At 33.4% G+C, this 143,691-nt stretch overlaps 17 protein-coding genes, 1 non-coding gene and 1 pseudogene across 23 annotated transcripts; 16 read left to right on the top strand and 3 right to left on the bottom strand.

Moving 5' to 3' along the window:
- The first annotated feature begins 1,933 nt into the window (after positions 1-1,933).
- Positions 1,934-2,932, top strand: LOC11419605 (F-box protein At2g17036). The gene has a single exon (XM_003599126.1). It carries the CDS (start codon positions 1,934-1,936, stop codon positions 2,930-2,932), a length of 999 nt encoding a protein of 332 aa, XP_003599174.1.
- A 6,030-nt stretch (positions 2,933-8,962) lies between these two features.
- Positions 8,963-10,045, top strand: LOC11418652 (F-box protein SKIP23). Its single transcript, XM_003599124.1, has one exon. It carries the CDS (start codon positions 8,963-8,965, stop codon positions 10,043-10,045), a length of 1,083 nt encoding a protein of 360 aa, XP_003599172.1.
- A 17,025-nt stretch (positions 10,046-27,070) lies between these two features.
- On the top strand, positions 27,071-28,237 carry LOC11446037 (F-box protein SKIP23). The gene has a single exon (XM_003599122.2). The coding sequence runs from the start codon at positions 27,071-27,073 to the stop codon at positions 28,235-28,237; it is 1,167 nt and encodes a 388-aa protein (XP_003599170.2).
- A 6,251-nt stretch (positions 28,238-34,488) lies between these two features.
- Positions 34,489-35,285, top strand: LOC120579490 (F-box protein SKIP23). Its single transcript, XM_039831883.1, has 2 exons — positions 34,489-35,120; positions 35,177-35,285. Exons 1-2 carry the CDS (start codon positions 34,489-34,491, stop codon positions 35,283-35,285), a joined length of 741 nt encoding a protein of 246 aa, XP_039687817.1.
- Positions 35,137-35,675, top strand: LOC120579383 (F-box protein At2g17036-like). The gene has a single exon (XM_039831428.1). The coding sequence runs from the start codon at positions 35,287-35,289 to the stop codon at positions 35,671-35,673; it is 387 nt and encodes a 128-aa protein (XP_039687362.1). The 5' UTR covers positions 35,137-35,286; the 3' UTR covers positions 35,674-35,675.
- A 1,753-nt stretch (positions 35,676-37,428) lies between these two features.
- Positions 37,429-38,691, top strand: LOC120579489 (uncharacterized). Its single transcript, XM_039831882.1, has one exon. It carries the CDS (start codon positions 37,429-37,431, stop codon positions 38,689-38,691), a length of 1,263 nt encoding a protein of 420 aa, XP_039687816.1.
- Positions 38,692-40,593: 1,902 nt separating this feature from the next.
- Positions 40,594-40,700, bottom strand: LOC120579803 (small nucleolar RNA R71). Its single transcript, XR_005645548.1, has one exon. It is a non-coding gene; the product is annotated as a small nucleolar RNA R71 (small nucleolar RNA).
- Positions 40,701-51,255: 10,555 nt separating this feature from the next.
- Positions 51,256-52,422, top strand: LOC11438256 (F-box protein At2g17036). Its single transcript, XM_003599118.3, has one exon. It carries the CDS (start codon positions 51,256-51,258, stop codon positions 52,420-52,422), a length of 1,167 nt encoding a protein of 388 aa, XP_003599166.3.
- A 3,688-nt stretch (positions 52,423-56,110) lies between these two features.
- LOC112420064 (F-box protein SKIP23-like) lies at positions 56,111-57,316 on the top strand (annotated as a pseudogene).
- A 3,020-nt stretch (positions 57,317-60,336) lies between these two features.
- On the top strand, positions 60,337-61,495 carry LOC11438255 (F-box protein At2g17036). The gene is made up of 2 exons (XM_024778674.1): positions 60,337-60,432; positions 60,791-61,495. The coding sequence occupies exons 1-2, from the start codon at positions 60,337-60,339 to the stop codon at positions 61,493-61,495; spliced, it is 801 nt and encodes a 266-aa protein (XP_024634442.1).
- Positions 61,496-62,679: 1,184 nt separating this feature from the next.
- On the top strand, positions 62,680-65,442 carry LOC112420458 (F-box protein SKIP23). The gene is made up of 3 exons (XM_039832343.1): positions 62,680-62,776; positions 63,430-64,651; positions 65,059-65,442. The coding sequence occupies exon 2, from the start codon at positions 63,444-63,446 to the stop codon at positions 64,638-64,640; it is 1,197 nt and encodes a 398-aa protein (XP_039688277.1). The 5' UTR covers positions 62,680-62,776; positions 63,430-63,443; the 3' UTR covers positions 64,641-64,651; positions 65,059-65,442.
- A 2,120-nt stretch (positions 65,443-67,562) lies between these two features.
- Positions 67,563-70,869, top strand: LOC11446773 (F-box protein SKIP23). Of its 2 annotated transcripts, none has more exons than XM_024778201.2 (2): positions 67,563-68,792; positions 70,627-70,869. In XM_024778201.2, exon 1 carries the CDS (start codon positions 67,685-67,687, stop codon positions 68,789-68,791), a length of 1,107 nt encoding a protein of 368 aa, XP_024633969.1. In that variant the 5' UTR covers positions 67,563-67,684; the 3' UTR covers position 68,792; positions 70,627-70,869. The 2 variants fall into 2 exon arrangements, with proteins under 2 accessions (XP_024633969.1, XP_003599163.2); XM_003599115.4 differs by having other exon boundaries at positions 67,564-68,804.
- Positions 70,870-74,273: 3,404 nt separating this feature from the next.
- On the top strand, positions 74,274-76,283 carry LOC11431056 (F-box protein SKIP23). Its single transcript, XM_003599113.3, has 2 exons — positions 74,274-75,517; positions 76,024-76,283. Exon 1 carries the CDS (start codon positions 74,362-74,364, stop codon positions 75,493-75,495), a length of 1,134 nt encoding a protein of 377 aa, XP_003599161.1. The 5' UTR covers positions 74,274-74,361; the 3' UTR covers positions 75,496-75,517; positions 76,024-76,283.
- An 11,821-nt stretch (positions 76,284-88,104) lies between these two features.
- Positions 88,105-92,430, top strand: LOC11419603 (zinc finger CCCH domain-containing protein 30). 2 transcript variants are annotated; one of them, XM_003599110.4, is made up of 2 exons: positions 88,105-88,374; positions 89,758-92,430. In XM_003599110.4, exon 2 carries the CDS (start codon positions 89,769-89,771, stop codon positions 91,962-91,964), a length of 2,196 nt encoding a protein of 731 aa, XP_003599158.2. In that variant the 5' UTR covers positions 88,105-88,374; positions 89,758-89,768; the 3' UTR covers positions 91,965-92,430. The 2 variants fall into 2 exon arrangements, with proteins under 2 accessions (XP_003599158.2, XP_039688187.1); XM_039832253.1 differs by lacking the exon at positions 88,105-88,374 and adding an exon at positions 89,034-89,096.
- Positions 92,431-95,329: 2,899 nt separating this feature from the next.
- On the bottom strand, positions 95,330-96,678 carry LOC11438254 (small RNA-binding protein 11, chloroplastic). Its single transcript, XM_003599109.4, has 4 exons — positions 96,407-96,678; positions 96,017-96,085; positions 95,831-95,937; positions 95,330-95,748 (listed from the first exon to the last, which is right to left on the bottom strand). The coding sequence occupies exons 1-4, from the start codon at positions 96,516-96,518 to the stop codon at positions 95,632-95,634; spliced, it is 405 nt and encodes a 134-aa protein (XP_003599157.1). The 5' UTR covers positions 96,519-96,678; the 3' UTR covers positions 95,330-95,631.
- Positions 96,679-107,627: 10,949 nt separating this feature from the next.
- Positions 107,628-112,057, top strand: LOC11423911 (ATP synthase subunit a, chloroplastic). Its single transcript, XM_024778673.2, has 3 exons — positions 107,628-107,998; positions 108,080-108,141; positions 111,412-112,057. Exons 1-3 carry the CDS (start codon positions 107,628-107,630, stop codon positions 112,017-112,019), a joined length of 1,041 nt encoding a protein of 346 aa, XP_024634441.1. The 3' UTR covers positions 112,020-112,057.
- Positions 112,058-113,297: 1,240 nt separating this feature from the next.
- On the top strand, positions 113,298-117,025 carry LOC11446033 (pentatricopeptide repeat-containing protein At3g24000, mitochondrial). 2 transcript variants are annotated; one of them, XM_039832252.1, is made up of 3 exons: positions 113,298-113,427; positions 113,528-113,647; positions 113,755-117,025. In XM_039832252.1, exon 3 carries the CDS (start codon positions 114,153-114,155, stop codon positions 116,958-116,960), a length of 2,808 nt encoding a protein of 935 aa, XP_039688186.1. In that variant the 5' UTR covers positions 113,298-113,427; positions 113,528-113,647; positions 113,755-114,152; the 3' UTR covers positions 116,961-117,025. The 2 variants fall into 2 exon arrangements, with proteins under 2 accessions (XP_039688186.1, XP_024635508.1); XM_024779740.2 differs by lacking the exon at positions 113,528-113,647 and having other exon boundaries at positions 113,300-113,427.
- On the top strand, positions 113,298-123,842 carry LOC11441769 (poly(ADP-ribose) glycohydrolase 1). The gene is made up of 12 exons (XM_003599103.3): positions 113,298-113,427; positions 117,713-117,963; positions 118,123-118,320; positions 118,915-119,018; positions 119,266-119,470; positions 119,564-119,668; positions 119,929-120,047; positions 120,416-120,559; positions 121,723-121,798; positions 121,913-122,095; positions 122,506-122,568; positions 123,404-123,842. Exons 2-12 carry the CDS (start codon positions 117,727-117,729, stop codon positions 123,557-123,559), a joined length of 1,590 nt encoding a protein of 529 aa, XP_003599151.2. The 5' UTR covers positions 113,298-113,427; positions 117,713-117,726; the 3' UTR covers positions 123,560-123,842.
- A 1,491-nt stretch (positions 123,843-125,333) lies between these two features.
- On the bottom strand, positions 125,334-133,962 carry LOC11438253 (protein DETOXIFICATION 43). 3 transcript variants are annotated; one of them, XM_003599102.4, is made up of 13 exons: positions 133,787-133,962; positions 130,197-130,365; positions 129,220-129,341; positions 128,644-128,907; positions 128,183-128,379; positions 127,936-128,071; positions 127,461-127,557; positions 127,273-127,373; positions 126,863-127,026; positions 126,584-126,772; positions 126,371-126,466; positions 126,156-126,277; positions 125,334-125,859 (listed from the first exon to the last, which is right to left on the bottom strand). In XM_003599102.4, exons 2-13 carry the CDS (start codon positions 130,274-130,276, stop codon positions 125,805-125,807), a joined length of 1,623 nt encoding a protein of 540 aa, XP_003599150.1. In that variant the 5' UTR covers positions 130,277-130,365; positions 133,787-133,962; the 3' UTR covers positions 125,334-125,804. The 3 variants fall into 3 exon arrangements, with proteins under 3 accessions (XP_003599150.1, XP_024635601.1, XP_039688357.1); XM_024779833.2 differs by having other exon boundaries at positions 130,197-130,356; XM_039832423.1 differs by lacking the exon at positions 133,787-133,962 and having other exon boundaries at positions 130,197-130,640.
- Positions 133,963-143,691: the final 9,729 nt, after the last annotated feature.

The following is a 143,691-nucleotide window of genomic DNA, read 5'->3' as shown; positions in this document are numbered from 1 at the left end:
ACTTCAAAAATATTCATAGTTATGACAAAATTTTATTGAAAGAAGGGAATATATATTGCTGAGGCAGTTATTAAACATGTAAATAGCCGTATAACCTTTTATTGGGATCAGTGTGAAACATATGTTCTTGACCATGTGAAAACCAGAAACAATATACGCAGCCTCAAGCGTGTGGATATGACTAAACATTCTCTATTGAATTACATTCCCCCTTTTTCTTTTTCTAACAATAGCTGAGTTACTAATTTTTGCAGCATTAATATTAAACAATGTTAACTTTGATGTCTATATCCAGAAAACTGAGTTAAACTATATTCAATGTGTGTAGCTCAATTTGTCAAACAAATTCGCTTGTGGCCGAGAATCTCAACTTGATCATTGCAGAATAGACTTTGAGCAGGGGTGCACAATATTAAGTTGTCACATAAGCACTTGAACATAGATTAGTCTTATTGTGACATAAGCACTTCTGTAGATTTAATGACATTAGTCTTGACAGTCATCTATGGTGATACACAATTTACACAAAAAAATTAGTTAATTTGAACCCAACGAGTGTGACTTTGATGGTTAAGTGGTGAGCTTCTTGATAGTAATGGAAACAAAACTAACTTAGTGAGTACTACCTAGATTCTATCTCGAGTTTGACACAAAAGAAAATACTTGATTCTACTTAGTACTGACTTGGTTCTACCTTTAGTTTGACGCAAAAATTACAGCAACTGAAGTATTTGAAAACAAACATTCATAAATGATGTGGGCAATGAATACCTTTAGCTTTTAGGCATGCCCTCGTTGCAAAGCAACCGCGACACTTGCAACAAAAAAGGTGTTTGACTTACGTTAGGGCTTTCAACCGCCAAATTCCAGACCAATGCATAGGTCGCCGTAAATGAGATGCATCCACAAGTTCTATACGTACTTTTAACATAGCAGTGTCCATTCTTTTCCACTTTCCACACTAGCCTATCATCAAGTAGTTGTGTAACGAGTGGTGTTCTTAGTATTTCAGTCGCCATTTTATCACAAACACGTTTTTCACAACCTCTTGATTCCACATCTTATTTGTGGTCTGAAGCAAACCGTTAGCTATCACATTTTCCAAATGAAAAGCACAGGGTATAGTTCTTGATATGTGATCTACATTCAACCAAGGTTCATCCACTTTAGGAGTTTTCTCCTCTGAACCGGTACACCATTTAGAACTCCTTTAGACAATGAATTTAGTACTGAATATACACATGCATAACTTGGGTTATATCCCAAGGATGATGTCAAGAAACTTCTATGAGGAAAATATCGAGCTTTGAACAAACAGAGATACCATAACTTTCGGATTTGTTTGAAGTTTCCATCCTCGTATGCTAAGCACGGCCAAATTCAAAGTTATAATATCCTTAAACTCCATACTTCCATGCATGAGATTTGTGAATAACCAGATTTTCCCATTATCATCACATAAGAGGGGATTTTGTTTTTTTTTTGTTTTTTTTTTTTATCAAGTAACCTAGTAATTAGAAATTCATATTCAAACTTAGATCTCTCCATACCACAATATATTTATTGTCAAATGAGTTAGACTCACGGAGACAAATATTAATGAATTTTTAATCCCAAAAGAAAAATCTTAGTGATTTTTCCATTTCATTATTTTAATATAATGTTTTTTTTCCTAAAAAAACAAACTAGCTATTTTTTTCTATTTTTATTTTGAATATAACAATAACTGAATTACAGTTGGAGAAACCCTTCCTCTTAACCTTCAACAACCTCCCAAAACCACAATCATCTTCATCATCTTGTTTCTCCTATTGTCCATGATTAAGAAAATCTGCATCATCATTCATCATTCTTAGCATTCTGTTTTCTATTTTATCGTTCGTTTCTAAAAAAGAAAGCAAGAACAAGAACAAGAAAATCAGCATCATCATCCATGGCTGCATTGAAAATGAAACCAGACTGGTCTGAGCTCCTAACTGAGCTTCTGAATCTGATATCGCAACGAATCACCACCGAAATCGATCTCATTCGCTTTCGATCAGTTTGTTCCAATTGGCGTTCTTCTTCCATCCGAAATCATTTTCACATTTCACCATTCAACGTTCCACTCCTCCAATACATTGATTCCATCATCATCAACAACAACAACAACAACTATGGCACCATCCCTATTTCCTTCTATTACCTCTCCAAACATAGTTTCTACCTCATCAAACCATCACAGGAACAAGAACAAGAACAAGAAAACTATCCTTGGTTGATTAGAGTTACCCAAAGCTCATGTGGCAATACCGAAATATCTCAATCCTCCTTCCTCTCAACTGATTCTTTTGATTACCCATTCGACATACTCGACTTCAACGAACTCTCCATCCAGTTAGTGGCGGGAGATTGTTTCTTGTTGCCCGACGAAGACATGCTAAGGTATTATAACATCTGCGTGTTTAAAGGGAGGATTTACAAAGTAATTGACAAAACTGGTAGGACAATTACTGTTGGACCGGAGGATGACCCTAAAGCCCAGTTAGCGGCTGAACCATTGGTTGATTGTGGGCCAGAGGATAACAAGAAATTCTTAGTGGAGAGCGAGGGTGAGTTGCTGTTAGTTGACATTGATCCTGTTCCTGTTGATTTAAAGATTCGTTTGTTTAGACTTGATGAGAAGGAGAGGAAGTGGGTGAAGTTCGAGAAGAATTTAAGAGATAGGGTTTTGTTCATAGGGACAAAATATTCCTTTTCTGCCTCTGCCTCAGATTTGTGTGTTCCTAAAGGGAATTGTATCATCTTTATTGATGAAATCTTCTCTGAGGATAGATTAAGTATTGTTCACTTGGATCAAGATCGTCAGCTTTGGCCTTTGTGCAATCATCCTGAATATTACGACTTGTTCTGGCCCCCTCCGAAGTGGATCATCAAAAGCCAGCTTCACTAACTCAGTATGTTATCTTGCATTGAGAAATTTCTAATGTGATTTTGATTTTGTTCTGTTGTGTTCTTAGTTTATGTTATTACAAATAGAAATATTGAAATGTTGTTGCATCAAATATTACTTTTGTACCAATCATGTTCTTTGTAAATAAGTATCTGCACTTTTAACTTTTCAGAAATCTAAATATGTTTCATACATTTTGTTTTGAGGGGGTGATTTGTATGATAAGATGTAACAATCAATGTTGATGAGCTTGATCATCTTCTTTTATTGTTACTTTTGCAGACTATATGTTTAGCAGCTAATCCCTAATTACATATTTTTTTGAAAAGACATCCCTAATTACATATTGATATGAGAAGATAAGCTTTCTGGTGGATTTTTCAACTCTTCTCTCTAAGCCAGTTGTGTTTATTCAATGTTAGTTTTGCTATTTTGATTTGATGTTGACCAAATGCATTATTATCATATTATGGTGCTATAAAGTCGAAACTTAGTTGATCAGTTACACTTAATATTCAATTGAGTTTACTTAAATGTTGATCTTGACAGGTGATTTTACTTGTATCTCAATTTAGTATACTTAAGGTTGATCTCGACTGGTGACTTTAAAAATTCCAGTGTAGGAGCATTTAATTGTTGAGGAAACAAACTTTCTGAGACCTGAAAAGAGAAATAAGAGTTACGGTTCTTTCACTTTGCAGACTTTGGACACATGATTGATAGGCGTTTGTCTGTAATTTGGCATTACTAAATTGTTTGCCCCTGATTGACTGATTCAGCTCATTCATAAAGTTGACAATGAATATTTAAAACACCAAATTCTTGTTTAATTGTATTTGTAAATTTCAAGCTGATTTATTTTGTACTTGTATTTGGAATCTCCACATTTTTCTGTCATGTTTATTTTAACTAGATATAATTATGACCACGCTGTAAAACTATTTTCGTTGCATTTTCTTTGGCTTTGATAGATGTTGCTGGATTTTGTATTTAAAATATCTAAAATAGTTGCAATTAATAATCAGAGTTAGGTTATCTTTCAGAAGAGTTTATATCCTGAAATGATATAGAGGTCTTGTTTTTGGTGCAGGATGCTTGCAAATTTGAATTAAGCACATTTCTTGCAAGGGGTTGGTTTACAACAGGCTAAGAGTGATTAACTAGCTAAGGAGTGTCCAGAACTCAGAAGATGCTTAATTAGAAGCAATGTTTGATTTATATAAAGAAGATTGAAAACAGATCTTTATGTACTCTGCTAGAATCTTTGTGTACGTTGTTATTCAAAATTTGATGGTGGTGTTATACTTGCATTATTTTTGAAGGATTAAAGCTCGTAGACATGCGTATATTTGTTATGAACTTATGATCCATTAGAGATACCATTATCTGTTATAATGAGATACCATTATCTGTTATAATCTGAAATATGTGTCGTTTGGTCTAACTAGAGTAAGCTTGCTAAGCTGTATAGAATATATACAGCTTTGCAAACTGAGAAAGTTTTGATTTCAGCTTGTTTCAGGGGCTGATTAGAGCATCCGCAGTCCGTCTCCACTGTTGTGCGCCTGTTCTCCTGTTTCAATTAGTTTTTTCCTAGGTCTCAGGTCTGCTTTGCACTGAGTAGATTGTATCAGTGTTTTGCAGTCTGTCAGGTGCACCTGAGCTGCAGCTTTCTATGCACAGTTTGGTGTCGCTGTTAGCGTTTGCTTTAGCTTTATCTTTTTATTTTCCTGTTTGCTGACATTCCTAGTCGAGTCTTGATGCATCAGTTTTGTATTCTTCTAGCCCTCCTTGTTACAACTTGTTCTGGTAAGTGGCCTATCGGTATTAATTTTGCCGATTCAAAAATAAAAAATAAAATTGATAGTGTAAACTGAAGTTGAATTGGTGGTCTCCGTCTTAGTTTCCTTGGATATAAATATTGAAGCAATTTATTTGATAATTCTCAATTGTGTGTAGAAAGCAACAGTTTATTGACATATTTAGATTAGATTTTGTTGTCATGTACCAAAAAGGTTATTCTATTTTCTTGTTCTTAATTTAATTGAACCATATATGATGTTCGCATTTTGAATTGCAGCAAAATTTTCTGAGATTTCATTGTTAAATGAAGGTCATTTTTCAGCTTATTAGAATTTTCCCTTTATCTCCTACTAGCCTCTCAGAAATAGGATGAGTGATTCTTTCTCTCAGTTATATTAATGATTTTACTTTGCTATTCCATGGGAAGTTCTCTGTCACTTTATGGTTGCTTTCAGTGTTTGCTATCATTTCCAATTTCTGCATATCTCCCCCGGATTCAGTGTTCAACTACCTAAACAATTAAGTTTGGCATGAATTTATACACAGATAGTTCATGCACTTATATAAAACTAGAATCGAGTCATCGTGTGCTGAGTACACAAGAAGGTAGTTAATTAGGTAGTTGAACATTCACTTTTTGCAGGTACACAAATTAGATCATCGCGTGCACGAATTTGCTGGACTCAAGAAGTCTGTGCTTTTTATCATCGCACCTTCCTCCGCAGGTGAAGGGAATGACTACCACACGCACGAAAACCCTTGAAAGCCATGTTGTATAGTCACATAAAATAGTTGTAGGTTAAAAAGTTGAAAATTCTAACTAAGCTCTATATCTACAATCAAAGTTACGTAGGTAAAACCAAATGATTGTTTGACGAGTTCAACTTCGTCACAAAATCCGTGGATGTATAAAAGTGTATAGAGCACAAAATAATTGTTTGTATATACTTGATGCAATAACAACGATAAATTTAGTTTTACCTAGATCAAGACACTTTACAAATATCATTCAATAGTAATTAATGATAAATCGATATAGATTTTATTTTTGTGAGAAAAGTAAAAGCCTAGAAAAATTGCATATATAAATCGATGTTCACGTGAGAAAAATTGTTCTTTATTTTTCGGTGTTAAGGATTAGTGCAATAAAGCCTAGAAACTTGGTTGTTTAAGGTCCAATATATTGAGTAAAAACAAGGTCATTACACAATATCGTATAAAATCGACAAAAAAAAAAAAAAAAAATTGAGACCGAAAAATATAATAGCATAGTATAGTTTTTTTTCTTCAAAAGTTCGGAGGGGTATGGAATTTACTGGTCCTTTTTCTAACTCAATCCCTGAATACAAGCATGTTTATACTGCTACTATGCCTTTGGAAGAAGCTTCTCTTGATTGATTGATCAGCCATTTGAGACAAGAGTAATTAATGATAAATCAATATAGATTGATTGAGTAGAGTTTTGTCCATACTTGTACGTTTGTGCAGCAACAAAGTACTATCTATAATATTCAGCAATCAGGTTTACTTAAAAATTGCGTGAAAAACTAAAAATAAATGATTTTCAAAAAGTGTGATTTTTACTGTCTTGAAGTTATCCTTGAATAGTAAATTTTCAATCGTGTAGCATGTTTCACTAGGGTTCGTTACTATAAAAGAAAGGAGAATCAGTAACACACAGCACTACAGCAGCCATGGCATCGACTGACTGGTGTGAACTACCAACTGAGCTTCTGAATCTGATATCCCAACGAATTGACGATGAACTTGATCTCATTCATTTTCGATCGGTTTGTTCAAAGTGGCGGCGCTCATCCATTTCAAATCACAATCCCAATTCTACCCTCAAGGTTCTTCTCCTCGAACTCTCATATACTCTCTCTAATACCATCAACAACACCAACACTTCTCCGTTTTGCTGCCTCTTCAAACACACTCTCTTTCTCATTAAACCACTCCAACACCGTAAGCCACTTCGTCATTGTTTGATTAGAGTTACCCAAAACTCACATTGCAAAACCAAACTCTTCCACCTACTCTTAAATTCAGTCTACTCTTCTAATGGTTTTCCTCGTGTGCTTGACTTCAATAAACTCTCTGTCCTCAATTATGAACCGATTTCATCATGGACTACGGAGACTTTAATCGTCGTAACTATTTCTTCTACAACAAGAAGCGTGAAAAGTTCCTTGCTATCATGTGCCATGGAGAACACACGATGGTTCTCGGCATTTCGGAATATTTCCCCCATCTGATGTTGTTATGTTCCCTCAACAGCTATTGGAAACCCATTTTCGACATGTCAACTAAATATGTATATATTTGTGTGTTTAAAAGAAGGTTTTACTTGGTTGACAATACTGGTAGGACAATTGCAATTGAATGGGACTCGAGTGTCTAGTTAGTGGATAATCCTTTTATTCCTGGAGATAGAAAATTACTGGTGGAGAGTGAGAGTGAGTTGTTGTTAGTTAATATTTATGAGAATCTTAAGACTTTTGATGTGTTTAGACTTGACGAGAAGTATAAAAAAAATGCGTGAAGTTGATGAGTTTAGGGGATAGGGTCTTGTTCTTTGTGAATGGATGTTCATTTTCCGCTTCAGCTTTGGATTTGTGTGTTGCCAAAGGGAATTGTGTCGTCTTTATTGATGATGCATACAAGATATGTACTTATTGCTGTGTTTATTGCTTGAATCAAAGTCATCGATTGTCTGTGTCTGAATATCTCAGCTTGTTCTCGGAACCGGAGTGGATTGTCAAAAGTTAATTGAATTCATAACGGAGTATGCTATTTTGAATAGGTTTCTTATGTGCTTGTGATACTTGCATTATTCTGCTTAGTTAATGTTATTATACCGGGGGCCGATGCAAGCAGTGCAAATTAGGGACGGCTGCCCACACTAAAATTTGTTTTTTAATCCCCTATTTATAATTAAGTGATGTCCCTAGGTGAATCTCACATCAAATAATATAAACTAGCTTCTGCTTAGTTAGTGTTTTGATCACAAGAAGTGTTGGTGGCGAGTGGGGAGTGGATGCAAGCACTCTGTCGATTAAGTCAGTATGAGAGAATGTGTACCTTGAGGTGTGATCTAAGAACCCTGTTATGCAGTTGCCGATGTGTGTCTGTTGGGTTCCTTAAGTGCTTGGCTACTTATAATGCGAAATTATGTACAATAGATAGAAAACCTGTTTTCTAATCCTATCATGTGTCTATCATATCATCTTATTATTAGAATATTTTATATTCTAATAATATCTAATAATTTATACAATAAATATTTTTTATTCTAATACTTATAAAGCCTTTTCACGTGAAAGTCACACTATCAATTAATAAGAGAGCAGCTTCATATGAAGGTGTACCAAGCAGAAATTCAAAAAAAAAGATATTGCAATACATATATCACAATGATCCAATATCTCTGGCAAAAATTTAACTCAACGTATACTAAAGAAAGATGTGGTCATGACATCTATTGCTTAATTTCGGCTTTCTTTTACTGCCACAAGCAATCAATCAAGTCCATCGTCAGCATCTCCCTCAAAATAAAAAGACAGAACATGAAATTATGTCCCTTAAAAATGCAATAAATGAAACCTAAATCATCAAGGTGTATCAATAGAACATCAAAGTATATTCAATGGGTGACATAACTTATAATACAACATGATACATAGAGTAATTCCGACGTGAATATAAAGTTTAAATATTTTTTTCAACCCAGCATTAATAAACATATAAGTATAGAAGTTATTTTCGATAAAAAGTACTACTTCGGAATCGAATATAAACAAAAAAAAAAAGTTAAACAAAATTGATGTATTTGGTTAAAAATTTGAACCAGATACATATGTTTTGTTTGATTTTTTTTCCTATTATATTCAATACTTTTTTTTGAGAAAATTATATTCAATACTTAAGGAGTATTAAAAATCATCTAATTAAATCTGTGCAACGCATGGGTTATATATCTTGGTATATAAGTATAGAAGTATCTCTCAAAAAAAGTATAGAAGTATAAAATTGATTTTTTTTTCCTTTTCGAAAAAGAAGTATAGGATAGATTAAAATATTATAATAATACTGTACAAAAATAATATATTGTACCAAAAATAAGAGATTATGTACAAAAAAAACATATCCCCAAATATATATTGTGTAAATAACGCTTCATGAATAAAACCCTAACGGCGAGCACCACAAACCTTACCACTACGATCCATGGCAGCAGATTGGTCTCAGCTTCCACGTGAGCTTCTGCAACTAATATCACAAAAACTTAACAGGGAACTTTACCTCATTCGCTCTCGTTCCGTCTGTTCTTGGTGGCGATCTTCTATCCCAAATTACTATCAAAAACACTATTTACCCGTAAAGTTTGGACAACTCTCCTGCCAACTATTCGGTTCCCACACCAACGTTGATGCCATTAGCTACCTCATCAAACACGACATTTTTCTCATCAAACCACCAAAACACAAACAAACTCTCCACCAGTGCCCTTGGTTAATCAGAATTGGACCAAATTTTGACGGCAAAACCCAACTCCTGTACCCTTTCTTATTTAACTCCTACAAACCTTTACCATCTTGTTTCAATAATGTTCTCGACTTCAACAAACTCTCTGTCATCCATCTTCGACAGATGTCCTACATCTATTGCAGGTGTTGTTTAAAGTCATATGTTGCCACGTGTCAGGGGGAACAACCTCTAGTATTTCTGACAACTGATTTACATGGGAATCCTATTATGTTTCGTTGCGGGGACGACCGTTCAAAGACGATCCCCAACATGTCAGCCAACATGTCAACCTTCCGTGGAAGATATGTTTGCTATTTTAGAGGGAGGCCTTGTATGGTAGACAAAACTGGTCGGACTGTTATGATTGAATCAGACTTGAGCTATCATTTTATAGCTGAGCCTGTGATTGGCGGAGAAAGTAAATTCTTGGTCGAGACTAGTGACTTTCAGTTGTTGCTAGTGGATATATATAAAAATGATGATCGTGTTATTGTAAGGATTGATGTGTTTAGGCTTGATGAGAAGCAGAAAAAGTGGGTGAAGTTGACTAATTTAGGAGATTTGGTTTTGTTCTTGGAGAGTGATTATTCGTTCTCAGCATGTGCTTCAGATTTGGGTTTAGGGAGCGGCAATTGTGTGATCTATAATAATGGTATTACTCTAGATTTCAATATGAGTGTTTTTCACTTGGATCAGGGTCGGATTTCCCCTCTGTCTGACTATCCTGATCATTTGAAGATGTTCGGGCCGCCTCCAGAGTGGATCGCGGAGTTGCATTCATAATAGAGTATGTTATGTTATCTTGCATTTAAAGGTTTCTAACGTGATTGTCATTGAAAAGGTTTCTAATGTGATTGTGATTGATAGTGCATTATTTTATTGTTAGATTGAATAATCTTTGAACCTAGTACTTATAGAAATAGAAATATTGAAATGTTCTTATATTTTTATTATGATTTTTCCTAACTAATACGTACTTGTATAAGTTGAAATTGGTATCTCAACTTAAATATTTTCACAAGCTCCTTCATTTACCTTTTTCAAATACAACTTTTTTTTTCTCTCTTTTTAACTTTGGAACTAAAGATGTGACTCATCTAAAGGTTAAATTCAAATTAGAACATACTATTTAAACAAATGTGAAGCTTTCTTGTGTTGGAGATGATTTTCAAATTTTCTTATTTGTGTATACAAGGAAAATGGATGATGGAATTTCAAAAGTGCAAAGAAAATATTTTATAGTAGCAGCTTAATTTTTTTTTTTTTTTCATTATTCATATTAGTCGATCTTTATTGATTCTCCTATTTGTTTTGGCATGGTAATTGAATTTATTCCCTCCCATATTTCAACAAGTTTATGCAATTAGAGGAAATCAAAATAATTTAAGAAACTGGCCAAATGGTATCTTTTGAATATATGCAGGATATCAACATGAAAAGTTATTATTATGAAGTAATTTCTAAACTAGACGTAACTTAAATTGTGAAAAATGCTGTTCTGAGTAACTTTCTATGGTTTGATCTGTCTTCTTTGTTTCTTGTTTACTAAGATTCGGTTTTGAAACTTCATCCTTTATTTGTGTCTATTTGGATTGGAAGATTTCTTTTTTGTACTTGTACATAAATCATGTACTTAGGTTTTAACCATATTTTCGCTAATTCAAAGAAAGACAAAAAAAGGAAATAGAAAATCATTTTAATTTTATAAATTATCATTGACATGATTTATTAGCATTTTTTTGAGACACTTTATACTCTGTTGGGGTTGGGGCGAGACGGCGAGTGAAATTGGCTGAAGTGTTTTATATATTTCCCACAAGACTTTGTATTTTGTTTCAATTCACGGTACTTGTAAATTTTTATATATTGAAAAGAGTTCAAATTTCAAATTGGTTACTTTTAAAAAATAAAAAATAAAAAAAAAATTCAAATTGCTTAATGATTCTAACTATTTATCTCTGTGATTTTTCACTGAGTCCTTCTATTATTTTCTTCTCTGTTTGGTAATGAAAAATAAAGTTGTTTTTCCTTTGTTTTTCATTATATCATTCATTTGAAAGGGATTCTATGCTTTTATCGCTGCTGTTGTTTTCTTATCTTATATCAATGTCATTACTTTCTTATCTTAGCATATGAAAACCATCTGCTGATTCTATGCTTTGATCCACTTTGTTGCTTTTATCATTTTTTCATTTAAAGACGATTTTAATTTTTTTTGTTGAACCTGATTTTTTAAAAATTATAACAATAGAAAAGGAATTTTATTTATGTTACAAAATCACATCAATATTTTGGAAGTTAATTTCTCCCTCAGCTAAATAAAATCTTTTGTTACAAAAGACACAAAAAGGTAAATATATGTTGAGGTGTCAAAATATTAATATGGGACAAAATTGTGATTTTATTGTTCATTAATTTTCATAATTAGAGAAAGATAATAGATTGTAAATTGTTTTTAAATCTTTATATTTTTAGAAGTTGAATTATAGAAAAATTGTTTCCATTGGGATTATGATTAAGAGAGAGAAAAATAGAGAGATGTTGAAACAAAAGAAAAAAAAGGATATAAATTTTTTGACGTGTCAAATAATTAAGAAGGAGTAATATTGTATTTTTGGAAGACATTAAATTTCATAAATAGATTTATCGAGTGAGTTTGTTTTAATTTGTTCTTAAAAGAGAGAAAATAGAGAGATGTTGAAGCAAAAGACAAAAAAGATATAATTTTTATGATGTGTCAAAAAATTAAGAGTAAAAATGTATTTTTGGTAGACATTAAGTTTCATAATTAAATTATATTGAGTTTGTTTTAACAGCATCTCTTATTTCTGAAAGTTAACCCGTGACGCAGTATTAATCCTAGATTTAACCTAATTTTTTCGTGTGATTTTACTATATTAACCCTAGATCAGGTCTTTTGAATCATCTATGTTCCCCTAATTGGTATACTACACCTATACTTATGAATGATTTTCTAGTTCCACAATAGTTAACAAAATAGTCATAATCAATCCCTTGAGTTAGGACCCTCTTCTCAAACTCTAGCCCCTAATTCCTTAAGTGGTCTAATAATCTTTGAAGGTTTAAGCACGTTAAACTAATATCACTAACAAACGATTATCCATTCCTAGACTAACCATGTTTATTAGAACAAATCAATTAGATCTAAGTCGAAAGCTAGGATCAGTAGTCATTCGTTCTCACTAAATCATGTTTATATTTGATCAGAATATAAAAAGCATTAAGAACAATTGAATTGAATAAAAACTAGATTGTCATTCACAATAAATAGAGTTTCACAACAATATGCTTCAATTAGGGTTACAGAATCATCTCAGACCTAATCAAAAGAAACTAGCTAGACATGATCAAATAAGCAAACAACATAAAGAAGAAAATAAACCGATAGAATTCCGTCGTTGCCGACGGTGCTCCTCAATTTTCTTTCATTGGATGTTGCTTTCTTTTGTGATACGTGATGTCACCTCCTGCTTGTTTCCATTTCCCTCTCCAAAAAGTGTCAAAGCGTTGTGACTAAACGTGAATGAATATTGTGATATGCAGCTTGTCCTTTTATATCACACAAGTGACCTAGTTGCTATGTTTTGGTCAAAGCCCAATAAGTTTTCTTAATGCTAGATACACCTCCATGTATTATATGTATCAACTCAAAAATATATGCCACTATGGTATGCTTCCTGGACTCACTTTTCCTCTTTTGTTTAATCCACACCACAAAAAGTAAACACTTTCAAATTAGGATTCTTAAAATCGTGTCACGAAATAGCCATCGTGACACGTTTTAGCCAATGTCGAATAAACTGAAGGTGAGAAAAACACAAGAAGAAGGGGGGGGGGGGGGGGGGGGGGGGGGGGGGGGGTTGAATTGTGTTTTCTTTTTCTCTCAAAAATTACTTCTTCTGATAATACTTCAGAAGCAGTTTGTAGGTGCTTCTGATGTAATAACCAGAATCAGATATGCAGCGGAAAAGATCAAAGCAGAGAAAAGAATAGCAAGACACAAGCAGTTATCCTGGTTCCTTCCACAAATCGGAAGAAGTCCAGTCCCCCTTGCACTTCCAAGGAGATTTCACTATAATCACAAAGATTACAAATGCTCAATACTATCTAAGTATGAGACTTCTCAAAAATGCTCAAGCACACACGCAAGAGTCTTCCCATGCTCAAGCACTAAGCAAGAGTCTTCTAATGCTCAAGCACGCAGGCAAGAGTCTTCTGATCAAACAAAAATACAATGAAATAAGTTTGACTTGAACACTTGATATACAATCAGTGGTGTTCACAATACAATGCAATAAAGACTCTAGACTTTTGAATTTCTAAGATGTATCAAATCAGTGCAGAAATTCAGTGTGCTTTGTAGAATCAAATTGACAGAGTTTTGGCGCTTTTTAACTTGTATATATCTCTATCTTTAATCTTCAAGTCTTCACTCCTTTATATAGAGGCGTGAAAGAGACGTTGAGATGATTAGCACGTCTAAAGAGTCGTTGAGATCCTTTGATCATCCACCAGTAATCCTTTGCCTGATTTGGGTGTAGTCCTTTGAAGAATTAGCTTCAAATTCATTCCCATCTTGAAGGAACAAATTCTGCAGGCATGGCTGTTGTCTTGTCTTGTAGCGTAGACAAAAACAGAGTAGTGGAGGTAGTGGTGGTACATTTGTACTTTCTCAACTCTGTTAACGAAGGACAAATACTCAGTGCGCTTCAAGTGACCGTTGATACCTCCCTTTCAATTCTTCGTTCTTCTTAGACGAGGTTGAAATGAGAAACAGCTACTTTGGATCTTCAGTTTGAATTTACGGATTAAATGTAGCTTCTGGTGATGATATCGCTTCTGATGAAAACTTTGCTTCTGATGATTTTCTGCTTCTGATGACATCATCACTTCAGGAGCACTTTAGCTTCAGACGCAGTTTTCTTCAGATGCTTCAAATTTATTTGCTCTCCATTGTTCTTCCAAGACCTATTGAAATTACTTGACTAGCCTTTGGTCCTGTACACTTGAACAATTATTAGCAATAACCAATTGACAATTTTTAATACTTTGTTATCATCAAAACTCATTAAGGTTCATTGTGAAACACATTTTGTTCCAACAATCTCCCCCTTTTTGATGATGACAAACAATAGTATTTAAAATGTTCAATTGTTGTTGATCTAATTAATAAGTTGACTACTGGGATAGAGGTTTGTAAGCTCCCCATGAGTCTAATAGATCTTTTAAGGTGAGGTTTGTAAGCTCCCCCTAAGTTCTATACTCATTAATTAAATTTCAATAAAATACTCACATGATAATGAAAAGTTCAGAGCACACAAAAAAAATGGTTCAGAGCAAAGCTCATTTAATGGGGCTCAGAGCCTAAAAATACTATACAACTACTCCCCCTTTTGTCATCAACAAAAAGTAAGTAAAAACAAAAGAAAGAGTATCAGAGCAAAAGAATGAGAAGCTGAAATTAACAGTGTATCAGAGCAAACAACATTAAAATACAACAATTATGATCAGAGCAAGACTTTGTAAATAGTATGAAAAATTAACAATAGATTCAGAAGCAATGATAAAATTCATGATAAACAAGTCAAAATACATAGTCAAAGCAATTATAAAACTTAAAACAAAAATCTAAACAAGCAAAATTTGTATGCAACTAAGGTTTGGCTAGTTTAGACATCTGTTCCATTAAGTACTTAATCTGCTCAGACTGCTTCTTGAGTTCTTCTTGTTGCTTGTTTACCATTTCTTCTTTGGCTCTTAGTCTTCTTCTCAGCCCTGCTTGAATTCTATCAGCCATTAAGATGTAATCAGCTTCTGGATAAAAAGGAGAGTTGGCTAACAAAGGCACATAGTCAAGCTATTTCACTCTAGCAGCTTCATGCATATCATCCAACATTTTCTTCAGCATAACAGAGTGATTTGAGATGCACTTTGTACTCAATTGATCCAGCAGCTTATTGAAATCTTTCTTCAGATCCATCCATTGATCAATGTAGTGAATGGGAGGTACAGGAACTGTTCTGAGAAGAATCAGTCTCTGAATCTCATCACTCAACCTTAAAAGCTCTTCATCAATATACTCAGATTCCAGGATTGTATCTGGAATAGGTGTAGGTTCAGGGATGGTTGTTTGAGATGTAGAAGGTTGGTCAGAAGTTGTTTGTGGTTCAGGAGAAGAAGTTAGATTGATGGTTGGTGATTCTGGTTGTTGTTCTGTTTGTTCTGGTTGTTCAGAAGCAATATGTTCAGGAATAGTTTGTTCAGGAACACTTTGCTCTTGGTCAGAAGCAACTTGTTCAGGAACAGTTTGCTCAGGGACGGTTTGAGTTTCTTGTTGGGTGTTTGTTTGTTGGTTTTCCAAAACAATCTTTTCAGGGACTGTTTTAGAGGCCTTTGTTGGGGTTGGTTGCATTTCTCCTCCTAGATGTTTTTCTAGGTTGTGAAGAGATGAGGTATCTTGTTGTTGGGGGTCTTCTGAAGTTGCTTCTGAAACAACTTCAGAGGCTCTTTGTGGAGTTTGGTGATTTTGTGGATTGGTTTCAGGGTATTGGATACTGACTGGTTCAACTAAGGGTGGTTGAAAGAAATGATCAGCAGGCAAATTGAATCTTTCACAGATTTTTATCCTCTGTTCAGAGAATTCAATCTGTGTCTGCTCAAAATCAATTCTCCCATCAGCTGTTAGTTTGGTTGGTTTGAATTTTGTGAGGAATTTGTTGATGTGCTGACTTAGAGGTTTATCATCTGATTCAGTGGATGATGATGAGAGTGAAGAGGGTGAAGATGAAAGGTCAGGAATCTGAGTATTGACTTTAGCTTTTGAGAAAGTATGAATACCTGAAGATTGACCTTCTAGATGAGCTGCTTCTGAAGCTTTAGAAGCTGGTTCTGATGAAGTAGCTCCTGAAGCATGCTTATCTTTCAAAGCTTGTGATAGCAATGCTACTCCTTCCTTGACAGTTTCTTGTTCTAATTCAGCAGCTAAAGAAGCAATTACAGCTGCTTTCTCAGGGGCAAGCTCATACCCTGCAGCCTTGAGTTGTTCCTCCCTTTGCTTCTGCTTTCTCATCTGCTTCCTCTTTGCCAACTCAGAGGTAGTATAATCTCTAGCATATTGTCATTGTTCTTCTGTAGGTACAAACATTGGCATTACACTGGGTTTATTAACCTTAGCTTTCTTAGGACTTGGCTCTTCTTCCCAAGCTCCTATCTGTTCAGCATATTCCTCCATGCGCTCCTGAGAGGTCTTCATACTCCTTGCTTTCTTGTCCTTTATTGTTTGAAGAGCAGCTTCCCTAGCATTAGGCTTTTTGTTTCTTTGCTTCTGAACATCTTCTTCAGAAGCAGGAACTTCTTCAGAAGCAACAACTACTTCAGAAGCAGAAACAATAGCTTTTGCTTTCTTAGGCTTTGGTGCTGCAACCTCAACCTTGGTCTCTTTCCTGATCCTCTTGGATGGTTTCCTTTGTGCCTCTTCTTCTTCCATGTATTCTTCCTTTGAAAGGGGCTTGCTCTTTGATTTCCTGCTCTTGGCAACAGGAAGAGTTCCTCCAAACATTTGTTCAGGAACATCCTTCAGGCTGATTTTCTCTTTGGTCCTTTTAAAGTGTTCCCTGATGTAGTTCATCTGAACATCCAAGGGATCTTGTTTACAGATGGGGGGAAAGTTGGCCATCAAAGCTGATTTTGCATCAGATTCTTTCAAATCTGTGGTTAGCTTCTTGACATCCTCTACAACAATCAACTTCATTGATTTTAGAGTTTCAGCATTGATGATCTTCCCTCTAACAGTTTCCAACTGTTAATCAGAGAAAATATTAGCTTCCTTCAGCATATTTATAATCCCTCCTTGGTGAAAGATTTCAGAGAGAAGCCTCCCATAGGGCACCCAGCGCCTATTCTTCTGCTGGCTCTCTCTGAGCTGTTGAACCATATGCCTGAAAATGTATTTGGGCATTTGCCTTTACACTAGTTATGAAGAAGTGTAAAAGGATTTTGTGCTCCAGAGACGGTTGATCACTACCACCACCTTTTGGTAGCAGATTCTCATTCTGAATCTTCAGCATCACCTTGGTCTTGGCATTCATATCTGCATAAGCAAAATTCTTGACCTTGTTGAAGAGGGTTTTATTCACAATATCATTCCAGGGGCTATCCTTGGGTTTTGTGATTCCAGCTTTATAATCTCCTTTTGCTGGCCTTCTGAGGACAAAAACAATCACATCCTCAGTGATCCATACAGGGATCCCCATGATGCTTGATCTTATCTGAGTTTGAGAAAATGGTTCCAATCCCATTTCCTCTCTGGATTTCCCTTCCAGTTCAGCATTGAGAAGTATTTTCTCAGCTTCTTCAACTTTTGAAGCTTCTCTATCATGAATGCTGGCCCTGACCCAGAAATGTCGTACCAGGGTTTGATAGGTTGGACCGTTCAGAAAGTTGAAATAGCTTCCCAAGCCTTGAGCGTCATAAAATTTTCCACTATCACAGTTGTGAGCGGCCAATGAGTTGAAATCCACTGGACTTTCAGATTGTATTTTCAATTCCCATTCCTCCAAGGACATGGTTCTTCCTTTGATTTCGTAGGCAGGAGCCTCTTGTTGTTGCATGTTTGAAGATGATCCAGGTGCAGAACTTGAAGAAGCCATTTGATTGAATGTAGATGAAAAGGGTTTCTAGGGTTTGAGAGTTTCTTAGCAGAGAAGGTTTGAGATGAAATGAAAGTGTGAGTTGTGTAGTGAGTAGTGTGTGTTTGTTTAAGTGTTTTTATCAAAACGTTTGCAATTCAAAGGGGACAAACAAACATAGCATTAATGACAAATAGGGGGCGCGTGATAGTAAGTTCAAAAGCATATAAAACATCATTGCCCTTTTTGTTATACTCCAATACAAATAGACCACGTCAGAAACTTTTCAGAAAACTAACCTTTGGTTAATGGGACAGCTGTTACAAAAAGTAACTGCCAACGATCCCACTAACCTTGCTATTCAGAAGCAAAGAATACCACTTCTGAAGTTTTAGTGCTGACGTCATCTTCATAAGCACATTTTCCTCAGAACCTCAGTTAAGAGCTTCTGATGGACCAGTTGCTTCTGAACAGACTTCAGAACCAAACTTCTTATTCAGAGGCAAGACATTTTTTTTAATCAGACACAAAATGCATGTTCAAATTTTTCTTTATAAAATCAAATTTTTCAACAGATAAAGGTTTAGTAAATATATCAGCTCATTGATGCTCAGTATCAATGAATTGTATATCAAAAATTCCTTTTTGAACATAGTCTCTGATAAAGTGGTGTTTGATCTCAATATGCTTGGCTCTAGAATGTAGAATTGGATTCTTTGACAAACAAATAGCAGCAGTATTATCACAAAAGATGGGAATACTGTTAGCATTAATCTGATAATCTTCCAACTGATGTTTCTTCCAAAGTAGTTGTGTACAGCAACTTGCAGCTGAAATGTATTTTGCTTCTGCTGTAGACATAGCAATAGTTGCTTGTCTTTTGCTTGCCCAGGATATCAGATTCTCTCCCAGGAATTGACAATTTCCACTGGTTGATTTTCTTTCAATCCTGTCACCAGCATAATCAGCATCACAGAATCCAACCAACTTGTAATCTAGGGATTTCCTATACAGGAGTCCAAGATTAGTTGTTCCTTTCAGATACCTGAAGATTCTCTTAACAGCAGTTAAATGAGATTATCTAGGATCTGATTGAAATCTTGCACACAAGCATACGCTGAATAAAATATCAGGTCTAGATGCAGTGAGGTATAACAGAGAACCAATCATACCTCTGTATAGCTTCTGGTCTACTACAGTTCCAGTATCTTCTTTGCTTAAGGTGCAGGTTGGATGCATTGGAGTGTTCATCACTTTACAATCTTCTAGCTTGAACTTCTTCAGAAGCTCTTTTGTATATTTTGTTTGATGAACATATACTCCTTCTTTTCTTTGGTTGATTTGAATTCCAAGAAAGAACTTCAATTCACCCATCATGCTCATTTCAAATTCATCCTGCATTAACTTAGAAAATTCCTTGCAAAGAGATGCATTAGTAGAACCAAATATTATATCATCAACATATATTTGCACAATCAGAATGTCTTTCTTAAGAGTTCTTTTGAAGAGTGTTGTGTCAACTTGTCCTCTTTTAAAATCATTTTTAATTAAGAAATTACTTAGTCTATCATACCAAGCTCTAGGAGCTTGTTTCAAGCCATATAGTGATTTCTTAAGTTTATAAACATGATCAGGATGCTTAAGATCCTCAAATCCAGGAGGTTGTCTGACATACACTTCTTCTTCAATGACACCATTAAGAAAAGCACTCTTGACATCCATTTAATATAATATTATGCCATGATTAATTGCATAGGATAAAAGTAACCTGATTGCTTCCAATCTTGCAACTGAAGCAAATGTTTCAGTGTAATCAATGCCTTTTTGTTGACTGTAACCTTGAGCAACAAGTCTAGCTTTGTTTCTGGTTACCTCTCCTTGTTCACTCAGCTTGTTTCTGAAAACCCATTTTGTTCCAATAATGTTCTTCTGACAAGGTTTGGGTACCAGATCCCACACATCATTCCTTTGGAACTGATTTAGCTCTTCTTGCATAGCCAATATCCATCCATCATCTGAGAGAGCTTCTTCAACAGTTTTAGGCTCAATTATTGAAAGCAATCCTATCAAAGATTCTTCTTGTCTAAAGTGAGATCTTGTTCTTCTAGGACTGTCTTTGCTTCCAATGATTAGCTCCTCAGGATGTGAAGATTTGTGCTTGAATTTCGGTTGAATAAACTGCTGAGTGTTATCTTGAATGTCCTCAGAAGCATTTTCATTATGTACTACTGGACTAGGTTCTGCTTCTGAAATAGACTCAGCTTCTGGAGTAGGTTCAGCTTCTGGACTTGATTCAGCTTCTGAATGCTTTTCAGTATCAGAAGGTTGATCAGAATCTGATGCATCTTCAGATTCAGTTGTACCTGCATTACTTTCACTTTGCTCTGGAGTTTTACTTCCAGGCTCTCTATCATCAAATTTAACATGCATAGATTCTTCAACACAATGTGTTTCTGAATTATACACTATGTACGCCTTTGACCTTTCAGAGTAACCTAAAAAGATTCCTCTTTGGGCCTTGGCATCAAATTTCTTCAGATAGTCTTTAGTGTTTAGAATGTAACAAGTACATCCAAACTGATGAAAGTAAGAGATATTGAGTCTTCTTCCTTTAAAGAGTTCATATGCAGTTTTCTCCAACATAGGTCTGATATAGATCCTATTTTGAATATAACATGGTCTGTTCTTTCTCTCTACAACCCCATTTTGTTGTGGAGTTCTAGGAGAAGAAAATTCATGGAGAATCCCATATTTTTCACAAAAAGATTCAAATGGCTCATATTCAAATTCTCCACCATGATCACTTCTGATTTTCAAAATTTTTAATTCTTTTTCTGATTGTATTTGAGTGCAGAAACTGCTAAACACTTCACTTGCATAATCTTTACTTTTAATGAATTTTACCCAAGTCCATCTGCCGTAATCATCAACAATGACTAATCCATATTTACTTCCATATAAGGATGCAGTGTTAACTGGTCCAAAAAGATCAATATGGAGTAATTCTAAGGGTCTAGAGGTTGATACAATGTCTTTGGATTTGAAAGTACTTTTCACAATTTTCCCTTTCTGACACGCACCACAAAGTACATCTGAATGATAATCAATGTTAGACAATCCTTTGACAAGTTGTAACTTGCTAATTTTAGAAATTAATCTCCAATTAGCATGTCCCAACCTTCTATGTCATACCCATTTTTTATCATTCATTGATAGAAGGCAAACTACCTCCTGATCAGCCAGATCAGATAAATTAATTTTATAGACATTCTCAACTCTCTTTCCCTTGAATGTAATGGATTTGTCATCCTTGTTGACTAATGTGCAGTTGGTCTTACTGAACATGACATCATACCCATTGTCACAAAATTGACTAATGCTCAATAGGTTATGCTTCAGACCATCTACAAGCCACACATTATTAATTGAAATGGAGGAATTACCAATAGTACCTGTACCAATGATTTTTCCAGTTTGGTTGCCACCAAACTTCACTTCTCCATCTTTCATGGTAAGGTTAAGGAACAAAGCTTTCTCTCCTGTCATATGCCTTGAACACCCGCTGTCTAGGTACCATGACTTTTGTTTCTCTTTTGCCCTTAGGCACACCTGCAGTTTTAACCAATTCAGATTTAGGTACCCATATTTTCATGGGTCCTTTTGGGTTAGTTCTGGAGGTTTTACTTTTCCTCCCTTGTACCTTGGGATGAGTGCTGAGTAGCTTCTGATCATTCAATACCTTAGGTTTAACACCTTTGGGTATTGTTTTCTCAGAAGCAGTAACTGCTTTGTTCTTCTGATCCTTTGGCTTTAAGATTTTAGATTCTGGTTTGATCAGATTCTGAGGAACAGGTTCTGATCTTTTCAGAATTTTAATCTTTGAAGTCTTAGGATCAGGTTTTGTCATAACCTTAGACTTGAGGTTTTCTGGCTTTGATGTAATCTTAGCCTTAGAACCAGAAGCTTCAGATTCTGACTGAACAGCAGTTACAGCATCAGTACCTTCAGGCACAAAGGTGGATTTCAATCCATCCTTGATACAATCACAGTAGCTTTTGAGACTATATTCTTTGGATTTCTCTTCAGAATATCCTATCCCTTTGCCATTGTTTTTGTATGTGATGTAGATCATAGAAGCAACTTTGCTTCTGTCTATACCAGCCATAATAAAATCATCCAAGGCAATTTCATGTTTATTGCCTGAACCTTTATCACATTTTTCTTGTAGCTTCTGACAAAGAATCTTGATTCTATCTTCATATGTTGTTGATATGAAGTTAAACCCTTTGAGTTCTTCTTCAGAAGCTTTCAGTTCCAATAGAGTTGTTTTTTGTTGTTTCATTAAATCAACATATTTTTCTTTTAAATCAGACAACTCATTGGTTCTGTGTTCAAATAGTGATAAGAGTTCTTTTAGAGAATCAACAAGTTCTTGTCTGGGAATCTTGGAATATACCTCATTTTCATCTTCTGAATCTGATTCAGCTTCTGATACTGCTTCTGATGATACCGTTGCCACTAACCCCATGACTTCTTTTGCATCATCATCTGCTTCTTCTTTATCAGAACCAGATTCACTGTCCAGATCTTCCCAGGTTGCCATCAAGCTCTTTTTGATTTGCTTTCTGAATTTACTGGAGCTGAAGCTTGGTTTCTTGGATCTGCTTTTAGACTTCTCCTTCTAAAGATCCGGGCAATCAGCAATTAAATGACCTGGCTTCTTACAGTTGAAGCACCCCTTCTGATCTTCTTTCTTGGAGTTCTTATAGCCACCCCTCTTGCTCAAAAACTTCTTCTGCTTCCTTGCAAGATACTCAAGCTTGTTGGACAGCATAGCCATCTTCACAGAATGATCTTCATCAGAATCTCCATCAGGTGATTCTTCTTCAGATTCACTGGCCTTATAAGCTTTAGAAGATTTGGAGGACTTCCCTTTAGATGGTAGAGCAATAGATTTACTCTTCTTAGAGGACTCATGCTCATTTAGACTCATTTCATGCACTTTGAGGAAACTGACAAGATCTTCAACACTTAAAGTGTTTAGATCCTTAGCTTCCTCAATAGCAGTTACTTTGGGTCTCCATCTAGAAGGCAAGCTTCTCAGAATCTTACTAACATGATCAGAAGTGACATAGCTCTTCTTCAGTATTTGCAGTCCAGATACTAAAGTTTGAAATCTTGAGTACATCTCCTCTATACTCTCATCATCCTTCATTTTGAACAGCTCATACTGATGAACTAGCATTAGGGCCTTTGCTTCTCTGGCCTTCTTGCTTCCTTCGTAGTTGGCACAGAGTGATGCAAACATTGCCTTAGCAGTGGATTTATCAGTCATCTTCATGTATTCAGTACGAGGAATAGAAGCAACGATGATCCCTCTGATCTTGTGATGCTTTTTGTAAGTTTTCTTCTGAGCAGGAGTGTGTATCTTTCTATCAATAGCAGCTCCTTCTTCATCCAAATCCAGATCATCAACTCCATCTTCAAGTATATCCCATAGTTCTTCATCCAATCCCATGATATAGCTGTACATATTGGTTTTCCACCATGAAAACTCTTCTGGATCTCCATTGAACTTTGGAGCTTTTCCAGAATCTGATTTCCTTTCAGCAGTATCATAGTCATGTTTGACACTTGTGTATTTTAAGGATGTAGTTGATTCCTCTCCTCCAGACATGTTTTTCTTGGATCTTGATCTGTCACACGGTTAAGTGCTTATGATAACAGAGCAAGCTCTGATACCAATTGAAGGTGAGAAAAACACAAGAAGGGGGGGGGGTTGAATTGTGTTTTCTTTTTCTCTCAAAAATTACTTCTTCCGATAATACTTCAGAAGCAGTTTGTAGGTGCTTCTGATGTAATAACCAGAATCAGATATGCAGCGGAAAAGATCAAAGCAGAGAAAAGAATAGCAACACACAAGCAGTTACCCTGGTTCCTTCCACAAATCGGAAGTAGTCCAGTCCCCCTTGCACTTCCAATGAGATTTCACTATAATCACAAAGATTACAAATGCTCAGTACTATCTAAGTATGAGACTTCTTAAAAGTGCTCAAGCACACACGCAAGAGTCTTCCAATGCTCAAGCACTAAGCAAGAGTCTTCTAATGCTCAAGCACGCAGGCAAGAGTCTTCTGATCAAACAAAAATACAATGAAATAAGTTTGACTTGAACACTTGATATACAATCAGTGGTGTTCACAATACAATGCAATAAAGACTCTAGACTTTTGAATTTCTAAGATGTATCAAATCAGTGCAGAAATTCAGTGTGCTTTGTAGAATCAAATTGACAGAGTTTTGGCGCTTTTTAACTTGTATATATCTCTATCTTTAATCTTCAAGTCTTCACTCCTTTATATAGAGGCGTGAAAGAGACGTTGAGATGATTAGCATGTCTAAAGAGTCGTTGAGATCCTTTGATCATCCACCAGTAATCCTTTGCCTGATTTGGGTGTAGTCCTTTGAAGAATTAGCTTCAAATTCATTCCCATCTTGAAGGAACAAATTCTGCAGGCATGGCTGTTGTCTTGTCTTGTAGCGTAGACAAAAACAGAGTAGTGGAGGTAGTGGTTGTACATTTGTACTTTGTCAACTATGTTAACGAAGGACAAATACTCAGTGCGCTTCAAGTGACTGTTGATACCTCCCTTTCAATTCTTCGTTCTTCTTAGACGAGGTTGAAATGAGAAATAGCTACTTTGGATCTTCAGTTTGAATTTACAGATTAAATGTAGCTTCTGGTGATGATATCGGTTCTGATGAAAACTTTGCTTCTGATGATTTTCTGCTTCTGATGACTTTCTGCTTCTGATGACGTCATCACTTCAGGAGCACTTTAGCTTCAGAAGCAGTTTTCTTCAGATGCTTCAAATTTATTTGCTCTCCATTGTTCTTCCAAGACCTATTGAAATTACTTGACTAGCCTTTGGTCATGTACACTTGAACAATTATTAGCAATAACCAATTGACAATTTTTAATACCTTGTTATCATCAAAACTCATTAAGGTTCATTGTGAAACACATTTTGTTCCAACATAAACCTCATCCTGTGCTCTAAATCGTGACACGTTTTCAACAACCGTGACACGATTTTAAGTTATCGTGACATGATTCCCTTTCTTCAGTTTCTTCGGTTTTTCTTGCTTTTCTTATTGCTTAAGCTTGCTTGTGAACTCAAAAATATCATAAAAAGACTCTAAAAATAGCGAATGACTGACTGTCATCGCATGACAAATAGAAACAACACATGCTCTTAACTAAGATCCACCGGTATTAGTATAACATCATTGTATATAAATATCACAAGGACAATCAATTATAAGAGCATTCATTCGTCTCTAGAAAACTGTTTGAAGTATAGGAAAAGTATATAATATTTAGTTTCATGAATTTTCCACCCCTGCATTAAATCAGAGTTTCTGTCAACTCCTCCTGTCCCTCTCCATCCCCGTCATATAAAAAGGGTGGAGCGGGACGGGCCAACAAGATATGCAGGGTTGAAAATCTCAGCTCGTCCTGTTTTATGGCAGACTGATAGGTTGGCAGTTATACTCGTCAATGTTTTTTATTTAAATATTAATTAAAAACTTTACATAAACAATGTAAAAATTAAAGTCAATTTAAGAAAATCTAAATATATAACTAATGACTTCACTAAAAATATGAAAATAATCATTCAAACATATAAATTACATCATCTAAAAACCTATAATAAATCAATAAAACATTCAAAATAAAAACTCCATGAGTTATGAATTGACTAACCATTAAAAATACGAGTCTAAGTCCATGTATGTGGCAAACTTGTTCTATGTTGATTCAGAGCAGTGGGGGGATTTGTGGAGGTGGAGGCGCAGGTTATGGCAGTGGGAGGAGGGGATGTTAGCGGAGTGTAGGGCATTACTACTTGATGTTTCCTTGTATCCCAATGTTTCAGATACATGGACGTGGCTGCCGGATTCGTCAGGGGGCTATAATGTTCGTGGTGCATATGATTTGTTAACCTCTCAGGAACCTTCTGGTGAGGATTCTGCTTTGGATTTGGTGTGGCACAGTCAGGTTTTCTTGAAGGTATCAGTTTTTGCGTGGAGGCTCATCTGTGATCGTTTACCAACAAAAACAAATTTGATTGTTAGACAGGTGTTGTCGTCTTACATGTCCTTGTGTATTGATGGTTGTGGTCATCCTGAAACGGCACAACACCTCTTTTTATTGTGTAACACTTTTGGTTCGATTTGGCATATGGTGCGTGATTGGATTGGTTGCAATGGGGTGGACGCGGATAATATTTCCGACCATTTGTTACAGTTTACTCATATGACAAGTGGTGGTAATGATAGTCGTTCTTTTATGCAACTCATATGACTTCTGTGTGCCTGGGTTGTTTGGAATGAATGAAACTATCGTCTGTTTAATAATGTTGTTACTCCCATCCCCCGTTTATTAGACAAGGTTAAGATGTTGTCTTTAGGTTGGCTAAAAGTTAAAAAAGCTACCTTTGTTATTGGTACACAACAATGGTGGTTATAGCCCTCTCTTTTGTTTGGGAATAGGCTAACGTTGTTCTGCTGTGTTATGTTTGTAACTGTTGAAACTCTTGGTTTCTGAAGAAGTCTTCAAGGCACACATTGTGCTTTCGGGATTGGTCTGTTTTAGTTATATAATTCTATTTTGTCTTGTTCAAAAAAAAAAATCATGAAACAAAAGTGATAAAATTAATTGAATTTGTTCCCTAACATACGGAGGAGAAAATTGAAAAATTGAAATTGACTTATAAATAAAGAGAAGTGAAAAGGAGAGTATTTTTTTTTAACATATCAATCCAACGGTCCAACCTATTTTACCATCTTTACGGTAAACCCCTATTTTTAATATTTATTTTTGTGTGGCATATATTTCATTAGATCTCTCCCTTTAAGTCGAGAGAATCCAGTCCCCTGATTTGGCGTACATTTCAGCAGGTTCAGAGTGCTATTTTTTTTATTTTTTTTGAAGGAAGATTCAAACTGCTAATGTTACTGCATATAATCCGGCTCTGTTCGCTTCCTTATCGTTATAAGTAGCTATTTTCATTCCTTCCTTTTCTCATGTAACGAATAAAATCGTTTGCCATTTATTATTTACTAGCGTTCTTTTTGCACCTTCACAGTTACTTCCATGGCGTCGGTGGACTGGACTGAGCTTCCAAGGGATATTCTCTTTCTGATATCACAACGCCTCGACGTTGAACTTGATCTCATTCGTTTTCGATCGGTTTGTTCAACTTGGCACTCTTCTCCCATTCCAAATGACCATAACATTTTACCCTTCCAATTCCCACTTCTCAAATATGTTCCTGCACCAGATTCCATCAACAACAACAACGAGATCATTGATAACATCAACAACGCCAACACTTCATTTTGCTACCTCTCCAAACGCAGCTTCTTCCTCGTCAAACCACCACAAGAACAACAACAACAAGAAACCCTAATTCGTTGTCGTCCTTGGTTGATACAAATTACCAAGAACTCAAGTGGTAAAACTCAACTCTTAAACCCACCCTTCGTTAGTCTCAAATCTACAGCCTTTTCTCATTTGCCTAATGCTGTCAATTTCATCAAATTCTCCGCCCAACATTTAAGAACCGATTTCATTATAGATGAAGACGACTTCACATTCCAAAATCAACACGGTAGCTACTTGTATCCGCAAACAGTGCTTGCTGTCACATGCCATGGGAAAAAGCCTCTCGTGCTTGGCACATTGAGTTATTGTTCCTCCAAGCCGGTGCTTTTCCATGACCAAGACAAGCGCTGGACGCCGGTCTCTAATTTGTCAACTGCCAACGGGGATATCTGCCTGTTTAAAGGGAGGTTTTACGTGCTCGACCAGTCCGGCCAGACAGTTACAGTTGGACCGGACTCGAGCACTGAGTTAGCGGCTCATCCTTTGTATCAACGTTGTGTTCGTGGTAAGAATAGAAAATTGCTGGTGGAGAGTGAGGGTGAGTTGTTGTTACTGGACATTCATCAGACATTTTTTCAATTCAGTATGAAGATTTTTAAGCTTGATGAGAACAGGAAGAAGTGGGAGAAGTTGAAGAAATTAGGGGATAGGATTTTGTTTGTGGGGAGTGGATGTTCGTTTTCTGCTTCTGCTTTGGATCTGTGTCTTCCCAAAGGAAATTGTGTCATCTTTATTGACATTTCCGTCCTCTCTACTTACAATATGGCACACGGGAACCATGTTTTTCACTTGGATCGAGGTCAGCTTTCGCATGTGTCTGAATATCCCGAATGTGAGAACTTGTTCCTTCCACCGGAATGGATCCTCAAAATCTGAATTCATAATAGAGTATGTTATCTTGTACATATTAAAAGCTGGTTTCTAATGTGATAGTGATTGATAGTGCGTTAATGTGTTTAGATTGGTTACACATTTTGATTATTACATACAGATTTTTTTTTTAACTTTTACATTGACTATTAGTATCTAAATTTCTGATTTTTCAGGAACTCAATTCATTTTTTTTAAATGCAGCTTATGTGATAAGTAGGAATATATGTAGTACATTGCCATGACAAGTTAATATTATTATTATTAAATTTCTAACATAGATGTAAAAATGTTGTTGGGTTTGATTATATTTTTTTATTGTTAGGTTTGCAGACTATATGTTTATCGACAAACTCTTAATTACATATTCGTATCAAAGGATGCTGGAAAATGAAGGTGCATTTGAATTGCCAGTTCTAATGAATTTTCAACTCTCCTATCCAATGTAAGAAAGTCGTGGTTATGCGGGGTTTTCTATGCTATGTTATTTTTCTATTTTATGTTTGGTGTCTTGGCTCTTGCATTATTATGATGCTGTAAAGTTGAAACTTAATTGGTCAGTTACACATATATCTGAACTTAACCACCTGCATGGTTAGGGTGCTGTGAAGTTTAAACTCAATTCATCAATTACACTTACGTCTCAATTAAGTTTACTTAAGGTTGATCTTGGCTTGTGATTTTGCAAGTTCTTCAATTCTATCAAATGACTTAATGTGACTTATTCAAAAGTTAGTATGGAACTAGACAAAAGTTAGCATAATGGAAATTTAACTATAAGTTTATATTTTAAAAGTTAAAGATATATATATTATTATGGAACTAGACAAAATAAACTACTTGCCAAATTTTTTTTAGTATATAAATATAAATATACAAAGTCGAGTATACTAACTTTTAGATTATCAAAGATCAGTTATTAAGCTTTTAGTGTTGTAGGTTTAACTAGTCGAGAAACAATTCTTCCATGTCTTAGTGATCTGAGAATCTCTGGTTGGCTTTAAATTTGTTTGTTGTGAATAATATGATTTGAATTGTCTACTCTTTATGGCTGTTATGGGCCTTAGAGCTTGACAACATGGTAGAGCAAAGGAGAGTTATAGATCAATGGTGTTTGAATCAGTAACAGAGGCGGTGGAAATATTTGTGCGGAGTTCGTTGAAAGTGGAATATAAAGGTTTCAATTATTCATTTTGTCAATGGTGTGAAAATCCAAGACAATGTAACCATATTAGCCTCCCTCTTAGAGAGCTCTACATTAGAGTTGTTACAAATATCAGATAAACTAACTCTACATCTAGCTAAAATACAACCTAACTCTGTATCGTCACGCGCACCGGAGATGAAAGAATCTACCACACCTTTTGAATCCAAGCAGAAAATCACTCTTTCGAACACCAACTCATTCACCCAATCCATGTCTTCTAGCAGCCCTAACACTTCTTCAATTGCAACTGTCATGATCAGCTGTAACCATGTTTTTTCGCTAACATAAACATACCGAATTTATCTCTCAAGTACATTCATATCTCCACTCTATTATGATACTCCAAGAACGAAACATTGACGGTACACACACTTGATAAAGGTGTAAGGCGGACGCTGCCATTTAAAACTTTTGTGGCTGGTCTAGTTTTGCTGCTCAACATTTATTGCATTCCGCCATTCTGTCAACAAACAATTTCCTCTGTCATTCTGTCAACAAACAATATGTCCTTTACCTTTGATTGTCCCAAATTTCCGTGTTTCTTCTCCTCCACAAACTCCAAAGGTTCATGGCAAACATACACTTATCATTCTTAGGTAGTGCTCTTAGTACATAGAAAACCATTCCTCCAAAGTATCGATTTTGCAGTTGGGTCTGATCAACATAATGCGGCAGCCACAATTTTCTCCATGTTTCCCTGATCTTCCTGCAACATAGCAGAATATCATCAGCTGCCTTGGCCTCTTCGTTATATATACCATGGAAAGTTGGCTTCTATTTGGACCCTTTCTTAATCAGCCTTTGCACGCTTTGGTAGGCAGTTGTGAGCTACTCTCGACACAATTTCTGACCGTTCATGGCATGACTAATTTCTATATTGTTTTTCAATCAAGCACCAACTCCGGACTGAGATATTTATGAAGCATATTCATATTACATGAGGTCTGTCCCTGCATATTTAATTCCAAATTTGAACATTGAACGGTTACATAGAATCGAACTAGGTACACAATGGTGATAATTCAATACTTTGCCACTAGACCACTAATATTTATGAAGTAAATCCACGTTTAGAACAATTTCATTTTATGCGCTACATATTTTAATTTGATAGGAAGGTAGCATTTCGGAACTGGTATGTGATATCTGGTCCAGTTGACAAACCGTTGTTCTGCTTTCAGGTAATTATTGAAATATAGTTGATTCTATGTTTTTTGTTTTGTTTGCTAATATTAACTGCCACTTACAATTTTTGTTTATGCATAACTTAGTAAATTACTGAAGATGGCAAAATCGAAAATCCAAGTCTTGAAAATTAAACATGTTAATGAAATCTTTACACATAATACATTTAAGTCTGTCGACGAATAATAATACAACTAATTTGATGCTTATATATGAAACTCAAAACAAACTAATGCATCGCACGAGTCAGGGTCTAGTTAATCTCTTATTTCTTAAAAGTTAACCGGAATTTAAAATTTTACCCTAGATTTAACCTAACTTCTTTGCTTACTTTGCTTACTTTTACAATATATTAACCCTATTTAATTTAATCAAAATGTTAATTGTTATGGAAATCAAAATCTCTTATTCCTTAAAGTTAATCGAACGCAAAATTTTGCCCTAAATTTAACCTAACTTCTTTGCTTAATTTTATTATATTAACCCTATTTAATTTAATCAAAATGTTAATTGTTATGGAAATCAAAATAAACAAATCGCTCCTAATTTTTCTCCTTAATTTTACTAAACAAATAAACAAATCCTCATATTCTTATTTCTTATTCCTTAAAGTTAACCCCGAATGCAAAATTTTGCCCTAGATTTAACCTAACTTCTTTGCTTAATTATACTATATTAATCCGATTTAGTTTAATAAAAATGTTAAGTGTTATGAAAATCAAAATAAACAAATCACTCCTAATTTTTCTCCTTAATTTTTGTAAACAAATCCTCCTATTCTTATAGGATCAGTCCTAATCTCTCCTATTTTTTCTACTTATGAAAATGATTTTTTATTTTTTGGAAAAGGACTAAACAGAACATAAATAAGACATGTGTTTCCTTCTGATGTTTTTTTTTTAAGTCTCTTATTCCTTAAAGTTAACCCGAACGCAAAAAATTTCACTAGATTTAACCTAACTTCTTTGCTTAATTTTACTATATTAATCCGGTTTAATTTAATCAAAATGTTAATTGTTATAGAAATCAAAATAAACAAATCACTCCTAATTTTTCTCCTTAATTTTACTAAACAAATAAACAAATCCTCCTATCCTTATAGTATCAGTCCTAATCTCTCCTATTTTTTCTAATTATGAAAATGACTTTTTTTATTGGAAAGGACTAAACATAACATAAATAAAACCTGTGTTTCCTTCTGATATTTTTTTTGAAGTCTCTTTTTCCTTAAAGTTAACCCGAACGCAAAATTTTGCCCTAAATTTAACTTAACTTCTTTGCTTAATTTTACTATATTAACCCTATTTAATTAACCCTATTTAATTTAATCAAAATGTTAATTGTTTAGGAAATCAAAATAAACAAATCGCTCCTAATTTTTCTCCTTAATTACTAAAGAAATAAACAAATCCTCCTATTCTTATAGGACTAGTCCTAATCTCTCCTATTTTTTCTACTTATGAAAATGACTTCTTTTTTTTTTGAAAGGACTAAACAAAACTTAAATAAGACTTGCGTTTCCTTCTGATGTTTTTTTGGAGAATAATATTAAACTAATTCCCGTACACATTCTAATGCTTATGTTCATAATTTTTTGTGAAGCAATACTTATCAAGATGTCCTCTTTTTATGGAAATAAAAAAACCGATTCTTTCATTCTGATGCAATCCTTTCCTACATTTCCTTCTGATGCAATCTTTTCCTACCTAACAAAATGTGCTATTTTTATTGAAAAGCACTAAACAAATCGTTAGTTTTTAATTTTTGGTTTAGATGAAACATGTGGCCCTTATTCTTTTTGATATTGAATATTCAAGCACCTATTTTAGAACTTAAAAACAGAATTATAAGATTAGTCCTGACATGCGTTTCCTTTTGATGTTTTTTTTTTTTTTAGAATAATATCTGGATCTAATATAGGTGAAAAAGTGTTTATTCCAAGAAACAAAATTAAGAAGGCAGTTATATTTTGAGGATGAGCTGCTATTATTTTTGAGGAGTTAGTGGCTACTTTGTCTCACTATCTAATTGTCAATCTTCCACATACAAAGATGTTTTCGTTCCTTTTAGTTTCAATACATCAGTACCACCGTTTTTCTTTTGTATAAAAACTCATGCACAACCTATACAAAGTACTCTCTTCTATTAGTCTAATATACAATCCTGGGTTACATCAGTCATGTGTTTATCAAATTTAAGTTGCTTTGTCACCTCTCATATGATTCATATCAGGGATGAACCTGTTGTATCCTGGGACGATATGCGCTTATGAGGCGAATAAATCCTTAAGGACAGTGACTTCGTCATGCCTCAGGTTATTTAACGGTTTACTATTCTGCTGCTCATCGCCGTCATCACCGTTCATGGTTTCTTGTTTATTTACTTCACCGTTACCGACTTCAAATCACCACAGTTTTCAAGAAAGATAAGTTTACTTGTTATCCCTCTTGTTTATTCTCTTTAATACTTAATTGATATGCTTTTACTTATATGATGATTATTTATTTATTTATTTTTTGGTTACATATGATGATTATTATTTATAGAGAGAATTTATTCCTAATTTCTACAACACATAATTGGACTCAATTATGGTAATGATAAGACCATGTGCTTTTGGTAGGGGTTGTAGTGGGTATGATGTGTTTTTGGAGGGGTTTGGTGTAAGTAGCGCGCGGTAGGTGTTTGAATTTACTTTCTATGGTCATTCACGATGGAGTTTGGGGTTTTCACTCAAGTTTATAGTGATGGTTTGGGTTTGGAGGTTTGCTTTTTATTGGTGCTGAATTAGCCATCGATAGAGGCGTTCCTTTGTTGGTGTTTATGTTGTTAGCGTATGAATTTTATTTTGGGTGTTCCGCATATATACGACACCCTTTGTTATGTAGTTTATGTTTTGTCGGTTTCTGTTCGTCTTGTGCAGAGATTTGGTTAATAAATTTTGTCGTTCAAAAATTAAATAAAATGTCAAATAAACATTTATTAGTTTTGAATCAATTATCGTAAAGTTTGTATTACTCTTTGGACTTTATTATCAATAATTGTGGCACCAATAGTCATTTTAGAACTGTTCCATGTGAGATTTACGCAATGTCTTTTGAAGTTACAAAGTCAAGCCCTTCCCACTGAGATGACACCTCTTAGGCTTATTCCTTTTATTTTGATGAGACATAAATATTATACCATACAATTTCACGTTGACAACAAATTACTAATCAAACAAAAATTAATAATTAAGAAATCCAATTATATTTGATTTCACGATGAAAATATTTTTTTTGAATGAATACGACAATTGTATAATTTTATCAATTTAATAACGGGGATGGATTTCTACGAGTTGGGAAACTTAAAATTATGTTTAGTTTATTATATATGTGTTAATAATTTTACAAACTCCAATTAATTTCATCCGTTGGTGCATCTATTAATTTACGGATACTTAAAATATGAATTATTTATTTAATTCTATTTGTGTGTACCCATTATGATATCCATTCCGTGTCAGTCCTTAGGGAATTTTATTTGCTGATATCATTTATACACAATTTTAGCCATCATTAATATTATTTGTTTCTTGAAGGATTATCATCAAAATCATTAAATATTGTTAAAAAAAAATTGATCCTTAATTATATGTCTAAGCCGAACAAAGTCTAATATAATAAAGCTACCTATATATTTTACTCATATATATACAAACCCTATATCCTGAAAGATCTTCCAATATAAATATGAATTTCTGATATCACAGAGAAGTTAACCCTATTCTTCAACAGTGCAGTTTTTTTTGTCACTTAGGGTTTGGTTCCTTTACTTCCTTTTGCTATTTTACGGAAGACGTAAACCTTTTTACGAAAGAGGAATGAAAAAGAAGACGGAAAGAAAAGAGAACCAATCATCTACGGCAGATTGGTCTGCACTCCCGATGGAGCTTGTGAGTTTGATATCACAATTCATCGACAACGAAATCGATCTCATTCGTTTTCGATCAATTTGTTCCAATTGGCGCTCTTCCTCCATTCCAAATCACCATCTTCAAACTTCACCCATCAAATTCCCACTCGTATATGATTCCGGAAACTACCATTCCTCAGAAAAAGAAATCATTGATTCCCTCAACAATACCAACTCACCATTATGTTACCTCTCCAAACGCACTCTCGTCCTTGTCAAGCCACCACAACATGGAAAAACCCTAATTCGTCGTCGTCCTTGGTTGATTAGAGTTACACAAAACTCACATGGAAAAACTAAATTCTTCAACCCAGTCATCTCATATCGACGACCACAAGAACAAACCCCAATTCCTCCTCACGTGCTTGACTTCAACAAACTCTCCATCCTTTATTTAGGAACTGATTTCATAATCGACGAAGACAAGTACCCTAAAACGGTCCTTGCCGTCATGTGCCACGGGAAAAACCCTCTTTTACTCTGCAGATTAAGTCATTGTTCCAACCGTCCGATGATGATTTTCCGTGGCCTCAACGAGCAGTGGACGCTGATCTCCCGATGGTCATATAAATATGGAGACATCTGCTTGTTTAAAGGGAGTATTTACGCGGTCAACCAGTCCGGCGAGACAGTTACGGTTGGACCAGACTCGAGCGTCGAGTTAGCAGCTCAACCTTTGGATCCTGGTATTCCTGGGTTGAATAAAATGCTAGTGGAGAGTGAGGGTAGGTTGTTGTTATTGGCAATTCATGAGATATTTTATTGCTTCAGTATTGATTTTTTTAAACTTGATGAGAAGGAGAAGAAGTGGATGAGGTTGATGGATTTTGATGAGAAGGAGAAGAAGTGGGTGAAGTTGAGGCATTTTGGGGATAGGATTTTTTTCATTGGGCGTGGATGTTCGTTTTCTGCTTCTGCTTCAGATCTATGTATTCCGAAAGGAAATTGTGTCGTCTTTATTGACGAATCCGTCCTCTGTATTGACAATATGTTTCATCAGAAACGTGTATTTCACTTGGATCAAAATCAACTTTCAGGTGGGGCTAAATATCTTAACTTGTTCTTGCCACCGAAGTGGATCCACAATATCTGAATTCGTGATAGAGTATGTTCTTGTCTTATATTGAAAAGTTTCTAATGTGATAGTGATTGATAATGCATTAGTGTGCTTAGTTTATGTTCGTTTGGATAAACTTTTTGACTATAACTTGCAATGTATTTTCTTTGAAATGAAATGTTATTGGCTATGACTAAATCATTTTTTATAAATGCAGCTGACTTTTTCAGAAATCTGAATGTATTTGATGAATTTTGTTTTGAGTGTTAACTTGTATGATAATGATTTTTGTTTTGTCATGTGTAGATATAATTATGACCATGTTGTAAAAATATTAGAGTTGTGTTTTCTTTGGCTTTGATATTGATTGCTGGCTATTGTGCTTAATTCTGACCATTGCTGTCTTGTTTTTTTTTTCTTCTTTTTTTTCAGAACATTTTTAGTAAGGGGTGTCCAGAACTCAGAAGATGCTTAATTAGAAGCAAAGTTCGATTTATATAAAGAAGATTGAAAACGGGTTATTATTCAAAATTTGATGGTGGAGTTAGACTTGTATTATTTTAAAAGTATTAAAGCTCATAGACATGCGTATATTTGTTATGATCCATTAGAGATACACTTATCAGTCATAATCTGATATACTAGAGTAAGCTAAGCCAGAATACACATGTCTCTAATTTTTTAGGGGATATCTCTACTTGTTGCTAATCTTGACAACATAAACATAATTAAACAATGTTAATCTTGACGTTTATATCCAAAAATGTGACTTAAATATTAAGAAGGTTTAATATGTATTTCGTCCTTGCAATTAGGGGTCGTTTAAAAATTGGTCCCTGTAATCATTAATCCTTGCAAATTACTCTTACATTGTTTAATCATTTAAAATTTCGTTCCTTAACCCACTTAATGATTGCCACGTCATCAAATTAACAAAATGGCATGAGAATGGACAAAAATACCCTCATCCTTCTTCATCTTCATTGAATTCATCTTTTCTTCTTCTCCCTTCTTTGACATTTTTTTCTTCTTCTCCCTTGAATCCAAACAACAACACAATCAGCAAAAGGAACATAGATAAATTAAGAAAACTCAGATCTGACCTCAAAACAGGAGCACAAATGGTCACACAAACTTCCCTATAAGCACCATTCCCTCTCTCAGTATCTAAACCATTCGTCGTAATATACGAATTCAGTGGATTTGAATACCAAAATTCATCATTTCCATGAAAAGAAACATACAATTCAAGAACCGCTTTATAAGTATTCCGCGGAATTCAAATTCTTTGTTTCTTCAATTGCTTTTCTTCCTCCCTTGATCTTGAAACTAAATTTGAAATTGGATTAAACGGAACCTTAACTGAGTTTTTGTGTTTGTCGTAATAATACAAAAGTGAAGCTTGAAATAGCATTTTCATTTTGCTTTTGTTGTTGGTTTCTGGTTTGTGTTGTGTCAGGTGGAATGGGGAAGATGAATTGAGAAGAGGGAGTGAAGAAATGAGGAAGGAGGATGAGAAAGAGGAATGTGCGTGAGGTGTGAAGAAGAAGAAAAGATGAAGTTCAACCAAGGGCATTTTGTTCATTTCACATGGGTATGAATCAATTAACAATGCCACCTCATCAAATTAGTGACGTGGCAGTGATTAATTGGGATGAGGGACGAAATTTTAAATGATTAATAATTGCAAGGCTAGTTTGCAAGGATTAGCGAATACAGAGACCATTTTTTAAACGACCCCTAATTGTAGGGATTAAATACATATTTAAGCCTATTAAGAATGATGGTGTGATGAGGAATGCCGTGAGTCGTAATTTGTTCAAAGGATTTAAAATCAAGAATGATGGCACGGGTATTTCTCATCTTCAATATGCGGATGATACTTTATGCATAGGGGAAGCTTCGGTGGATAATCTTTGGACGCTTAAGGCGTTGTTGAGGGGTTTTGAGATGGCTTCGGGTCTTAAAGTTAATTTTTATAAGAGTTGTTTGATGGGAATTAATGTGCCTTCGGAGTTTATGACCATGGCTTGTGATTTTTTGAATTGTAGTGAAGGGGTGGTGCCGTTCAAGTATTTGGGGTTGCCGGTGGGAGCGAACTCATTTAAGCTTGTGACATGGGAGCCTCTTTTGGAGCAATTATCCCGGAAACTTCATTCGTGGGGTAATAAGTATGTGAGTCTTGGGGGTCGAATAGTACTTCTTAATGCGGTGATTAATTCGATTCCCATCTTTTATTTATCCTTTTTAAAGATGCCAAACAAGGTTTGGAGGAAGATTGTTAAAATTCAATGTGATTTTTTGTGGGGCGGAGCGAGGGGGGGAAAGAAGCTTTGTTGGGTTAAGTGGAGGGTTGTTTGTCAACCAAGGAGCAAGGGTGGATTAGGGGTGAGGGATATAAGAGTGGTAAATTTGAGTTTGTTGGCAAAGTGGCGGTGGAGAGTGCTTCAAGGCGAGGAGGGGTTGTGGAAAGAGGTTCTTATTGAGAAGTATGGCACTCGAGTGTGTAATTTGTTGGTGGAAGATGATGGTTCTTGGCCGAGCTACATATCTAGATGGTGGAAGGATGTTGCTTTTTTGGAGGATGAGGGTGGGGAGAGGTGGTTTAATGCGGAGGTTGTCAGGAAAGTGGGGTGTGGAAATTCAACTAGCTTTTGGAAGGATCCTTGGAGGGGGGATATTCCGTTTAGCCGGAAATACCCAAGACTTTTTGCGATCTCAAACAATAAAGAGACTTTGGTGGAGGAGTGTAGGCAAATGAATGGAGTGGGAGGGGGATGGATTTTCGAGTGGCATAGGCCTCTTTTTGTTTGGGAGGAAGAACTTCTCATTAGTCTGAAGGAGGATTTGGAGGGGCATAGGTGGGTGAATGATCCGGATAGGTGGGTTAAGTCTTGCTATGGCAAGTTGGAGAGGTTATTGGGGGGTGAGGTGGAGTGGAGTTTGGAGGAGTTGAGAGTTTTGGAGTCTATTTGGAATAGTAAAGCCCCTTTGAAAGTGATAGCTTTCTCTTGGAAACTTGATGAGTCATTATTATATCTATTTTATCCATAATATTTAGTATTGTTTTATTTAGATTTTAGTTATATTTATATTTATAATATTTCCTTTTTGAATTATATTACTACAATTGCATATTTTATATTTCAGGAATAAATATTGGATGGATTGAGTCTTGGACCAAAAGAAAGAGGATTGGAGCTGATTCGGTGCAGAAATACGAAGATTCGGAAGACAAAATATGTCTTCCCCAAGTCAGAACCTTGGCACGGCCCGTGCTAGGCTTGGCACGGCCGTGCCACCTTCCAATGCCTCTTTTGCTGCTTTTGCTTAGATTTTAAGCTACTATGTTTTAGTTTACCGGAATGCCCTTTTATGGTTGCTTAGATTTTAAGTCGAATGTAAACTATAAATAGAGTAGCTAGCCATCACAAATATTCATCTTTTCTTGGAATACAATATGTGACAATTGTCTTTCTAATAAAAGTTCATTTTACTTTCTTGTTATTTATCTTTATGCTTTCTCTCTTCTTCTCCTTGTCTACGATGAACGTCAGTGAGTAGACTTCTCTTGTCTTGGGATTGTTGTATAAGTCTAATGACATAATCCTAATCAAACCAAGCTTTAAACCTTAATCTTATGTAACCCTAATTCCTTATCTAAATTCACCGCCTTAACATGGATCAACCATTATCAAACTGTGGAAACGAAAGTGGAGGGTTTGATAATTGTTTATCCATCATCTCAAATATTAATTCATAAAACGAAAGTGGAGCTTTGATATTCGAACAAGTGAATTTAGACAAAGATTGTAAAGGCAGCGAAATAGTCTTTACAATCTTTGAGACATATAGTTTCGATCTTCAAGGGAACTAATAATGATCAAGTCAGCGAAATAGGCTTGGTTGTTAGAGGAACCAAAATCTAATAGTAATCAAGTCAGCGAAATAGGCTTGGTTGCTAGAAGAACAAAAGAGAAACTGTCTTGAGAAATTAGGTCTAACATAAGGTTATAAGTTTAATAGTTTGGTTTGTGAAGGACTTGTCATTAGGATGAACCAATAATTCCATGACTTTTATCTTTTCTTTTATTATTTACTTTTAATTAAAAAGCCCATACTTTTCTATCTTATAAACCTTTAGTCTAATCATTATCTAAAGTTGATTGAATTCATAACTCCCTGTCGGAACGATACTCTTTTATACTACTTCGGTAAGACCGTGCACTTGCGGTTTTATCCCATCAAGTTTTTGGCGCCGCTGCCGGGGAGTTATTGTAATTTGATTAACTTTTTAATAGTGTTTAGTCTAAAAAAAATATATATATAATTTATTTAAGTAAATAAAATATATATATATATATAAAAAAATTATTTCTTTTTCTTATTTTTTTTTATATATTTATCTCTCTCTATATATAAATATATATATATATATATATATATATATATATTAATATATAAAATCTCTCTCCCTCCCTTTCTCCTTATTTTATTTTATTTTATTTTACTTTTTTATTTTTTTTTATTTTCTATCTTTAACCGCTTTGATTTCAGGGATGGCTCAAAGAAACACACAGTAATAACGATATGGCTGAGAAACGTGCTCTCAAAGAGTATGCAATCACATCTTCAGATGAGCCGTACGATGCTATTGTGTAGCCAACGGTTGAGGATATTAAATTTGAAATAAAGCCTGCACTTATTTACCTGGTGCAGCAAAATCAATTTTTCGGATCACCCACTGAGGATCCGAATTTTCATGTTTCAACTTTTTTAAGACTTAGTGGAACTTTGAAGGCAAACCAAGAGGCCGTAAGGCTGCACCTCTTTCCTTTCTCTTTGAGGGATAGAGCTAGTGCTTGGTTTGATTCATTGAAAATTGGTTCTATAATTTCATGGGACCAAATGAGGAAGGCATTCCTTTCCCAATTCTTTCCCCATAGTAAAACTGCTCAATTAAGGAGTCAAATCACACAATTCACTCAAAAAGATGGTGAATCTCTTTACGATGTGTGGGAGTGTTTCAAAGAAATGCTTAGGCTTTGCCCCCATCATGGTTTTGAGAATTGGCTTCTAATCCACACTTTTTATAATGGTCTCTTGTTTTCCACAAAAATGAATGTTGATGCAGCTGCAGGTGGAGCTTTGATGAATAAAACTTACACAGGAGCATATGATTTGATCGAGAACATGGCACAAAACCACTATCAATGGACAAGTGAGAGAGTTATCACTGAAGGTACTCCTCCACCCTCTAAAAAAGAGGCAGGTATGTACCAGGTTTCTACTCTTGATCATCTATCTGCTAAGGTGGACACACTTCTCCAAAAATTTGATAAATTAACTGTAAGTGTCGTCACACCTGCTCTTGTTTCACCACCTTGTGAATTTTGTGGAATACTTGACCATACTGGTGTTGAATGCCAACTAGGTAGTGTTGCTAAAAGTCCCGAGCAAAATTCTTATACCTTTGGACAACAAACAACACCACCCGTTTATGCAAACAAGCAAAGAGTCCCTCAGAAATCCAGCTTGGAAATTTTACTAGAAAAACATGCTATGGAGCAATCCAAGCAATTTCAAGAACTTAAAAATCAAACTGGATTTTTGAATGACTCTCTTGTCAAGATTACATCTAAAGTGGACTCCATTGCTACTCACACTAGAATGCTAGAAACTCAAATCTCTCAAGTAGCCCAAAAAGTAGCTACTTCCTCTCAAACCCCCGAAGTCTTTCCAAGTCAAACTGAAGCCAACCCCAAAGGCCTTATAAATGCTATTCAACTTAGGGACGGTAAGCAGTTAGAGGACACCATTATGAAAACTAAGACAATTGAGGGTGAGATAGAGAGTGAAAAACAACAAGGTGAGAAAGTCATAGGAGAGAGTGATAAGCCAATCGTTTCACCACCTTATAAACTCAAAATCCATGTCCCACAAAGGCTTGCTAAGCCTAACTTCATAGTGATTGAGAGTTTTTCCACCCCTTGTGTGATTGAGAGTGAAACCATTGAAAAAGCTATGTGTGATTTGGGAGAGAATCTCAAGTTGATGCCATTATCCCTTTGGGAAAGATTGGGTATTGGGTAGAGAAACCTTCTAATCGTCAAGCTAATGACTCTAAAAGAGCGCTTCGTGGGAGGCAACCCATAAGTTTTATTGCTTTTATTTTGTTTGTTTTGTGTTGTTTTAATTTGTTTTGTAGGTATTTGTCCAAATATGATGCGAAAAAGTGAAAAAAAAATTGAAGCCATTGACCAGAAACCCACCCAAAAAAAAAAAAAAAATCTTCCCTCTTTTTTCCAGAAAGTTGGCACGGCCCGTGCCTGTGGTGGCACGGCCGTGCCAACCCATCAAAAAAAAAAAATTTCTTCCCGTATCCATATCAAATAACATCCATAATCCTTCTTCCATAATTCTCTCCAAACTTCACCAACAATCATCCACCAACACCCAAACCAAGCTAAGGTTAATGGCATCAAAAAGGAAAGGTAAAATACTGAAGCCTCCGGAAGAGGTGCAAGCAAGAAGCAATCAACAACCCACAATCATGGGATCCAATTCAAGGATTCCGAGCAAAGAAATAGGTATAAATCTCTAATCTCTTGATCTATCTCTCCTTGCAGGTACCTTGATGTTAATGCTATGGATAGACTAGAAATAGATGAACATGTGATTAGGTTGTTGAATAAATTCACAACCATGTGCTTAGGTACCTTCACACGGTTATTGCTTGCACCATATGGGGTAGAAAAAAGGTAGGAATGATGGGGACTATTGAGTTGTTGTAGGCTTATAACCACCATGTTAACATTTGCTATTATTTGATTTATTATCTTGTTTCAATTGCTAGAAAGAAACTGGATATAAAGGTGATATAATGGTAGGTGCAATCATCACTTTCATTTGTTAGAAAATTTGAGGTAAATGTGAACAAAGGGATAAATAGGATTGAGGGAAACTACTATCTATACTTAGAAACCCTCACTACCATGTTTTTTTTAGAATCCATGGCCCTTCTCACAATCCCCAATATGAGTGGAGAGTCAATAATGCTAATTTCTTGATTATTCTACCTAATTCAAATATTACTAATCCGAAGGTGGTAGAAAACTTTTATGTTGGCACTAACCCACAGGTACACAATGATGGTGATGATGGTGGTAATGAAGAGGAGGTAGGTGCAAACTTGCACCATTAACAAGAAGCCGGTGGCAACTATAATGATGAACGGTGGGCATGGATGCAAACCAAAGTTCAAAGAACATGCACCGAGCAATAAAGACAAGGTGTTGAAATGATCGGGCTAAGAAACGATGTCCTAAGGGGCACTCAAATAAATGAATAAAACAATCAAATGTTCCGATACATGATGCAACACCTTCACCTCCAAGGTCTACCTTATGGACTTCAATAAAATTGTGAGCTCTCCTCTTCCTCTACTTCTCTTCTTTCTTCACCATCTTCTTCTTTCTCTTCTTCTTCTTTAAATCATTGAGGACAATGCTTCTCCTAAGTGTGGGGGGGGCCTAATAAAGTGTCTTTAGTCGTAGTGTTTCCAAACTCCCTTGAACTTTATTCTTTTGTATAGTTTTATTGTAAAAGACATGGTTAAGTAGCTAATTTTTATTGAAAATATCATGACACAAAATTTTCATTGTCTCCTCTTATTTGGTTGATTCTTGTACATGAAAGCAAACTCTTGTGTTTTAAGTCTTCTTGATATACCCACATCTTGTTTTAAAGTGAATAAAATTCTCCAATGAGAAAAACACAAAGTTGCTTCCCTTGAGTAAATGTATGAATAGGTATTTTAAGGAAACGCGTTTTAATCTTAGTGGTGCATTAACCTTTAAAGATTCTCAAAGTGCCAGTAGTATAAGTTAGTATAAGGGAGTTCATAAAAAGCCAAAAAGCCAAATTAATTCCAAGATCTCATCATTGAATCTAGATTGGGGAAGGAGGTAGGCCCTCCGACTTCCTACGTAAAGATGATTGTTATCTTGAGAAAAACTTTAAAAAGCATCATTGAATCTAGATTGGGGAAGGGGGTAGGCCCTCCGACTTCCTACGTGAAGATGATGTTTTAAGGGGCACCATTGAATCTAGATTGGGGAAGGGGGTAGGCCCTCCGACTTCCTATGTGAAGATGTTGTTCCTTAAATAAAGAACTTAAATGTGCAAAGGGCAAAGAACAAAAATTCTCAAATACTCCCATCTTTCTTATATGAATTATAGAAGGAATCTTTCTTGGTTGGTTTAGTGCTAGGATTAGACCATGTTTCCTCATAATGCCTATCTTATACAGGAGCAAAAAAAGGGTTGGACTTCACACACACACTCACTTAAAACTTGATCGTTGGGTTGAATAAAAATTACAAGAAATGCTTGAATTTGTGATTAGTGTACATTTGGAATTTAAGCCCTTGAGGAGACATGTCCTTTAATCGAATTGTCATTTGATAAAATTGTTTGTGCTACCATGTTTATGCCTTTTGCTTGAGGACAAGCAAAGATTCAAGTATGGGGGAGTTTGATGAGTCATTATTATATCTATTTTATCCATAATATTTAGTATTGTTTTATTTAGATTTTAGTTATATTTATATTTATAATATTTCCTTTTTGAATTATATTACTACAATTGCATATTTTATATTTCAGGAATAAATATTGGATGGATTGAGTCTTGGAGCAAAAGAAAGAGGATTGGAGCTGATTCGGTGCAGAAATATGAAGATTCGGAAGACAAAATATGTCTCCCCCAAGTCAGAACATTGGCACGGCCCGTGCTAGGCTTGGCACGACCGTGCCACCTTCCAATGCCTCTTTTGCTGCTTTTGCTTAGATTTTAAGCTACTCTGTTTTAGTTTACCGAAATGCCCTTTTATGGTTGCTTAGATTTTAAGTCGAATGTAAACTATAAATAGAGTAGCTAGCCATCACAAATATTCATCTTTTCTTGGAATACAATATGTGACAATTGTCTTTCTAATAAAAGTTCATTTTACTTTCTTGTTATTTATCTATATGCTTTCTCTCTTCTTCTCCTTGTCTACGATGAACGTCAGTGAGTAGACTTCTCTTGTCTTGGGATTGTTGGATAAGTCTAATGACATAATCCTAATCAAACCAAGCTTTAAACTTTAATCTTATGTAACCCTAATTCCTTATCTAAATTCACCGCCTTAACATGGATCAACCATTATCAAACTGTGGAAACGAAAGTGGAGGGTTTGATAATTGTTTATCCATCATCTCAAATATCAATTCATAAAACGAAAGTGGAGCTTTGATATTCGAACAAGTGAATTTAGACAAAGATTGTAAAGGCAGCGAAATAGTCTTTACAATCTTTGAGACATATAGTTTCGATCTTCAAGGGAACTAATAATGATCAAGTCAGCGAAATAGGCTTGGTTGTTAGAGGAACCAAAATCTAATAGTAATCAAGTCAGCGAAATAGGCTTGGTTGCTAGAGGAACAAAAGAGAAACTGTCTTGAGAAATTAGGTCTAACATAAGGTTATAAGTTTAATAGTTTGGTTTGTGAAGGACTTGTCATTAGGATGAACCAATAATTCCAAGACTTTTATCTTTTGTTTTATTATTTACTTTTAATTAAAAAAACCCATACTTTTCTATCTTATAAACCTTTAGTCTAATCATTATCTAAAGTTGATTGAATTCATAACTCTCTGTCGGAACGATACTCTTTTATACTACTTCGGTAAGACCGTGCACTTGCGGTTTTATCCCATCAAAACTCCTTCTAGATAGGATCCCTACTAGAAGAAATCTTGCACGGCATAATTGTTTATCGCCGGAAGTGTCTTCTAGGTGTGTTTTTTGTGGATTAGTGGAAGAATCGGCTAACCATCTTTTCTTACATTGCAATTTCACGACTATTGTTTGGGCGAGTGTTATGAAATGGCTTGATTTCTTCTTTATTACGCCTCCGAATTTGTTTGTGCATTGGGCATGTTGGAGTATTGAAGGGAGAAACAAGAAGATTCGCAAGGGGTTGTGGATTATTTGGCATGCAACTATTTGGGCTATTTGGCAAGCTAGGAATCATATGATCTTCCGAAATGAGGTGAAGCATGTGGATGATCTTTTGTCGGAGATTGTTGTTAATTCGTGGCGGTGGAGTTTGTATAGGCTTGATATGCAAACATGCTTATATTATGAATGGAATTGGAATCCACAAGAATGTCTATTAAGGAAGTAATTGGTTTTGGAGCTGTTTTTTGTTGCTGTTTGCTTTTTGGTGGTCTGTCCTCTGTGTCTGCGTGCCTGCTGGTTATTATAGCTGCTGAAAGTTCTGCTAGTTGCTTTCACGGTTGTAGTGCGCCTAGTTTTTTGGAGTTTTGGTTCGGCTGCCTTGCAGTTATTGTTCGATGCAGTTCTGGTGTGCAGGTCGGTGATTTCGCTTCTGTTTTTCGGTAGGGGAGCTGTGCAGCTTGGGGACCTGCTGTTTTAGTGGTTTTGGCTCGGCTGGTTGTGAGGTAGGAGTATGCTAGCTTCTTGATAGTATACTTCAGCCTCATTGCTTGGTGCCTTTTTTGGTTTTGGGTGCTTTCCTGGTGTTTACGGTGTTACGTTTATAGGCGGCATCTTGGTTTGTGGGTGGTTTTTAAAGGGGTTTTTGTTCGAGCCGGTGTTTGTGCGGCAACCGATTTCCCCTTCTATGTTTTTTTCTCCACCCAAGCTTATTAGTACTTCTCGCACGGGCTTGTTGGGTAATAATATTTTGCCGATTCAAAAAAAATAATATATTAACTTGATATATCTCAATTTGTTAAGCAAGGTCGAGGATCTCGATTCGATCATTATAGAACACCCTTTTGAGGAGGGGGCAGACAATCTTAAGTTGTGACAATTTAGAACAAAGATTAGATCTGTTAATGTTTGAATCATGTTTCTGCCAATGAGATATTTTTACTTGTACATAGCAGTAGATATTTTAACTTTTTCAACTTGTGCAAGTATTTTATCCCTTATCAGTTATAGATAATAAGAGGACTTTGAATAAAGAATGTAACAAATTGTTTTTTTGGTTTGACCTGAATTGTTTAAAAGGCAGTTGATGTTTCTTACTTATAGTATAATATTTTTATAAAAAATTCATAATTTCTATAAATTCATTTTTACACAATATTTTTTGTTTTTGAAGCTTGAAATTGGTTGTTTGTTTAAATCTCTATGATGTGATAAAGAAGACTTGTGTTTTAAAAAAGGAGAAGGATGGTTGCAATGGGAATTGAAGAAGGTCATGAGTGCACCATTCATTATATAATAGTAAAATATTAATGGTTTTGTCCACAAGCTTAACTTATGTGTCTAAGTTCTTAAGTGGCCATTACATTTTCATATACCAATCAAAAATTATTCATGATTTTTAATACCAAAAGAAAAGTAAAGGTTTATCAAGAATTGTTCTATCAAAGAGTTGAATTTAGATTTTTCTAAATAATTCTTTTTTTGTGAAGTTTATTTACCACTTGAGTTCAATAGTTTTTTAATTTCTTTAACATAAATGATAGTTTTTATTTTTTTTTTAAGCTAAATTACATCGGAGATCCTTTTAAGTTATTTAATTATAATAAGTTGGTCCTTTAAGTATTTTTTGTATCATTTAGGTCTTTAAGTTCTATAATTGTTATGTCAAAAAAAGTTCTTTAATTGTAACAAGATGGATGGTCCTTTAAGTTAATTAAAGGTAAATTAAAGAACCTTTAGCCCTTTTTATGAGATAAGTAAGCTAAGTAAGTGGTGAAGAAAACGAATACAACTTGAAAAGAAAAAAATAATTCAAGAAAATGAATACTATAAAGAAACTCTTGAATATCATCGTCTAATTGAAAAAATTAAATCGTTGCTCTTAACCTTCAACCACACAAGAACCAAGAATCATCATCCTCACCACCGTTATCTACTCCAACTCTACCATTTTCTTCTGGCGCTGCACTCATTCATCATTCGCTTTTCTATTTTATCATTACTAAAAAAGAAACCAAGAACAAGAACAAGAAGAAGAAAATCGGTATCATCATCCATGGCTTCAACTCCAAACGCAGTTTCTTCCTCGTCAAGCCACCACAACAAGAACAAGACCAACAACAACAGACCCAAATTCCTTGGTTGATCAGAATTACCCAAACCTCAAGTGGCACAACCAAACTATCTCAATGTGACTATTGTTCACTTGGATCAAGATTGTCACCTTTCCTACTTGTATTATCATCCTGAATATTACAACTTGTTCGGGCCACCTCCGGAGTGGGTCATTAAAAGCCAGCTTCACTAACCCAGTATGTTATCTTGCATTGAGAAATTTCTAATGTGATTGTGATATTGCTTTCTTGTGTGCTTGGTTTATGTTATTAGAAAGAGAAATATTGAATGTTGTTGCATCGAATATGGCTTTTGTAGCATATATGTTTTCTAAATAAGTATCTCCACTTCTAAATATGTTTCATGCATTTTATTTTGAGGGGATAATCTGTATGATAAGATGCAACAATCAATGTTGATGAGCTTGATCATCTTCTTTTATTGTTACTTTCACATTTCAACTCTTCTCTTTATTAAAGTTGTGTTTATTCAAGGTTAGTTATGCCATTTTGATTTGAAGTTTTGACCAAATGCATTATTATCATATTATGGTGCTATAAAGTCGAAACTTAGTTGATCAATTACACCTATATCTCAGTTTAGGAGTATTTAATTATTTAGAGGCAACAAACCTTCTAAAACTTGAAAAGTAAAATAAGAGTTATGCTTCTTTGATTCTTTCTCCATTACAATCTTTCTGTCAATTTGCAAAATACATTAGGAGTAAGAGATAGTTGTAGACCTGTAGTGCACTTATCTTTTACCTGGTTTGTCATTTTTATGTAATCATTCTTTATTTTTTTTATAATCTAGCATATGTTCTTTCAGAGCTCACAGAGCCTATTTATCGATTCCGCATCTTTTTTCTGTTTCTAATTGGCGAGTTTGTTAGTTCTTGAATTAAATAAGGTATTGAGTTCTAACATTTGAAACTCAAAAAGAGCATTTCTTGCAAGTGTGAGGACAATTCGACTGGTCTTCCATATAATGGTTATTTTCGCCCCAAACATTCGTAGAATGACAATGATCCAAAGATTTTTAATAAACCATAAAATACAACAACAGAATGTTAAGTTTCTGTAGCAAACAAAACATTAACCTCACAGTTGTTGCATTTATAACAATCCTATATATTATTGAGTAGAGTCTATATCATGATTACCCTGGTTTTATGTTTTGCATAATACATGCTTAGATACCAATTAATTTAAATTGAATGCCTTGTCAGTTCATAGTTCGATCAGTTCATTTAGTTGCGCCCAGAGTTTCTTATGTGACATTTAAACGAATTCAATTTAAATTTGTTTGGAAGCATATTGACCTTTAGCATCTTGGTCCTAATAATGTTTCATACTAATTTGTGTAGGGTGCTTGCAGCTTTGGATGCAGAACATTTCCTGCAAGGGGTTGGTTTACAACAGGCTAAGAGTGATTGACTAGCTAAGGGATGCTTAATTAGAAGCAATGTTTGATATATATAAAGAAGATTGAAAACTTCTCTTTGTGTACTCTACTAGAATCTTTATTGTTCATTGTTAGATTGAACGCCGTGATCAAGTTTCATACCCCAACTTTTTCATACTTATATGTATGAGTTCTTAGATGACTACTAATTTTGTCAATCTAAAAAAAAAATGTTAATGGTTTTGATTAATACATAAAGAAAAAATAATAATTTTTTATATTTTTTTGTTTTAACCCTTTGATTTTCAGGGGTACGAGACCTGATAATGCAGAGTTATGTCGTCAGAAGGAAAATAATATCTAACCAAGAATTGTTCCAATAGAATTAAGTTCTCTTGAAAAATTGACCTTCTGCATATGATCTCGCAACGAATCAACAATGAAATTGATCTTAGCTAATTATTTTCACATTTCACCATTTGACATTGAATGATCAACAACAACATTGGTCTCCAAACATAATTTCTACCTCATCAAACCACATTTTCACATTTTAATTGAAGCAAAAGCCATCATAGTCATTTGTGGGGAGGAACGGGGTAAAGATGGGCTTTGTGACAATATGCAACAGCCATAATCTTCCATTATAGTGGCAGCAATAGCACCAGATTACTGTAGTTGGAAAACGTGGCGCGTGGAAGTTCTGTAGATGTAGCGGCAAGTGGCTGCTCTGCCATTATAGCATACTGTTGAGATTTTCCTAGAAATAAAATTGTCATCCCGTTTTTACTGACCTTCTACCATTAATATGTCCTCCCTTAAAAATTTCCAAGATTTATATTAACCGAGAAACCAAAAGTTTAAATTTTATGCTCACTGTGTTGTAGTCATTATAGCTCCTTCTATGAATCTAGCAAACATTTTATTCAATTATCAGTTAATAGTTTCACTTTATTTACATGAATATAACCAAAATAGGAGGTCCATGTGAGCAATCATTATAGTAAATTAGGGATGACAAAAAGTGTCAGACTCCTCATGTCCCTCTCCGTCCCCGTCAATAACTCCTTTAAAAAAGGGTGGAGTGGGGCGGGCCAGCTAAAGATGTAGGATTGGAAATTTCAGTCCGTCCCGTTTTATGGCGGATAGATAGGTTGGTGGGCTGACCCGTCAATTTTTTTTTAAAAAGTATTAATTAAAAACTTCACATAAACGATGTAAAAATTAAAGTCAATTTAAAAAAATCTAAATATATAACTAATGACTTCACTAAAAATATGAAATAATCATTCAATGATATAAATTACATCATCTAAAAATCAATAAGACATTCAAAATAAAAACTCCATGAGTTATGAATTGAATAACCATTAAAAATAGGAGTCTAAAATCATGAAACAAAAGTGATAAAATTAATTGAATTTGTTCCCTAATATACGGAGGAGAAAATTGGAAAATTGAAATTGACTTATATAAATAAAGAGAAGTGAAAAAGAGAATATATTTTTAACCTATCAATCCAACGGGCCAACCCGTCCCATCCCATCATATTTCCGCTTTTTAGTAGGTTAGGCAGAGTGGACACCATACTAGTGGCAGGTTCAAAATTCCATTCCACCTGCTAAAAGATGTGGGCTATACCGACCAACCCGACAGGTCCAACCCATTTTACCATCTCTACGGTAAACCCTATTTTTAATATTTGTCTTTGTGTGGCATATATTTCATTAGATCTCTCCCTTTAGGCAGAGAGAATCCAGTCCCCTGATTTGGCGTACATTTCAGCAGGTTCAAAGTGCTAATATTACTGCATATATCCCTAAAAAAAAGTGCTAATGTTACTGCATATATCATTTTAGCAATGAAATAATTGTTATTTGTCATATTATGACTGCAGATTGGAGTCTTCGATTGCATCACACCTGGAAGTTGATTTAATGGTTACAATTATGAGTTATGACTGATCCTTTAGACCAGCTCTGTTTTCTTCCGCATCGTTATACGTAGCTATTTTCATTCCTTCCTTTTCTCATGCAACAAATAAAACCGTCTTCCATTTATGATTTACTTCCACACAGCTGTGGCAACTTCATCTATGGCGTCAGTGGACTGGTCTGAGCTTCCAAAGGATATTATCTTTCTGATATCACAACGCCTTGACGTAGAACTTGATCTCATTCGTTTTCGATCAGTTTGTTCAACTTGGCGCTCTTCCCCGATTCCAAATGACCATAACATTTTACCCTTCCAATTCCCACTTCTCAAATATGTTCCAACACCAGATTCCATCAGCAACAACAACGAGATCATTGATAACATCGAAAACACCAGCACTTCATTTGGCCACCTCTCCAAACGCAGCTTCTTCCTCGTCAAACCACCACAAGAACAACAACAACAAGAAACCCTAATTCGTCGTCGGCCTTGGTTGATACGAATTACCCAAAACTCAAGTGGTAAAACTCAACTCTTAAAACCACCTTTCTTAAGTCTCACATCTACAGCCTTTTCTCATTTGCCTAATGTGGTTGATTTCACCAAATTCTCCCCCCAACATTTAGCAACCGATTTCATCATTGACAAAGACGACTTAACATTCCAAAATCAACACAGTAGCTACTTGTATCCGCAAAAGATCCTTGCTGTCACATGCCCCGAGAAAAAGCCTCTCGTACTTGGCACATTGAGTTATTGTTCCTCCAAGCGAGTGCTTTTCCATGACCGAGACAAGCGCTGGACACCGGTCTCCAATTTGTCAACTGCCCACGGAGACATCTGCCTGTTTAAAGGGAGGTTTTACGTGGTCGACCAGTCTGGCCAGACAGTTACAGTTGGACCGGACTCGAGCACTGAGTTAGCGGCTCAACCTTTGTATCGACGTTGTGTTCGTGGTGAGAACAGAAAATTGCTGGTGGAGAATGAGGGTGAGTTGTTGTTATTGGACATTCATCAAACATTTTTTCAATTCAGTATCAAATTCTTTAAGCTTGATGAGATGGAGAAGAAGTGGGTGAAGTTGAAAAAATTAGGGGGTAGGGTTTTGTTTGTGGGGAGTGGATGTTCGTTTTCTGCTTCTGGTTGGGATCTGTGTCTTCCCAAAGGAAATTGTGTCATCTTTATTGACACTTCCGTCCTCTCTAGTGACAATATGGCAGGCGGGAACCGTGTTTTTCACTTGGATCGAGGTCAGCTTTCGCATGTGTCTGAATATCCCGAATGTGAGAACTTGTTCCTTCCACCGGAATGGATCCTCAAAATCTGAATTCATAACAGAGTATGTTATCTTGTATATTTTGAAAGCTGGTTTCTAATGTGATAGTGATTTTGAAAGCTGGTTTCTACGAATATGAGCTAAAATCCATCTCCTTATTCAGTGATTTTCAGTTGCCACTATACATGTTTAATATAATGAAGAGCTATAATTTCTAATTGATTATCTTACTCGTCCTTTTCTTGACTTTTCTCGCACATCTAATATTTTCTTCTGTACTAGCTAACATAAAACAAAACTGACTTCGTTCCGGATTTTATTCATTGTTATGCTGTTACTGCTGATGCTTATCTTGTTATGATCATAAATTTATTGGTGTCCACTCTTTAGGTCGTTCTATTATGAACCTTAGCTGAAGAGGTTCCAAGGTGAACCTGGTAGATTAAATTCAAACAACTGACTAATTAATTTGTTAGAAATTAGCACATTTGGTATTGTAATGCACGTATGGAAATTTAACTATCAGTTTATATTTCAAAAGTTAATTATATATAATATGATGGAACTAGACATCACCACCAGTATTGTAATGCATATAGACGAAAGCATAAATTCTTTTTGCTTATTTTGGTTTCACGGTGGCACATATTTTGTCACATTCCAATACTAACAAAATGTGAAAATTAGGAATCCAAACGCACGTTTGGTGGGCCTTCCACCGTAAATATAAACAGGCACTTATAAATTTAGGTGCACGATTCTAACTATGATTCATATTAATCTGTTTGTGCAAAGAAGTGCTCCTGGTTATCCTACTTGTTTGTAGTTATTGATTGCAATAATTTGCAGGGTTAATAGGTCTTTACCTCCTATAATATATTTCATTTCTGGTTTTCTTTTATTTTGATTCAACCCCCTGTAAAATATTTTTTTTTTGACCGGAAATGACCTATATTATAGGGGGTAAAGACGGCTTGATCTCACTTATTAGGACGACCAACGAGCCTTCACATGTGCTATTGCAGTCACCGCATGAATTAAAAAGAATAATATGCTTCTCAATCAGTATTCAGAAGTAAAGTTATAATCAAAAGCTTTACATGCTCAAAACTGAGTGATTTAAGTTGAACTAGTCTCCTTTGTACCTGTCGTAGTTTCCTTAAATTGAATTAAAGAGGCAATTTTCAATAATGTGTGTTTAGTTAGTAGTCAAATGGTGATGCAGAAATCATTGTACAAAAAAAAAGTACCTAAAAGATACTAGTAGGCTAATTTTTGAGGTACTATGAAGATGCTTCCCCCCGCAATGTAGTTTCTTGCTAGCTCTGCAGAAATATCAATCTGATCAAATTATATTGCCGAGGAAGTTGTTTAACAATTTTCTATTTTGATCAGTTTCTTAAGAACTTTACGAAATAATCTACTTGCCAAAAAACATTAAGTAAACAGATCTACAAAGTCGAGTATACTAACTTTTTAAATTATCAAAGATCAGTCATTAAGCGGTTAATGTTGAAGGTTTAACTAGTTATTATCATCTTCATTTGATGTGTTTGGATAATAAAAGCACTTACTAGAAACAATTCTTCTATATGTCTATGTCATCTGAGAATCTCTATCATATGTTTGTATGGATGATTCCATTAATGCAAAGCTCTCATGTTTCTGAAAACTAACGTTAAATTTTCCATATTTTTATTTAATTACTGTCAAGCTGGTTGGCATTAAAATTGTTTGTTGTGAAGAATATGATTTGTATTGTCTAATCTTTTCTTTGGCTATTTCTAACAATGCAAAGGAGAGTTCAAAGCAATAGTGTTTGAATCAGTAACAGAGGCGGTGGAAATATTTGCCCGGAGTTGGTTGAAAGTGGAATATAAAGGTTTCAATTATTCATTTTGTCAATGGTGTGAAAATCCAAGACAATGCAACCATGTTAGCCTCCCTCTTAGAGAGCTCGACATTAGAGTTGTTACAAATATCAGATAAACTAACTCTACATCTAGCGAAAATAGAACCTAACTTTGTATCATCACGTGCACCGTAGATGAAAGGGTCTAACCACACCTTTTGAATCCAAGCAGAAAATCACTCTTTCGAACACCAACTCATTCACCCAATCCATGTCTGCTAGCAGCCCTAACACTTCACAACTGTCATAATCAGCTGTAACCATGTTTTCGCTAACATAAACATACCGAATTTATATCTCAAGCACATTCATATACCCACTCTATTATGATACTCCAAGAACGAAACATCGACGTTACACACACTTGATAATGGTGTAAGGGGGACACTCCCATTTAAAACTGTTCTGGCTGGTCTGGTTTTGCTGCTCAACATTTCTTGCATTCCGCCATTCTGTCAACAAACAATTTCCTCTGTCAGCATACAATATGTCAGACGAGAACAACCCTCTTTTTATTGCGCTAACGTTTGAAAATTATGAATGGTGTTTTTTTTTATGAAATTTTGATTTTGATTAAAACTTAAAAAAATAATATAAATGTTTGTTGCTTTCAAGTTATAAAAAATCAAACTAACCATGATTATATATTTCAACGACACCAACAATAATACAAATATAACAAAAAAAAAATATAATCTAAATTTTTAATGACACCAACAACAATTTTATATAGAAAAAGTTGTTTAAGGGTATAATTGGAAAGATGAAAAAGTAAGTATAAATATATTCATCTAGTTTGTTACACTTTTTAAATGATAAAGAAAAAAAGAAAAATATATATATCCCTATCGTGTTTGTTACATTTTTTTTAATATCTAAATTTATTCTTATATATTTGTTACGTGTTATTTGTATTCGAAATTGAGAGTGTTTTTGAAAAGTGAGAAAGTAAGCCCAAAAGAAATGAAAGGGGTTATTTTTTTATATACAGCATAGAAGTATGGATAATAATACATAAATATTATACTGACAACAAATTACTAATCAAACAAAAATAAATAATTACCACTTCACAGTTCAACTGGCAAATGCCGAAATTGCAAGGTCGGACGTCGTGATCCGGGTTCGAACCCGGGACCTCACAGTTGTGTGTGAGTTTATTTTCAGTGGATTACCACTTCATCTAACACCAAAAAAAAAAAAATTAGGAAATCCAATTATATTTGATTTCACGATGAGAAGATTTTTACTTAACTAATACGACAATTGTATTATTTTATCAATTTAATAACGATGACGTATTTTTACGAGTTTGGAAACATAAAACATGTTTATTTTATTTTATACGTGTTAATAATGTTAATAACTCAAATTAATTTCATCTGTTGATGCATCTATTAGTTTAGAGATACTAAAATATGAATTATATATTTAATTCTATTTGTGTGTACCCGTTATGATATCCGTTCCGCGTCGGTCCGTGGTGAACTTTATTTCCGGATATCATGTATACACAATTTTAGCCATCATTAATTTTATTTTTTTCTTCCCTAAAAAAAAAATTATTTTTTTCTTGAAGGATTAGCCATCATTAATTATTCTTCGAAAAAAATATATCCTTGATTAGATGTCTAACCCGAGCAAAGTCTAATATAATAAAGCTACCTATATTTTTTACTCATATATATCCAAATTCCAAACCCTATATCCTGAAAGATCTTCCAATATAAATATGAATTTCTGATATCACAGAGAAGTTAACCCTATTCTTCAACAGTGCAGTTTTTTTTGTCACTTAGGGTTTGGTTCCTTTACTTCTTCTTAACCTTTTAACGAAAGAGGAATGAAAAAGAAGAAGGAAAGAAAAGTGAACCAGCGGGGCACATCAACATCATCTACGGCAGATTGGTCTGCACTCCCAATGGAGCTTGTGAGTTTGATATCACAATTCATTGACAACGAAATCGATCTCATTCGTTTTCGATCAATTTGTTCCAATTGGCGCTCTTCCTCCATTCCAAATCACCATCGTCAAACTTCACCCATCCTATTCCCACTCGTACATGATTCCAGAAACTACCATCTCTCAGAAAAAGAAATCATTGATTCCCTCAACAATACCAACTCAACATTCTATTACCTCTCCAAACGCACTCTCGTCCTTGTCAGGCCACCACAACATGGAAAAACCCCAATTCATCGTCGTCCTTGGTTGATTAGAGTTACACAAAACTCACATGGAAAAACTAAATTCTTCGACCCATTCATCTCATCATATCGACGAGGACAAGAACAAACCCCAATTCCTCCTCACGTGCTTGACTTCAACAAACTCTCTATCCTTTATTTATGAACTGATTTCATAATCGACGAAGACAAGCCCCCTAATACGGTCCTTGCGGTCATGTGCCATGGGAAAAACCCTCTTTTACTCGGAAGATTAAGTCATCGTTTCAACCGTCGGATCATTTTCCGTGGCCTCGACGAGCAGTGGAAGCTGATCTCCAAAAGGTCATATGAATATGGAGACATCTGCTTGTTTAAAGGGAGGATTTACGCTGTCAACCAGTCCGGCGAGACAGTTACGGTTGGACCAGACTCGAGCGTCGAGTTAGCAGCTCAACCTTTGGATCCTGGTATTCCTGGGTTGAATAAAATGCTAGTGGAGAGTGAGGGTAGGTTGTTGTTATTGGCAATTAATGAGATGTTTTATTCCTTCAGTATTGATTTTTTTAAACTTGATGAGAAGGAGAAGAAGTGGGTGAGGTTGATGGATTTTGATGAGAAGGAGAAGAAGTGGGTGAAGTTGAGGCATTTTGGGGATAGGATTTTTTTCATTGGGCGTGGATGTTCGTTTTCTGCTTCTGCTTCAGATCTATGTATTCCGAAAGGAAATTGTGTCGTCTTTATTGACGAAACCGTCCTCTGGATTGACAATAAACGTGTTTTTCACTTGGATCAAAATCAACTTTCGTGTGGGGCTAAATATCTTAACTTGTTCTTGCCACCGAAGTGGATCCACAATATCTGAATTCGTGACAAAGTATGTTCTTGTCTTATATTGAAAAGTTTCTAATGTGATAGCGATTGATAATGTTTATGTTTGGTTTGGATTAACTTTTTGACTATAACTTGCAATATATTTTCTTTGAAATGTTATTGGCTATGACTAAACTTATTTGTTATGAACTTATTATCCATTAGAGATACACTTAGTCATAATCTGATATATTTTTCTTTTGGTCTAACAAGAGTAAGTTAGCTAAGCCAGATTTACTTAAACTCGAATACACATGCATGTCTCTAATTTTTTAGGGGATATCTCTACTTTTTGCTAATCTTGACAACATAAACATAATTAAACAATGTTTGAATCATGTTTCTGCCAATGAGATATTTTTACTTGTACATAGCAGTAGATATTTTAACTTTTTCAACTTGTGCAAGTATTTTATCCCTCATCAGTTATAGATAATAAGAGGACTTTGAATAAAGAATGTAACAAATTGAATGTTGTTATCTTGCATTGAGAAATTTCTAATGTGATTGTGATATTGCTTTCTTGTGTGCTTGGTTTATGTTATTAGAAAGAGAAATATTGAATGTTGTTGCATCGAATATGGCTTTTGTAGCACATATGTTTTCTAAATAAGTATCTGCACTTCTAAATATGTTTCATGCATTTTATTTTTGAGGGGGTGATTTGTATGATAAGGTGTAACAATCAATGTCGATCCACACCACCCAAGTCTTGATTTGATTTTTCCATTGGTTTTGAATTAAATAAGGTATTGAGTTCTAACATTTGAAACTCAAAAGGAGCATTTCTTGCAAGTGTGAGGACAATTCGACTGGTCTTCCATATAATGGTTATTTTCCCCCAAACATTCGTAGAATGACAATGGTCCAAAGATTTTTAATAAACCATAAAATACAACAACAGAATGTTAAGTTTCTGTAGCAAACAAAACAAACATTAACCTCGCAGCTGTTGCATTTATAACAATCCTATATATTATTGAGTAGAGTATATATCATGATTACCCTGGTTTTATGTTTTGCATAATACATGCTTAGATACCAATTAATTTAAATTGAATGCCTTGTCAGTTCATAGTTCGATCAGTTCATTTAGTTGCGCCCAGAGTTTCTTATGTGACATTTAAACGAATTCAATTTAAATTTGTTTGGAAGCATATTGACCTTTAGCATCTTGGTCGTAATAATGTTTCATACCAATTTGTGTAGGGTGCTTGCAGCTTTGGATGCAGAACATTTCCTGCAAGGGGTTGGTTTACAACAGGCTAAGAGTGATTGACTAGATAAGGGATGCTTAATTAGAAGCAATGTTTGATATATATAAAGAAGATTGAAAACTTCTCTTTGTGTACTCTACTAGAATCTTTATTGTTCATTGTTAGATTGAACGCCGTGATCAAGTTTCATACCCCAACTTTTTCATACTTATATGTATGAGTTCTTAGATGACTACTAATTTTGTCAATCTAAAAAAAAAATGTTAATGGTTTTGATTAATACATAAAGAAAAAATAATAATTTTTTATTTTTTTTTGTTTTAACCCTTTGATTTTCAGGGGTACGAGACCTGATAATTCAGAGTTATGTCGTCAGAAGGAAAATAATATCTAACCAAGAATTGTTCCAATAGAATTAAGTTCTCTTGAAAAATTGACCTTCTGCATATGATCTCGCAACGAATCAACAATGAAATTGATCTTAGCTAATTATTTTCACATTTCACCATTTGACATTGAATGATCAACAACAACATTGGTCTCCAAACATAATTTCTACCTCATCAAACCACATTTTCACATTTTAATTGAAGCAAAAGCCATCATAGTCATTTGTGGGGAGGAACGGGGTAAAGATGGGCTTTGTGACAATACTCAACAGCCATAATCTTCCATTATAGTGGCAGCAATAGCACCAGATTACTGTAGTTGGAAAACGTGGCGCGTGGAAGTTCTGTAGATGTAGCGGCAAGTGGCTGCTCTGCCATTATAGCATACTGTTGAGATTTTCCTGGAAATAAAATTGTCACCTTCTACCATTAATATGTCCTCCCTTAAAAATTTCCTTCCTGTTTACATCAATTCAATCTCAATCCCACATCCTGCAACATTTATCATTACCTCAAAAGATTGGTCAAATTTGGCAATGCCATTTTATGGAAGTTTTAAAAAATTCAAAGGTTTGGCTACACTTGTTTCTCATTGAGTTGGATTTCCTATTCTATACCTCCTCTTTAGTTTCAATTGGTTTAGGTTATTCTCTCAAAGTGTATTAAGCGACTTAGGTGGTCATCACCTCATGGCTCATGGCTTTTTTTTAATTAATTTAGTTTCTTAGTTACATCTATATAAAAGTTATTTTTTTGTTATAAATTTATTTCAATCTTTTGACAATTATTTTTTCTCTCCGATAAATATGGTTTTTTGTTACAAAAGACAAAAGGATAAAATATGCTAAGGTGTCCAATGATTAGGATGAAGCATAATTGGGTTTTTGCTGGTTATTAACTTTAATAATTAGAGGCTGGAGACTTTGGAGTGTGCTCCTCCTAAAGGTCTTAGGTTCGATTCTCCCTGGTGTCAATTAGGGTGATCTAATTTAGTTTCTTATAAAAAAAACTTTCATAATTAGATAAAGATTGTATCAGTGGTTTTTTTTAATTTTTGGTCAAGTTTGTATCATCAGTTTTAATAATGACATTATTGACTATTTTAAAGTTGGAAATTTAAGAAATAATTATTGATTTTCTCATATTATTTACTTTTTTTAATGCAGATTTTACTAGATACTTCCTTGTTAAGTAATTTGGAATATTAATTGATTCTTAGTCCCAGTAGTAATACGTCATAAATACAGTTTGCAAAATATGTAGATACGCAGCATTCATATATTGGTCAAAATCTGCCACCTTGCTTTCACGTGAAACAAATCACGTAAATTTCCAAAGAAGGAGCCGCTCGCTATATAAGAAGAACCAAAAGCTCAATCCCACACAAATCAGCAACCTAGCTCCATCCATGGCAGATGCAGATTGGTCTGAACTCCCAAAGGATCTTCTCAATCTTATATCGCAACGCCTCGACAATGAACTTGATCTCATTCGCTTTCGATCTGTTTGTTCCAATTGGCACTCTTCTTCCATCCCCAATCATCATAACATTTTACCCTTTAAGTTCCCACTCCTCAAATTCTCAAACACATATAGCATTGACATTGATTCCATCAACAACAAAGACAATACTTCATTTTGTTACCTCTTCAAAAACATTATCTTCCTCATCAAACCAAAACAGCAACAACAAGAACAAACCCTACGCCCTTGGTTGATAAGAATTATCCAAAACTCATTTGGAAATACCCAACTGCATCATCCACTGTCTGTGACTGACTCATGTGACCCTTTTCATTTCCCACACGTGCTCGACCTCAACAAATTCTCCCTCCTCCATTTGGGATGCATGTTCACTGTAGACGACAACTTCCCTAAACTCTCCTTTTGACTTCATATATACTCCTGAAAAGATCGCTATTCTCACGCTCCATGGAAAAAACCCTATTGTTCTTGGCAAGTTCACCTTTTCCCCCCAACCAGCACTGTTGAAATTTAGCAATGAGAATTGGAAGGTGATCCCCGACATGTCAATTAAATTTGGAGACATCTGCCTTTTCAAAGGGCGACTTTATGTTGTCGACAAAAATGGTCAGACAGTTATGGTTGGGCCGGACAACTCGAATGTCCACTTAGTTATTGAACCTTTGGTTGGTGGCGGGGACAAAAAATTCTTAGTCGAGAGAGAGGGAGAGTTGTTGCTAGTGGACATTTATGAGTGTTTTTGTTTCGAGTTCCCGGGTCCTGATGCTATAAGGGTTGATGTGTTTAAGCTTGATGAGATGGAGAAGAAGTGGGTGAAGTTAACAACTTTAGGGGATAGTGTTTTGTTCTTGGGGAATGAATGTTCGTTTTCTGCTTCTGCTTCGGATTTGTGTGTTCCTAGAGGAAATTGTGTTGTCTTTACTTATGGTGGCGACTTCCTGTATTTTAGAAAGATGTGGTGTGGAAACTGTGTTTTTCACATGGATCAAGGTCGGCTTTCACCTCTGTCTGATTGTCCTGAATATTTTACCTTGTTCTGGCCACCTCCGGAGTGGATCGTCAAAAGTTGCCTTTGTAACTAAGTAAGTTATCTTGCAACTAGTTCGTATTGAAATGATCTTATATTTGGGCAGAGATTTCCTAAAGAATACATTCTTGTATAAGTGAAATTTGCATGTGCCTTCATTTAACTTTTTCATATAAAAGTATTTTTTTTTCTCTAACATAGGAATTAGTTAATTAACTGAAACTAGAAGTTAAACTCAAACTAGGGCATAAAGTGTGAGATTGACAAGTGAAACGTGATATTTATTGTAAGGACTATATGTTTTTGAGGTTATTTTTCCATTCTGCTATCTGCTTTATATTTTTTTAAAGAATTCCTTTTTGTGAAGTTTATTTACCACTTGAGTTCAATAGTTTTTTAATTTCTTTAACATAAATGATAGTTTTTATTTTTTTTAGGCTAAATTACATCGGAGATTCTTTAAGTTATTTAATTATAATAAGTTGGTCCTTTAAGTATTTTTTGTATCATTTAGGTCTTTAAGTTCTCTAATTGTTATGTCAAAAAAAGTTCTTTAATTGTAACAAGATGATCTTTTAAGTATTTTTTTGTAACACTTGGCCTTTTAAATTTTTTAATTGTAACTTTTAGACGTCTAATAACTTAAATTTTTAAGATTTGAAATCCTTTAAATTATTACTGTTAAATAAATTAAATTAATACGGAAAAAACTTAAGACCAACTTATTAAAATTAATTAAATTAAAGAACCTTTAGCCCTTTTTATGAGATAAGTAAGCTAAGTCAGTGGTGAAGAAAAAGAATACAACTTAAAAAGAAAAAAATAATACTAGAAAATAAATATTATAAAGAAACTCTTTGAAATTACTCATTTGTCATATTTATAAAATTTTAACTCTTTATATATCTACTTTTATTTTAAGGTCATGTTGACGAGTGTCGGGATACTCTATAAGCATTCTAGATTAAATAATTATTCATTAAAAATGTTAAAGTTTTCAATTTTCAATGCATTTTATTACACAAATTTTTATAAAAGTTATCATTTTCCTTAAAAAAAATAAAAATAAAAATTACCATTTAAAATCCTTAACAATGCCCCGGGCACTAATTAACATTTCCCAACTATATACAGGGAAAAATCAAATTTGTTTTATTTTATTTTATTTATGTCTGAGGTTCAAACTCAGATCTTATATATATTATGCATTGTTTTAGTTAAACTCACGGCCTAATTTTGTTTTTCTTAAATGAGTCTATCTTCTCTTCCAGTCTCAGTCTCAGTCTCAGGCAGCATCATCTTCGTCTCTCTTCCACTTCTTCTTCTTCAAACCTAGGCAAGTTCATTGATTCTCTACTTTCTGAATTCTCATTCATTCTACAATTGTTTGTTTTAGGGTTTTAGAATTGAGAATTGGGAATTTTTTTAGGGTTTCAGAATAGGGATTGACTATTGAGAAATTGATTCAATTGAAATATGAATGCATTATGCTTATGCATCAAAATAATTTGTAGCCTTTGTTTGTTTTGTTTCATTAATAGTATAAGCTGTTAAAAATAGCTTGTTTATGATAATTGATTATTGTACAATGTCACTATTCTAGTGACGTCGCTTTTTCAACCAAGCAGCGGCACCGACATTCCTTCCTTTCTAGCTTCTCTGTTATCTTCATATCACACTTTACCATTTCGTTGATTAATCGTTTTTTTTTTTTTTTTTTTATTCTCAAACTCCAAACAATGCTCTACGATTCCGTTGTTTGAAAGACCATTCTGTTATTTTTGGAAAAAAAAAAAAAAAATTTGTTTGTTGCAATTGCATCATGAAGATGATGATGTATGCACCTCATCGTTAGCTTCCGAAATTGTTGCGATTTTCATTTTTGTCTCTGCATTATTCATTTTTTATGTTTTTTTGTTTGCATTATTTCATATAAACCAACGTACACTTTTTAATTTGAGCTAATCATTGTTATATTATTATTATTAGGAGCATCATCGTCTATGGCGGAGGCAGACTGGTCTCAACTCCCAAAGGATCTACTCACTCTGATATCGCAACGAATTGACACCGAAATCGATCTCATTCGATTTCGATCCATTTGTTCCAATTGGCGTTCTTCCTCCATCCCAAATCACCATAACATCTTACCCTTCAAATTCCCACTCCTCAAATGTGAAGATAATTCCATCAAATACAACGACAACGAGATCATTGATTCCATCAACAACACCGACTCTCTATTCTGCTACCTTTCCAAACGCAGTATCTTCCTCGTCAAACCACCACCATCACAACTAGAGGAAAAACAAACCCTAATTCCTCGTCGTCCTTGGTTGATTAGATTTACTCAAAACTCACATGGCAAAACCAAACTCTTTCACCCACTCATCAAATATCCCCGACCACAACAAGAAGAAACACTTGCTCATCCTCGTGTGTTTGACTTCAACAAACTCTCCGTTCTTCACTTAGGAACCGATTTCATCCTCGACAAAGTCAACTTCACATCCCGAAATCGACATGGTATCTACATGCTTCCTAAAACGGTCCTTGCTGTCACGTGCCATGGGAAGGACCCTCTCATACTCGGCTCATTGGGTTATTGTTCCTATCGGCCGCTGCTTTTCCGTGACCGCGATGAACATTGGAAACCGATCCCCAAAATGTCATCTCTCTACGGAGACACCTGCGTCTTTAAAGGGCAGTTGTATGCGGTCCACCAGTCCGGCCAGACTGTTACAATTGGGCCGGACTCAAGTGTCGAGCTAGCAGCTCAACCTTTGGGTCATGATAGTCCTGGGTGGAATAAAATGCTAGTGGAGAGTGAGGGTAGGTTGTTGTTATTAGGTATTGAGGAGTCATCTAATTATTTTAGTATTGATTTTTTTGAGCTTGATGAGAAGAAGAAGAAGTGGGTGAGGTTGATGGATTTTGATGAGAAGGAGAAGAAGTGGGTGAAGTTGAGGAATTTCGGGGATAGGGTTTTTTTCATTGGGCGTGGATGTTCGTTTTCTGCTTCTGCTTCAGATCTATGTATTCAAAAAGGAAATTGTGCAATCTTCATTGACGAATCTGTCCTCCATAATAACAATATGGTACGAGGGAAGCGTGTTTTTCACTTAGATCAAGATCGGCTTTCACGCGGGTCAAAATATCTCAACTTGTTCTTGCCACCGGAGTGGATCCTCAAAATCTGAACTCTTACAGAGTATGTTATCTTCTATTGAAAAGTTTCCAATTTGATAGTGATTGATAGTGCATTATTGTGCTTAGTTTATGTTGTTAGATTGGATAAACCTTTTGACTATTACTTAGAAGAATTTGAGATGTTACATTGACTATAAGTATCTACACTTCTGATTTTTCAGGAACTCGATTCATTTTTTTATAACTGCAGCTAGTTTTTTCAGAAATCTGAATGTATTTGATGAATTTTGTTTTTAGGGGTAGCTTATGTGATAAAATGTATAAATATATGAATATCTGTAGTACATAACCATGACAAGTTGGTGTTGTTGTTGTTGTTGTTGTTATTACTTATTATTATGAACTTTCTAAACTAGATGTAACAATGTTGTTGGGTTTGATTATCTTCTTTCATTGTTACTTTTGCAGACTATATGTTTACCAACAAACTCCTAATTGCATATTCATATCAAAAGATGCTGGAAAATGAGGTTGCATTTGGATTGCTGGATAAGCGTTCTTATAGATTTTTAAACTCTCTTATGTAAGAAAGTTGTTGGTTATTCAGGGTTTGTTATGCTATGTTATTTTGATTTGATGTTGACCTCTTGCATTATTACGATGTTGTAAAGTTGAAACTTAATTGGTTAGTTGAACATATATCTCAACTTAGTTTACCTAAGGTTGATCTTTGTTATGTTATTTTGTTGTTGACCACCTGCATTGTTATGGTGCTGTGAAGTTCAAACTCAGTTCATCAGTTACACTTATGTATCAATTAAGTTTACTTAAGGTTGATCTTGGCTTGTGATATTACAAGTTCTTCAATTCTATCAAATGACTTAAAACTGTGTGAATGAATATGGGATAATATATGGTAATAATCTCCTCACATCTTATTTTCCACCACATATTGCCTCTTATTTATATCTTTGTCAAAATCTAAAAATATTTTACAAGAGTGGCAAAGTTTAAGGATGTTTTCAACTATTGTTGCTTGTAAAGCTGGACTGATATGAGAGTGCAGGTTCTTTTACTGTTCATGGTTTTATCTTGCTGGTCTTATCTCTTCAGCTACAGATTTTATTAATTTTAACTTGTATTATGGAATGAGTTTATTATGAGAAAAGGTAACTATTCGTACATTGTGGTTATATGGATATAATTTGAGATCGAGTAACTGTTTGACGAGGAAATGCAGAAAGACTTGAATATGAAATGTAGGAATACATGCATTCTTTTTTCAAGAAAATAAGAAATGATGTTGGTGTTTGAAGGAAAACACGTCGTAAATGCCCAATAAGATTATTTTTTATGTCTATTTTGAGGAAATTGTTTATGTAGTGCAATTTTCTTGTTGGATTGATGAAAATATAAATTTGATGTTGAGGACAAGATCATTTACTTGTGTTATCGACCAAGTGTGGAGGTGGCTGTTGAACGTTGTCAACTAAATCGAACTACAAAGATTGAAATTGAAAGTTCTCTTGTATAAGTCGGCACCAACACCTATAACACATTTCATAATTAGTTAACACATTTCATCCCGGTAACCGATAAGTTTAGCTCAGTTGGTCAAAGAAATAGTTTATAGTTTATGGTGGATACCGCATAGCTTATTATTTGGTCTGGTAAAAAAAACTTTGTTTGATAACGATCTTTTTACAACGAGCTTATAGCTTATTTCATAAGCTTATAACTTATTTTTTAAATGCTATTTCAAGTAGTGTTTGCATTTGAGCTTATAACTTTTAACTTATCATCCTTTGTCTCATTTTTACCCTTATCACTTTAACTAAAATTCATTTTTACCTTTAAAATAATATCTACATTTAAAAAAAAAAACTATGTTACGTTTAATTAAAGTTCAGATTTAAGGGCTGATAATAAAAGATATGTCCATATTTTTTAATTTTTTTTATTTATAAAGTATTAAAACATATTAAACTGGTCACGTTTATAAGGTTTAATAGGTCATTTAGTCCTCTGATTAATTTTCAATTTTAATTTTAGTTTCATAATTAATAAAACTCATGTTTTGGTCCCTCTATTGGCCAAATAAATAAATTCCTGGTTATTAAGATTAACCTCAAATATGTAAGGTGGACCAACATTGTAGGAGGTCCATCATTAGGGTTGGGAATAGGCCAGGCCAGGCCAGGCTTTGATAGGCCTGAGCCTGGCCTGCGAAATAAATCACAAGCCTGAGCCTGGCCTATGGCCTATCATAGGTCGTTTTTCTAGGCCTGGCCTGGCCTATTTAAAAGCCTGGACTGACCTGAAAGCCTACTTACAAGCCTACTTCACATTAAGGCCATCAAATAGTTCATTTGGCCTACTTAAATAGGTTAAACTTGTCTTAAAGCCTACTTAAAAGCCTATTTCACTACAAGTAAATTTCAACTAGATTAAAGCCGACATAAAAGCCTATAACAACAAAGCCTATTAAGGGACTAATAGATAGAGAAAAAGATGTTTAAATTTTTAATATATGCAATTATTTTAATATATAAAAAAAATTAATAAATAAGTATTAATAGGCCGGCCTATTAGGCTTAACAGTCTTTTTTTGAAGCCTAAGCTTGGCCTATTTAACTAAACAGGCTTTCTAAAAAGCCTAAGCCTAGGCCTATCTACTAAACAGTCCAGGCCATGCCAGGCCAAAACAGACCAGGCCGTAGGCCTCTGTAGGCCGGCCTAGCCTATTCCCAACCCCATCCATCATAGACCTTATTAATTTTTCAAATTTTAACCGTTTAATCTTTTTTTTAAGAAAGACGACCGTTGAATCGTGAATCAAGAATACCTTTTCAATATCATTTTACATTTATAAATTAGTTAAACACTTAATTTTACCAAACATTTCAACTAACTTATCAGCCATCGGTTTAAGCTATTATCATTTGTGATAAGTTATAATTTAGCATATCATTCATCCACGGTCTTTACCAAACATAGCCTTCCCAACAGAGCCAGAAGATTAATGAATTGCTGATCCTTGTTGCTTTGAGCCGTGTGTAAATGGTTAGATGCAAACAAACCCTAACATCCATCCATGGCTGCAGATTGGTCTCACCTTCCTTCAGAACTTCTTCAACTAATTTCACAAAAACTTGATAATGAACTTTGTCTCCTTCACTTTCGTTCTGTATGTTCAACATGGCGTTCTTCTTCAATCCCTAACCTCAAACACAAAAACCCTTTACCCTTAAACCTTCCACCGTTCTCACAATCCAACCCATTCTTCAATATTCTAAACAGCAAATATACTACCAGCCACCTCATCAAACACACCTTCTTTCTCATCAAACCACCACAACAACAACCATCTCTCAACCCTTGGCTGATCAGAATCGGTCCTGATGTATACGGTAAACCTCAACTCTGGCATCCTTTCTCATCAAACCAACTTTTATCATCAGATTTCAATAATGTACTTGACTTTAACAAACTCTCGCTTCGAATTCTCGGTTGCATGTCCTACATGCACCTCCTGATTGGAGGAGATGCAAGTTTCTTTAGCTTTTATGTTGCTGCCGTGTGTCACAGGGAACATCGTCCTGTTATCGTCACACTTAAATCTGACTTCTCTCTGGAGCCGATGATGTTTTGTTGTGGGGACGACAGTTGGACCATGATACCCAACATGCCAACCTCTCATGGAGGAAATGCTTGTGTTTTTAAAGGATGGCCTTGTGTGGTAGACAAAGCTGGTCGGACTGTCATGATTGGACCGGATTTGACCACTCATTTGATCGCTGAGCCGGTGTTTGGTGGGCAAAATAAATTCTTGGTCGAGAGTAGTGAGTTTGAGTTGTTGCTGGTGGATAGATATGAAAATTATTGTGTTCCTGTATGGATTGATGTGTTTAGGCTTGATGAGAAAGAGAAAAGGTGGGTCAAGCTGACGAATTTAGGAGATAAGGTTTTGTTCTTGGGGAATGGATGTTCGTTTTCTGCTTCTGCTTCCGAGTTGGGTTTTGCCAATGGGAATTGTGTCATCTATAGTACGTCTTATAGCTTCCACGGTCTTAATATCAGGAAATGTAAAATGAGTGTTTTTCACTTGGATCAAGGTCAGGCTTCACCTTTGTCGGATTATCCCGAATATTTCAAGTTGTTCTGGCCACCTCCAGCGTGGGTTACTGATTTGCATTTGTAAGGTATTAAGAGAGGTATGGTTTACTATTGATGCCCTTGTAATATTTCTTTACAGTGGCATTATGCTAATAGAGATGGATTAAAAATAGACCTGAATTAAGACTCTTTTAAAACTTTGTCTCTACTTGTCATGTTTCATGGTTTAGACTAAGTAATGATAAAAAAATTGTCGTTTGATACTCCGTGTTGTAGTCCATAATGCTAGCCTTCTATGAATCAAGCAAACATTTTATCCAACTTTCAGTTAATAGTGTGATTTTATTTCTATATAAATATAACCAAAATACTAGGCTCAAGGAGGACCATGTAGTTGCATTGTGGTGGACCATGGGAGATAGACTAACTCAAACTATTTGCCCTTGCACTGTGTTTTGCACTTCCAAAATACTAGATTTTAGCAACTTATTTACATATCTTAGGAATTCATTTATATCACATGTCTTGATTTTATCTATGTCATCTGACTTCTTTCGCTCTGATATTTAATCACTGTACCAGTTTTTGAATCACTTGCAAATTGTCATCATAGGTCATTATATCTTTTTGAATCACTTGTAAATATGAAGCTTATTTGTGGTATACTACATCCATCTATAAAGATACATAGAAAGAAATTGGATGATTGAATATTGCATGGTTTAGTATAAAAAAACTAGTCATCTAATTTGTTATATTTTTCATCTAATTTGATTGTTGTTGCAGTTTCTAAGGTGCAAAAGAAGCATTTTATAGTGGCAGCTTAAAAAAATTTGTTTCATTATATGTGTTGAAGTTGATCTTAAGTGTTTCTCCTAATTATTTGGCATGTCAGTTGAATTCATTCCCTGTCATATTTCAACTTGTTTTGCAGTTAGAGCAAATCACTTTAGTTTAAGAAACTGACCAAATGGTATCAGTGTCATCTAAAAATGTTCCTTTCTATCTTTTGAATTGAGAGCAATAATGATCTTTAAAGTCATGATCTAGCTAGACCAAATGTACATCACCATGGCTAGTTATTTTAATTGACGTTTCTAAACTAGATGTAACATTGTTGATGAGTTTGATTATCTTCTTTTATTGCTACTTTTCCAGACAACATGTTTAGCAATGAATTTCTAATTCTTAATTACATATTCAGATGAAAAGATGCTGGAAAAAGTGGTTGAATTTGGTTTGTTATGTTATGTTATTTTGATTTGATGTTGACCACTTGTATTATGAATAATTATGGTGCTGTAAATTTGAAACTTAGTTGATCGGATACACTTATATGTCTAACAATAACTCTTTTTGGGGTTTAATGTATAGGTTCTTATATATGTAGATGTTTAGAGGCAGCAAACCTTCGTAGACCCAAAAAGAATAATAAGAGCTATGGTTCTTTGATTCTTTCTTCATTACAATCTTTCTACCGAGTATCTTAAAACTGTTATTTACCAAACCTTATGATGCCATTTGAGAGAGATATTTTTTGGAACATAATTAGCCCATCTATTGTCTAATAATATCAATGTTTGGAATGCTAGTTTCTGTATAGTTTGTTTTCGAGGGCATGATATATGTAACTATGATAGCAAACTTTTGTTTTTTGTTTTCCTTATTAGAAAGGACATTGTGAAAAGTGCAGTTCTGAGTAACTTATCTATGACTTATCTGTCCTCTTTGTTTGTCGTTTACTTTGATTAGGTTTTGATAGTTCATCCTTTATTACATCTATTTTGAAGTTTTCTTCATTGTGCATAAATCATATACGTATTACTTGGTGTGTAATTCTCACTATTAGATATATATGATTTATTAAGATTTGGATATTCTCATTTAGTTCTTAACAGAAACTTTTGTCACTTTATACAGGGGCGAGGGAAAGAAAGATGATATGAGACACACCATTGGGTTTACGCACAAAACTTGGCGATATGGAAATTTAATCTCTTATTATTATATCCTGACAGCATGACGGTGAAACTGGCAAAATTGTTATATTTCCAAGAAGACTTGTATTTTGTTTCAATTCTCAGTATACTACTACTCATGTTTGATATATTGAAAATAGTTCTAATTTCTAATTGGTTTTTGATTCTCAGTCTTTATTTCTAATATTTTGATTTTCTTCACTACTTGGTAATGAAAAACAAACCCGGCTTTTCTTTCTTTTCTTACTATATTAGTATATATGGTTTCTGACTTTTGTTAGTGCTGTTGTTATTTTCTTATTATTACTGTCATCACTTTTCTTTTTCTTTTGTTCTTAGAATATTCCAATAAAGATAGTGAGCATGAGGTTTGGCAAGTTCATACAATCACCATTCTGTTAGAACAGGTAGGCAGTAGAGAGAATAGTTTTCTCTCAACTGAGGAGCTTAGGCTCTGGTTGTTTGTACTTGGTTTCCTTATACCAATTTCCACTAGAATCAATAAAATCTTCATCCATTTCCATTATTTTCTTAATTAAGTTCTGTCAATTGAAACTATGTTTTATCAGAGAGATATTAAAGAAAAACAGGCTAAGAGTTCCATAAAGCTAGGTCATATTTAAGAGATCTTTAGATAGGATCCCATCTTGTTGTCTGTTATGCCTATTTTTCTTCATTATTTTTATTGTCCGTTTAACTTTTTTATTTATGTTAGAGTTCCTTTCATCATTTAGTAGAGGTTTGAACCTGGGAATAATCTCTTCACAGCTTATTTTGCACCATATATTGCCTCTTATTTTCACATCTTGTTAAAATCTAATAGTATTTGACCAAAAAGATGGCAAAGTTTTAGGATGGTTTCAACCATTGATAGTGATATGGGCTTGACTCATGTGAGAGTGCAGGTTCTTACATTCACTCTTCATGATTTTGATGGACATGTTTATAGGTCTTTTGGTGGTGATATATATCTTAGTTGTTTTATGATTTACTTTCTCATAGTAAATTATGGAACGAATTCACAGTTTTAATAGTGAACTATGTCTATCTTGTTCATTTTATCTCTTCTGCTACAGATTTTATAAATTTGGACGGTATGATTGTATTGATGTTTATTATGAAATAAATTCATACTCTATAAGAGTATTATTACATGGTGGCTAAATAGATATAGTTAAGTAATTGTTTGATACAGGGGAATGCTATATATTAGGCAAAATACTCTGTCCTTTAAGTTTGACAAAAATACCGTCAAACTGTTTGACAAAACACCGTCACAACTTAAAAGACCAAAAGAGGTCTTTTTCATATATATTACGAACAACTTGTACATACATTTGTTTTTCAAGAAAACAAGAAATGATGTTGGTATTTGACAGAAAATATGTGTCGAATGGCCAATAAGATGATTTTTCATTTCTGTTGTGGGGAAACTGTTTGTTCTACTAAGCAATTACTGAGATTATTTCAACTTTTAAGCACCTCGTTGAAAAGTTTATCCAGGTCATTGTTCCAGAAACCTTGTAGAAGAAGCAAAGTTTAATATAGAATTCGATACTTGCTAGTGTATATAGCAGTAGTCTTACGGAAGTTAGTAACATTAACATTGGTTTCAATCATTTTATCAATATATGAATAATAATTACAATAATGTTGAAGTTTTTTAAGCTTATTACATAAGAACCTGAAACTAAATCTAATCTCCTAAGAGCCCAAGAACAGGGAAGCCATATAACATAACAGTAGCTTCACTGTTGGAGGGAAGACAAGGGAAGGGGAGGGAGCTGGTTCCATCCCCATTAACCGTTCATACAATCCCTGAAAACTCCAAAGAGGTATTTTTCTATGAAAGGCCAACGATGGAAAACTATGGTTGAAACTGAGGAAGAGGAGGAGAGGGTGGTGTCAGAAATTGTGGAGGGTTTGGAGGGTATTTATAGGGAGGGAGTGGTTGCATAGAGTGTATCTACACTTAATGCAGTCAAAAAACGTGTAAAACGTTTTTTGACTTGACGACCGTCCAAAACGTTTGAAACACGTTTTCTATGTGGTGCAGAAGAAACTGATGCAGTTCGGATTATATAATCTGGATCGTACATGGTTTCCAGAATATATAATCCAGAATAATACGATAATGGGTGGAAACAATGGGAAACTTGGCAATTTCTGTAGGGTGAGGGTTGGTTCATATTCTATAATCCGGAAAGTTTCAGCATTGGATTCTTTTGTGTGATTCACAATGCACCGACAATTTATGTGGTCCATAACGCGCAGATAAATCTGTAAATAGGGATCCCTATTTTCATTACAAGTAAACTACACCAGAATTCCCTGACTTTGATTCGAACACCAAGCTAGCGGAAGTCTACTACAACGGTGGAGAACCACCCCATTTGTTTAGGATTCGCAACGATGTCACCCTCTCCGGGCTGAAGGACCAGCTGGATCAAATCAACCGTCAACTCAACTACAGAGACACGAGGAGGGTGGTCGGTGTTGAATATCGATGTCCATTGTCCGACTCAGCCGGATCACTTCGGCTCAACCGGATGAAACTCACAAACGATGACGACATGATAACCACGTTCTCTGTCTTTGGTCAGCACAATACTAAAGGACTGATCGAGTTGGATGCTTCGTTGGTTAGGTATGTTGAACAAATTCTAAAAAGTTTGATCCGGCCCAGGAACTACAAGGAGATCAGGGCACTACTGGAGGGACCAGAGGAAGAAGTTAGTTTAGATTATCTGTGATAATGTGCTATGTTTTAATTAATCGCGTGTTTTATGTTGTTTTAATTACGTGTTAGTTGTATGTTGTTGAATTAAGTTGTTGCATTATGTTTTGAATAATATATATATTATTTAAACTTTCGTTATGTTCTAATTTACGTTAAAGATGTTCATTTAATCGATAAAATAACCAAATATATGCATTCCAGATTATGAAATCCGGATTCACATAGGGCGTAAGTGTATTTCATATTATTAAATACATAATACTCCAGCATAGGATTCTTTTGTATGGACTGATGTAGTATCAAAAGTAAGTATTTTTGTCATCGTCTCCATATGACTGATGCGATATTCTAAGCCATTCAACAATCGATATCGTTCTAAGTTATAGTTTGATTGGTTATTTATTTAAAACGATGGAAACTAAATTGCGAAGATAAAAATGAAGAGTAATAAGACGTAAAAACGTTGGAATTAGAGTTCCTTCGTTAAGCATCAAACATAACCTAATAATCACATATATGGATTCTAGCGTTTTACCGATATTATCACGTACCGCTTAACAAGACTATTCGTGCCCAAATAATCTTGTGAAATCAATTGTATTGTTCAATCGTTGATTTCCCAAACTATTAAGCAATCCAATAGTCGATCGTATCGTTTAATCGACGATTTCTCCATCTATTAAACGATCTGAAAGCTTTAAGTCCCGATACTTTGTGTGATTATCAAAACATTGATTCCATGTCTAGAACCATTGTTTTGATAGATGAATATTCTAAACATAGATTCAAAAGTACTTTTCAATAACAATTAGGAGGTTTTTTTTTTTTGCATAAGTAGATCATTTACAATTTACGTATCTTTGTCCCAAAAAACAAAATGTATCTCCTAAACAAACCCTAGCGAAGTTGTGCACGCCCAAACAAACCCTAGCATCCATGGCAGATTGGTCTCACCTTCCTTCAGAACTTCTTCAACTAATTTCACAAAAACTCGACACTGTACTTTGCCTCCTTCGCTTTCGTTCTGTATGTTCAACATGGCGTTCTTCTTCAATCCCTAACCACAAACACAAAAACTCTTCACCCTTGAACATTCCACAATTCCCAGAACCCAACTTTGACCCATTCAATATTCGTAATATTATAAAAAGCAAATATATTACCAGCCGCCTCATCACACACACCATCTTTCTCATCAAACCACCACAACACCAACCATCTCTCAACCCTTGGTTGATCAGAATCGGTCCTGATTTCAAAGGTAAAACTCAACTCTGGCATCCTTTCTCATCTGGACAAAATTTATCTTCAGATTTCAATAATGTGCTTGACTTTAACAAACTCTCGTTTCGAGTTCTCGGTTGCATGTCCTACTTCTACTTACACCACCTGATCGGAGGATATCAGAGTTCCTTTATCCATTGTGTTGCTGCCGTGTGTCGGGGGGAACAACCTCCTGTTGTCGTCACTTGTGGTGAGTTCACTCATTGTGATATCAATCAGGGGATGATGATGTTTCGTTGTGGGGACGATAGTTGGACTACCATCCCCAACATGTCAAACTCCCATGGAGGAAATGTTTGTGTTTTTAAAGGGCGGCCTTGTGTTGTAGACAAAACTGGTCGGACTTTCATGATTGGACCGGATTTAACCACTCATTTGATCGCTGAGCCGGTGTTTGGTGGGAAAAGTAAATTCTTGGTCGAGAGTAGTGAGTTTGAGTTGTTGCTGGTGGATAGATATGAAAATTATCGTGTTCCTGTATGGATTGATGTGTTTAGGCTTGATGAGAAAGAGAAAAGGTGGGTCAAGTTGGCGAATTTAGGAGATAAGGTTTTGTTCTTGGGGAATGGATATTCGTTTTCTGCTTCTGCTTCCGAGTTGGGTTTTGCCAATGGGAATTGTGTCATCTATAGTAAATCTTATGGCTTCCACGATCTTAATATCAGGAAATGTAAAATGAGTGTTTTTCACTTGGATCAAGGTCAGGCTTCACCTTTGTCGGATTATCCTGAATATTTCAAGTTGTTCTGGCCACCTCCAGAGTGGATTGCCAAGTTGTGTTCGTGAGTCAGAGGTGGTTGTTCCAAAGGTATTAAGAGAAGTTATGTTTCAACTTTCATGTCTTAGACTAAGTGATGCAGCTAGATTAACTGAGAAATCAGAAATTGAAGTTTTATAATCCGTGTTGGAGTCCATAATACTACTAGCCTTCTATGAATCAAGCAAACATTTTTTTATCCAGACAACATGTTTAGCATTGAACTCATAATTCTTAATTACATATTCAAATGAAAAGATGCTGGGAAAAGTGGTTGAATTTGGTTTGTTATGTTATGTTATTTTGATTTGATGTTGACCACTTGTATTATGAATAATTATGGTGCTGTAAATTTGAAACTTAGTTGATCGGATACACTTATATGTCTAACAATAACTCTTTTTGGGGTTTAATGTATAGTTGATCGGATACACTTATATCTATTTTGAAGTTTTCTTCATTGTGCATAAATCATATACTTATTATTTGGTGTGTAATTCTCACTATTTGGATCTTCTCATTTAGTTCTTAACAGAAACTTTTGCCACTTTATACAGGGGCGTGGCGTGGGAGGACACACCATTGGGTTCACGCACGAAACATGGCAATATGGTGAAATTGGCAAAAGTTTTATTTTTCCAACAAGACTTGTTATTTTGTTTCAATTCTGAATACTACTCATGTTTGATATTGGTTATTGATTCTCAGTCTTTATTTCTAATATTTTGATTTTCCTCACTACTTGGTAATGAAAAACAAACCCGGCTTTTCTTTCTTTTCTTACTATATTAGTATATATGGTTTCTGGCTTTTGTTATTGCTGCTGTTATTTTCTTATTATTACTGTCATCACTCTTCTTTTGTTCTTAGAATAAAGATAGTGAGCATGAGATTTGGCAATCAACATTCTGTTAGAACACTTGTGGTAGGCAGTAGAGAGAATAGTTTTCTCTCAAAAGAGGATCTTAGGCTCTTGTAGTTTGTATTTGGTTTCCTTACATCCATTTCCATTATTATTTTCTTAATTCAGTTCTGTCAATTGAAACTCTGGTTTATCAGAGAGATATTAAAGAAAAATAGGCTAAGAGTTTCTTAAGAGATGTTTAGATAGGATCCAATCTTGTTGTCTGATCTGCCTATTTTTCTTCTCTTTTTATTGATGTTAGAGTTTGTTTCATCATTTAGTAGAGGTTTGAACCTGGTAATAATCTCTTCACAGCTTATTTTGCACCATATATTGTGTATGATAAATTAGAAGGATAAAAGTGCCATTAAGCCTACCTTTTAGTAGACTCAGTTTCTACAAAATGATAGGCCATGTAATTTTGAAACGCCAAGTGTATGGTGAATATACATTAATAAACAGCAATAGACGTATGTAGAGATATATTGTCCATATGCACACCTTGCATTATGAGCTAATAAGTGGTCACAATTAAAATAAAAATAAAAATAAGTGGTTACAATTATGAAGGACTATCCCGAATTTCTTAACTCCAAACTCTGTCTAGATAATGCAATGTTCCGACAACTGAGTTAAGTTTACTCATATGCAATATGAACTCATGTGTTTGTTCAAATTTTATATAGATGTAATTTATATATGGTCAAACATTTGTACTAATATTGATATATTTACATCTGGACCAGTGTCTATGGATTTTGGTCAGATGATAATTTTGTAACTAATATAAATTACATAAATTAGTTAGTCAAAAAAAAAATATTAATTAATTGGTGGAATTAATTCATCGGTCACAATTTCGTTGAAGTCTTTTGTCGATTTTAAATACTCTTTGGACAGTGAGATACTACACACAATTATGTCATTTGGAAGCACTATAAATGGATTAGGACATTAAGGATAATAATAGAACAATAAAAGGGGGTGTAGCCCCACAATGGAATGGAACCCCTTAGAGGAAACTAAAATGAAAAGGTCCAAAAAATTTGAGGTCATTTTCCTTACAATGTATCCGAGATGCTTCTTTCTGCCACGATCCCACAAACAAATCTCACCCAGATAGAGTCATAGAAAGTGGGTTATATTGTGATACCCCAATCAATAAAATAAAATATGTGTTTCACTTTTTTTTTTTTTAAAAACCAAAATGAAATATAACTCAACAAAAGTGGCTCATCCTGCACAAGATGTGCTGAAAAGAACCATCCAAAAAGATTACAAAGTTATAAGTCTGTTGCCATAAAGCACAACCAAGAAAAACCAGAAGAAAAACTATTCCAATAAAGGGTTCCTCCACAAGTGGTTATAACTGAAAGAAGAAGTGAGTAGTTTACCTTTTAACCATAAAAATGACATAAACTTAAAGTACTCTAATAACTTAACCAAATCCTGAGTTGTGTTTCACTTCATATGGTTAATGAACTCAGTTGAAGACTAACTATATAAGAAAGTTCGAGTATTACTCAAAAAAAAAAAAATCGAGTTTAAATTCTAACTAAAAAAATTATTAATCGAACTAGAGCCGGTGAGCAGTTTGTGCAAACTAGGCTATGACATAGGCCTCAAAATTTGAAGGATCAAATATTTCCAAAATCATTAAATAGAAATGTTCAAGCACCTAAATTTTAATCAAATTTAAAATTTTGAACTTAATTATACGAGAAATGATATTTGTACAATCAATTTTCGACAACTTTTGAAACAACCATCTATCTCATACTCACATGTCTTTTTATTCTCTCTCTTCTTCTTTCTCTCTCCATTGTTTTTTTCCAATCACAAGAGGAGAAAAGTGGTTGTCACCAAAGTTGTCTAATATTATATGTACAAATATCAATCCTCTAATTATATCGATAAATCAATAATTTTTGAAGTCTTTAAGGTGTTTAAAGGTCTAATTTTTGCATATATCGATTTTGATGTCCAAAAAATTTAGGATTCAAAATTATAACTGACCATTAAAATGTCGGGTTATTAAGTAAATGGTCCCTGTAAATATTCATAATTTTGTTTTTAGTTCCTATAAAATTTTCCAACAGCATTTTTAGTCTCTATAAAATTTTCCATCAGCATTTTTAGTTCCTGTCAAAAGTCTTCATCAACATTTTTGGTCCCTTTATCATAGCTCCTTTCTCTTAAGAACTTGAGGATTAAGAAAAAAATACATAAAATTAACAGCAGTTATTTAAGTTATAGATTATAGATAGTGTCATATTGCATATTATATGCAGAGGACGGGGTTCGAACGTCGGACACTCCATTTTTTCACATTTAAATGTGTGAGCTCTAATCACTAAGCTACTTGATAAAAAAGAAAAGATACGGGCATATTTCAACATAAAAATATCGTTAGTGACATAGATTATTGAGAACTTGAGAATTAAGAAGAAAAAAATGTACACAAAATTAATAGCATTTATTTATATTCTAGACTAGATAGTGACATATTCCAACAAAAAAAAATCTTGTTAGTGACATAAATTATATGTTTTGTCTATTTCTTATTATTATATTATCAAGCATGATTCATTAACCAAACCATGGTGCTTTATCGTTTTCGTTTTCCCGCCTGCAAAGACTGAAAGATGCTTGTTTTGGCGTATTATAATATGCAAATACAATGCAATATTCTTTTCTTCATACGTCTTTTTCATTCCATTTAATTGCTTCTAAGTCTTTGAAGGAGACTTAGCTTTTAATTATGTTATGATAATATGATTAAGCATCAATTGTGGTCTGATTCTGACTCTCATTTAATTGGTTCGTAGTTGAAGATCAACTATTTATTTTACACTGAAGTTTAATAAAAATAAAAAATCTTGTAGTAATTTCTTAAAAGTTTGTGGCGTAATAGTATATTTTAATTAGATTTTAGTTACATGTAAGTGTAAATTTATTTACACTTACAATGTATCCTTTCAAGTTCTATTAAAACGGTTCATGGAGTAAACAACTATCAAAAAATGTTCTTTGCACGATAGCTTCAGATTCAATATACTGTTGATCAATAACAGTGCTATATTCGACGAGCCAATATATTTGTGAAATTGTAAAAGGAGGTGATTTTAGGATAAATATTCAATTAAGTCCTTTATCGGTGAGCCATATAAAATATACTGTTAGAATTTTCTTTTTTTGAACAAGTCAAAATGAAATATAACATTAACAACGATGTTTCATCTCGCACAAGGCGTGCAAAGAGAAACACCAAAAGCACTTACAAAGTCAAGTCATTGGTGCCAAAAAATAGAACACTGCAAAGAAGAAAACAGTAATAATAACAACATTACATCAAAACACTCATGCATGGTAAAGGGTGGCGCCACCAATCATGGACGCTGAAAACAAAAGATTGCATATTAAATTTTAGCCAAAAGTAAGTTTGCCTTTTAACCTTGTTTGCAATACTTTGTGAATCCAAGAATTTGCGATTAAAAACTCTGTTGTTCCGCTCCTTCCAGATAACCAAACACAAGCTAGTCAGATTATCCCGAGGAAAGAATGAGAAGAACGCGGTAACCCCGCAAGATGGCTGAACTGAAGAAGATGCTCCCGAGCCTCATATGGAACGACACAAGAGATACCGAGCCACCGGAAAACCAAAAACCACACGCTGCATAATGTGTCACAACCAAAGAACAAGTGATTTACAGTCTCTAGAGACCCGTAAACCCATACGCAAACATTGCCATCAAGTTGAAGGACTTATCGTCGCACCAAGTTATCTTTTGTGGGAAGTCAATCACGTAGAAGTCTCCAAGCAAACAGAGAGACCTTAAGCGGTATCAGCCTATGCCATACATCGTCAAACAGACCTCGATCAAGAGGATCTTTACCTTCGTGAGGAAATGGCAACGTGAAGCTCTTCTATTTCAGATGGTTACAAGCAAAAATATCAATTTTTATTTTTCAACTTTCATCACTAATGGGTTAATCTCATTCATTGTTTTACTCTTGTCCTTAAGTTTAAAGTCACAAACTAAAGATCTAAAAATAATAATTATAGTGGTGGTGGTGGTGGTTGTGGTGGTCGGTAGTAGTGGTGGTGGTAGTGGCGGTGGTGGTGGTGATAGTAGTAGTAGTAGTAGTAGTAATAGTAGTCGTGATGGTGGTGGTGGTGGTGGTGGTTGGTGGTGGTGGTGGTAGTGGTGGTGGTGGTAGTGGTAATGGTCGTAGTAGTAGTATAACTTTGTATATCCATTCTGTAGAAAAATATCATCTTATGTGTCACCAACTGGTAGTAGTAGTAGTAGCAGCAGCAGTGGTGGTGGTGGTGGTGGTAGTTGTTGTTGGTGGTGGTGATAGTCGTAGTAGTAGTAGTCGTGGTGGTGGTGGTGGAATGGTAGTTGTGGTGGTGGTAGTGGTAGTAGTAGTAGTAGTAATAGTATAAATTTGTATATCCATTTTATAGAATAATATCAGCTTATGTGTCACCAACTGGTAGTAGTTGTGGTGGTGGTGGTGGTGGTGGTGGTGGTAGTATAACTTTGTATATCCATTATGTAGAAAAATATCATCTTATGTGTCACCAACTGGTAGTAGTAGTAATAATAGTAGTAGTAGTCGTGGTAGTAGTGGTGGTGGTCGTGGTGGTAGTAGTTGGTGGTGGTGGTAGTGGTAGTATAACTTTGTTTTAAATTTGTATATAACTTTGTTATAACAAGAATGATTCATACATGTTTTCTAAGGTTTTGATGATAACAAAGTATTGAAGAACAATTGGAATACTAACATACGTTCAAGTGTACAAATCAAATAATGAATCTATCATTAAAGGATGAAAATATGAAGAACATCAGAAGGAACATGAGAAGTTTAGAAGACTATGGTAGAAGATCTAAAGGAAGCTCAACCAGAAGTCAATGTCCTTAGAAGAAGGATGACTCACAGAGCTGGAGAGTTATCTCAACATATTTCGTGGAGGACATCAGACTCAGAAGCTGATTGACATACTTTGATTTGAGGGACTCATAATCCATTTAAGTTTTTTCTTTGAGTTTTTTTGTCTTCTTCTGTCTACGTGTGCAAACAAACAAATGACCTCAAGAACAAAGAGAATGCAATAGATAATCCTTCTTTCAGCAAAAGAAATTCAAAATACTTTTCAACGGAATTATCCATATCAGGCAAAGCGCCAATGTTCTTGATTGAAGCTTCTCAACGACTCTATTTGCGTTGGCACTCTTCTCCAATGTCTCTCATTTCACTACCTATATAAGGAGCCGAATACCTGAAGAAGAAGTAATAAGACTTTTCTATTTTTCTGTGTCATTACTTTGTCAAATCAAATAGCGCAAAACACATAGGATTTTAGCTTTGAAATTCATATCTTAGAAATCCTAAGGAGTCTGTTCATTTTTTCAATTTACACTACCATTGTTAAATTCAATGTAAGAATAAATTAACTTGTTTACAATTGTGTAAACAATTAGAAAGTCTCTCGCCTGCGTGCATGAGCATATAAGTCTTTTGGTGAAACCTTGTCTCTTGGAGTTGTCCTCGAGCAAGGGAAAGTCTTAAGCAATGTACTTAAGCAAAGGGAAGTCTCTTGGAGTTGTCCTTAAGCAATTTGTAATCTAGAGCGATTATAGTGAAATCTCTCTCTCTCTCTCTCTCTCTCTCTCTCTCTCTCTCTCTCTCTCTCTCTCTCTCTCTCTCTCTCTCTCTCTCTCTCTCTCTCTCTCTCTCTCTCTCTCTCTCTCTCTCTCTCTCTCTCTCTCTCTCTCTCTCTCTCTCTCTCTCTCTCTCTCTCTCTCTCTCTCTCTCTCTCTCTCTCTCTCTCTCTCTCTCTCTCTCTCTCTCTCTCTCTCTCTCTCTCTCTCTCTCTCTCTCTCTCTCTCTCTCTCTCTCTCTCTCTCTCTCTCTCTACTCTCTCTCTCCTCTCCTCTCTCTCTCTCTCTCTTCAATAGTGCAGTGTGTTATAGTGGCTAATATTCTTTTTACCAAGTATAATGTTCTAGGTTCAACTATAAGCCATTTTCCCTTTTTTTATTTCCACTATTTTTTATTAGAAAAAGACATCCTGCATGCTAGAAGTTAAAATTCATAAAACATATAATATAAATGTTAAAAGATCCTTAAATAACATTATATCATAAAATCCTTGAAAAAAACATTATATCATAAAAATATTTAATTTTTTTGGTTACATAAAAATATTTAGGCAAATTCTATGGTACACCCAATAAATTTTGGTGTATCGGTACACCAAGTCGTAAAATAAATAATAAATGAGTTGTTTTTTTGAAGAAAAATAATTATTTTATATCATTGACAACTAAGATAATTAAATTTTATATATCAAAAGCTTCGACGAAATAATAAAATTTAATTTTTAAGAATTTTTATTACTCATAACAATGAATATTAATTATTTTTTATGACCAAATGTAAATTTTGTAATATGATCCTTATAAACAATGAAATGATTGTTTTTCTTATGAAATGATGTTTTCTAAAATATAAATATTGACAAATACCTTTTTATTTCATTAAAGTGATCTTTTAATTTATATATTTTGTGAAACAAGAGTACCAGTCCACTCAAAATTGTGAGGGTACCATAGAAGTTCCCAAATATTTAATTGTATAAACACTATATTTTTTAGGTGCAAAAATACTATATTCTTTATTAAATAAAAATATATTTCATTATTGTACTTGATTATAAGTATATTTTCTTAAACCAATTTTTTTTTTCACTATATTGTATAAGTATCCTTAAACCAATTTTTTTTTTTCAAGAAATTTTCGTTTTTGTTTGGCTTATTAGGGGGTAAATCAAAACAAACAAAAAAATTACAAGGGGGTAAATCAAAAAAATAATGTTACAGGGGGAAACCCAGAAATGACATATATTACAGGGAGTAAAGACCTATTAACCCTATTAAATATGTGGAAGAAATTATAAAAAAATTCTGGAGCGTGGCTTTTTTGATGTAGCATGGCTGAAGCAGGTTTCATTAAATGTTTTAATATTTGTTTGGAGCTCCTTCGCAACAAATTATCTACCAAAGACAATCTTATCCGTAGGAGATCTCTTCATCATGACCACATTTTTAAAGGAACCATGATTATTAATAAATTAATAAACATGAGGATGATCACTCGAGAAGTCCTAGCTCAAGTACACAACTGATAAAAATATCGAAATTAAGTCGGATGTTTTTAGTTCGAACCTCAATATCTCCATTTATGTGTGTCAATTTATAACGGTTTTATTATTTGATCTATATATTTTATAACGGTTTTATCATTTTGTCTATCTATAAAAAAAATATGAAAATGTATAAGTTTTTTTCTTCTTATAATCAATACTTTGAGTAGTAAATAGTAGTAGTATAAATATATTTTTGATTTCCTCTCCAAAAATATACTATAATTTTATTTGATTTGATTACAATGCAAACACTTGCATGTTTCAAAGGTTAAAATCTCTTTTATTTGTGTCATCATATAAATATATATTTTTATTTAAATATAAATAAATATATAACCACGTGCAGATATATTTTTATTTTTTTTTTGAAAATATTTGTGAGCTTAGCTCAGTTGGTTTGGACAATGCATAATATATGCAAGGTATGAGGTTCAACCCGCAGCCACCACAAAAAAAAAATATAATTTTTTGAAAGAACCAATTGAATTTAAATCCTTTTATATGAGATAATCAAAATCTCAAACATTTTAAATGTGGAGAATTGAGTGTTTCAAGGGTTTGAATCTTTGCACCCTGTATATACATAGTATGTAATGTCTCTACAATGAACAATTGAAATATCTTTTAATCATTTCAAATAAAACATTTATTTTATGTGACAAATCAAACATTTTTACTTTTAATCATTTCAAATAAAACATTTATTTTATGTGACAAATCAAACATTTTTACTCCCCTATTCTTTGGAGATTACTTTTAATCTTACATAAGTATAATCAACAGTTTCCATGAGTTTAGCTCATTTGATAAGGGATAATGTACAATTTGTGCAGGGGTTGGGGTTCGAAACCCGAACACCCCACTTATTCATCTTAAAGATGAATTTCTCTAACCACTAGGCTACTTGACAAAAAAAAGAATCAACAAAATGAGAATAATTTTTTTTTTTGACAAAACAAAATGAGAATAACTTGATGAGTGAAGATTTAATTAGGTCATTCACAATTTTTTAATGGTCTAATTTAATTATCAATAAAAAATACTACGGGTGTGTTTGTTTCAAGTTTATGAAATTTATTCATAGGAATAACATTCCTTGGAATATAAAGATGAGAATTTTATTCCTAAGGAATTTAGGAAAAATATGTTTGGTTAGCTTTATAATATTCCTAGGAACCATAAAAATAGGGATCATAATAAGTAAACTATTTATGAATTTATTTCCATCTCCATGGGAACTTTATTCCCACCTTTTTCCTTAGGAAATTTTTTCTATTCCCAGGAATATTTTATACCCGGGAATAAAATTTAGTAAACTTGTAACAAACATAAGTATATACATTCCTATCATTTTATTCCCGGGAATCAACAATTATAACTTGAAACAAACACACCCGTAGGTATATACATTCCTATCATTTTATTCCCGAGAATCAACATCAAAGTAGTCAGAGCTAGAGAAACATTAGAGACTATTTTATTTTTTTTTGAGCAAACATCATAGACTAATTTGAATTTTATTATCCTTGTGATTAAATTGTGTTGCGAGAAAATTATGAAAGATAAAATTAAGTCATTACTTTCAACTAATTAATATTTGCAATCAATCTAATTAATAATTCGAATCAATTTAATGGCTGATTAATTATACAATCAATTTAATTTCGTTTTTTTGGCCTTCAATATCCATTTGCATTGTCACATCTCTATAAATAGCATCCCTTAACACAAGAAAAAGTATAGAAGCAAACACGACAACAAAACGCAAAATCAAACGTCGCACAAGACGACGAACAACACAATGCCGCATTTAGACAACGAAATCATAAAAAACACAAAAGGAAAAACTTGATAGATGTGAAAACCACTTATTTTGATTGAAAAAAAGGGGAAAAAAAGATGTAGAGGGTGATTATATGTCAAAAATAATCTAAAACCACTCCTCCTCGATGAACGAAGGGAAAATTTAGAGAGAAGTTAGAGTTTCTCCCACTAAAAAACTAGGGCCGGCTAACACACAATTTTTTTTTTTTGGAGAAGCTAAAATGGAATTGTATAACAAACCAAAAACGGTTCCCAAGCACAAGGCGTGCCTAGGAAGCCACTACAGAGTTACAACGTCTGCTGCACACAAAAGCAAAAAATAGAAAATTAGCCAATGCTCAGACAAGCTAAAGGGCATGACCACCACCTCTGAGTGCCATACACAAACATGACATTTTTAGCCTTCAGCCACCCTAGAGATAACAGTTTGACTTTGTCTAACAGACGTGGAATCGGGGTTACAATATTATTGAACAAACGGTTGTTACGTTCACTCCACACAACCCAAGTACACAAAAGCCAAATAAATTGCATGAACGAGCGTTTAACATTACCGCCACCTGTCATATGAATAAACTGCAGCAGATGATTGGAAATATTATTAGAATCCACCCCAACAAAACCAATCCACTCGCACACCTGTTGCCATAAAGAAGCAAACACAGTACACGTAAGAAAAAGATGTTCTGCTGTCTTCAAAAATTATAATTTGAATTTTATTATCATATGATTAAATTGTGTCGCGAGAAAATTATAAAAGATAAAATTAAGTCATTACTTTCAACTAATTAATATTTGCAATCAATCTAATTAATAATTTGAATCAATTTAATGGCTGATTAATTATACAATCAATTTAATTTCGTTTTTTTGGGCCTTCAATATCCATTTGCATTACCACATCTCTATAAATAGCATCCCTTAACACAAGAAAAAGTATAGAAGCAATTAACAGAAAAATCAAGTGGTAGAAGTTCAAAGGAAGAAGACAAAGAAAACATCATTTGTGGTATGTTTCATAAATTCATCTATGTTGTTTACTCGTACCATGAAGCTTTATTTTCCTTCTGGTTGGTGCTACGCTCACTTTGTTAATTTTTATTGCTAATTCTTGTGTATATTAATACTATTCTTGTTTTTCTTTTTGAAGAATTTAATACTATTATTGTTGTTTTTTGGCACTTATACACTTATTATATTATCATTATTTATTCAATCTAAAACTTTTTTTTATTACATAAAGGGCCAAAGTCCGACAATTTGACAGTCCTTATTTTATATAATCAACATTTTCCTGATCGCAAATCGCATCGATCAATTATTTATTTTCTTTAAATTTAGGTTTTTTTGCTCTTTTTTTATTTTTTATTTTTTTTAGATAGACGAAATGACAAAATCATTATAAACTCACACACACATCTGAAGGTATCAGATTCGAACATCGGTTATGACATCCAGCCTAACAATTTCGACATTTTGCCAGTTGAACTAAGACTTTAGAATTTTTTGCTCGTTTTCTTTAGCTCCTAATTTGGTCTTCATATTTTTTTAACAATTATCAAATATTAGTAGCGATTAGTGATTACATCAAACATATTATTTATTGATTTGATCACTACAATTTACAAATTTTAAAGTTTAAAATTTATGACTATGTCAAATCTTTTACTCCCAATGCATAATATAAATATTTCTTTTTTCAAAAAATAAAATAAAATAACCGATTGGATCAAAATCTATATTATGGAATAATCAAAATTGCTCTTAACCATTTCCTTCAAATTAAAAACACAATTATTGATCTAAAAGAGATAAAAAAGAATAAGTTGTTCTCGATAATAATTAAACATTTCTTTCAAAATTTACTTTATCAAGATCAAAATCACTCTTTGAAGAAAAAACCGCAAAAAGGAATAAGTTGTCGACTTTATTGACTAAGATCAAAATCACTCTTGGAAAAAAAATCGCAAAAAGGAATAAGTTGTTCTTGATAATAATTAAAAATAGATAATTCAAACATAAAAAAACTAAATTTTTATTTTAAAAAAAAAACATAAAAACTATTTTAAACAATTTCTTATCCGATCAATGACATACTTTACTCTTTTTCTCTTATATCATTCAAACAACTATCATCTACAATCATTTTTAGAATTTTTATTTTTTTAAACAAATTATGTCATTGTATCAAAACTATTTTCAATAAAGAGGGGTCGAATTGTTCTTTTCTAATTTATTGTAAGATCAAATCATTCTTTTTCTAATATTAATATGGATACTAATTTTGGTAACATCAAATTATTCTCTTTTTAGTCATTGTAAAATCCAATCATACTTTTAATAATTCCATTCAATTAAATATTTAATTATTAACAATTTTATAAAAGGAAACATACCCCTAATTTTGGTGACACATTCATTCGATTTGACTCCACAATTGACCACACTACCTTTTAACCTCACCTTCCAAATGGTACTTTCCGATTGGCGGATTCTAAATCTCAAATTCAATTCCACTTAATAATCTCAATAAAATCCACCACCTTCAACCGGTTCAACCCGCTTTTATTTTCTTCAAAACACTTTCTTCCCAGTTTTCTCTCTTACCGTCTCTCCCGGTTTCCCAGTTGACCCACTCACGACTTCATTTGGACTTCATTTCACTCTCATTTTCATTTCATTTCATTTCACTTTCTTCCAAAACCTTTTTTTTAAATTCACTCTAAATTCTTCTTCTTCATTTCAATTTCATTTCATTTCAATTTCAAAAACGTTACTCTCTTTCTCTCTCTCTCTCTCTGCATGATTCCTCGTTTCTATCAATGGAAGCTCTGAAATGAATCTCTTCTTCACCAGATCTTGTTTTCTTCTTCCGATTCACTCTTCAACATTTTCCATTCAGATTTTTTCTTCTACTTCATTGATTTTGAACCCGATCTTCTTCACAAACACTCGTAATTGGTGAGTTCTTCACTCTGTAATTGATTTTCTCACGATCTGAAATTTTTTAGTTTGAAAATTATCACCGATCGTGTATATAAATGTTCATAGCATTTTATTTTGTTAATCATTTTATTATTTTTCGGTTTTTTTTTTTTATATTTTTAAACTAATTTTATGCGTTGAATTATATGTATTTATTAATTTTTTCAGTTTTTTCTGTTCTATTAATTTACTCGTAGAACTGATTTTGTGATTTTGCAATAATTTAGTAAAAAAATAGTAGTTGAAATAGAAATAAAAGAAATTTCTAAAATCAAGTGACACTGTTTTTGTCAAAAAAAATTGATCATTGTTTAGTTATTTTTTCTATGTTTTTTTTTATTAATTGAGTTATTTTATGAATTTACTATGATTCAATGAATTTTCTTGATATATAAAATTGATGCGATAAATACTAAGGGAATAAGAATCATGCGTATCTGTTTTCTTTTTAATTTAATTAATATTTTAGTTGACGAGGTTTAACTTTAATTATTCTTTTTGATATGATTCTTGATTTTGTTCAGATCTATTTCGTTGCGTAAGGAATCATGTGTTTTGTGTGTGCTTATTCGATTTTTTTGGAATATTTACTTGCCTAAGTTTTTATATATAGTACTATTTACGTTGTTGGTTGTGTGTAACTATGTTCTGCTTTTGTTTAGTACCACTTTTATGTTTTAAGTTTTCATATTGATGAGGTATGATTAGTAACATGTTGAATGGTTTTTGTTTTTATCATGTTTAGTTGGTGTGTGGTGTGTTTGAGTTTCATAATATCTATGTTATTTGTACTTGCAATGTTCATGCTAAGGTTACTTCTATTTTGGGTCATCTACTATAGCATAGGTTTTTGATTTCATTGTGTACTAGGCTGGTGTTAGTGTTAGTGCTTCATGAATGTAATTATAAAGTATAGATTCTATTTGAAATCCTTCTTGTAATCATGCGAGACTTCTGTTATATTGGCGTAATACTTGGTTAGTGATCTGTCTTGTAATCATGAGAGTAATCATGAGACAACTTTAATAATTATATAATTATATTGGCGTAATACTCGCCAGTGATCTGTCTTGTAATCATTTGACGACTTTAATTATTATATTGGCGAAATACTCGGCTAGTGATCTTTCTTGTAATCATTTGACGACTTTTGTTTTATTGGCGTAATACTTGGGTAGTGATCTGTCTTGTAATCATTTGACAACTTTAGTTATATTTGCGTAATACCCGTCTAGTGTTTAAACGGTAGATTCATCTTTTTGTTTTTGTGTCGTTACTTCTTTTGGTGAATTTACTAACTTTTTGTTTGTCGTTACTTCTTTTGGTCACTTATTTATATTCATTATCATTTATTTTCAGTTAATTGAAGGATGTGCGGTGGACCTGACAAATCAAAATCTATTGCAACGTCATCATCTTCCTCTTCATCTGCGGCTGAAGGTTCAAATACTGTCGAAGACATGAAAAATCTAACTGTTCGTACTGATGATTCTTTTTCCAGCTTACTTGAACATGCTTCTAACAATGATTTTGAAGATTTCAAGGTAGCTCTAGATAGTGATGCTTCACTTATTAATGAAGTTGGCTTCTGGTATGTCCGTCAAAAGGGATCTAACCAAATTGTTCTTGAGCACCGAACCCCTTTAATGGTGGCTGCTTCCTATGGGAGTATTGATATTCTAAAGCTTATACTCTCATATCCCGAGGCTGATGTTAATTTCTCCTGTGGAACTGATAAAAGCACTGCTCTTCACTGTGCTGCCTCAAGTGGTTCAGTTAATGCTGTTGATGCTATAAAATTGCTTTTATCAGCTGGTGCTGATATCAATTCTGTGGATGCTAATGGGAAACGCCCTGTGGATGTTATCGTTGTTCCTATTGTTGTTCCTCATAAGCTCGAAGGTGTTAAAACAATTCTTGAAGAACTTCTCTCAGACAGTGCTTCTGAAGGATCTGTGGATGATTGCTCTCTTCCCCTGTCTCTTATTTCATCGAGTCCTGGTTCATCTGCCCCTTTATCATCTGCTGAAAATGGATCTCCATCCTCTCCTGTGGCTCCCAAGTTTACAGATACAGCTGTTAATTCTACATCAGAAAAGAAAGAGTATCCAGTTGACCCATCTCTTCCTGACATAAAAAACAGCATGTATGCCACAGATGAATTCCGCATGTATTCATTCAAGGTTCGTCCTTGTTCTCGTGCATACTCTCATGATTGGACTGAGTGTCCTTTTGTGCATCCTGGAGAGAATGCTCGAAGGAGAGACCCTAGAAAGTTTCACTACAGCTGTGTGCCATGCCCTGATTTTAGGAAAGGGGCTTGCCGACGTTCGGATATGTGTGAATATGCTCATGGAGTATTCGAGTGCTGGCTACACCCAGCTCAGTATCGGACAAGGCTGTGCAAAGACGGTATGGGTTGTAACCGAAGGGTGTGCTTCTTCGCTCACTCACCTGAAGAGCTGCGTCCGCTGTATGTGTCCACTGGTTCTGCTGTTCCTTCACCCCGATCAGCTGCTTCTACTGCTAATGTCATGGACATGGCTGCTGCTATGAGCCTTTTCCCTGGTTCACCATCATCAATCTCTTTGATGTCTCAATCACCCTTTGCACAGCCTCCTCTATCTCCATCTGCAAATGGCAATAATGCTTGGCCACAGCCCAATGTGCCAGCTCTTCATTTACCAGGAAGCATTAATCAAACTAGTCGTTTGAGATCTTCTCTTAGTGCCCGTGATATGCCACACGACGACTTCAACAATATGTTGCAAGACTTTGATGGGCAGCAGCAGATACTAAATGACTTGAGCTGTTTCTCACAGCCCCGTCCTGGTGCTATTTCAGTTGGTCGATCTGGCCGCCCTAAAACACTAACTCCCTCAAATCTGGATGATCTTTTTTGTGCTGAGATTGCTTCATCTCCTAGGTATTCCGACCCCGCTGCGGCTTCTGTATTTTCCCCAACACACAAATCTGCTGTCTTCAACCAGTTTCAACAGCTTCAAAGCTCCTTATCACCCATCAACACAAATGTCATGTCTCCTACAAACGTAGAGCATCCCCTGTTCCACCAGGCTTCATATGGTCTCTCTTCTCCTGGAAGGATGTCACCAAGAAGTATGGAAGCCCTATCTCCAATGAGTTCTCGGCTGTCAGCTTTTGCTCAGCGTGAGAAACAACAGCAGCAGCAGCAACAGCTGCGTAGCCTCAGCTCAAGAGAACTCGGTGCTAACAATCCTCTCTCAGCTGTTGGGTCCCCTGTTAACTCCTGGTCCAAGTGGGGATCATCCCCTATTGGAAAAGCTGATTGGTCGGTAAATCCAAATGACTTCGGTCAAACACAGAGATCAACTTCTTTTGAGCATGGAAACAATGGAGAAGAGCCTGATGTAGGTTGGGTCCATTCCCTTGTCAAGGATCCCACACCTGAGAAGAAAGAGAAGCTTGCAGGTTCCGGCCCAATTCCATCCGTTGAAAAGAATCCCAATCCTCAAGCGGACGGCATTGATCACTCTGTTTTGGGAGCTTGGCTCGAGCAACTGCAGCTGGATCAACTTGTAGTCTAGTCATTCAATTTGACCCTTTTGCTACATTCTTGCTGTCATAGTTATTTAATTTAATTTCTTAAGGTGCATATTCTTTTGGTGAATTTAAGCCCCCCCGAAACATGGAAGGAGGTTGGCTGCAAAGTTCCTGAAGGATAATCGTTTTTTTCATTCCCTTTAATTTTTGTTATTCATTATTTCACATTTTACCTAAAACTTCAGGGAGTGAGATAAAGAACTCTTTCTCTCTGAACTGTTTATGTTGTCTACTAGAAAAAAAAATCCTGTAAGAGGTAAGGTATTCTTCCAAAACAGGATTCTTTTTCTTATCATTTTACTTCATTAGTTTCTAAGTTCCTTTTCCTACATTGTATAAGATTCTGTCAGTACATTTATGTTGCTTATGTAGGAAGTGGGACTGAGTTTCTTATGAAGGAATTTATGAGTTATTGAATATTTATTGCAAGCTATATTTTAGAATACAGTATACTTTCTTCTTATGTTATTATTTTTTTAAGTGTATTGTGTTGTGTTATTATTATAAGCTTTGTTAAACTCTGATCATTTTCAAATTCAAAACAATGTTTAGTTCAAAGGCAAAGCTGAGTTGTGCTGATTATTGAGATTCAAAGCTATGGTTATTTTTCTTTCTGAAAACAGTTTATTATTCTACCAACAATTAATTTTAGTGCGTGCTTAATTCATTTGTTATGGATCACCCTGGATGACATTTTATTGCAGTTTTGTGGACTATCTAGTAAGAACTAAGATGATTAAGGGAGTGTTTGGATTGAGGGTTTAGGAGGGGAGGGGAGGGTTTGATTTTCTTTTTTAAATTACCGACTATATAACATCATGATTTTCTAAAATAAATTAAGTGTGATTTGAGTATTATATGATTGTTTATCATGTTAATATGTTAACTTTTTACAAAATATTTCATAGTGTCTGTAATTTAAAAATGAAAATCAAACCCTCCCTTCCCCTATTAAACCCTCAATCCAAACATACCCTAAGAGTTTTCAAATCGGTGAACGCATTTCAATTTTCATTAGTTTTAAGAATTAAGTGTGATCGCATTTATCTTGACTTTGCTTTTATTTAGTTTTGACTAATACAATTAAGAATTATCAGATGGTGATGGGATTTAATTTTCATTTGTTTTAAGAATTAAGATGATTGTTTTTCTTTACAAAATCAAAATGATATTGCTGTTTATAAGATTTGTTGATATTGATTTGTAAACATCTACAGAACATGTATACTTCTACAATAAACTCAATTCTACATATTAATATTTAAACTCGGAATTACAAATTCCACTTATTAACATGTGATTCTAACATCTTTGGATAAGATCTTTAGATTTATCAATCATAACTTCCATTTACGCAAAACCTATAAAAAATTACACTATCGTTTTTCTTTAAATCCGATCGTCGATTTATTTCAAAGATTGAGCAATCCACAGATCAGATGGACCAATTCTCCTTGGCTATTGTATTACAATTTTGTAGACTAAAAAAATCATGTCGACCTGTGCCCCGTGCAGTAGTGCCATAAAAGTGGGTAGGTGGATTTTTATTGGCCCAAACTAGAGCAATGGCTGAGTTTTTCTTGTTCTAGATTTGGCTGCAGGTGTGGGACATGTGGCTAGATTTCAAGGATATATGACCGTTGCTTGTTAGGAAGTAAAGATTGCATTAAATATTGTGTTGACGTATATGGGACCAAACCTTTGTTAAAGACACTCACAAGTGTTGATGAATGTGAATACAGATTTTGATGTGACTATTTTATGTAGAGTGTGTGTATAAAATTTTACCATTTGTACCATTGTTGTGGTCCCATTGAGATTAATGGGATCTTATATCATTTTCAGACTTCAATAATATCAGAATTTGGCTTTATCTTTTGTCCAGAGGAGAATTTATGAAAATTTAAAACAATGTAGTTCGAATTGATGAATTTCTGAGGATTATCCAGATAGGTAGGTAGTGGGAAGTTTGGACCATTTGGATTCAGAATTGGAGTAACTTATTCCATCACGTGCATTATAATTTTTCAAACGTTTGTAGACTATTTTTTATAGTATTTTATTGATTGAAATCACGTGACTTTGAGGACATCAAAAGAAAACTGCAAACACAAGCTTGATGGTCCAAGTAGGATTAACAAATGAATATACAGCACATAATTGTTAAAATCAAATAGTTTGGATTTTCGTCTCTCTTGTGATGGTCCAAGGAGGGGGTAATATCATAAGAGTTGTGTTATTTGAACAATCATTTGTTGAACAACTTATGGGACAACCATATATTTAAAAAGAAAAGTAGGTATTGACACGAAAACCAAAACAATAGGGAGAGAAAGTAAAAACATAATATGAGTGTAAGAGAGAAAGTTGTCACAAATATTATCAGAAAATGATTGTACAAATATCATTTCTCATATCATAATATGTGACAAATATGTGTACCTACGCAAGTTGTAGGTTCAGTGGTCCATTCTAGTTGGAAAATATTGTAGAATAAACAATCAAGTCAAGGGGTGGTAGATTAAGGGAGCACCCACCCACCAAGTTCACACATTTGGAAACAACTAAACTTGAGTCAAATGACATCTCATCTCAAGACCAGGTAGATTAGGCGAAGGTGTCCTCGACCATCAACAAGAGACTATATGTGTGTTTGAAACCTCGTCTAGATCGCTTCTGACGCGCAGCCATCCATAAACTACTATTTATAGCTTCACCAAATTCACGTCCAAAACAGCCTTGGGAGGAGGGAAAGAAAATCCGAACGTACATCCAAACAAGTGCAAATTCTCACTAAGGTGTAGTGTAGACATCATTGAAATTAGTCTTGCCTCTTCCAACAAGACATTTTTCATACATACGGCCATAATCAAACACCCAAAGCATATTTTAGGGACTTCAACTATCTAGCAATTGTGGCAGACCTTAATGGTAACGAAAACAAACAAACTTGTTGGACAGAAAAACATAAACCACCGCAACATTGAACACACCGGAGAATATTCGAAAGAAACAATATTTTGTTTTCATAAAAAATGTGTGTCTGTGTGTTGTGTAAGGATCAACTGTCTCCAATCTATGTTGGCAGTGTAGGCTTTTTAGAAATAGATAACAAGTTCCTAACCTTTTTTCTTATCATATCAATCATTAAAACTCACACTGCCATCTTCAATCTAAAGTTGTGTAAATCAAAACTGTCATATAAAGGATGGAGTAACTCATGTTTTCGAGTGCATGTTCTAATTTGATTTCTAGAGGCAAATCAAATTGTAAGGTCTGGTTTCGCACTTACTCATAACACGGAATCTCGTCAGATCAAGCTGAAACTAAATACCTTAGCTTAAATCAGTTCTAAAAATCAAGTTCTCAAAATTAATCTTGAATACCCCATCCTGGACAGACTCGTATACATTGGATTGGGAAAATGAATCTGAAATCCAAAAATATGATTGAGATAGATAATAACTAGACTGTTTGTGCAAAAGCACTCCTCATTGATTGATGTGACTGTGCATCGTACATGTATTCATTGGTTGATCAAAATATGAAACTTGTACAATAACATTATCAACCAGCAGCGCTCAGATGAGAAATGGCTCCTTCCCTCCTTAGGTTCGGCGTCGTCTTACCTTGTAGGTCTGCCTCTTTACTTCATTCCATATGCACATCTTCGTTATCAACCTCTGTATTTTTAGTTGCCTGCTTTATTTTATTTTTTTGCTCGTTAGGTGGATCCATGTCTACATATAAGACACGTCCGTGTAATATCTGCAGAAAGAGTTGATTCATTTTCTGAATTTCGTAGTTCACTGAGGCTATGTTTGGATACTTTAGGTTTGTAGGTTCTAACCTTTCCATTCATGCCAATTTGTGCCTTGCGGGCTTCTTCCTCCTCAGCAAAAGTCACATATCCAAAACCTTTGCATCTTTTCTTGGCTTTATTCAATACTATATCAGCTGGAAAAATGAAATGATTCATGAATGAGTGTTTTAATCTGAGAGGTTTTGGGCTTGTGACGACAATATAAACATCTACCTTTGACAACATTTCCGTATTGAGAAAAAGCTTCAGCTAATTTCTCCTCTGTAGTAGAAAAGGCTAAACCTGCATCAAGATTAAGGTCACGTCATCAGCAAAATTGTTAAGTTGGGGCCATTTTTCTCTTTTTGAAAGAACAACACAGCAGCACTACTAAAAACTAGATATGTTGAAACAACAACTGTAGCAGCAGCAATGCCCAGGTATACTTCAGCCCTGCAGAAACCCTTCCTTCTGCTCCTAAATATCCCTCAGGTTCCAACACCAAGGATCAAGTAATCTCGGATTTGGGTGGCTAAAAATATCTAATCTAGTTTTATATCAATCATAATTGAAGAAATCAAAGGTAATTCAAATCTGAAGACAATAAAAAAAATCAATATGTACCTTTAACAAAAATCTTGGAAGTGATTCTACGAAGGAAGAGATGTCGAAAAACAGAAGTGCAGGGTTTTGAGTGAGAGAGCAAGCTTGAAGAAATTCCTCCAAGTGTTGCCATGAGAATAGAAGAAGAAGGAATCTGAATCTAATCTTTTTTACTTACTTCTCTTCCTGCTTGCGATTTGCGATTCTCGTGTTGCCGTTTCTTGCTTCATTCTCTTTCTTCAGGTTTGCGATTTGCGATTTTGTTGCAGCTTCACTCTTCATTCAATAATAATAATAATTAATAATTACTTTTTAGATGGTTTATTTGTTTATTTATATATTTATTTATTATTAAATTGAGTATTTAGGTAACAAATATTAGATGAAATTTTAGAGAAAAAATTGGGACTTTGATGTTAGAACTTTGTTATCTTTTAAAACATTAAATGAGGATGTTTTCTTCATTTTGTATGACCAAAATGATATATGTAGGAACATGAAAAACCTTTCTCAAAGTCAAAATTCCTTTGATTGATTTCTCTTCTCCAAATTATATTTTGAATAGTGATAGAGGATTCTTGGACCATCATAAGTATTTTATGATAGAATCTTAAAGCATATGATCATGAATTTTCTTCTTTGATCATTCTCCGATCAATATCATAAATGAATGACTTAATAAATAATTCATTCATGAATTGATTTCTCTTTAAAGCTGATTCTAATCATTTTGATGAAATGATGAGAATAATTTCTTGTGTAATATGCATCCTCATCATGAGAACATTCTTTCATCGGAGTTGATAATGTTCTCTTCTATATGGGATGACAATACATTCTCGGTTAATTAATCTTTATTTATTTTGTTGATGATTGCACACAATGTTTCTTTCCATTGAGTATCTTTGATATGTTTTAGTTTAGGCATGCATGTAATCATGAAGGTACATTCAATCATTCTTTTGAATGAAACTTTTGTACATTTTCCTTAAACTCTTTTTAGAAGCTATTTGAAGATAATTCCTATCAAATTTTAATCATTTATTCCTCGAATCTTTAAGGCTTTGATGAAAACCATGTGGTGATGAGGATGTGTCAATTGATCATAAAATTTATCTTCTTGTTAAATCTTCAATCAACACTTATTTGATTCAAACAATATTCTTTTTATATTTTCTTTGAGCTTGTGATATTACTGTTTTGGTATTCTTCCAATGAGTATATATATGCACTTGTAAGAGACTTCTTTCTTGTCAACTTTTGTAAAAAGACTTAGTGTTTATTCCATAAAGTTTGTTATCATTAAAACATTCATAGATGTGTATAACAAAAAATGTAAGAATGTTCATAGATATGAAATTAAGCTCCCCCTAAACACGTGCAAGAGTTTAATTCTTATCATTCTAATTAAACTCCCCCTAAACATATGCAAGAGGTTAATTCTTTACATTCTTCATTTTGATCAAATCCATCTTGGATTTTTCTCCCCATCCTATGTTACTCTCTCATCACATATATCTCTCCCCATTTTGGCATCTATTAAAATTTTTTGAGTATGATATATAAAAAAAGTGAAGTACAGATGTGGGAAGAAACAACAAAAATATATTGCACATAAGAATCATGGTTTCTTGCGAAGTCATATTCTCTTATCAAACATAATCAAGCATGTATCATGATTAATATGCATTTCAGTTTATCGTTTCAATAATGACAACTATGATCAATTGATCATTTTCAACAATTTTTTAAAACGAGAGAAAATAATTCATTAGTGGAAGCGATGAAATCAGAGTCATTTGACACAATGTCAAAATTATTTCTCTCTTCAAAGTTTTCCATGTTGAAGATTTTTCTAAATATTTTCAATAGGTAAACATCTTTAAATGAATATGCAATATCATTTTCTCATTATAATAGAAATCAACTACATGTATTTAGAATTTGGAAAACACACATGTTCATAATCAAGTATGTGTTTAAACTTATCTGTAAGTGTGCTTGTGTGAGTTCTCTTAGGTACTTATCTTTCAAGTTTTCATGCTTAAAAGAGATTCTAAACACATAAGATGAGTTTGAAGAGAAGTATTCATGCAACATATTTATGCACAAACATATACTCGTATGTCATTGATGTTTATATCTCTATTTTTGTCTCCAAATTTTGAAGTGCAACAAGGTAGACATTCAACAATGATTAAACAAAATATTCATGCCAAGAACATGCTCAATATTAGTTTAGGAACAAAATATGTAAATCCCGTTTTAGATCAATTTTGAATTTATTGTTAATTTATTAAAAATTCACACAATTATTCTCTTGTTAAATATGTTTTTATTTTATTTTATTTTGTTGAAATCCTATCAACGATAAAACTCAATTAAAATATTCATATTGAAATACATCGAATATGATTTTTAGATAAGTCATCAAAAATCAATTCATGAAAATACATATGTAAGAATAACATATGACATATATTGTATTATCGAAATCATGATATTTTGACATTTTTCTTGTTCTAAATCTCATGTCTATCATCCATTATGATTAAGAGACTAACTCATGGAGTTTTAGCGTATTAATGATCAGGGATGCGTTTTCTATAAAAGATATAGAAAGACATTTACATAACAAGATATTGATTAATAATGCAATCAATATACATTTAAAGTTTTGCCTAAAAAATATGAACTTACACAAGTGTTAATTCATTAGGCTTATACATGCAAATTTTAATTGATCTTTGTGATGAAAACATTCTCAACATCATAAAAAGTTCAAGAACAAATGATGTGTTTCTTTTGAAAATCTTTGAAAGATAAATCCTAAATTAGGATCCATTTAAAAACATGTTTGGAGAATGAAATTTTCATAATACATATTAACATATTTGCAAAAACCATTTTCAAAATATATCACTTAAGAATCAGGAAATGAATATGTTAATGAGTAAACTAGAACAAAATTTATGAACATCATCAAATTTTATACGGTTATGAAATTTTATAATTAATGTATTTTTATGATCTAATTCTAAGGCATATCATGATATGTCATCTTAGGAACAAAGATTAGATGAACCATTAAAAGTAAGAATGATTCAAGTTGCATTTTACAACAAGAACTTATTTAGAAATGCATTTTAAGAATATTATAATGATTTCATTAAGAATAGAGACAGATGAATTTTGTCGAAATGATGTTGAATCATTTATCATTCATAAGGAATAAATGTAAAATTAGAGAATATTATTCAGAAATTTTACTTTATACAACATTAGCTCCTTTTTGAATTTAGAACACACTAATTCATATTAAATGCATTCTTAAACATGTCTTCTTAAAACTTAAAACATAATTCAACAATTTTAATCATCAAATCTGATTTATAAAATAGTTTATGAATATTATATCTCCATGAAAGGAGCATGAACCAATAATGAAAGAATAGTTACATTTTAGACTAAGAATAAAATATCATAAAAATTGATGCAAACAACTAAGGTTTAAAATCATATATTTTTGGAATTGATTTTATCATGCATTTCTTAGAGCATCAAATTATTTATAACAAAACATTGCATACCAATTTTCAAACATTACAAATTTTATAAATGAGTGTTATACTTATGGAAAAAGTATTAATATAAATTATTATACATTATTATATGATAATATAAATAGTTTTAATAAGTTTTGTGAAACATTTTGATTAATTCACACTGTAACGCCATATTTCTATTAAAGCAATTAAACATGCGAATAATTCATATATTCAAGAAATAGTCACTACTTTCACCAAATCAAAGAAAAACAAAAGCAAATCAACGGTCAACATGCATGTATATAAAACCTCATCAGTCGCAGCGGATACAAACCTCATACATCAAACATACATGTCATGTGATCTCAAAAATGCATAAGCATAAAATCTCCAAGTCCGACAAATGGACAAAATCTCAAAGCATAAAAATAATCCAACAAGATCTAGAGCTAACAACAAAACCCTAGATCAGAGCCAACTCTATTCTAAGACCCGATAGCGGAGAAAGCTCCCACTATCCACCAACATTAGGAACTCACCAATCTACTAAACCTGCACAACGTCTACCCATCCGTACAGATAGGCAGGCGGTCCATAACAGATCCACTGGGGTAAGTATTACATCAACATAATCAATAACACAGATAAGCAGGAATAGCATAATCCAAATAATAGTTAATCATGGATATTTCAATTTAAACATCTCGTACATGATCAATAATAATATTCACATGCATATACTTACATCAAAACCTCAATATCTCACATCAATAATCATCGATCATATGAACAATTATCAACTCACAATTATTCATACACAATCACCGATCACATATCATGAACAATCATTAATCATATTTCAAGAAAAAAATCACCAATTATATATATATCATGAACAATCACCAATCATAAGCCATGAACAATCATTAATCATTTTTCATGAAAATTCACCAATCATATATGTCATGAACAATCACCACAATCCAAGTTTCACCGACTTATATTCAACGAGCACATCATCATCAATAATCATCATTCACAATTCCACCAATTCCATGAGTTCATAAGTTCACATACTTAATCATAACATGATACAACAATCCATCAAATACAAACATCACCATCAATCACTTACAACCACAAGTACATCAAGTAATTTCACAACTAGGACTCATGTCACCTCATGATATGATCCTAGACACAACACCTATATGCATGCGGTACCGTTCATCACCAATATTTAGGCCGTCGCCCATGATGCCGACAGAACATCATAATCATCACCAAAATCATCACCAATATTTTAGGCCGTCGCCCATCATCACCAAATATGTATGCATGAACATATGACTCAACAACAATGCATATGTCCACACAACAACTCACCATATCATCACCAAAATCATCACCAATTGGATATATAAACATATCCGTCATCACCAAACATGTATTTGCATTTATGCAATCACATCAATAATTCATCACCACTTATATAATCATACACCATGTCATAATAAACATACGCATGGATTCACCAATATCATCACCTTCTCATAATTTCATATCAATTACATGATTTACAATAATCAACAAACATCAATTATCACATGTGGTTTCACCAAATCAAGCACTCTCATATTCCAAGTAAGAGGGAAAACAACATCTCATGATAAATATCATATTCAACATCTACGATTCATCATACATCAACATGATTATCAATAATCAACAATGTCATTCAACATCATATATATATATATATATATATATATATATATATTCACCCACCATATCATAATAAACAATGTATATGGATTCACCAATATCATCTCATCATTACAGTATTTCTCATATACCAAATAAGAGAACATACAACACTTCATGTTAATATCATATCCAACATATCAATATTCAAACGAAGAGTGAATGATACAATTCTTCCAAAGCGGTTAACAAATGAATTTTCAAACGAAACTCCCGTTTTCTCCCAAAACGATTTCTCTCCAAAACCAAGCGATTAAAACAGAAAATCATACCATCTTAATTCACTCTAACAACTTCCTTATCTCATTCAACATCATCAAAATCAAACTTCTTCTTTATCAACCCGTTTTACAAAACCACCAACAACAACTCATTTTCTCAACAACAATCATGGTATATGAACACCCAAGCCATAATTCATAGTCAACAACATATCTCAGCAACAACAACATCAATTGAAACTTGATTCACACCCCAATTCAACAGCAACATGTCATAAGTCATCAATTAAGCATAATTTCACAACAACCCATTTTCATACATTATGAACATGTTATTTCATCACCAACAATTCATTTATCATTCAATTAACATACTCAAACTTATCACCAAAACAAGAGCACGAATTTTAACAACAAATATCAATTCATTCCAATCAATCCATTTCATACAACAAAGAAAATTGCAAACAAAACAATCATGATCAATTCAAACTTGAGCTTCACTTTAACTCCTAATTCTCCAATCTTCAAGTTTCCCCCTTTGCTAACCCTTGTTCTTCCTTTCACTCCCTTTCTATCTCTACCTCTCTCTAACTTTGTGAAATGAAATGAATGAATGAATTCCACTCCAAGTTTTAGGTTTAGGTGTGTTCCCACTCAATTGGGCTCAATTCTAGACCCTAATGGGCTTAACCCATTCTAACACAATTCTAAAAAGTTTCTATACACTCAACGGTAATTACTAACAACGGTAAATTATAACCAACGGTCACTAAACGGTAAAAACTAATCACTACACTAGTAACTTAGTAAAATAAGGGTTCTCACTAAATATTAAAAATAATTCTCACAAAATTACCATTTTACCCTTACCCGCCAAATGACCAAAATACCCTTCTAATACGGTAATCCATGTAAATGCACCCAATGACAATTAAATACACACAAGCACAAATAATCACATAATAATTAATTAAAAATAAATCTAGCGAAAAATTGGGCTGTTACACACACCGCAAAGATATTTATTTGTATCGCAGCGTCGATTACAGCCGAAATCGCGACAACCTTAACGCGACCGCGATCGCAACCGCGATTGTTATTTAAAACCTTGGCTATCAAGCCAATATTCATGGGCCGAAATAGTGGTGTATCAAAGGGGATAGGATTGTCTCCCGTGAATAATCTCTCCTGTTTTCTCTTGTGGAAAATCTCAGCCATTCATTTTGTTTAATGACAATCAATGAATGTTTCCCTCAAATAAAAAAAAAAAGATGTTAACACAAGCAATTAAATCACATAGGCTTGTCTTTGTCCTTTCCTTCATTCCTCTTGAGATTCCCTTCACTCGCAAACTCATCTGACTCAACCCAGCTTCCTAACAGACCCATCTCAACGGCAACCTGCACAAGTGATGGCCGCGCGGTGGAGTTGAGAGGCGCTGCACCACGGCAGCGGTGGTGTTCTCACTCCCATATTTATTTTCCACCTTTCTTTCTTCAACAAATTAAAAGATAAAATTCATTAAACTTCAAAAACATCAATTAATTATTTTCTTGATTGAGAGAGAGAGAGAGTGTGTGAGAGAAGGAGATTCAAATTCACTGTTTCATAAGAAGTTGGTTTTAGATTGATCGCTGGGAAATTGATTTTTACACTCCATCTCTGCTTCTACTTCTAATTCTTCTTTTTCATTCTCTTTTATTTTTTGTAGCCGAATCATCTAATGAAATTGCAAATTGGATGAAAAAGGACAAATTGTGATGAAAAACCACACACAAATTTGAACATCATGGGTTGAGATGAGTTGGTGTGTTGTGAGAAAGGAAGATGATATTGGTTATGAAGAAGGAATGAAAGGAAAAAGACAACCCATGTGATTTAATTGTTTTATTAATAACCATTGATTTGTTTTTAAAAGGTATGTTGGTATTTTTTATCATGTTAATTAGTTTGTGTTCAGTACTGGATCTCTTTTATCTTCAAGAAGTTGGTTGTAATATATACTTTAAATCAAGTCAGCCATTGACAAATAATATTGCACTATGGTTAATATGTTGTTGATTACGTTTGTAATCATCAGAGTTTTTTTTTGCAGGAGTTGTATATATTTATATATTTTTTTCTTCTGTATTACCATTTATGATTAGTAATAGCATTGGTAACTTGTAATTATGCAGTAGTCCAAATGACATCCTTTTACAAAGTTTGAACAATGACATAGTATTAAAGAAAGTTTAATTAATATATACGTTGTTGGATAGTTTAGTATGTGAAAATTTATTAAATTTTCAAAGTTTTAGAATAATTATAACTAGAGCTGTCAAAACGGGCCGACCCGTTTAGCCCGAATAAATATAGGGCTTGGGCCTAAAATATTGAGCCGGAATTTTAATAGGGCTTTTTAGCCCGGCCCTTAAAAGCCCGGTACCCGTTAGGGCTAGCCCGAACGGGCCGCGGGTAGCCCGTTAGCCCGCATAACAAAAAAAAATTCTATAAATTATATATATTTTTCAAATAATTATTTACTTAGTTGATTATCAAAGTAAAAAACAAAAGTGAAAATTCAATGAATTAACACAAATATAAATGTAATATAAAATTATATTTATTCATTTCGTTATTTATAGTTTTAAAGATCGAATATATAAATATCTATAACCATAACATATTTAATTTATTTAAAATCATTTTCCTCGTCGTTTTAGTTTACGACGTTTGTACGAAAATGTTTACAATTTATTTTTGTGCTAGACATTATTTAAACATATTAAAAATATTATTTATAAAAAAATTATAGCAGTGTTTTATAGTACTTTTTTAAAATAAAAAATAAAAATAAATAAATACGGGCCGGCCCGTGTAGGGCCGGGCTCGGATAGTATATTTCAAGTCCGTTTTGTCAACCGGGTTTTTTGGCCCGACCCGCCAAAGCCTGAAGCCCGCCAGGGCCGACCCGTTTAGGGTCGGGCCGCCCGTTTTGACAGCTCTAATTATAAGTACTTGAGACAATTACAATATTAGTTAGTTGCTATAATAGAGTCACATGCGAATAGTAATTTATCCTCATAAAGGATATCATTATTATGGAAAAACCTCTGTCAAACCTCTGTAATTTTTACCGCTGATTTTTGTTGATTGTCTTCATCTTTATATGTGACCTTATAAACGATAATTTTGTTTGAAGGTCCACATAATTACAATTCTTTGTGATTTTCCTTGGTCAAAATATTACTAAAATCAAAATGGTAAAACATGATTTATATAAGTTGTTGAATACTTAGATGCATAAGCATGATAACTAAAACAACTTTTTTTTGATAAGGCCAAGAGAAAGGGTAGGCATCAAGGGGTAACTAAAACAACATATAAGATAAAAAAAAAAATATAATGTGTTGAAGTATGAAGATAATAGATAAAATATATGTATTTTTGGTAGAAACAAAAATGTAATATATATTTTGAATTCATTTAGTAATTTTGAAGTCGGGTTTTAGAATGAAAAGATAAAATGATAAAATGTATATACTACGATAAATGTCATACGTTTTATGAACAATTATATCACATATAATGTGTTATACTTAACTATATATAATTTGGTCAATGTAGTGTGTGATATATATATATATATATATATATATATATATATATAGAGAGAGAGAGAGAGAGAGAGGAGGTATATTATGAGAATGAGTATCTTATATGAGAAATGTGAGAATAATTATTAACCATCAGATCAAAAATAAATGGTTGTGATTAAAAAATCTTATTTAAACAATCCATGTGCCGCACTTAGTCTTTCCACCATACCTATTCAATTCAACGTTTCATCTTCTCCAAAAATTTAAATCTCCATTTTCTGCAACATTGTAATTTCTTTCTGCAAGCAGATTTGCAATAGTATAACAAATTCGTTTTTAGTTTATGATGGTTTTCCCTTTGAACGGAGATGCAGTTTCAAATTGATAATGAAAAAATCTGAGATTTCATGTGCTATTAATTGAAAACCAAAAATTAAATTAATTGATTTAAGTAAATAGTTAGAAAGATGAGAAAATGGAGTCAGTAATGTTTTGAGATGGATTCATGTTCATGTTGATTTAGATGGTGGAAAAAGATGAAAAGGGTTTAGTAGAAATAATTGAGTAGAGAGAGACATGTTGTTATTAAAATGAGATTTTTTAATCGCAGCCATTTATTTTTGATCTGATGGTTGACAATTATTCTCATGGTTCTCATATAAGAAATTCATTCTCATAGTATACATCCTCTATATATATATATATATATATATATATATATATATATAATTTTTGACTAAGATTCTCGAAAAAAATATTGATGAAATATATATTAGTATTTGCGTGTTATTATTTAAAATGTTGTCGTGTCTTTTCAATAGTAGACCTTATATAGTTTTGAAATATATAGATGTTTTCTTCAAAAAAATAAATAAATAGATGTTGTGTCATATATAGGTAATGTTTCAATGGACAATGCTGCAAATTCGTGGAGCCATATTGACATGACAATTCAATGGACATACATTGTTTTTTGAAGATAATGGACATACATGTTATACCATACGGTAGGATATTACTCTTTAGATAATTTTTTTTTGTAGTTATTATGTGAATGTATAATAGTAAATACAATATCATATTATTTTTTTCCGTGAATGTGTTATGATATGTTGCAAAACTTATCAAAATTTTGGGGTACAATTACAGGTTTATATTATTAGAGACTATAAACATAGGCTTATATTATGGATAAGCAAGTTTAATCACTTTCATTTGGTTAAAATTTATTGTTGTTTATGTGTAAGTGTCAATGCTATGTCTGGTGTTTGTGTCTGTATCAATGCTTCAGAATGTTGTATGTAAAGGTCATTGTATGTACATGTTATGTTTTTAACTTACTTTTAAGACTACCAATTATTTTGTTTAAGAACTATTTTATAGTGAAAACTTTGTTTGTCTTGTTTATCATATACTGTATACTAACTTAGATTAATACTTTTTCCCATAATTATAACACTCATTTATAAACTTTGTAATGTTTGAAAATTGGTATGCAATATTTTGATATAAATGATTTGATGCTCTAAGAAATGCATGATAATATCAATTAAAAAAATATATGACTTTAAACCTTAGTTGTTTGCATCCATTTTTATGATGTTTAATTCTTAGCCTAAAATGCAATTATTCTTTCATTATTGGTTCATGCTTCTTTCATGGAGATATAATATTCATAAACTATTTTATAAATCAGATTTCATGATTAAAATTGTTGAATCATGTTTTAAGTTTTAAGAAGACATGTTTAAGAATGCATTTAATATGAATTAGTGTGTTCTAAATTCAATAAGGAGCTCCTAGAACCCTAACGGAGAAACACTCTAGGAGAGACAAACGTCGTATCCACCAAGATGAAATTTTTTCAGCAGTCTCTCCTTGCATTGGGTAAAATCCAAATCTCTTCAAAAGATCATTTTCACTCTCCTTCTTTCATTACGAGACAAAAGGGCAGAGTTTATCGCAACACCTGGGTTTTCTTCGGCATTATTCTCGAAAGCGCAGTACCTACTATAAACATGAGGTGGATTGGTGACGTAGCGAAGCAATCACACCTGTGCTTGACCAGCTTCAGTTGGGTATATGCTACTATATTGCTGTCATTGGTACTGTTGAATCTGCCAACATGATTGCCATGGGAAAGCTCTTGAGATTGTCTATACAAGAACCAATTGATTGCGATCCAGGCTCATGTGGTTGCCACCATGGCAATCACATATCGGTCTTTGCATACATTAAGAATAATGGAATAGCTCTTGTCGAAGACTATCCATTTGTTTCTGAAACTCAACCTTGTTATGCAAAGAACATCCTTCATAAACCAAGGGTGTTCATCAACGACGTCACGGTTTTAAACAAGCGTGGACTTTTGGGTGAAGATGAACTCAAAAAAGCGATCTCTATGCGACCTGTGATGGTCATTTTGAAGGTTGGATACGAGTTTTTTGAGTTTAAGGGGGGAATTTTCAGGACTGAAACCAAGGATCCCAAGTGGGGGTACCATGCGGTTTAGGCAGTTGGTTATGGTTCGTCAAGTGAAGGTGACTACTACATCTTGAAGAATAGTTATGGTGTTAGGTGGGGCATTGGTGGATACATGCTGTTAGAGCGCAACAACAGTCTTCTTCATGGTAGATGCGGTATCTTGATCAGCCCAGTGTATCCCATTATTTACTAGATATATTGATCTTTGCTGGAAATTATAAACACTTAGCTTATTCATGTCATTTACTGAAATGAAATCTGTTGAAAATTCCCCCCTTAAACTCAAAAAACTCGTACTTTTCTAAATAAGTTCTTGTTGTAAAATGCAACTTGAATTATTCTTACTTTTAATGGTTCATGTAAACTTTGTTCCTAAGATGACATATCATGATATGCCTTAGAATTGGATCATAAAAATACCTTAATTATAAAATTTCATAACCATACGAAATTTAATGATGTTCATAAAATTTGTTCTAGTTTATTCATTAACATATTCATTTCTTGATTCTTAAGTGATATATTTTGAAAATGGTTTTTGCAAATATGTTAACATGGATTATGAAAATTTCATTATACAAATATGTTTTTAAATGGATCTTAATTTAAGATTTATCTTTGAAAGATTTTCAAAAGAAACACATCATTTGTTCCTGAACTTTTTATGATGTTGAGAATGTTCTAATCACAAAGATCAATTAAAATTTGCATGTATAAGCCTAATGAATTAACACTTGTGTAAGTTCATATTTTTTTAGGCAAAACGTTAAATGTATATTGATTGTATTATTATCAGTCCTTTATGTTATAAAATGACAATATCTTATCATTTTTTATGAGATTTTTTTCAAAGAAATTTGATTTTCTAGGCATGTATGATGAAGATTTACGTTTGCCTGTGAGTTTGATGATTTTTTTTTGGAGTTTTTGATTATTTTTTTCATAAAAAAGGATAACTATGTTGTTATTTTATAACATAGATGACTAAATCGTGACAAAAAAAAATAAAGGACGAAAGTGTTACCTAAAATAAAGTTAAGGGACTAATTGTGTAGTTTTGCCTCATTAATACGGTAAAACTCCATGAGTTAGTCTCTTAATCATAATGGATGATAGACATGAGATTTAGAACAAGAAAAATGTTAAAATATATCATGATTTCGATAATACAATATATGTCATATGTTATTCTTACATATGTATTTTCATGATTTGATTTTTGATGACTTATCTAAAAATCATATTCAATGTCTTTCAATATGAATATTTTAATTGAATTTTATCGTTGATAGGATTTCAACAAAATAAAATAAAATAAAAATCATATTTAACAAGAGAATAATTGTGTAAATTGTTAATAAATTAACAATAAATTCAAAATTGATCTAAAAAGGGATTTGAATGTTTTATTCCTAAACTAATATTGAACATGTTCTTGGCATGAATATTTTGTTTAATCATCGTTGAATGTTTACCTTGTTGCACTTGCAAAATTTGGAGACAAAAATAGAGATATAAACATCAATGACATACCAGTATATGTTTGTGCATAAATATGTTGCGTAAATACTTCTCTTCAAACTCATCTTATGTGTTTAGAATCTCTTTTAAGCATGAAAACTTGAAAGATAAATACCTAAGAGAACTCACACAAGCACACTTACAGATAAGTTTAAACACATACTTGATTATAAACATGTGTGTTTTCCAAATTCTAAATACATGTAGTTGATTTCTATTATAATGAGAAAATCATATTGCCTATTTATTTAAAGATGTTTATCCATTGGAAAAATCTTCAACATGAAAATCTTTGGAGAGAAATATTTTTGACATTGCGTCAAATGACTCTGATTTCATAGCTTCCACTAATGAATTATTTTCTCTCGTTTTAAAAAATTGTTGAAAATGATCAATTGATCATAATTGTGATTATTCAAATGATAAACTGAAATGCATATTAATCATGTTACATGCTTGATTATGTTTGATAAGAGAATATGACTTCGCAAGAAACCATGATTCTTATGTGCAATATATTTTTGTTGTTTCTTCCCACATATGTACTTCATTTTTTTTTTATATATCATACTCAATATTTTTTGATAGATGCCAAAAGGGGGAGAGATATATGTGATGAGAGAGTAACATAGGATGTGGAGAAAAATCCAAGATGGATTTGATCAAAATGAAGAATGTAAAGAATTAACCTCTTGCATATGTTTAGGGGGAGTTTAATTAGAATGATAAGAATTAAACTTTTGCACGTGTTTAGGGGGAACTTAATTTCATGTCTATGAACATTCTTACGTTTTTTATTATACACATCCATAAAACTTAAGACTTATTCAAAAGGTTTGTCATCATCAAAAAGGGGGAGATTGTTGAAACAAAAATCTTTTTGATTAATGTTTTAATGATAACAAACCTTCTGGAATAAACACTAAGTTTTATGAATGGTGATCTAATGATGTTTGCACTTAAGTCTTTTTACAAAAGTTGACAAGAAAGAAGTCTCTTACAAGTGCATATATATACTCATTTGAAGAATACCAAAACAATACTATCACAGGCTCAAAGAAGATATAAAAAGAATATTGTTTGAATCAAATGAGTGTTGATTGAAGATTCAACAAGAAGATAAATTTTATGATCAATTGACACATCCTGGTCACCACATGGTTTTCATCAAAGCTTTAAAGATTCGAGGAATAAATGATTAAAATTTGAAAGGAATTATCTTCAAATAGCTTCTAAAAAGAGTTTAAGGAAAATGTACAAAAGTTTCATTCAAAAGAATGATTGAATGTACTTTCATGATTACATGCATGGCTAAACTAAAACATCTCAAAGATACTCAATGGAAAGAAACATTATGTGCAATCACTAACATGAACTATGAGATAAATTGCATCATCAACAAAATAATTAAAAGTTAATTAACCAAGAATGTATTGTCATCCTATATATAATAGAACATTATCAACTCCGATGAAAAAATGTTCTCATGATGATGATGCAAGAACTTTTTTATTTATTAGTTAACAAATATTTTTATGGCTTAAATATGTATTTCATCCTTGCAATTAGGGGTCGTTTAAAAATTGGTCCCTATAATCGCTAATCCTGGCAATTTACCCTTGCATTGTTTAATCATTTAAAATTTCGTCCCTCTCCCCACTTAATCACTGTCATGTCACTAATTTGATGACGTGGCAATCACTGCCATACATGAAATTCCAATTTTACCCCTGAGTTTCCAATTCTTTCTTCAATATTTTGTCATCTTCTTAACGGCAAAATTAGAATTTCATGTGTGGTAGTGATTGCCACCTCCCCGTATTAGTGACGTGGCAGTGATTAAGTTGGTCAAAAGACAAAATTTTAAATGATTAATGATTATAAGATTAGTTTGCAAGGATTAGCGAATACTATCTTATTAATTTCAACCATTCTAGTTGTTAGAAATCCGCAAACTATTCCAACGTCCGGTCAGAATTTCTTTGAATATGTCCTTGAATTCATCCGAGACGTGAGCAAAACTCAGATTGGAGAAGAATATGGTCCGTGGGTTCCGTTTATTGGAACTTTGTTCCTATTTATTTTTGTTTCGAATTGGTCAGGGGCTCTTTTGCCTTGGAAAATTATAAAGTTACCTCATGGAGAATTAGCTGCACCCACAAATGATATAAATACTATTGTTGCATTAGCTTTACTTACGTCAGTAGCCTATTTCTATGCGGGTATTTCAAAAAAAGGATTGGCTTATTTTGGTAAATACATCCAACCAACTCCAATCCTTTTACCGATTAACATCTTAGAAGATTTTACAAAACCCTTATCGCTTAGTTTTCGACTTTTCGGAAATATATTAGCTGATGAATTAGTAGTTGTTGTTCTTGTTTCGTTAGTACCTTTAGTAGTTCCTATACCAGTTATGTTTCTGGGATTATTTACAAGCGGTATTCAAGCTCTTATTTTTGCTACCTTAGCTGCGGCTTATATAGGTGAATCCATGGAAGGCCATCATTGATCAGTTATCAAAATAGTCTTTTTTTGATCAATTTGTATTTTACTCCAAATTCAAATAAAATAAAAAAAGAGAATTTTTTATAATTAAAAATTATTTTTATTCTTAATAAATATAAAATAAAAAAGAAAATCAGAATAGTATAGAATAGACTATATATATAACTCTATAAATAATGATAATCTATATATATATATTATAGATTATATAGAATATATAAGAGATAAGAGAATAATCAAAATAAAATATTATCAAAATATAATAAAAAAAAAATTTAAGTATATAAATTTTTTTTTCCTGGTCATATCAATACGGTCATGAAATTTCGATTTCTTTGTCTTTTTTTTTTACATATAATGGATTTGCCTGAAACGCTACACGATTTTCTTTTAGTCTTTCTGGGATCGGGTATTATATTAGGAAGTCTAGGAGTAGTATTACTTACCAACCCTATTTTTTCTGCTTTTCGTTGGGACTGGTTCTTGTTTGTATATCCTTATTATATATTTTATCAAACTCCCATTTTGTAGCTGCATCACAGCTACTTATTTACGTGGGAGCTATTAACATTTTAATCAGCAAGAAGAATATACGGCTCTTCAAGAATGTATCACTTTGGGAATTCCAATGATTTGTTTAATCGATACAAATTGTGACCCAGATCTAGCAGATATTTCGATTCCAGCTAATGATGATGCTATAGCTTCAAACTGATTAATTCTTAACAAATTAGTTTTTGCAATTTGTGAGGGTCGTTCTAGCTATATACGAAATTTTTGATTAATAATAAGATAAAGAAATTGTTAGATTTGGTTGGGCGGTCGTAGATTTATGGAATCGGTTATTATAGCATTACAAAATTGTGCAAAAATAAATATTTTGTGATTAGTAGGTATTCAAAATAAAATAGAAAAGGAAATGAAAGTCAAATAAGGAAATGGTTGAATCAAAATAATTCCCTTTCAAGTTATATATATATATTTTTTAGAGGGCAGGGCAATATGAATGTTCTATTATGTTACATCAACACATTAATCTATGATATATCTGTTGTCGAAGTAGGTCAACATTTCTATTGGCAAATAGGGGATTTTCAAGTGCATGCTCAAGTACTTATTACGACCAATTTTTAAACGATCCCTAATTGCAAGGATGAAATACATATTTAAGTCTATTTTTATTTGTTTAAACTTTTTGGAGTATATAAACTTATTTAAGTTTTAGGAATAAATTTTAAAAGGGTTACAATTCAAACCCCTTCATATTTCCACTTCCTTCAAAATATAATCAAAACAATCCAAGTCATATGAAAAATTTGTTGATGAGTCATGATGGTTTAGGGTTTAGGGTTTAGAATTTGTTGAATTTGAAGCAAGAAACGGCAACACCAGAATCGCAAGCAGGAAGAGAAGTAAGTAATTGATTTGTGTAAAAAAGATTAGATTCAGATTTCTTCTTCTCCTGTTCAAATTTCTGAATTTTCCTGTGATTTTTGTTCTCGACGTGAAAAGTTCGTTTTGTAACGGCCGCAATCCCGGTACCGGTCCGTTTTTTCACTCCCTCATACCCTTGCATTGCTTTTGGGTATGGAGGGTTATTACCTTGAAAGTTTTGAGCTAGATTAGTAAAAGGTTAGGGATGACTTACTCAAAGACATGCCATTTTTTTAACTTATTTATATGTTATTTAGTTGTGTAAATTTTTGAACTTATTTTTCTGTTATTGTTGGATGAATCAGATTGTGGATTGAAGAACACTTTTTTTGCTGTTCTTTCTCACAAGTGTCGACTATTTGTCCTGTCTTGTCTTCTGCCTTGGCTCGGTCTCCTTCAATTATTAGAGCTGGCTAGGAATTGTAGAACGCTGTGTACTCTTAATGTTGTACATGCCCCACCCACTCCATACTCGCCTCTTTTGAACTGCCAAAACCAGCTCGAAACATGCGTAAAAGAAAACGAATTCTTGAGCTATGGCATCCATACGTTCATCAGAAACCATTCTAACCCTCAAGTTTCTCGATTTCTTCAAAAGGGCTTCTCTGAAATTTCTGAAGGAAATGTTGGGAAAGCATTGCATGCACTTTGCGTGAAAGATGTTATTCAACAAAACACATTCTATACAAACACCTTGGTTAACATGTACTCCAAGTTTGGTAGCATAAAATATGCTCAACATGTTTTTGATAAGATGTATGATAGAAATGATGCTTCATGGAATAACATGATATCGGGGTTTGTTCGAGTGGGTTGGTACCACAAGGCTATGCAATTCTTTTGCCACATGTTCGAAAATGGTGTCACGCCAAGCAGTTATGTAATTGCTAGTATGGTGACTGCGTGTGATAGGTCAGGGTGCATGACTGAAGGGGCACGTCAGATTCATGGTTATGTCGTCAAATGCGGTTTGATGTCTAATGTGTTTGTTGGTACTAGTTTGCTGCACTTTTATGGTACACATGGTTCGGTTTCTGAGGCTAACAAACTTTTTGAGGAGATCGAGGAACCAAATATAGTCTCTTGGACTTCTTTGATGGTTTGCTATGCAGATAATGGGCATACAAAAGAAGTTCTTAATATTTATCGGCATTTAAGACATAACGGGCTAATTTGTACTGGAAATACAATGGCTACAGTTATTAGAACTTGCGGAATGTTTGGGGATAAAACCATGGGATATCAGATCCTTGGAGATGTCATCAAATCTGGATTAGATACTAGCAGTGTCTCTGTCGCAAACTCCCTTATATCCATGTTTGGTAATTATGATAGTGTAGAGGAGGCGTCCCGTGTGTTTAATAACATGCAGGAACGAGACACTATTTCGTGGAATTCAATTATTACTGCAAGTGCACATAATGGTCGATTTGAAGAATCTCTAGGACACTTCTTTTGGATGCGTCGTACTCACCCAAAAACAGATTATATTACTATCTCAGCCTTGTTACCGGCATGTGGTTCTGCGCAACATTTGAAGTGGGGAAGAGGACTTCATGGTCTAATAACAAAATCTGGATTGGAATCAAATGTTTGTGTATGTAATAGTCTTTTAAGTATGTATGCTCAGGCTGGATCATCCGAGGATGCAGAGCTTGTTTTCCATACAATGCCCGCGAGAGATTTAATTTCATGGAATTCCATGATGGCAAGCCATGTCGAAGATGGAAAGTATTCACATGCCATACTACTTTTGGTTGAGATGCTCAAAACAAGAAAGGCAATGAACTATGTAACTTTTACAACCGCATTATCTGCGTGTTATAATTTAGAAAAACTAAAGATCGTTCATGCCTTTGTGATTCATTTTGCTGTACATCACAACTTAATCATAGGTAATACATTGGTCACCATGTATGGGAAGTTTGGATTGATGGATGAAGCGCAAAAAGTGTGCAAAATTATGCCTGAGAGAGATGTGGTAACATGGAATGCACTGATAGGTGGTCATGCTGATGACAAAGATCCAAATGCCACAATTCAAGCATTCAACTTAATGAGAAGAGAAGGTTTGCTTTCGAACTACATTACTATCGTCAATCTTCTTGGCACTTGTATGTCTCCTGATTATCTTTTGAAGCATGGAATGCCAATCCATGCACACATAGTTGTGGCAGGATTTGAATTAGATACGTATGTCCAAAGCTCCTTGATTACAATGTATGCCCAGTGTGGTGATCTTAATACAAGTAGCTATATTTTTGATGTATTAGCTAATAAAAATTCTAGTACTTGGAATGCCATTTTTTCTGCAAATGCTCATTATGGTCCTGGTGAGGAAGCACTAAAATTTATTGCAAGGATGAGAAATGATGGGGTTGACTTGGATCAGTTTAGCTTCTCCGTAGCTCTTGCTACTATTGGTAACTTGACAGTTCTGGATGAGGGTCAGCAGCTTCACAGCTGGATTATTAAACTTGGATTTGAGTTAGATGAATACGTTTTAAATGCTACAATGGATATGTATGGAAAATGTGGAGAAATTGATGATGTATTTAGAATCCTTCCGATACCAAAAATCAGGTCAAAGAGATCTTGGAACATTTTAATATCAGCATTGGCCAGACACGGGTTTTTCCGCCAGGCCACAGAGGCCTTTCATGAGATGCTTGATCTCGGGCTGAAACCTGATCACGTCACATTTGTTTCACTTCTGTCTGCCTGCAGCCATGGGGGTTTGGTGGATGAGGGTCTTGTGTACTTCTCTTCAATGACCAGTGAATTTGGTGTTCCTACTGCAATAGAGCATTGTGTATGCATAATTGATCTTCTTGGCCGGTCAGGAAGGCTTGCTGAGGCTGAAGGTTTCATTGATAAGATGCCTGTCCCACCAAATGAATTCGTGTGGCGTAGCTTGTTGGCTGCTTGCAAAGTACACGGCAATTTGGAGCTCGGGAGGAAAGCTGCTGATCGTCTTTTCGAGCTGAACTCGTCTGATGATTCAGCCTATGTTCTTTATTCAAATGTCTGTGCATCTACTCAAAGGTGGGGAGATGTAGAGAATGTCAGAAAGCAAATGGAATCACAGAGCTTAAAGAAGAAACCTGCCTGTAGTTGGATCAAGTTGAAAAACAAGGTTATGACTTTTGGGATGGGAGACCAGTTTCATCCACAATCTGCACAAATCTATGCAAAGTTGGAAGAGCTCAGAAAGATGACTAGAGAGGAAGGCCACATGCCAGACACAAGCTATGCGTTACAAGATACAGATGAAGAACAAAAGGAGCATAATCTTTGGAACCATAGTGAGAGAATTGCCCTTGCTTTTGGGTTGATCAATAGTGCCGAAGGCTCGCCTCTTAGAATTTTTAAGAATCTTCGTGTTTGTGGTGATTGCCACTCTGTTTTCAAGCTAGTTAGTAAAATTGTTGGTAGGAAAATTGTAGTACGGGATTCATACCGGTTTCATCATTTCCATGGTGGCAAGTGTTCTTGTTCAGATTATTGGTAGTGGATTGAATTTCTATGTTATATATACTGAGTTTGATTTTGATACGTTGTGTAAATTTTTTGATACTGTTTCTGAATCATACACGCCACCAGTCCCAAATGTACAATAAAATTTAGAAAATTTGAACTCCTGCATTAATCTTGAAAATTGCAAATTATCTTGGTGAAGATTGATGTGTTACAACTAACATGATGAGTATACTGAACGTCTTACGATTTTTTATTTACTGTCTTCATATAGCAAAATTTCGTTACTTGGACTGATTATAAAAATAAGAATGTATTAAGGGTCTTCTTTCTCAATACTGTTATGCTTACTGCTTTGGAATTGCCCTGACTACAGCAATAAAAATCATATCTCAGGTTATGGAGCTTATAATGTAAAAGTATATATAAAATAAAAAAAGTTATACTGTATTAACTATAATGCTTTTATTCGGCGTTTAAATTTGGCTCAGAATCTGCTAGAGCCCAATCAAGGCTGTTTGGCAATGTAAGGAGAGATCTTAGGCTTAGAATCTATTAAAATAAAATAGTGGTCATTGTTAAGTTTGTTAGTTTTTTCATTTCCCTGAAATGTTATAACTGATAGTTGCTTGCATGCTTGCATTCTGAATGGAATTTCAGATTTGTGTAATATGAATGAGTGGGTAAATCTTATAATTAGTGTCAAATTTCAATTTTCAATTGTAATATTAATAAAAATAATAATTCCGTTTTTGAAATATTCTCTTTTCTTACTCGGTTGTGAAGAGAATAAAAGAAAAATGGAGAAGAGAGAAGATTGGAGATCAATTCTACCATATTTACCGGTGGTGATGCGTTCTTCCTCTCTATTTTGGCCGTCCCAAGTGGTGGGAGCTCTCAGAGAGCTCGGATGTGGCCGAGTTGACTCGGGACAGCTCTTATTCATCTTCATTACTGAACTCAGGAACTCTCTTTCTCTCTCTTCAGAACCTTTAGCCCCTTCCGCTGCACATGGATATGCCCTCTTCTTCGACGAGGTAATATACTGCAGGTAACCTCACCTTTCTAAAACCTCAAATTTTTTATTTTGAATCCGGGTTTTCTTGGTATATTGGGGTACATGGGTTTTGCTGTTTATAGCTGATCGAACAATTGTTTTATGAATAAAAACGAAGACTCATGATTGTTTGTTTCAGCTGATATCAAGAGAGGAATGTAGGAAGTGGTTTGAGGAGGTGCTTCCATCATTGGGAGATTTGCTTTTGAGGTTGCCATCTTTGTTGGAAGCACACTATGAAAATGCCGATATGGTTATTGACGGAAAGGGAGCCACGGTCAGAACTGGTCTTCGTATGCTGGATTCACAGGAAGCTGGAATAGTGTTCCTTACCCAGGTTTGCTTGTTACAAAACTTATGTGTTTTTTTTTTGTTTTCTTTTGTGTGTGTAGAATATGCGTTCTTTTAATTGTTTAAAAACAAAATTCCACCTACAAGGCTACATGTACTTGACATTAAAATTCTTAAACCAATTTGCTTTGCGTTTGTTGGAATTAGTAGCAGTTAGTATTAATTAGTATTAGAAATTGTAGCAATCATGTACCTAGGTAGTCATGTATCTAGGAAATATCATTCATGAAACTAGGAAGTAGGATCATTATTAATCTCTTTGTTAATTTAAATTGTATTTACATCTATGAGTGTATAGAAATGAAGGATCAGCTGAGTGCAAATCACTCAAGCATTTCACAAATCCCTTAGTTTTCTCTCTAAATCTTTCAATAGCGTTTTTACCGCAACAAGATAAAATATACCACTCTTCAAATAATCAAAATAATACTGGTTGGCTACTTGTCTACTACTATCACAGCTACCGGTGTCACGACTCTCACATAACGAAGGCTGCTTCTGCGGCCGTTGTATTGTACATGGTCGTGAGTTACATGCTAATGATAGTTATAATTTACAATTGCAATTTCTTGCTTTTCAGGAGTTGATTGCTGCTCTTCTTGCATGCTCATTTTTATGTCTATTCCCAGTCCATGACAGATATGAGAAACAACTTCAACCAGTTAACTTTGATGAGTTGTTTGCGTAAGAAATCTTAAGCTATACTATTCTTATTCACTTGTTCAATTGCTTGTTTTAGCATTCATTTTGATCATCATTTTCTCCTAGTGGTGTCAAACCGTCAATGGTATTTGCATGTTTGTGTGTTAGAGAGACTCAATGATAGTGAAAGTGAAGGATAAAAGAAGTGACCATATTAAATTCCTTGTTTCACATGTTATTACAAAGTTTTCTTGAAATTCAGGAGTCTCTATGGTTGTGCCTTTTTCAGGAGTCTCTATAATGATTACACTCAAAAACAGGAAGATAAGATTTGGTGCATCATTCACTATTTTCAAAGGATAACCTCTAATATGCCCAAGGGTGTTGTCTCATTTGAGCGAAAAGTACTTCCCTGGGAAGATGATTGTATTCACATATCTTACCCAAACGCCAGCTTTTGGAGCACTTCTGTAAAACCTCTATGCAGATTTGAGGTATTTGAAGGAGATTTATTTTCAATTGTCCACAAAACTAATCTCTTTCAATGATCCACTTGGTTCATAATAGGTGATACTTTTGCATTTTAGGTTAAAAGTTCAGGGCTCATAGAAGATCACTCAAGTGAAACTGTCGAAGTGGATTTTGCAAATGAATATCTTGGCGGTGGTGCTCTTCGTAGGGGTTGTGTACAGGTGCTATATGTTTATAATATGTATTATATTTCCATCCTTAACATCTTGTGCTTAAATGTTAGGCAATTGTGATAGATTCTATATGACGTAGTTCCTGATATGTTTTATAAGCATAGTTCCTGATATGTCTTATGCTTATATTTCGTATGCAATTTGTATTAGCTCCTTATGCCTGTAGATTCTGCAGATTTGGATATTTTCTTACTTGAGCTTTCGACCTACTTACGTTTAATTAATTTACTTGTAATTGTCTGATATAGGAGGAAATTCGCTTCATGATCAGTCCAGAATTAATTGCTGGCATGATTTTCTTGCCGTCCATGGCGGATAATGAGGCTATAGATATTGTTGGTGTTGAAAGGTTCTCGAGTTATACAGGGTCAGTGTTACTCGATAGCTCTAAATTTCAGTTAGAATTGAATACTTTTAGTGCCTACTACTGGTTTGTTTACTTCAAATGTGATGGTAGGTTCTTTTTCAGTAGATTGAACCATTTATGATGCGTCTGTTTTCCTTCTCACTGATTTGCACACCTGGTTAGAACAGTTTTTTAATGTAAAATTGTATATCTTCCCAAGAAAAGAAAAAATTGCACATTAGTGTTTTCTATACAGTAACAGTATGCATAAAATGGTGAAATATTTCTCTGATGCAATGTCTCATTATATATTTTCAGCTTTTCACACACAATTTGCTATTGTGTGCTTCCTTCAACCTAACAGTGATAATATCTCCTGATTTCTTCAGATATGCATCATCGTTTCGATTTTCTGGGGATTATGTGGACGACAAAGATGTAGACACCTTCGGAAGACGCAAAACCAGGATTGTTGCAATTGATGCATTATGTGGCCCAGGGATGAGGCAATACAGGGAAAAATTTCTCCTCCGGTTCGTTAACTTTCATTGATTGGTTGCGTCTCTTTAGATCTAGATTCACTGTTGTCGTATTATATTAAGATAGAATTTATAGGTAGTGTTTGGCCCGACTTATTTTTGACTTTTCTACATTATAAAAGGAGAAGTTGAGCCAAACATATTTCTTGAGAAGCACTTAATATAAAAAGTTGCTTATTTTTTTGTGTGTAAAATACACAAATAAATGACTTTTGTTAAAGTTGTTGAAACCTACTTCTAAGAATTCTCGGCAACTTTTTTCTAAAATTTCCCCTTCGAATCCCACTGAGCACATTTTATATTTCATTTTATTTGATTTCTTACGGCATGCATGTGGTATACAATTGCTGTTTTTTGTTTTTTTGTTTGTTTTTACCATTTTTTTAATTGCTATAATTTGTTTAGGTTAAGAAATGGTCATCTTTTATTAATGGTATTAACAAATTAGTTATACAAATTTTTCTTAAAAAAAAATTAGTTATACAAATTACTATTCACAAATTGGCATATTGACAATGGTATACTATTTTTTTTTTTTAAAGGAATGGTATATTATTTATGACGTGCTCTTTTAAACAAATATTGTGATGTAAATTCATAGGTCCATGATGTATAAATTTTTATAAATCTTTTTTTTTGACAAAGAATTTTTATAAATCTTATTCACCTCTTTATATATAAAAATTTTATAATTTTTTATTCATTTCCCCTAAAATAAATGTTTGTTTCATTTTAAAAATATTTATTTATTTATCATAATTTATTATGAAATATGAACTTTCTTAAAATAATTCATTTTGTTTAAAAATATTATCAAACAATTTAACATAAAATAGATTTTGAAATAAAAAGAAAAATTTACCAAACAACTTAAACTTAATTTCTAAAGCTCATATTTTTAACTTTAAGTTTAAAGTAACTTTTATGTCTCAAAAAAGTTGGGCCAAACGCACCCATAATCTAAAACGAATTGTGCTTTATATTTGCCCTTTGAAGTTTGTAATTGTTTATAAACATTGCATCAATTTATTACCTGCAAATTGTAGTTTCACTGTATTGTTCCTAGCTGCACACAATAAAAATGATGTTTTTTGTATGTCTTAAATTTTTTTTTTTAAGTTATAACATATTATCAACGAGCTTATTCATTCCTGCAGTGAGATCAACAAGGCATTCTGTGGTTTCTTGCAGCAATCTCAATATCAACGGGATCAGAAAATACCACAAGAGAATGTATGCTCATCTTTACTGGTTGTTTTTTCCATGACTTTCTAGCATCAATATGGTTTGCTATCTGCATCGCTCGTTGTTCAGTTATCTGTATTGAACATTTTTCGTTTCTCTTAGTTTGATGCTATGGAAACAAGTGAAGGAAAATATTCATATCAAGAAATCAGAAATTCTCAAAATGATTACGATATGATGGAGAATAGTAATGATATTGGGGTTGCGACCGGAAATTGGGGATGTGGTGCCTTTGGAGGAGATCCTGAAGTAAAGACCATAATTCAGTGGCTTGCAGCTTCTCAAGTAATTTTATATTTTCAGCCATCATTATATGAATATGTACCTTTAGTCCCTGCGTACTTATCTGAATGAATTAGAAATTAATGCTTATGTTTACCCCTACACCAAGGAAAATCCCATATCATGGTAGATATTTCTATGCATTCTTGTTATGAGTGTTGAGATCGAGTCAACCATATCATGTTTGATAGTTTCAATTTAGAAATTTTTTGGGGATAGTCAACAATGCCATTAGAACGTCTAAAATTTTGACGGCTGAGAACTTTGAAAATCAGCACGTGGTCACAAAAGGTCGATGAAAATGAAATATTGCAAATTGACAGCAACAATTGTAGTACTAGACTTTACTTTGACAATTTGACCTTTCATGCTTGAGGACCTTAAACTTCGTCTTGTTTTATCAAACCCTGCAGGCTGGAAGACCTTTCATTGCATACTACACATTTGGCTCGGGAGCATTGCAGAATCTAGACAAGGTAACTTGACATATATTAAATAGTTGTACCTGTCAAATCTATTTGCAAGTTTGCATTCAGATTAAAGTGACATGAACAGGATTCACTGAGCTAAGCTAATAGATTCCCATATTAGAATTAAGTTTCCATTTTTTGTGGTCTTTTTTACAAATGAATAACCCACTATTTGCATTGCCTCTATTAAGTTTCAAATGGGCCTAACTCATCCTTAAATAACTGCATTGTAAGGTTAGAAGTGTCGCTAGTTATATACTCTTTTTAGCCTTTATCTCTTTTTAATGTGAGACTTGAGTTTTTCTCAGTACCCCCTTCATACCCAACACTATTGAGTTTGATGCGTAGATAATATGGTGGATGACTCGACTCAATAGGCTCTGATATCATATTAAGTTTTTATAATGGGCTCATCTCATTTTTACAAAACCGGTTGTAAGATGAGGAGTATCACTCTTTATAAACTCTTTTCATTCCCTATCTTTATTCAATTTGGGAATCACATTTGTCCCAATAGCCTTCTTCTCAACTAATTTTAGTAGCAGATAAATGCTAGCAACACTTAACACTCTCTCACCAACACTATTCATGATTGAGTGAAATTTATGCGAATCCAATCATTTTGGAGATGAGCCCCACATGATTTAGTGGAATCCAATGAATTTTTCTCATTCAGTAAGTGTTAGAAAGAGTTTTAAATAGAGCGGTTTTCTCTTAGTGGTGATACCATATGTGAATAAATCATCTTTATTTAGCCAAGTTCCAGGAATATACCAACTCAACTTGGTCTTTTATTGCAATGTTGATTTCTCACTAGAGATTTTGGTTGGTGTCGTGGCAGGTCTCGTGTTGGATTTTGTCGCAGGGATGGACAGTTGGAGACCTATGGAACATGCTAGTGGAGTACTCAACAAGTAGATCAAAAGGAGAAACTAATGTTGGTTTCCTCCAATGGCTCCTGCCATCAATATATGATCATGATTCTGGGATGTATTAATTTGGTTAATATGCCTTTGTTCTGGTGTTGTTGTCTGTCTGTCTTCGAAACTTTTCAGTGTTTGTTCTCTTTTAATTTTTTTGTGTGGATATTACAAGGAAAAATGAACCGCCGTGAAACGATTGATGTAGTTTAAACCTGTATATACCTTGTATAGATCAATTATTCTTGCATAGTTGGACTATTGACTATGAAGTAAGAGCATAGTCTTAAAAACATGTAATTTTGTTCTTCTTGTAACAAGCAAATTGCTAGTGGTGACCCTTGGGAATTTTTGGTACTATGTCCCCCTCCTTGGTGAATACCATTGATGATGGTAGACAAGTTCACATGACCCTTTTGGTAATTAGTACTCCCTCCGTCCCATTTTAAATGACCTAATTTGAAAATGTCTACTATTCACCATACATGCTTTGACCCTGTTTTTCTACTATTATATATAGACAAAAATATACTATATAAGATGTTGGGTTCGTCTCGATGAATATTTTCAAAATATCAAATTTTCATAATTTTTTCTAATAGATTATTAAAGATATTTAAGTTCAAAATTATGCATTGACATACGTGACAAAATCAACTAGGTCATATAACATGGGACGGAGGGAGTATTAACTAGCAACCAACACTAGATTTAACTTCCTCTCACTTCAGAATTTATCTATGAATAATGTACCACCAAGTTGTTGTCTCTAAATTGAAAATTTCAACCAATTTTCCACTAAAACAATTGTTTTAAAACTAATAATCAAGTCATGTCGTTTTGGTGCTACTCTTTAGTCTTTTAAACAAGTGTGCAGACAAATTTTCCTAATTTTTTTTTTCATCGTGCGGCTGTTTATTCACCATATTATATCTCTTTATGCATAAAAGTAAATTCAAAGATAAAATATTATAATGTTAATTCTGAATCTACTACACTTTTATTTCCACATATTTTGTTCAAGGAAACTTTTATCACAATATAAGCTGTCATCTTAAATCCTAATTCCATAACTTAACTGTTTTTTTTGGTACAAGAAGAGGGCTGAGCCCAAGAAAAAAGAAAACTAAGCGATTAAACGAACATTTCGAGGTATGCAAGCGCCAGAAATGTCATCAAAATATTATGTTGATAAATTAACGCAATCTAATTGACAATAATATTATGTTGGCTTGAGACTTTGAAGTGTTTTTCTCTCCAGGTCTCTAGCTCTATTTCTCTAGCGTCAATTTCAATAGACTAGTTCATACATAGCAAACTGATTTTAAAATTATAAGTGTAACAATGCAGAAAATTTGGTCTCACTCTTCAACTTGAGCAGCTGCAACCTAATTCTTGAAGGCTTCAAACCCCTTGGATCTTCCTCTAAATGACTTGAACTTTTATCACAACTTGAAGAGTCTTCAACCTAAAAACCCTAGAATCCATTTCTAAGTTGAAAACAACCTCAGTTCTTTTTCTTGAATCTTGTGCAATTGAAACTCTTAATCCACAAATCTTGAAGACTCACTATTACAAAGAAATTCTTTCCATGTCCCTTACAAATTTTTCACTCACATCAAAAGATCAAAAAGTTTTCAATGAAACTTTGATATGAATGAAGTTTCTGAGAGAAAATGAATGTAAGAATTAGGCATTGTGTAGTGCAGATATTATTGCATTTTCAAATCGTATTCGAGTTGCTTCGGAGCTACCTCGGATCGTGTAGAGTCTCAAAAGAGGTATACAAATTAAAAGATAAGTGAAGATGATTGCAAGTCAGCAATTATTAGACAGAGAGTAAAATCCAACTTCAAGTGATTGTATATCAATTTATTTTTCATTATGCATTCGAGTTTACATATACTGACAGGTTGAAGAATAATCTTCAAATTACAACAAAATCACATTAATGATACATCAAGAGGGAGAAAAAACTTGACGATACTCAGTGTTGTCAAATAGGGGCTATAGCAGCACTACAGCGCCATAGCGTAGAAGAATCAGGTCTAATTGCGATTGTTCCGCGATACACTATTTAGTACAAACTACAAAGTGTCGAGGAATTTGAGCGAACCGCTGTTTTCCACAATCTGCAATTGACAACATTGACGATACTGGATACAACACTAGCACGTATAAATGGAGCAGTGCAAGACTATCACTATAGTAGAGAGAAGTCTTCATGTCCTAAAAAACAGACAATTGATCCTAAAGGATGAAAAGTGATGTAAAATTTGATATGCTACTACACAATGAAGTTTATTTTTGTAAGATATATCCTCAAGACAATGATTGGCCTCTGAGAAAACGCCAGGGTCCTGTTCCTGTTCCCATCCTGCATATGCATTTTACATGTTTTAAAACAACATTGTATAATATAACTATAACAACATTGCGTATAAAAATCTTAATGAATCGCTTATAGCATAAGCGCTTATCATATAAGCATTTATGTATAAGTTATTTTTTCGAAAAAAGATACAATAAAGTGAACTGTTTTTTTTATAAGCTATATGTTGTTTTCATAAACTATCATGAAGAGTTTAAGGAAATAAGCTGAAAACAGCTTATATACATGTTATAAGCTGTTTCCATAAACAGGTACTTGCTTTCAACATAAGGAAAGTTTACCTCCATACACCAGCAAACATGCGAAGACTCATATAGATGGTTAGTGCAATCCAGATACCAATAAAACCCTTACTCTTGTATAGAAAGAATAAAGAAGTAACACTTGCTATTGAGACCATGACCTGAAAAAACAGAATACCAAATCACTAAATAAATGCTGACAGAGATAACAAAATATAAAAAATGGTAAGTTAAAAAAAAACTTGCAAATTTACCAAGGAGTATGCTGAATAAGCGAAATCAGATGCTCCATAGTTCACACCATCAAAGACAAAGGCTAACGAATTGATTGGTTGTGTTGCAGCAACAAACTGGTGAGTTGAAATGTAATTAGACGAAAACTCGCGCAAAAAATTATATGTAACTAATTTTTACATCTATATAAAACATAACGAACTAATCAGTTGTATTGTGCTAGGAAAATATACCGGGAGGCCTAGTCGGATTAGGTGAATAACAGCAACATTTTTGGAAAATACTCCGGCTCCAAAGTATAATCCACCTCCAACTACTAGAGACAGTCCAACCCCTAAAACAAAACTCATTTGAAGTGTTCTTGTTGCCGCAGTAGTTACTTTATTATAGTCTTTCTCAGCAAAGGAACATGCGAGAATTGCCTGTGATAAAGGGAAACTTAATCAGCAACGTTAATGCGTAAATTAATATATATCTTGCATCTTAGTAACAAGAGAAAAATGTTTTTGTACCTGTATTGCAACCGCTAAACCATCAGCGAGAAGGGATGATGTCATCCAAACTTGTAGACAGGTTTGGAATGCAGCCATTGGAATTGGACCTAACCTTGCTGCTAATGAGGCTGATAAGGTCACGCAGAATGTCACTGCTATAACTCTGGCCAACAATAGACCACCTATTGAAATCGAAACGAATTCGAACGTGTAAGTAAATTCTAGCATTATTAATAAGTTATCAATGTATGTTCAATTTCTATATTAATATTTTTTTCCTGGTCTCAAGAGATAAATGGTCAGGTCGGATTGACTGCACTCATACCGTCTGATTAAAATCGTACCGTTCAAGTTTCATGCTCGGCTTTTTACATTTAAATAAAAAATTAAAATCTGAATTGAATATATAGACTTCAATACCAACATACCATTTTTAAGAAACCTGAAAATCTGCAAATCCTTCATGCTTGGAGGTAGGAGATCTACTTTTTTCATTAGTATAAACAAGAGTAAAGTTGCCATAATGTACCTAAAAGTATCATCATTTTGTAAGTTGAATTCTTGAGAATAAAAATGTTTGAACATTATTATTATGATAAAGCAAAGTAAGACTTACTGAGAAAGAACATGTGAAATGGCTGCACCTCTGATGCCTAATTTGAAGTAAAATATGAGTAGTGGATCCATGGCGACATTCAATGCGTACCCGGAAACTAAATAAAACCATAGCAAAAAAATGAACCAAGTAAGGGAAAAAAGCTAACAAATTTCAAACCAAATTTTCTCTCATTAACTCTTTATTATGCGTTCTTTATGTTTTTCTTTTGTTATGTTACTTAAAAATTTGAAATTCCTCGTAGAATTTCGCTTGATCCGATAGGGATGGCTCAATAAATCTTTGATAGACTTTGATATTATCTTAGAATTTACGTTGAACTTAATTTAACCCTTACAAATTCGGTTTGTAAAGTGAAGAATGTTCACGGTTTATAAATATATTTTCAGGTTATATCTCATCCAATGCGTGATTCTTAACAATGCCGATTCTAATTTGGACTCAATTTCATGACAGATAGATCATTTGAACCTACCGATGACATATAAAGGAGTTGTTGTGTCTTTGAACCCTCTAAAGATTCCTTGCATGGCCAAGGAGAGAAGCACTGCAGGAGCACCTAAGGCTCTCAATCTTAAGTACTTAACAGCTGGGACAAGCATAGGAGAATCCTACAAAAAAAGATAAATATCTCAATTTAACAAAAGCTTATATTCAATGTAGTTTAAGCAATGAAGTAATAAGATATTGAATATAGTACTTATGATAGTAAAGATACATACATATTTTAAACCCATTGCACCTAATAGAGGTTTAGCTGCAAATATAAGGGTTGCAGCTTGAATAAGGCCAAGAACTGTGCCAAAAAGTAATGCTGTTGATGCTGAAGCAATGTGCCTCTTCTTCCTTATAGGTTTTGACTCACTCTTGTTACTACTATTAGTAACAATAGAAGACTTGCTTATATTTGAATTTGCATCTGATAAGAAAATTTAGAATGTTAGAACAACCAAACATGCATGAAATACACTCATTTCCCTCTTATATCGTATGTAGCACTGACACTTCAGATTGAAGGCATGTTCAGTATCAAATACCTAAATGACACTAACACATGTGGTTATATTCAATTATACCATTTTCTGACATTAGTATCAGTGTCTGTGTCGGTGCTTCATAGCTCATATCATCAAACCAGCAACTTCACACCAAACATGGAAAAAGAAAGATAGAGAGAAAGTACCATCTCCATTTTTCAAGGTACTATCTTGTTTGGTTGCACCTGCTTCTATGTCTTGAAGCAAATGATCATCAGGCATTACTTCATTCGACTTGGCCTTACCGCTTTCATTGAACTGTTTTTCTGCTGCTTTGGTATTGATTCTATCCATAGTATCTTCTTCAGCTACAAAGGAAGTTGTAATACTGACCAAAGGAAAAATGGTAATCCTTGAAGCTTGGTTGAACACAGCAATGGAAACTCCTGCTGCCGCAAGTTCAACCGGCCCTAAACACATGAAAAAAAGGAAAGTTTAGCTTCAAACAAGCCAAAACATTAAAATGAACCTTGTTAAAACTTCAATTAAGACTAGTAAAATATCATATTCTATTAAAGGGCAACCCTGCGCATAAAGTTCCCGCATACGCAGGGTCCGGGAAAGGGTCCACCATTTGGTGTATTGTACGCAGCCTTACCCTGTTTTTTACACAAGAGGCTGAGGTTGTTTCCAGGACTTGAACCCATGACAACAACTTTACTAGTTGCGCCAAGGTTACCCCTCATAATATCATATTCTATTGAGAAGAAAAAAAAAGGTACCTAAGTGGCCTATGAATGCTGTGTCTATAAGAGAAGCAATTGGATCAGCAGCAACAGCAAGTGCAGATGGGAATGCAATCCCAAGTATCTCCTTAGCCAGGGAATCCATCTTGAATACAAGGCTACATTCAAATTAATAGAACATGCTATTAGCATTTTGTAAAAGACTTTAATAACCTTTTTAGTCCCAACAATAATAGTGTTTTTTGATTTTGTACCTGAACAATTATTTGTTGATTTTAGTCCCTAAAATAAAAACTTTATGTTTTCGGTCCTCGTTCTTTCATTTTAGTCCCTATAATATTAGGTTTATGTTGAATTAGTCTCAACAAAATTAAGTAGATGTCATATTTTAGAGACTAAAGTTAATGAATATAGTTCACATGTTGCAAGGACTAACTCGACATAAATCTAATATTGTACGGACTATAATCAGAGGTTGAAAAGAAAATATTTCTATTTTGAGAGTTTCTTTTTCCACCTTCAGAGTCGCATCGAAAGTATATTTCTGAATGAAAAAAAATACATTTTTATTACATTCCAAGGTATGTTTTTGGACAAAAACTTCTGAAATATACTTTCGGATATTTGTTTTTATTTTTTTATTTTATTTTTATATACAAAATATGGTGGAAAAAAACACTACCTTCTATAGGGACTAAAACCAGAATAGATGTATATTATAGGGACTAAAATGTTATTTAAACTTTGGTAAAATTACATGAATGCCCTTAAACTTTAGAGAGTCTAAGGAGATTAAAATATATTATGACATGCAATATAATATAAAATCATGTTATCTTTTACAATATAAATTTTGCAATGTAACAATACAACATGATATCTTTTGCACTATAACAATACATCATGGTATCTTTTGCAATATAATTAAAATCATGTTATATAATTCTAATCATGCTGACCCTGCTCCTCCAAGAAATAAGGGTCAATAAGTTGATTACACAAATTGATGATACCTTGCATCTTTGAAGAAAACTGATAGAGGCATTGTCCACTTGTTCTTGACTGCATTATTTGAGATATCATTATCGTCCATGATATCCTAAATCTTTTGATAACAACTCTCAATGAAGAAGAGGATGTTGCAAAGGAAAGTCCCTTAAGAATGAACCTAACCTGAACAACCTACCAAGTATAAGTTAGTTTAATATTTTGTACCATCAAAATAAATAACATAAAATAAGTGCTTATCATATACATGCTTATATATAAGCCATGTCTACATAAAAAAAGAAAAAGATAAAGTAAAATCTTTTTTCATGTAAACTAGTAGCTATTTTGATAAGCTATTAGTGAGAGCTTATAAAAATAATAAGAAAACAACTTATGTCGTAAACTAATTTCATAAGTACTCTCAAAGAGTCTTAGAAATGCATATATGTTAGCGGATTATTAGCTCAAATAAATCAATTCAAAGAAATACAAATTTTTAGATTCGTATGAACTTAGCTCAGTTGATAAAGACATTGCATAATATATGCAGGAGCCGAGGATCGAACCTCGAACACCCACCGTATGAATTTCTAGCTACTAACTTGACAAAAAAAAGAAGAAGACTAGAGTCGAATAAATGTTGTTTTGATCATGTGTATGATTGGACCTTCTTTTCATGTGTTTATAGGAAACTTCTTTATAAAGTAACAATGCCTAACTATTTTTTAACAAAATAAGAAAACCCCATATAAGATGGAAAATGATAAAAAGTAGCTGGACAAAACTTAGAAGAACGTGACAAACAATATTTCATAATTCAAGAGCCTTCCCCAGTTCCATACACCCCCTGATAGTAACATAATATAAAGACAGCTTCTCTCGCATTCTAAGAGTTTTTCAGGTGTCCTATGTAGTTCAGATTATAGAATTTGAACGGTATAAATAATCTATAAAAACCTTCAAAAACATTTGAAACATTTCGGATGTATTTGAAACATCCCATTTGTAGTTTTAACATGCATTTAATGTGTTTATTTTATATATAGATGTATTTGAAACATCTTTTTTTATTATGTATATAATTATCATTTACTTCTCATATAACAAACTCTCTCAATATATAGGTTTTAAATTTCAACTTACTGAGAGAAGTGTGTTCTAAACATAATTCTCAAAATAAAGATATTGACTATTGTTAAAGGAAGATATGTACATCAAGAGAAGATTTTGTGGACATGATTAAAAGCTCATAAAACAAAAAGTTTTCCTTTTTACTAATGATAAAGTGAAGAAGATGCTTATACTTTATAGATTAATCAATTAATTTATTGGTATGCACTACCAAGTGTGCAATTTTGTAAAAAAAAAAAAGTGTGCAATAATTTAAGCATACATCAAATTATACTTCATTATTATGTTATTTTTGTTAAATTAGTTATCAAAATATTTAAAACAAATTTATATGGTGAAATGTCATTAAAAACATAAATTAAACTTTTTATACCAATAGTAAATGCATAGAAATTTTTAACTTTTAAGTAAATTATTCAAAATTAAATGATAAATACATGAATATGAGAATAGTGATTGTAGTTTAAACCACTACGGAATGAGGAAAGTAAAAGAAAAGAACTAAAGTGGAACATGTTTTGGACTTTCTGGGAAAAAATTGAAAAGCCGTAATATGTGAGAAAAACAGAACATCTTTTCCAATTGAAGTATAAAACAAAGCAATGTTTAATGTAATTGTTTAATTATTATTTTGTTTTTGAAAAAAAATTGTCGTATAATTATTGATTGGCCTCTTAAGGTATAATCCGTACAAGGTGAATATCATCACGGTGGATCACACTAAAAAAGCACACAATAAAATAGTCTACAAGAATCCTACACAAGTAAACTTGCAATATAACACTATATTTTTTGTATGCTTCGGACGCCGGTTAGCATGATATATATATATATATATATATATATAATTAAAAATGGTGGTTGAGCCTAACACAACCCCACAAAACCAGCTTGTGAAGTGAGGATTGCCCCCACTTATAAACAAATTGTCAGACCAATTCCTAACCGATGTGGGACTCTTAACACACCCCCTCACGCTCATGATTGCACATCTGAAACGTGAACATAAATGACATGTGACCCGATAACAGAAACCTGATAACAAGTGGCTCAAATAATCATGAAGAGGTTCTGATACCATATTAGAAATGGTGGTTGGGCTTAACACAACCCCACAAAACCGGCTTGTGAGGTGAGGGTTGCCCCCACTTATAAACAAATTATCAGGCCAATTCCTAACCGATGTGAGACTCTTAACATATATATATATATGACATCTTTCTTTTTGTGGTGGCCGGGTTCGAACCCCAGATCTTACATATATGCATTGTCCATACCAACTGAGGTAAACTCACGGGGACATATAACCTCGTTTTTTGAGCAAATATATAAAACACTTGTCACTAATAAAAGTTAACAAGAAATAAAGTACGTGGCAGAATTTTTTTTGAGTATTGTAATATAAACACTTGTCACTAATAAAGTACGTGGCAGAAATAAAGTTAACAAGAAACACTTGTACACAAAAATTATATATATAAAAAAAAATTTGTTACAAAATGACTCATTATGGGTATTAAATGGAAGCTAAGTGGCATGCAAGTTGCATGCAGCAAGCATAAGAGATAAGGCTAATTTTTTCACTAAGTGTTGATTTCGTTATTAAGTGTGTGTTGATGTAAAATGGCTTATATATATTAGTTTATATAAAAAAAGTACCTACACCATTATTCATTAAAGTTAGCAATAGTAAGTCTACATTATTCATTGAAATTAAGAAATTATTTTTTATAGATTTTCTTTTTGGTGGGATTCAAAGAATAATTTCTCCATTTAATTCTAAGCATGTAATTAATCATGGATGATGAGGATGAAACAAAAATACACATCTTTGTCTGAAATAAATAACTCACCACTCACCATTTTGACTGATATTATAATAGTGTTAATTTGATAGTGTGTTTTTGTCAGGCTTTTGGTTTATGGGATCTTGATTTTTATTTTTGGTAGATTTGTGGGATCTTAATTTTTTTTTTTTGAATTTTACCATGTAATAATTACATGCAAAATAAATGCATGAAATACTTTCTCAAATGAAAAATGCAGGTATATTATATATTTCTAAGAAAAGAAATCTAAATTGATTAAAATGTAAAAGCTAATAGCACAAAAGCAATGCCAATTGGAAATGCAAGTCGTGTAAGCAAACAATACATGCATATTCTTTCCTACCTCAGGTAAAGGTGGGTGTTGGATCAATAATCAATAAATTTCATTACTATGATTTTTTTCTTTCAATAATAACAAAAATTAAAGATTAAGAAAGATAAAATATGTTTCAAATCTTGTTATTGTAGAATTATCAAAATTTAGCTAGAGATAAACTATCTTGAATTTCGGATATTATTTAAGCTTCTAGTATGTTTATTGTTATGTCAGTTGTTGATCCAACGACCAACTTCAGAGTAACAATAAACATCAGATCGAATCTATATAATGTTAACGTTGAAGAAAGTCTATCTAATGAAATGAATTGGCATACCTGAGTGCTCCTAAGGTTTGATCTTGACTTGTAGGAAGAGAGTGAAGAATGCAAGGCAGTCACCAACCTTTCCCCTACTCTTTAGGATTTTCTCCTTCACAAAAGGCTACACACTCTTCTTCTTGCTTAGCAAATGTATCCCACACCACACCCCTTTTATAAGTACCCTTTGCATGCCCCACTAAACCTCTATCTCGATCTTCCCTAGTATTTGAATTAAATATATATTGTAATCAATATCAATATATTAATATATTGATAACACAATAGTGCGCATAAAAGGTATATGAGCTAGAGAGGGAAAAGCATTTTTGTTTGTCACATTGTTTTGAGGGTGTAATTTAAAGAAGGATAATGTTTCATGTACACACTTTTTTTCATACATATATTGTACCACTTCATGTAAGAGTGTGTGAGGGACAATACATGTGAGTTTTTTTGTGTGTGTGGAGGGACCACAAGGACACTTGTCAAAATTATGTGTGGGTGTACAAGTGGTACATGCCATCTAAGGTGGTCTATGTATCACTACTCTTTAAAGAAAGGGAAAAGACACTAAATAACAGATGGTCTAGTTATTTTAAAAAGGAAAAATTAAATATATTAAGAGGAAATATAACAAATATTCCATTCCAAATATATAATTAAGATTTAGTTAGGAAAAAAATCAGAAAAAGAGAAAAAAAAATTATTAGTTAAAGTGACATTAATGATCATCTCTATTATAAATATTTGCCTTAATTTTTTGAAAAGTACACATGGCATCTTCTAATTTCTCATCTCATTTAATGCTTTTTCATCAACCAATCAAAATATATAATGACTCATTTTTTATTTGCCAATTAAAATAAATCATGACTCATTTATTTTTCATTAGCCAATTAAAATTGATCATGACATGATTTTTTTCCTATATATAGACAACTTGCTTTTCATTATTTTCATACCTCTTTAATTCCTCCCTAAAAAAAAAAAAAGAAGACATAAAAAGGCATTTTCTGTATTTTGAAAAGCATGGAATTTTAATCACTTGATGGACTAAGAGGTTGATTTACTTTTTCATTTGAATCTAATCGCTAATGCTACTTTCTTCCGGTAGATTTTCATATATCCAAAAGGAGTGAGTCGCTAACTTAGGCATTTTGAGAGAAGAATCTAGATAATTTTTTTATTGCAATGAGCACTTTTATATTTATTTTATTGCAATCAGCCACTCTGTTATATCTATTATATTAATGAGGATTATGTAATTTTTTGTTATAATTATGCCTGTATGCATTCGAATGGAATAAAAGGGCATAAATTATATTGATGAGATTAGTAAATGTAGCTCAGTTTTCATTCTCCTGCTTTTTACTACATCAAGGGCATAACTTATATTTAAATGTGATTGATATTCTATTTCGCTATTCTTGATTCCAAAGTTTACAAGTTTATGTTTAACTTTTCTTTTTAAAAAAAGTTTATGTTTAACCGTATAAAGATACACACTTTTTGACCCAAAAAAAATAAGGCACACACTTCTTGATTAGAAAAATCCTAATTAATAAGATTAAATTTGAAGAAAAAAATTTAAAAAAAATTAATTTCGAAGATTTTTCCATTTATTTGGAGATAATAACTCATAACTATAAAAATAGTTTTGAATGCCCATAAATTTATTGAATCAGAATAAACTTAAATAATGTTCTTATAAATGTCAATGAATTTGATTAAATTTTAATAATTCTGTTGAGATTTTAATTTCTATTGATTAGAGTGCGCTATCTTTTGTACATTTTGAGGTTTTGTACATGAGACTTTTGCAAATGAGAATAATATGCCACTAATGGTAAAAAAATAAAATATCATTCATGATAATATTCATGTTTGCTTCTAATGGTGGCATTAACAATTGCAACGATGCTGCCTATTATTTTGGTGAATCAATATTAGCATGATAATTAAGGTTTCTTTAAAAGGGGATAATTGTTTGTAAAATGTTACCTCTAAAAAGGTCTAAGGCGTACATTTACTCTTTTTAATGAAAATAAACTAAATTTTATAATAATTAAAAATGGTGAATAAAAATAAAATTTACTCCCTTAAAAAAACAAAAATTTATCAAAAATGGTGACGATCACATTTGGATTGAATCCATGGAAAACAAAATCAAAATATAAAGTTTTTTTTAGTTGTTTTTCTTTTTAAAAAAAATTGGTATATGCAAATTTCGGTATGGTAAACAAATAAAAAAATAACTTCATTTTTTTCAATTATATCCCTAGATTAAATGAGGAAAGTGTCTAAAGGATTTAAAAAAAAAAAAAAAAAAAAAGGGGCATCCGAGTCAATCATCGATTAATCATGTAACCATTCTCATTTTATATTTCTACAAAAGATGCAAAATCATGTTAGCATTTAATGTAATATCAATTGTCTAATTCAATGTATTTATTGGTTTGCTTTGATTGCGTTTTTTTTCATGATAGAGGTTTTTGGTACAAATTCGATTGAAAAATATTGTTTTGAGAAATAAAAGAAAATCTAACAATTAATTATTAAAATTTTCCATTAAAAAACCCTTTGTTTAATAGGATATCTTTTTTCATAATTAAATATATAAATTTTAACCTATGATGATCAATAAAAGCGTATGTCTTTCATTTTAAATAGTATTCGACACATTTTTCAATTTAAAATAGAAAAATTGATATTTTAAGCATCTTTTCTAACAAGTTTTCATATGATAAAAATTTATGGAGAAAAAAAAAATTAGGAGACGTAAACCTAATCTTATAAAAAAGGGTTAATAGTGTTTTTCACCCCTGTAATATATGTCATTTCCGGTTTTCGCCCCTATAAAATTTTCGGTTTGATTTGCACCCTCGTAAATTTTTTATTTTCCGGAAAACACCCCTAATAGGCCATTTTCAGAATTTTTTTTCAAGAAATTTTGGTTTTTGAATGACCTATTAAAGGTGTTTTCCGGAAAATAAATTTTTTACGAGGGTGCAAATCAAACCGAAAATTTTATAGGGGCGAAAACTGGAAATGACATATATTACAGGGGTGAAAAACACTATTAACCCTATAAAAAATTAGGGACATAAATCGAATCCAAGAAAAGAGCTAACATGAACTAAATTGTATAATCACATTAGGTAAAGAACAAAACCACATTATTCTGATTGACACTACATCTTCGTCCAAATCCTTAAGACGTTAGATATATGAATCATCTCACTTATACATTTCTCTTCATCTATTGATGAATTCAATATGAAACTTTAACTTACATATGACACATTAACATAACTCTCTTTAGTGTGATTTAATGGATGAAGGTCCGTGTTCATTTCTTTCATGAGGAAAGAGAAACTAAATTAGGAAATGAAAGAAGATAAAAAAGAATTTGAATATGAGAGAAATGATAATGAATATCCCCACAATCAAAATATTTAATAAGATTTAATTATTTTTATTGAGAATAGCTAAAACAAATAATTTTATTAATTTGACCTGATAACAAGGAATATTGGCTTTTTTTTTGGTAAATCAAGGAATATTGGGTTTAATACATGTATTATATTTTTTTTGACAAAAATACATGTAGTATATGATTTGAATAGTTTTTCAATATAATCTTAAATTCAATTGGATTTTTTAAAGAAAGTTTTGACATTGCTGAAATTAACAGTGTTGAAAATCAAATCTTGATAATTTTAAATTAAATATAAGGTTGATTAACATTGTTGAAATTGATCTATCCCATGAGATATCCCTAAACAAAACAAAAAAAATATATATATCAAAAACTAAAGATGAACTCTCAAGTCTTTCTATGTTATACTACCTCATTTGGTCCTTATTAGAAAATAAATTTCAAGAATTGAAGATGAACATATTTCAAAATTAAAAATTAAAAATTGAAGATTAACTCTTTCTATTTATACTTCCTCTTTTTAGTGATTAATTAAGGATGAAAATTTGTTGCCTTTTAAATTTAAATTTAACCATCATATTTCTTTATTTGCATTCTTAAGTAGTTCATCTATCGGAAACCATTTGTTTTATATGTATGTATATGTAACTCATTTTTATTTTTTTTTCTGAAGAAAATCTATGTTAACTCATTTATCACCCATCATATCATTACCTTAATTTAGCAATCATTCAAATATATAATAATCATGCATTTTGTCAACTCAACATAACATATTAGCATTTTTTTCATTGTTAACTACCACTAAAGACCAAAATTGAAGGAATTTTAAATAATATAAAAAAATATTTTGAAATGATTTTTTTAGGGTAAATACCTCTTTTCGTCCTTGTAATATTAGCGAATTCCGATTTTAGTCCCTGTATATAAATTTTTTAGATTTTGTCCCTGTAATATCAGATTCTTCTACTTTTGGTCCCTCCTTTCATCAAGTCAACAGAATCTGCATAAATTAAGTCCTTGTAATTTCAGATTCCTCCCACTTTTGGTCCTTGTAATTTCAGATTCCTCCACTTTTGGTCCCTCATTTTACGTACAATGTATGCAGATTCTGCTTACGTGCTGGAATGAGGGACCAAAAGTGGAAGAATATGAAATTACAGGGACAAAATCTAAATCTTTTTTTTTACAGGGACTAAAACCGGAATTCGCTAATATTACAGGGACGAAAAGAGGTATTTACCCTTTTTTTATGTTATATAAAAAAATAAGCAAATGACATCCAAAAACAATACATCATAGAGTTCGGAGTTATGAGGAAGCCTACAATGAGTTGGATCATTGTATTTGTCTAAGAGAAACCCGCAAATGAGATTGACACCACATTTTCATTCAAAACCTTAAGACATTAGGTATATTGGACATCTTACTTATACGTTGCTCAATATTTACTCTTACATCAAATGTAAAAGGTTAACTCACACATGTCACATTAACTTCTTCTTAAGTGTGAGAATCTTGGTGTATATGATTTGACAAAATAGCCAAATAAGGTTGAAGACACAACCTGATAAAAAAGATGGGTTGGTGACGTTTTTATAGAGATGCGTTTTTACTCATTTCCTTCATAAGAAGTGCGTAAGTAAAATAGAAAAGGAAAGAAGATGTAAAAGAAATTTAAACATGAGAGAAATCATAAGGAAAAATAACGAGTTTTTGATAGTTGATTTTTTTTTTTAGCAAGAGTAATGCAAAGAGCATTACCCAAATTTCATTAAAAAAAAAAAAAAGAAACAAGAACAACATAAAAGAAAAGGGGAACTAGGTCTACACCTTTTCAAGAAACAAAAAACCTAAAGTTAGGCAAGCCTAGCTGGTTCCTAACAAAGTCAGCTGAAATGGAAGGAGGAGGAGAAGGGAACCAAACAAAAGCAGATAGAGTTAAACCAAGATTAGCTAAAGCATCTACACAAGAGTTCCATTCCCTATAAAAGCGAATTACATTGAAATTCATGTTACTAAGCAATTTTATACACTTACACCATCTGTTTCTTAGCTCCTAGGCAACTAAAGATTTATTTCTAAAAGCAAGCATAACCAACTGGGAGTCAGTCGCTAACCAAAGATTTAGCCAACCTTTAGAGTAAGCAAGTTCAATAGCGGTGATAGCATAAAGAAGCTCCGCATTAAAAGAGGAGTTTGTATTGAGATTTTGCGCAAATCCTCCCAAATACGCACCATCTGAATTTTTGAATATGCCTCCACATGAAAATGTATAATAAACATGTATTTTGTCATAACGAATCTACATTTTTCCTTTTTCAGATCCTGTAAAAATCAAAAGTGAAGGAATTTAAATTATTGCTTTGACCAAAAAATAATTTCATTAAAGTGAATGACATAAAAAATTTAAAATGTAAGATAAAAAAATTAACATAAATGACACCTTAAAATTAACAAAAACAAATCATTGTAATGTTGGGACTTCCTATGGAGCTTACATTGGATTGTATTCAACATTAGACTAAAAGTGAAGGAATTTTAAATAATATAAAAAAAATATTTTGAAATGATTTTTTTATGTTATATGAAAAAAAAAAAAAAAGCAAATGACATCACAAAACTAACAAAACAATACATCATAGAGTTCAAAGTCATGAGGAAGACTACAATGAGTTGGATCATTACATTTGTCTAAGAGAAACCCTATAAATGAGATTGACACTACAGTTTCATTCAAAACCTTAAGACATTAAGTATATTGGACATCTCACTTATATGTTGCTTAATATTTACTCTTGCATCAAATGTAAAAGGTTAACTCACATTAACTTCTTCTCTATAAGTGTGAGAATCTTGGTGTCTATGATTTGACGAAATATGGGTTGATGACGCTTTTATTAAGGGGCGTTTTTAATCATTTCCTTCATGTATAGAACGGTACTTTTAAAAGAAATCACACAAATGAGATTGACACCACATTTTTATCCAAAATCTTCTCTCTCTCTCTCTCTCTCTCTCTCTCTCAAGTGCGAGACTTTGTGTCCATAATTATGTGACATGCAACATAGTCAAATAAGGTTAAACAGAGGCACAACATGGTCAAAAATGTGGTTTCTATTCCTATCTTTCACGAGAATAGAGATAGAAAAATTAGAAAAATAAATTCGATATTAAGAGATATAATAGTGGTAAAAAAAAAAAAAAATCGTGTGTTTTGTCCATGAGATTATAAAAAATAGAGCGAGTTTCTGGTAATTTGATCGGTTTGTTGAAGGAGTTTGAGATATTTGGGTAATTAATTTACCAAAAAATTAAACTCAATTAAAAAAATGCCACAACATTTAAAAATGTCCAATAAACATGCACTCCCTCCGTCCCAAATTATAAGAAAAAAAAATCACACTTATTAAGAAAACTAAAACATATGAATTTTGAGTATAGTTTTTTGTGTTTTCTTTGAAAAAAGTTTTATATGAAGATGTAAAAACAATTTTCATTGGCTATTCGTTATTGGGAAAAACCCAAGTCCCACATCGGATAGATAAGACTCTTGAGAAGAGTATATAAAGAGGAGGCAATCCTCACTTTACAAGCCGGTTTTGTAAGGATGAGTTAGGCCCCAAATTACAACATGGTATCAGAGCTTGTCGAATTCAAGGGCCACCTAAACCTATTCACGCACCAAGCCCAAAGACTGCTGGGCGTGAGGGGGGTGTATTGGGAAAAATCCAAGTCCTACATCGGATAGACAAGACTCTTGAGAAGAGTATATAAAGAGGAGGCAATCCTCACCTTACAAGCCGGTTTTGTAAGGATGAGTTAGGCCCCAAATTTCAACATGGTATCAGAGCTTGTCGAATTCAAGGGCCGCCTAAACCTATTCACGCACCAAGCCCAAAGAGTGATGGGCGTGAGGGGGGTGTATTGGGAAAAACCCAAGTCCCACATCGGATAGATAAGACTCTTGAGAAGAGTATATAAAGAGGAGGCAATCCTCACCTTACAAGCCGGTTTTGTAAGGATGAGTTAGGCCCCAAATTTCAACATTCGTTACGGAGAAAATGAAAGAGAGATAAAATTAGATGTAATTTGCATTTAATTTTATGAGAATAAACAAAAACAATTATTGGAAAAGATGATTTTTTTTTAAAACTAAGATTAAATAGGATAAAAATTTATTTTTTTTGCTTATATTTTGGGACAAAAAAGATTAGTTTTTTTTTTTTTGCTTATATTATGAGACAGAGAGAGTATTTTGTCAACTCAACATAAAGCATCAACATTATTCTATCGTGAAATCCCAATGAAGACCAAAACTGAAGGAAGTTGAAATAATAGAGATTGATTATAAAATATTGCATGAAAGCGAAAAACATCAAAAAACTTCAACTTAATATAAAAGTTTACAAACAACGTTGAAAAAACTAACAAAATAATTTATCAAAATGTTTAGAGTTTCAAGGGAGCCTCCAATGGCTTAGATCATGGCAAAGTACACAACTGAGATTGACACCACATCATCACCCAAAACCTTAAAGCATTATGTATATTGATTATCTCACTTATATGTTTTTCAAGATCTACTTGCATCCAATTTGGAACTTTGAGTCACAATTGACACTTTAACATCTCTCCCATAAGTGTGAGACTCTTGCGTATGAGATCTGGTGACATAAAGGTCAACCGTAGGCATAACATGGTAAAAAATGTGAGTTGATAGTTGTTTGATGGATGGAGGTTTATGATCCTATCTTTCATTAAAAAAGAGAAAGAAAATTAGAAAAAGAGAGAATATAAAAAAGAAATTTAAAGATGATAGAAATGACAAGGGAAAAAAGTAGTGTGTTTTTTTCATTGAAGTGTTAGGAATAGAGTGGGTTCATGATAATTTTATGGGATAGTGGAAGGAGTTAAAAAAAATATCAAATCATTTTAAAATCTCTTATAAGCATGTAATTTGTTAATTCAACATAACACGTCTACATTTTTCTATGACTAGATCCCACTAAAGACCAAAAGTGAAGGTATTTGAAATAGTAGAGGTTGGATAATTTTTTTCTTTCATGAAAATGAACATCTAAAAACTTATATTTAATATAATAAAATTAAACTAATGACATCCAAAAACTAAAAAAATAGTTCATCATAGTGTTTGGAGTTTTGTGCAAGCCTGTAATAGATTGATCATCACATTTGATCAAGAGAAATCCGACATGTGAGATTGAGAGCACATCTTCACCTAAAACCTTAATACATTATGTATATTAGTCATCTCACATTCATGTTTCTCAATATATATTTTTGCTTCCAATGTAGAAGTTTAACTTACACATGACACATTAACATATTTCTGTTACGTGTGAGACAATCCGTATTTCTGATATGGTGAGAGAGTCAAATAAGATCAGAGACACAACATGTTAAAAAATGTGGGTTGGTATCGATTTTATATAGAAATGTTTTTGTTTCTTTCTTTCATGAGAAAGGAGAAAGTATATTAGAAAAATAAAGAAGACGAAAAAGGAATCTGAACATGAAAGAAATTATAAGGGAAAAAAATAAGGAGTGATTGTTTTTATTTGAGAGTATAAAGTATACAACGAGTTAATGATAATTTGATACATTTATTGAAGGAGTTAAGAATTAATGGGTAATTATTTTACTAAAATATTAGACTCATTAAAAAAATGTAATGATAATTTTCCCTAAAAATAATGTAACGACAATTTAAAATGTCTAACAAACATTTTTTTTCTTCCTTATTTTGGCATTTCTATTGATTGACGTTGATTCCGATCTGTCTTGGCTGAAAATAAAGTGGACCTTTTTCAGCAGGTCTCTAAACCTTTTCTTTATTCGTCTCAAGTTCGGGGGTCCGGACGCCGTGTATGTATTTTTTTTATCTCACATCTACATTTTTCTATTGTAAGATCTCACCAAAGATCAAAAGTGAATGAATCAGATAGGCTAAAATATGGTTTTGGTCCCTGCAAATATGCCTCGTTTTGGTTTTAGTCCCTATAAAAATAATTTGTTGTTTTTGGTCCCTGCAAATATGCCTCATTTTGGTTTTGGTCCCTGACTCCACTTTTGTGATGATTTGCACACGTGGCACATGATGACTGAACCCATTTATTAGAGAAATAGTCCCTGCAAAATCTTTTGATTTTGAAAAAGGTCCCTGCAAAATATGTTGTTTTTGGAAATAGTCCCTGCAGGGACTATTTTCAAAAACAAAATATTTTGCAGGGACCAAAAACAACAAATTTGTTTTACAGGGACTAAAACCAAAACGAGGCATATTTGCAGGGACCAAAATCATATTTTAGCCAATCAGATATAACAATGGTTGAATAATGTTTTGACATTTGAAAACTAAAATTAATTTAAGATAAAAAAAAACACTAAACAAAACGACATTAAAAATATAGAAATCAAATTATCATAATGTTGGGACTTCTGTGAGAGTTTAAATTGA

Source organism: Medicago truncatula, chromosome 3, assembly GCF_003473485.1.
Source record: "Medicago truncatula cultivar Jemalong A17 chromosome 3, MtrunA17r5.0-ANR, whole genome shotgun sequence".
NCBI classification, from domain to species: Eukaryota; Viridiplantae; Streptophyta; class Magnoliopsida; order Fabales; family Fabaceae; genus Medicago; species Medicago truncatula.
This window is presented reverse-complemented; position numbering and strand designations above follow the sequence as displayed.

Excerpts from the sequence above, each read along its gene's own strand:
- LOC11419603 (XM_003599110.4), top strand. The coding sequence starts at position 89,769 with ATGTGCGGTGGACCTGACAAATCAAAATCTATTGCAACGTCATCATCT.
- LOC120579383 (XM_039831428.1), top strand. The coding sequence starts at position 35,287 with ATGCTAGTGGAGAGTGAGGGTAGGTTGTTGTTATTGGCAATTCATGAG.
- LOC11438254 (XM_003599109.4), bottom strand. The coding sequence starts at position 96,518 with ATGGCAACACTTGGAGGAATTTCTTCAAGCTTGCTCTCTCACTCAAAA. Across the intron at positions 96,086-96,406 it reads TTCCAAGATTTTTGTTAAAG|GTTTAGCCTTTTCTACTACA; the intron begins GTACATATTGAT and ends ATCTTGATGCAG. Across the intron at positions 95,938-96,016 it reads ATACGGAAATGTTGTCAAAG|CTGATATAGTATTGAATAAA; the intron begins GTAGATGTTTAT and ends TCATTTTTCCAG.
- LOC11423911 (XM_024778673.2), top strand. The coding sequence starts at position 107,628 with ATGATTGCCATGGGAAAGCTCTTGAGATTGTCTATACAAGAACCAATT. Across the intron at positions 107,999-108,079 it reads ACCAAGGATCCCAAGTGGGG|GTGGGGCATTGGTGGATACA; the intron begins GTACCATGCGGT and ends TTATGGTGTTAG. Across the intron at positions 108,142-111,411 it reads TCTTCTTCATGGTAGATGCG|CGAATACTATCTTATTAATT; the intron begins GTATCTTGATCA and ends TGCAAGGATTAG.
- LOC11438253 (XM_003599102.4), bottom strand. The coding sequence starts at position 130,276 with ATGGACGATAATGATATCTCAAATAATGCAGTCAAGAACAAGTGGACA. Across the intron at positions 128,072-128,182 it reads GTGCAATGGGTTTAAAATAT|GATTCTCCTATGCTTGTCCC; the intron begins GTATGTATCTTT and ends CTTTTTTTGTAG. Across the intron at positions 126,773-126,862 it reads GTTTAGCGGTTGCAATACAG|GCAATTCTCGCATGTTCCTT; the intron begins GTACAAAAACAT and ends CCTTTATCACAG.
- LOC120579490 (XM_039831883.1), top strand. The coding sequence starts at position 34,489 with ATGAAAAAGAAGACGGAAAGAAAAGAGAACCAATCATCTACGGCAGAT. Across the intron at positions 35,121-35,176 it reads TTCCGTGGCCTCAACGAGCA|GGAGTATTTACGCGGTCAAC; the intron begins GTGGACGCTGAT and ends GCTTGTTTAAAG.
- LOC11441769 (XM_003599103.3), top strand. The coding sequence starts at position 117,727 with ATGGAGAAGAGAGAAGATTGGAGATCAATTCTACCATATTTACCGGTG. Across the intron at positions 119,019-119,265 it reads AACTTTGATGAGTTGTTTGC|GAGTCTCTATAATGATTACA; the intron begins GTAAGAAATCTT and ends TGCCTTTTTCAG. Across the intron at positions 120,048-120,415 it reads AGGTTCTCGAGTTATACAGG|ATATGCATCATCGTTTCGAT; the intron begins GTCAGTGTTACT and ends TGATTTCTTCAG.
- LOC11438255 (XM_024778674.1), top strand. The coding sequence starts at position 60,337 with ATGGCAGATGCAGATTGGTCTGAACTCCCAAAGGATCTTCTCAATCTT. Across the intron at positions 60,433-60,790 it reads ATCTCATTCGCTTTCGATCT|ACGACAACTTCCCTAAACTC; the intron begins GTTTGTTCCAAT and ends TGTTCACTGTAG.
- LOC11446037 (XM_003599122.2), top strand. The coding sequence starts at position 27,071 with ATGGCGTCGGTGGACTGGACTGAGCTTCCAAGGGATATTCTCTTTCTG.
- LOC11446773 (XM_024778201.2), top strand. The coding sequence starts at position 67,685 with ATGGCTGCAGATTGGTCTCACCTTCCTTCAGAACTTCTTCAACTAATT.
- LOC11419605 (XM_003599126.1), top strand. The coding sequence starts at position 1,934 with ATGGCTGCATTGAAAATGAAACCAGACTGGTCTGAGCTCCTAACTGAG.
- LOC11446033 (XM_039832252.1), top strand. The coding sequence starts at position 114,153 with ATGTACTCCAAGTTTGGTAGCATAAAATATGCTCAACATGTTTTTGAT.
- LOC11438256 (XM_003599118.3), top strand. The coding sequence starts at position 51,256 with ATGGCGTCAGTGGACTGGTCTGAGCTTCCAAAGGATATTATCTTTCTG.
- LOC120579489 (XM_039831882.1), top strand. The coding sequence starts at position 37,429 with ATGAGGAATGCCGTGAGTCGTAATTTGTTCAAAGGATTTAAAATCAAG.
- LOC112420458 (XM_039832343.1), top strand. The coding sequence starts at position 63,444 with ATGGCGGAGGCAGACTGGTCTCAACTCCCAAAGGATCTACTCACTCTG.
- LOC11431056 (XM_003599113.3), top strand. The coding sequence starts at position 74,362 with ATGGCAGATTGGTCTCACCTTCCTTCAGAACTTCTTCAACTAATTTCA.
- LOC11418652 (XM_003599124.1), top strand. The coding sequence starts at position 8,963 with ATGGCAGCAGATTGGTCTCAGCTTCCACGTGAGCTTCTGCAACTAATA.